The following is a 136,678-nucleotide window of genomic DNA, read 5'->3' as shown; positions in this document are numbered from 1 at the left end:
AGAAGGCCTTTGATTCTGTTGAGATGGAAGCGGTCATTGAAGCCCTAGTCAATCAGGGCATTCAAGCCCAATACATCAGGATCCTCCGTGAGCTGTATTGCGGATTCACTACCAGGATCTCACCATTCTACAAAGAAGTGATCGTTGATGTCAGAGAGGGGTGTGGCAGGGTGATACCATTTCACCGAAACTCTTCAGTGCCACCCTCGAGAACATCATGCGACGACTGGAATGGGAAGGAATGGGAGTGAAGATAGATGGTCGGCAACTACACCACCTCCGCTTTGCTGATGACATTGTTTTAATGACACCAAACATCAGCCAAGCGGCACAAATGCTGGCCGACTTTGACCGTGAGTGTGGAAAGGTAGGACTACAGCTGAATCTTACGAAGACAATGTTTATGAGAAACAGCCTTGTTCCTGACGCCCCATTCGCTCTCAATGGAACGACCATCTCCGAATGCAACAGCTATGTGTACCTAGGTCGAGAGGTCAACATGACAAATGACCTGGCACCCGAGCTGCGCAGGAGGAAGAGAGCGGCTTGGAACGCCTTCAAGAACGTCGAAGAAATAGCTAAGAGGACGAAGAACCTCTGGCTCCGGGCACATCTCTTTGATTCCACTGTTCTTCCTGCATTAACATATGCCTCAGAGACCTGGGCCCTACGCAAACAAGATGAGAACGCTATTCAGGTCTCCCAAAGAAGAATAGAAAGAGCTATGCTTGGAATATCACGTTTCACTCAAATGAGACAAAGAATCCGGAGTTCTGACCTCCGTCGACGATCAAGAATCAGGGACGCTGTCTCATTTGCCAAGGTGTCGAAAATCAGATGGGCTGGTCATGTAATGAGATTTAAAGACGACCGTTGGACTAGAGCTGTTACCGACTGGATTCCACGGGACATCAAAAGACCGCGTGGCCGCCCACCTACCAGATGGTCAGACTTCTTCGTCAAGATCATGAACGATTGGTTTAAGGCCCTTCATGTTCCCGGAGCAAACAGATGCCATTGGGCTACACTAGCACGCGACAGGGACAAATGGAGATGTTACTGGCGCCCGCTCGAGCAAATCGACGACTAACGGGAAGTTAAGTGAAGTGATTAAGTGATCGGGAACTATGCTTGGCAGTCTTGGGACTCATCCTTGTGGTGCCCTCCGAACTGCATCAGAGCTGATTCGTATCTTGCAGTAGGACACAAAATTCGAGCAAATAAATGTCTTAATCTCTTTGGCATTTTCAAACAGTCACAAAATTGGGTCAGCCCCCCAGCTATTTGGTAGGCAATGCCAGCAAGGAATCGTGCAAACTGGAACGCTTTTTGAGTCAGAGAGTTGGACGGAATGCGCTTATTAGACAAAAGAAAGTGATGTTGGTTTAGAGCAAAGCCCACTTCCTCTATAGGAAAGGCACTTTGGTCTCCTGAAGTTCCACCTGCTCTCACAGACCCCGGGGATTCTGGAGGGACTGGCTGGTCTTCAGTGGTGCTCTCACGAGAGGTGGAAACTGCAGCTATGATAGGCTGTAGGTCTGGAGGCAGGGCAGCATAAAAGACTCCATGCTGGGCCTGTTGTTTCTTTTAGCAAAATTATTGTCTGTGTGTCTGTGTGTCTGTCTGTCTGTCTGTCTCTCTCTTTCTCTCTCTCTGTGTGTGTGTGTGTGTGTGTATGTGTGTGTAATCTAGAGCAGAACAGGTGGCTCAGAAGTCCCCTTTTAGCTAACCTGATTTTCCTAGAAGTAATTTCCTCCTAAAAACTCAGCATGGTGTAGAAGGGAAGCACAAACGAAAATAAGCAGTCTGGCAGAGATCGGGACTGGGGATGTGGCTGACTGACAGGCAGAGAACTTGTCTTGCATGTGGAGTTCCTGGGATTGGTCCCCGGCCCCACAGGAGAAAGGATAAATGGAGGTGACTTAGGCACTTTGGTGATGGTGAAGCAAGGTAACTGCACACTGTCACTGTCACTGTCCTCCTGTTGTTCATCGATTTGCTCGAGCGGGCCCAGTAACGTCTCCAACGTCTCCATCGTGAGACTTGTTGTTACAGTGTTTGGCATATCGAGTATGTCACGGGGAGCTTGCCAGGCTTTGCCGTGTGGGCGTGATACTCTTGGTAGCTTGCCGGGCTCTTCGAGAGGGACGGACTAGGGTCAGAGATTGCAACACCATTGTAAACACATTACCTAAATGATGATGAACTTTATTTAATTTTATTTGAGTGGGGGTTGGGTCACACCCAGGTGTACTCAGGGCTCACCCCTGGCTCTGTACTCAGGAAATCACACCTGGTTGTGCTTGGGGGACCATATGGAATGCTGAAGTAGAACCAGGACCAGCTGCATGTAAGACGAATGTCTTAACTCCTGAATTATCTCTTTAGCCTGCAATCTTTAATTTAAAAAAATGCATATATACTTTTTTTTTAAAAAAAGAAAGGAAATACTATATTGAATGATCGACATGCTAAACATTCCCAATTACAAACCTGACTAAAGCTCTCTGCTGAGCCTCAGGCTTATGGTTGATTGACCAATCCCTCCTTGAGGATGACTCATTTCATATTAGGTGTGTAAAGCATTCACCACTGGGGCGTAGATTCTGCCTGAGCCCATGTGCTGCTTGTGCCCGCATGGCCGAGCACACACGGTGCCTGAGCACATGTGTTGCCCGCGTCTCCCCTCTTGAGATGTGGACTTTCATGCTCTCCTATCTAATGCTGGGGTGTGTGCAGGGGCTCTCTCTGCCCTTGGAGAAACCCGTGTTCTCTCTTGAGTGTGTTACTCTGTCTCTCTTACTCACCACTCTCTCCTGCTTTCTCTCCCTTCCCTTCAAAAAGTCCTCCAGATAGGGGCTGGAGCAATAGCACAGCGGGGTAGGGCGTTTGCCTTGCACGCGGCCGACCCAGGTTCGATTCGAGCATCCCATATGGTTCCCCCGAGCACCGCCAGGAGTGATTCCTGAGTGCAAAGCCAGGAGTAACCCCTGAGCATCGCTGGGTGTGACCCAAAAAGCAAAAAAAAAAAAAAACCCCTCCAGATAAAATCTGTTTTACTTAAAAAAAAATTCACCATGGGGGCTGGAGAGGCAGTACAGCAGGTAGGGCACTTGTCCTGCTCATGGCCGATGAGGGTTCCATCCCCGGCATCCCATATATGGATCCCTGAGCACTGCCAGAACTGATTTCTGAGTGTACCAAACCAGAAGTAACCCCTGAGCATCACTGAGTGTGATGCCATAACTGAAAAACTGACTGAAACATCACCATGGAGCGCTGGGTTTCCTGTGTATAATTCATTCACAATCTAGTCTTTTCCAGGCTATTGTTATCTTGGACAAAACATCGAACACTTTCCCTGTGACATTCATTCACTTTTCATCCCTCTGCCCAACACAACCTCTCAAGGAGTCCTTCAGACTCTGTCAAATGGCCCCCTGGCACCCTCGCTGCTGTCTCTCCACTTCTCAGCTTCCCGAACTCCTGTTCTCACCTCTCACTCGAGGCTTTAAACCTTGTCTTTCTCTATTCCATACTAAACTTTAGGAAAATATCCAGAGCAGACATGGAAATCCGTCGTAATCTCTGTGAAACAGATAACCCTTCCGAACTGGTTCGGATAATTGAGTTCCGATTCTGGTTTAGTTTCCTGGCTCTTCCCCATCAGGACTAACGTTCGCTTTCACTCAGGATGCTCTGGGTGTGGAGACTTTCTCTGTCTCTGCAGGTTGCTTCAGCCCCTTTCCTGCCTCGGGGCTCCTGTCCTTCCTTTCTTTTTCTTTCTTTTTTCTTTTTTTTATTAGTGAAACACCATGAGGTACAGTTGTAGATTTACAATTTTTTGTGCTTGGGTTTCAATTGTACAATGATCAAATACCCATCCCTCCACCAGTGCCCATTTTCCACCACCCTGGATCCCAGTACCCCTCTCCCCCATCCCCCCCCATCCCATCCTGCCTCTGTGGCAGGGCAACTCTTTTGTTCTCTCTCTCCTTTTGGGTGTTGTGGTCTGCAAAAGAGGCATCGAGTGGCAAACATGTTCAGTCCATAGTCTACTTTCGACATGCGTCTCCCCTCCTGGGAGGATCCTCCAAACACCCTTTATTTGGTGCTCCCTTCTCTATCTGAGCTGCCCTTTCCCCTAGAATGGCCTCTAAGCTATGGAGTAATCCTCCTGGTGCTGATCTCAGCTATTGTCCTTCCTTTCCTTCTACCTGCAGGTGTAGTTCAACCGCATGCAAGGGGATGGTGCCTCCCCTGCACTATCTCTCTGGTACTGGCAACCTGCGTGTCAACTGGTACTTGAAGAATGAGGAGAGCTTATCCAATAATCCGTCACCTTCAACTTTTCCCGACCATCTTAGTTTCTGAGAGATGCTAGAACCAGAGCACAATGAACAGAGTAAATTGAAACAGCAGGGCTGTGTGTCATCTTTCTGGAGGATGGAAATCTGAAACCCAGGGACGCTCCCTCCAAAGCCTGTAGGCAAGCAAACTCCCACACCCTCTTGCTCTGGCTTCGGGCCATCCTTGGCAGGCCTTCATTTATGGTCCGAGGACTCCATTATCCCCATCTTCAACCTGGTATTCTTCCCCTGAGTGGATTCAACTCGAAGTCACTGGATTAAAAATCACCGCATGTAAGTTACACCTGCAGACTTCTTTTTAAATAAGGTCCCATTCACAGGTAGTGGGGATTAGGATTTGAATGCAACAATTCCAGTTCGGCCTGCAACACAGATTTCCATCAGTAGTATGTGCCCACAGAGGAGTGAACTGGCGAGGAGTCGGTTTTTCTTGAGGTAAGAAGGCACAGCTCTGTACACGAAGACGGCGTGATGCCAGGATCAAATTCCAGGCCTCCTGCATGCAAAGCATGCATCCAGCCCTTTGAGTGATGTGCCTGGGCTTTAAAAGGAATTCAGTGTTGGGGCTGGAGCGATAGCACAGTGGGGAGGGCATTTGCCTTGCATGTGGACGACCCAGGTTCACTTCCCAGCATCCTTGATGGTTCCTCGAACACCACCAAGAGTAATTTCTGAGTGCAGAGCCAAGAGTTAATCCCTGTGCATCACCAGGTCATGAGAATGGACGCTACTCCAACAAGATTGGTGTCCTAAACAAAATAGGACATTCGGACCAGAGCAATAACTCGAATGGCTGAGTGCATCCATTGTAAGCGGGACACCCTGCTTCAGTCCCCATCACTGCATGGTCTCCCAACCATAGAGGGGGAGTAACCACCAAACTAAACAAAAGTAGGACATTTGAACACAGACACACACAGAAGGAAGCCCCTAAGGAAACAAAATGAGAAGAGAGCCCTCTGGAAGAGTGGGAGAGAGGCCCTCTTTCTTTGGGGTCTCGTGATCCAGATCTAGGAGAAGATTTATTTCTATGGATCAAGTCTCCCAGTCTGATATAAAACCAATATTCTGGGACTGGAGCAATAGCATAGCGGGTAGAGCGTTTGCCTTGCACGTGGCCAACCCGGGTTCGATTCCCAGCATCCCATATGGTCCCCTGAGCACTGCCAGGGGTAATTCCTGAGCACAGAGCCAGGAGTAGCCCCTGTGCATTGCCAGGTGTGACCCCAAAAGAAAAAAAATAAAAGGACAATTAATTTATTGCAGGGGCGGGGGAGGGGGGAAGGGTTTAGACTACACCCTGCCATCTCAGAATGGTGCCTGGGATCAAACAGAGATTGGCCAAATGTAAGGCAAGCACTTTACCTGTTAGGCTACGTCTCTGGCCCCTCACTCTTTATTTATCACAGTGCTGGGACTGATTCCAAAGCCTCACATGGACAAGGCTGGTGCATTACCTCTAAGCCACATCCGTGGCCTCATGCTCGGTGTTTAACCCCAGTAACTCTGTGAGGTTGCTACTATTAACATCACCCCCAATATATATATATATATATATATATATATATATATATATATATATGAAAATGGAGGTACAAGGACATGAAGGAACACATACAGGTCACAGCAGTCAGATGTCCGGTCTCTGTTGATCTGTATCTCATCTCTGCTCTCCCGCTTCCCTTCCTTGCCAAGGCCTTTTTCTCTCCACCCACGTTCACCCACATTTCTTGGGGCTCTCCTGGGGAGAATGAAGAAGGAGCAGGCAGCCACTGCAGCTCAAGGCAGGAGCTTGGTCAGCCCGGAGACACTGTGTCCGTGGTGATGAGACCAGGTTAGCTCTCGGACACGGTTCTAGGTGAGGGTGGATGGTCCGTCTCTTGCAGAACAGAGCTCAGACTGGCCCTAACGTGGGGGCCTCTTCTTGGCCGGGTGACCGAGAGAAAGGAAACCCCACTGTGGAAAACTGAAGAATGGTAAGGAATTTTTAAAAAGCTTCGATGTGGTCCTGTTTCAAAAACTGTCAGGGAGGGATAGAGAGAGGGTACAGTGGGGTGGGTGGGTGCTTGCCTTACATGCAGGTTGGCTAGGACCCATCCCCGGCTCTTCAGAGGGTTGCCTGAGCACTGGCAGCAGTGATTACTGAGCACAGAGCCAGGGGTTAACCCTGAACAGCACCAGGTGTGGCCCCCAAACCAGAAATAAACTTGATCATTTGATCACTTGACATCCTGTTACTCATCGATTTGCTCGAGCGGGCACCAGTAATGTCTCCATTCGTCCCTGTCAAGTGCTAGTGTAGCCCAATGGCATCTGCTCATTCTAGGAACACGAAGAGCCTCAAACCGATCGTTCAGGGTCTTGACAAAGAAGTCTGATCACCTCGTAGGTGGGCAGCCACGCGATCTTTTGACGTCCCATGGAATCCAGTCAGTAACAGCTCTAGTCCAGCGGTCATCTCTAAATCGCATTACGTGTCCAGCCCATCTGATTTTTGACGCCTTGGCAAATAAGACAGCGTCCCTGATTCTTAACCATTGATGGAGGTCGGAACTTCTACCGGAAATAAACACACAAAAAAAAGCTGGGAAAGCATCTTAAACAGGAGTGGAATAAGCTCCGTCAACTGGCTTACCATGAGTAATCCTGAGGATGCATTTCACTGAGAGTGACACCTTTTTTTTTTCTTTTTGGGTCACACCCAGTGATGCTCAGGGGTTACTCCTGGCTTTGCACTCAGGAATCACTTCTGGAGGTGCACAGGGGACCACGTGGGATGCTGGGAATTGAACCCGGTCGGACGCGTGCAAGGCAAATGCCCTACCTGCTGTGCTACGGCTCCAACCCCTAGAGTGACAACCTCTTAAGAAGACTTGTTGTAGTTTCTGTCTGTAGCCTTGGTTGTGGGACTGAGGCAGTCCTTCTCTGTTCACCGAGACATGCTCCCGGCTCTCTGGGCCAGCTCAGACATGATTTATTTTGGACAGATGGTCCCTGAATTGAGATGTTTGACTTGCAATGGCACAAGAATGATGTGTGTTCCGTAGAGACTGTACTCTAAATTTTGATCTTTTCAGGACTCACAGTATGCTATATATTATCTCTCTCTCTCTCTCTCTCTCTCTCTCTCTCTCTCTCACACACACACACACACACACACACACACATCCTGCTAGGTTGTCAGAAGTTTACACAATACTCTACACAAGAGATCATGATATTCTCTGATGTGCTTTCTTGCCAGCTTGAAATAGTCAGCTGTATCCATTCTTGTGGAATTGCTCTTGTGTGAGAGACTGTGAGAGATGTTCCCGGATGTTGATGGTGCGTTGGGCTGAGCTGTGATATTAGATCACTGAAGTGTGTCACGTGCATTTTCAATATAACGGTGCTTTCTGCGTTGGGGCCTGTTTATCAGTACCTAAGCCCAACAGAAGGCCAGGAAGACCAAAAGGGGGAGGAAATAGTTGAAAGATTTTGGATGTCATGTCCTTGACCGCACTCACCAAAGCAAACAGAGATCCTCCTATTGGGCTCGTTTTTTTTTTTTTTCTTCTCAGATAACATCTTACGGGTCTTGGATTTAGAAAAAGGTTGCCCCGCGGCTCAGTTGCAAAAGTGATGATGGTTCTTTGGCCTTTGCTTCAGAGCAAGTCCTCGTCGTTCTTCCGCCAGCCCCCAGGAACCGTCTCACGTGCTTGCAGGAGGCTCGTGCCCTCCCATACGTTTGTGAACTGGGCAGCTCAGCTGCAGCTCCAGATGAGAGGCAGTGCCTTTCCCCGATGAAGGCTCTGGATGCCCTGAGATGGCAGAGCTGTGGGCATACAGCTGCAGTGAGGGAAGGGGCCTTTTCTGTCTCAGAGCTCTCTTTTGGGGGAAGTGGGATGAGGGGACAGCTCTGGCGGTGCTTTGGGGATCCTCTGTGGTGCCAGGACTTGAACCATCTTCGCATGCCTTTGGAGTTCTACAGTTCTACATTTGGGTTGATTTTTTTTTTTGTAAAGGAATAACAAGAGAGACTGGTTTCCACTCTTTTTTATTTTTTGCTTTTTGGGTCACACCCAGCGATGCTCAGGGGTTACTCCTGGCTCTGTACTCAGGAGTTACTCCTCGCAGTGCTCAGGAGACCATATGGGATGCTGGGAATCGAACCCGGGTCGGCCGCATGCAAGGCAAATGCCCTACCCACTGTGCTATCTCTCCAGTCCCGATTTCCACTCTTCTAAGAAGCTTCAGGGAACAGCTCTCCACGGGAGAGGAACAGGAGTCCAGAATGTATCTGTTGAAGCTGTGAAGAGAATCTGTGTGTGACAAGCCTGGTGTTTGGCATTTGGAGTTCACGCGTCAGAAGGATGATTCTAGAGACTAGGGAGAGAGGGCTGGAGAATCTGCTTTGCTTGTGGGATCCCCCATGATCTGATCCCTGACACCACATGGTCCCCCAAGGCACCATGGGGACTCCTCCCTGCCATCCCCCCCACCCCCTCCAGGGCTCTCGGTCCAGGATGTGGCTTAATGGGAATATGCATGTGGACCTGGGGTGAGGCCCTGGATTCAGTGACCGGGATGGGGGTGGAATCTGGTTGCTGAGGGCCGCAGGAATTGTCTGCCTGGTCCCACCCTGTATTTCCAGTTTGACCGTCACAGGGAACTGAATGGATATTTAATAAATGTTTGTTAGCCAGATGTAACTTACCACTTTTAAACGAGGTCTCCAGGACCAAAATCACTTCCCAGGTATTCTGGGATCTGGGGAATCTTTTTTTTTTTTTTCTAAACTAAGAGGATCAATTTAATGCTTCATCTAAAATGGGGAGATTGAAAGAACCCCACGCCCCCACCCCATGCCATCCTAACATAAAAGTCTACCTAGTGGTCCAGAATTTCTCCCAGTAGACTTTTTTTTTCCCTGATTGTGTGATTACCCCACAGAATCCTTTAGAAATACCCAAAGAAAGGGCAGCACACGGGCCCTTGGATCTTCGAGGATAATGAACTAGCTCTGTGAAGGTTTCCTCCATAACAGCGGTCATCAGGAGGCAGCAGATACACCGTCGGAACCATAATACCCGCACGCTCCCAACGTCCCCACAGTGTGTGGGCTCAAGTTTCTCTAGGGTCGGGGATGTGGTTCACGGATAAAACACATGCATTGCATGTATGTCTGAGTTCCTGGACTTTCCCCCATACAAAAAAAAAAAAAAGAGTTCTTTGGGAATGGTGATAATCACTGGGCCACATGCTCAGTCTACGCTCCACATTTCCACAGGCCCAGAGAAGGTTCTGTTCTGATCAGACAGCTGGGATTGTGTCTGGTTTTTCCCTCTCTTCTTTCTGATGCCAGGGATAAAAACCCAGGGCTTCGTACAGACAAAACTATTGAGCTACATCCCAGACTGGTGGTTTATTAGAACACCAGTACATACGTTTTCTTTCAAAAACTACTTTGTACTACTACTAGCAGCTTGTTTGGGACCAGCCAAAGGTCACTCGCAAGGCCAAGGCAAGGTTAACATTTATCAAGCATCTGCTGTGCGTTGGGCCCCTGGCCAGATGGACGCATCCTGCTGGAAGGGACTGTCCTAGGTGGGTCTTATCACTTCCATGTTTACTAAAAACGAAGCTGGGCGAAAACAAATATTCCCAGGGTTAGGGAGCTGGCTGGAATTCAGAAAGCCAGTTCTGGGCTATAGCAAAGGAAGGCAGGCCCTTTGCACTGGGGGTTAGGGACCACGTCATGCATCCGGCCCCCTTGAACTTTGCCCAGCACTGTGGTATCTTACATAGGAAATACTGACAACAGAAACCTACTCAAAAGGAACTTACGTGAAAACGCAAGTTTATTGGGAGGGCGGTTGGGTAGTTGTGGGCAGGAGAGAGAAGATATTTAAGAAGCAGCCTCTCCACATCAGGGAGTCTTGAGTTTTCTCTCTAAACCTCCACCCTAAAATGGGCACTGGTGGAGGGATGGGTGTTTGATCGTTGTACAATTTAAACCCAAGCACAAAAATTTGTAAACCAACTAACAAAAATTAAAAAAAAAATGTAAATGATGGAGAATGGGCACTGGTGGAGGGATGGGTGTTTGATCGTTGTACAATTTAAACCCAAGCACAAAAATTTGTAAACCAACTAACAAAAATTTAAAAAAAAATGTAAATGATGGAGAATGGGCACTGGTGGAGGGATGGGTACTGGATCATTGTATAACTGAAACCCAAGCACAAAAATCTGTAAGTCTACAACTGTACCTCATGGTGCTTCACTAATAAAAATTTAAAAAAATAAATAAAAAAATAAACCTCCACCCTGACTTTCTCTACCTTGTTTACTAATCACTGGTCCTTGTCTTAGAGACCTAGAGTTCTTAAGTTATTCAGCCCATTGACTCCAGATCAGTCAGTCATCTCCTTTATTTTTTTTTTTGTTTTGTTTTTTGCTTTTTGGGTCACACCCAACAATGCTCAGGGGTTACTCCTGGCTCATGCACTCAGGAATCACCCCTGGCGGTGCTCAGGGGACCCTTTGGGATGCTGGGAATTGGACCAGGGTCGGCCATGTTGTCTGCGTGCAAGGCAAACGCCCTACCCGCTGTGCTATTGCTCCAGCCCCAGTCATCTCCTTTAAAGTCAGATGTTCACCTCTTGTCCATCAACTCTCACGGTTCTTTCTTAGCGAAATGGGCTCGATTGCAATAAATAGTCCACCCTGTGTTAAGCAGCCAGCCAGAGAGAGGTCTTGATGCCACTTGGACATGACTCGACACGTGTTTATTTCTTAGTCTATTGTTTCGTTCTGACCAAATCATGATGGGATCATCCTTCTGTTTTTTTTACTTTTATTGTTAAAGGGGCTCACACCTGACTGTGCTCAAGGCTCATTCCTGGCTCTGCACCTGAGTATCATCCTGGTGGACTCAGGGGACCCTATGGGGTGCAGGAAATCTAACCAGGTCAACAGTCAACATTGATCTAACAAGGTTCAATGCAAGCACCTTACCCGCCTTACTCTCTCTGTGACTCCAAGATTTCACTTTTTAAAAAATTCTGTTCGGGGGCTGGAGCGATAGCACAGCGGGTAGGGCGTTTGCCTTGCACGCAGTCAACATGGCCAACACAGGTTCGATTCCCAGCACCCCATATGGTCCCCTGAGCACTGCCAGGAGCAATTCCTGAGTGCATGAGCCAGGAGTAACCCCTGAGTATCATCGGGTGTGACCCAAAAAGCAAAAAAAAAAAATTCTGTTCACAGGTAATATGGCCCTCCTCCAAACCCCCCTCCACTCCCCAAATAATGTGGGCCCGGCCATGTGGCCAGGTGGCTCTATAATGATAAAGAGGATGCCTTCTATGCCTGAGACCTGGGTCCGAACCCCAGCACCACACACACACACACACACACACACACACACACACACACACACACGGCTCTCTATCTGCCAATTGTCCCCTTGTTTACACCCATGGAGCAAATCAGGAATGGAAAAAATGAACTATTTCTTCTCGAAGGCTTGGTTTCAAGGGAACAGAGGAAATGGGAAAACATGTGTGCATAGGGCCATTGTCCGCGGCTGGAAGCCTACCAGGGCCAGTTATTAAGTGGGTGGGTAGCAACAAGTAGCGACTTTGTTTTCCATAGGAAGTGATTTTTCTCAGTTTTTGCAAGCCTTGTTGAATTTCTTTTGTCCCTGGGTCAATATCCTGGATGTCCACAACTTGTTCGACTCTTCCTCACCCCAGGAATGCCCTAACTTCTTTTTGCATTTTACACACAGCCCCAGTGGGGCTCAGCAGCTGATTCTACGGTTTACAGATGGCCTCCTTCCTGCAGGAAGCCGCATGAACGCATGGACATTGATTAGTCTTATACTGCCACCACCAGGGGCTTAACTGGAATTCCAGGTTATTTGTGGATTTTTTTTCCCCCTGTATTTTGGTTTTGTTGATACGCCAGACACAGTAACAACAAAGTCTCCAATGGAGACGTTACTGGGCCCGCTCGAGCAAATCGATGATCAACGGGAGGGCCTTTACTTTACTTACTTATTTGGGGCCACACCTGGCTGGAGTTGACTTTCTCCAGGGTTGTTCAGGAGACCATATGTGGTACTGGGGATGGAACCCACGTTGACTGCATGCAAGGCAAGTGCCCTGCTGCCATACTATCTCTACATATACCAGTTGGTTATCCAATGTGAAGTTTCAGAAAGGAAAGTAAGAAAATTTTAAAATAATCTTTTTCTTGGGGATGCTCCCAAGAGGTGCTCAGGAGTTCTGGGGTCCCACCAGAAATTCTTTTGTTTTCCTTTTTTGGGTCACACCGGCAATGCACAGGGGTTACTCCTGGCTCATGCACTCAGGAATTACTCCTGGCGGTGCTCGGGGGACCCTATGGGATGCTGGGAATCAAACCCAGGTCAGCCGTGTGCAAGGCAAACGCCCTACCCGCTGTGCTATCACTCCAGCCCCCTGCCAGCAATTCTTGACCAAGCAGGCTAGTGATTAAGTGCAAGGTCCTAAGAATGGGTATTAAGGTGGTGCTGAGGGTCACCAGAGTCCAGAGAGGCAGGCACCAAACCTAATGCAGTGCATACTAGGCCTGGCTTTGACCACCATAGCTTCCTGTCCCTAAATAAACACACTTCCACCAGACTGCCAAGGGATGGATCATATTGCCAGGGGCATCTGAATGAGGCAGGTGAGGACTTGAGACGTGCCTCCACCAGCTCATTAGGGAAGGTCCCTAGGACCAGACATTTATGTTTTTTAAGCCACAAAAGTATAAATAGAGCCGCCTGCTTCCATGCCATGCCACTGGGCTTTGTGCTGAGTAAGTGGTGTTGCCTGCAGGGTGGGCTCACTTGGGTGTGGAGAGTCCACGATTCATGTCGGCTGTAACTGTTGTTATCTTCTGAAACTGGCCATGCCTGAGCGCTCTGGGGAAGCTTCTGGTAGAAGAGATAAAGGTGAGGTTGGTGGCCATCAGGAGTCCCACTAGGACCAAGCGCTTGGCACACGACCTGCAGAGGATGCCCCCACACTTGGGAGGTTCTGAAGAGGAGAGGGAGGAGGAGCGAGAACTCTCCCTGGCGAGCATGCTGGGAACGGAAGCAATTTATTCTCTTCTTTTACAACCACCAAAATATAGAATGCTCCTGTGGTAAGAACTCTTGCAAGGTGCTCCAGTTTCTTCTCCTTTGAGTGGGGCAATGGGCAAGTTGGATCGCCTTGACAGTTAAACTGTGGGCCACTCTTCAATGTCTCTATGGCCATTGGCGTCCTCCCTCTGGACTCCATGAAAAAAGAATTCTTTTAGGATGAAACGCAGCTCTTCCCTCCTGTTACCTGTGTGTGTGTGTGTGTGTGTGTGTGTGTGTGTGTGTGTGTGTGTTTGGATAGTATTTTGCAGTGCTCTGGGGACTATTCTCAACTTGTTGCTCCAGAGTTGCTGTCGGTGGTGCTCAGGAGACCACATGTGGTGCTGGGGATTGAACCCAGGTCTTCTGCATACAAAGCATGTGTTCTGGCTTACTGAGCCCTATTCCCGACTATATATCATGATCATCCTGTTGTTCATTGATTGTCTCGAGCAGGCACCAGTAACGTCTCCTTCTTCCTAGCCCTGAGATTTTAAAAGAACCATTTCAATGCTCTTTCAGGATTAGGATAATGAGACCCATCATTGTTACTGGTATTTGGCATACTGAGTGCGACACGGGAAGTTTGCCGGTCTCTGCCGTGCGGGCAGGATACTTTTGGTAGCCTGCCAGGTTCTCCAAAGGAAAAATAAGATAATAAGATGTTGCGCGGCCGCAAATGCGGCCGCTTGCTTCAGGGAGCTGGGTTTTATAGTCTCTGCGTCTTGGCCATTGATGGGACCAACTTGGCGCTGGCGGCAGCTGGTGGGTGTGATGCCTACCTACTGGAAGATGGGGGATCTGGGTGGAGAAGGCCCAGTCCCAATCCGAGTAGGTTTGGAGACCTCAGCCCCGGGACCCGCATGCCTGGGTTCCTCTGCCACACTTGGGTGGTGCTCAGGGGTCACTATTCCTGCCCAAGGGATCGTATGTGGTGCCAGTGTTTTACCTCGGCTCGGCTGCATGCAAGATAAGAACACTGACTGCTGTACTCTCTCTCCAGTGCCCCCATTTTCATTGAAGAATGAGCAGGAATACCTTTCAATAAGGAATTTTAGTTTGCAAATCAATGAAAAAAAAAAGGGGGGGAGGGCAACTTTAGAACAGACCGCAAGAGGGCACTATTATCACTAGCCATAAAAAGGTTTTACCTTGGAAACCGGAAGTGAAGATGGTCCTTGTTACCTGTGTGGGGCTTCCCTGTCCTTCGTAGCCCCAAATCTTGAATATATCAAAGTTTCTCTACTTTGCAAGAAGCCAATACATAATGTTTTTTTTTTAATAATTTTTGTTTTGTATGCGGCTTTGGGGTAACAGCCAGAGGTGCTCAAGGGACACCGCGATTGCACCTGTTTCTTACCTTTTCTGTCCAGTTTTCTTTTGGAAAAGGGGGTAAAAAAAGTCTCTAGGAAACTTACCAGGGCTATTTGGATGACTCTGGATAGAAAAACATGAACAATTTGATTTGCTTCATTTATTTGATTTGCTTCATTTTCTCTCAAAAGTGTAACTTCCTTTTTTGGGGGGGGGGTCACACCCGGCGATGCTCAGGGGTTACTCCTGGCTCATGCACTCAGGAATTACTCCTGGCAGTGCTCGGGGACCATATGGGATGCTGGGAATCAAACCCGGGTTGACCATGTTGGCTGCTTGCAAGGCAAACGCCCTACCCGCTGTGCTATCGCTCCAGCCCCAGAAGTGTAACTTTCACTTACATTATGTGTGTGCATTTTTTTCTGACTTCATAGCATTCTTGGAAGGGCAAGTTATTTCAAAGGAGGCCACTGAGAATTTGTTGGTAGAAAACCGCAGGTTTTCTCACCTTTAATAGCTGTGTTACCCTGACTTTCTAGGGCTCAAACTACAAACACTTTGCAGGACCAGTGTTTTATGTCCTGGACTATTGTGTGTACGGCCTCATTTCCACCACAAAGAAACTTTGCTAAGTGTCCTCACATCCCTTTCACAGATGAAAAACAGCTTTGCCTAAACTCATCAGCCAGATATAAGGAAATGGACTCGTCTCTGCTCCTATTTTTATGCCTGAAGTGAGTTACGTGTTGTCCCTCCAACCCTGATCTTGATCATTCTTCCTAGGGATTCAGAACACAGTAATTTGGATTGAAATGCCACCAAGATTGAAAACACAGGTATTCAAATGGAATGACATGTCATTTAACACACCTTATCACAGCATGTGGCATAGAGTTAGGTTTTGCTCAGAAGGGTTTCTAATCTTCATTTCTTTATCTTTTTCCTGCTTAAAGCATCACATGAATGTGTAAAATGCACTCATCTGCAGTAAATACCTTTGTGGTTTACACTTGCTCACATCCACAAATCACCAGATACAGATGAAAACCACGACTAACACTCTAGAAGTTTCTCATATCTTCACAACCGGCAGCTGTCTACAGCCTCTGAAAGGGACTTCAGACTCTTAAATTCATCTTTTCTTGCAATTATTTTGCTTTTTTAGGGGGAGGGGTTACACCCAGCAATGCTCAGGGGTTACTCCTGGCTCTGCACTCAGGAATTACTCCTGGTGGTGCTCAGGGGACCCTATGGGGTGCTGGGAATCGAACCTGGGTCGGCCGCATGCAAGGCGAAATGCCCTCCCCGCTGTGCTATTGCTCCAGCCCCTCTTCTTGCATTACTAAGTGGAACCGCACAGTTTCCACAGTAGTGGGCTCCTTTATTCCATGGGTCATGGCTGGACCTAACCTTCTTCCCAGTCTCCCCTTGCTCTCTTCAATCTTGTGGACTCAGATTTGTAATGTCTCACTTCACATTATTCGGCGTGAGAACAACTCGAATGATCATGCAGACTTTGGTTTCCACTGGCTAAAAAAAAAAAAAAAATAGAGTATAGGGGCCAGAATGATAGTATAGTGGGTAGGGGGCTTGCCTTGCATGCAGTTGATGTAGGTTCAATCCCGAGCTCTCCACCTGGTCCCCTGAAACCCACCTGGAGTAAGTGATCCCAGGGTGCAGAGCCAGGCGTGAGCCCTAACACTGCTGGGTGTGGTCAAAACTGCCCCCACAGTCCTCGAAAAAAAATCAAAGAAAGAAAAAAAAAATGGGAGCACAGTCCTGAGACTCCTACCCAGCCTCATCAGACCCCCGCCTCATCTGCCCCTTTCTAAATTTTTCTTGGCAATTAGCCGAGATAAGTACCAGGAGGTTTACTCCATGGCTTGGAGGCCAGACGCACATGCTAGGGGCAAAGGCAGCTCAGATAGAGAAGGGAGCACCAAGTAAAGGGTGTTGGGAGGATCCTCCCAGGATAGGAAATGTGTGATGAGAGTAGACTATAAGCCAAACATGCTTGCCACTCAAGGCCTCTTTTGCAAACCACAGAACCCAAAAGGAGAGAGAGAACAAAAGGGAATGCCCTGCCACTGAGTCAGGGCGGGACAGGGGGAATGGGGGGTGGGACGGATACTGGGATCAGTGATGGGCGCTGGTGGAGGGATGGGTACTTGATCATTGTATAACTGAAACCCAAGCACAAAAATTTGTAAGTCTGTAACTGTACCTCACGGTGATTCACTAATTAAAAAAAAAAATACCTTGGCAAGTACTTTTCCCGTTGATATGGAAGTTAATATTTACTTCAAAGAATAGTCGAGGTGGGACAGAGGTTGTGGCACTCAGCCACTTACTCACCTTCAGGAGAAGGGACGAACTGACCCTGCCTGGACCCAGCTGCACGTTGCCCCCTCACCGACTATTCTGGAAGCCCTTCCGCAGCATGGCCGCGTGGGCCAGGACACACTTCCCGGGCCACTCCCCACCCCGCAGCCCTGCTGCCTGACGCATACCCTCATCATTTACCTTGGCTGTGTTCGGGCGCCCCCTTGCCCTGCAAAGAGCCCAGTTAAGAAAGCCCTTTCGCAGAGTATCTGGACTCATCATATGAGCAAACCCCGCCATCCTCCATTCAAGTTTCAGAGCTCACACATGCAAGAGTTTTCAGAATGCTAATTTCATATTTATTTCCTCATAACCTTTAACCACCCGATTTACACAAGCAAACTGCAAATGGAAAACAGGCGTTCCTTTTAATCCTTTGAAATGCGTGTGTGTGACAGAGCCCTACGTGTTTATGCAGGAACAAGCTGGCGCAGCTTTTGTCCAACATGAAATTAGCATTACAATTTAAATATCCATACCTGCAAAGGTTTGTTTAATCTAATATACATAGTTATTGAAGACTTTTAGCTGGGGGGGTGGGTTAAATGTCAACAAAAAGCTAACAATTATGTAAAATTATTTACAATTTAACATTCAGGATCCTGATTCACAAAGCTTAGTGCATTTATCATGATTTAATTACGCATTTTATTATTTATGAGTTTCAGAGAGAGGGGGAGCAGCTGTAGAATTCTTTCTCAGGTAAAAATCTAAAGTGAGTGGCTTTTAGAAGACGGCCAATGTGCTTAATGGAAACTGAAAAAAAAATGAACAAAACTCTTCAGCAACTGCATGTGATTTGAAAATTTCAGTATGCAGTAGAATCAGAATAAACAGGTGGAATCAAAAGAACGAAGAGCCATTTCTATCAATACTCTTGGCGTGGACATGAAGAAAAAGATTCTTCCTCTTGTGCCCTTAAAAAAAAAAAAGTCACCGCCAATCATCACTGCGAGTGAAGCCAGGGTGAGAGCCTCTCCTTTTCTACAGAGCCGTCTTGAAATGTCTGAATCAGCAAATCCAAACCAGGAAAGCAACCAGTTCAGCAGGTCTTCCTTATTTCGTGGTGAGAGCCCCAGCTGACCCCGAGTGACCCAGTGGCGTCAACGATTCTGATTACAGAAGAAGAACGTGGTAAGATGACCCAGGAAGCACTTCAGTGGATTCAGTGGGAGATGTCGCGTCTTCAACAAAGGAGAGGACTCAAAGAAAAGTCACGAGACAAAACTTTCCGAATTTCAGTGAATCAGGTCCTAGACGAAAAGTCTCTTCGAGAAAATGTACAGTAAACATTTCAAACTCCGGAATGCAGGTGCAGTACAAGTACTGGTACACGACATTTACAAAATTGCTCAGGCGGCAGCTGCCCCAGAGTTGGGAACTGGAAAATGTACAAGCCGGTTCGCAATGACTTTTAGATACAGTGTTATTAAAATACCTTGTTAATCATAAAAATACTTTCCTATGTACATGTACAGTGTATAAACGCTAAATTCGCCTATGAAAGGAAGCCTGGGAGTCCATGCCTGGCCCGCTGACCTGGGAGACAGTGCTGTTTGGTCTTCACACCGTGTACACGGGCTGAGTTAAGTCCTGCAGAGCGGCACTGCACTCCTCGACATCCACGCACTGTTCCTCCCGCAGGGCATTTAGTTGGAAGAGTCGGTTTTACTTCCGCTGTACTTCGCTTTCCGAAATGCTGGTCCGAGCAACTCTGGGCATTCACATAATTCGTTGGCGATCTGATTGCACTTCAAAAGAAGGCTATAGTTCATTTCGTCCGTTATTACACTGTCTTGCTTGTAGCTGGGATGGCTGGCAATGAACTCCCTCATCCACCTGGCAACTGTCATCAGTTCTCCTGGAGAAAAGAATTTTATAGCAATGGAAGTTTAACAAAAAAAAAAAAATAAAGAGAGAAAGCTGACAATAGCGGCCAACTTAAAACACGATCTTGAAGAAAAGTCAGGAAGACCTTCTGGCGTAACGCATGGCAGTGCATGGTTTTGGAACAAGACGTTATCTAGGAATTTCGCTCCATGGCTTAGAGGCCAGCCACATGTGCTAGGGGAAAAGGGAGCTCAGATAGAGAAGGGAGCACCAAATAAAGGGTGTTGGGAGGATCCTCCCAGGATGGGAGAAGCATGCTGAAAGTAGACTATAGAGTTGACATGATTGCTACTCAATGTTTCTCTTGCAGACCACAGCACCCAAAAGGAGAGAGAGAGAACACAGGGGAATGCCCTGCCACAGAGGCAGGCTGGGATGGGGGGAATGGGGGGGCGGGAGGGATACTGGGACCCGTGATGGTGGAGAATGGGCACTGGTGGAGGGATGGGTGTTTGATCATTGTATAACTGAAACCCAAGCACAAAAATTTGTAAGTCTACAACTGTACCTCGTGGTGTCTAATAAAAATTAAAAACTTTAAAAAAAAAAAAGAAATAAAGACCTTTATAAAGTAAAAAAAAAAAAAAAAGAATGGCTGGAGCGATAGGACAGCGGTAGGGCGTTTGCCTTGCACGCAGCCTACACGGCCGACCCGAGTTCGATTCCTCCGCCCCTCTCGGAGAGCCCAGCAAGCTACCGAGTGTATCTCGCCCGCACGGCAGAGCCTGGCAAGCTCCCCGTGACGTATTCGATGTGCCAAACACAGTAACAACAAGTCTCCAATGGAGACATTACTGGGCCCGCTCGAGCAAATCGATGATCTGAGGAATTCTAAGTTGCAGGCAGGCTAACCAGAGCAAAAAAATGGCACCTCGCACATGCCACACACACACACACACACACACACACACACACACACACTGTCGAGGCCAGCTCCTGAGGAAAGGGAACCAGCCTGTCACTGCAGTGCTTGGCCCTTCCTCTGGCCAGAGACCGGCTCAAAGGATGGCGAGATTCTGAGTGTCGAACGGGTGGAGAGAAGTCGAGCAGCTGCCCCTTACGACTCCAGGGAAGTTTACTGGAGGCTTGCGGGAAACACAGACTCCAGTAGGAAACGCCACTGCAACTGCTGTTCTTAGTCACAGCTTGAAGCCCCCTTGTGCCAAGCGCCCGGAAGGTCTCACTGAGGGGAGCCCCTCGCAGCTACTAAAGGGCCTCCTTGGGGTGCCTGGACTGGAAACAAGACGGAAGAACCACACATCCTTGCTGTGCTGCTGCGTCTATGAAGTTACACAGCAACAGAAAGAGCCCAGGAGCGCGTCCACACACACCACCGAACATAAAACACAAACGCAATCCAGATACTGTCTCTTGGACTCCATTATCTCAGATCTCATCGACTTAAGGGGGGCGAGGGAAGCCGGTAAGATAACCGCAAGGGACTGAGCACGCATATTGTGGGCCCTCGGTGCCAGGTAGTCTGGCCCCAAAGCTGGCTCTCTCTCTCTATTGTCCTCCCGTTGATCATCGATTTGCTCGAGCGGGCCCAGTAACGTCTCCATTGGAGACTTTGTTGTTACTGTGTCTGGCACATCGAATACGTCACGAGGAGCTTGCCAGGCTCTCCGAGAGGGGCAGAGGAATCGAAACCGGCTCGGCCAGGCTGGCTGCGTGCAAGGCAAACGCCCTACCGCTGTGCTATCGCTCCAGCCCCCCCAAAGCTGGGGAAAAAAAAAAAAAGGTGCACCTAACCCAAAACGTCAAACTGCGAGAAAGCACGGACTAGAAAGAAGTCGCACTCGAAACGGAGACGGAATTTCTGAGATTTGGGACGAGAAAAGCGAAGGGATGCCGTACCGGATGCTCTCTTCTTAATTAACTTTAGGTAGTTGAGAATACTACATCTGGTGTCCACGTCCACTTCCATGTTCTCCAGGTAAGAGTTGAGAATCGGGATGAGCCCGGGAAACACGCCTTCCTGCGGGAGCAGGGCACCCCGTCAGAGACCGGCCCGTCCCCGTTCCGGGGGGAGCGGCTGCCGGGAACCCCCGCCCTACCTTCCCGTTGATGATGGTGTCTATGCTCATGAGGGTGTACTCCTCCACGGCCTGCTCGGTGCTGTTCTGGCCCTTGCCACGGCCGTCCACCACGGCGTTGCCACCTACCGGGTCCAAGGGGAGAGAGGCACGTCAGGGGTCTGGGTGGGCCTGCGGGGGACCCCACCAGCCAAGAGCGCATCAGACCTTTGCAAATATCCTTCCGGAAATAGAACATGCCCTGCAGGACGGCATCCCGTTTCTGGGCTACTTTCATGTTTTCATCGACCTGGGGGACAGAAAGAAATGCTGAATGAGGACACCCCTGACCAAACACACGTTGCGTGATGTCCTTGGGCGTCTTCAGTCAGGACCACGCCCTTGAGGACTGATTCTCTCCACGCTCTCTGGCCGGAAGAACAGGTCTTTGAGGCGGGATCCACTCCCCCTCGCTGGGGCATGGACTTGGAATAACAGAGGGGGGTGTGGTAGGGGGCCCTAAAAGTAGCTCTCCATCAAGAAGTCAAACAGAGGGGCTGGAGGAAAGGACAGGGGTTGGCCCTGACTGGACTCTGGCCTCACCTGGCCCCTGAGCACTGCAGGGGCGGCTGGGAGAATCCCCAGCACCGCAGCCTCAGGTCTCTGGGAGGGCCCTGGCCTCCTGGGCGCTCCTCGGACATCAATCCAGGCAGGCTGGTTACCGTTCGAAGCACCTCTGTGACTAGACTGAAGCAGGGTGTTTGCTCGGGCCTCCCGGGAGAGTGCAGGGGAGAGGGCTGTGTTCTCTCTACCTCCCTGAAGCTGGGCGCCTGTCTGTCTGCTGTCTCACTTTGCAGAGGAAGGGGAAGGGGTCAGATGTGTCCCAAGTGCAGAGGGTCGCCCATTCTGCCAAGCCCTGTGGGGGCTCGCTCTGGCATGTCAACTCATTTTGTGAGTGGAAAAATAATTCTGGGATGGGGGGATGGGGGGGTGGGAGGGATAATGGGATCCGTGGTGATGGAGGAGGGGCACCGGTGGAGGGACAGGTATTTGATCACTGTATAACTGAAACCCAAGCACAAAAACTTGTAAGTCCACAACTGTACCTCATGGTGTCTCACTAATAAAATTTAAAAAAAAATAATAATAATTAAAAAAAGAATTCTGGGGCTGGAGTGACAGTACAGCACACAGGGTACGTGCTGTACACATGGTGATGTGGGTTTCAGCCCCAGCAACGCACAGGGTCCCTTATCCCAGCCGGCAGTGATCCCCCGAGCACAGCAGGGGATGCACCACCCATGTCCTCGCCCCAAGGAGGGGGGAAAACCCACTTATCGTGATATCTCTATTTCTCCAATGTCTTTTTAAGCCTCTCAAACACAAGTTCTGTTTGGGTTTTTCAACGGAATCACAATGAGACATGATTACCAAGTTGTTCATGACTGGATTTCAGTCCACACAATGTCCCAAGACCTGTTCCTTCACCAGTGCACACTTCCCGTCACCTACGTCCCCTGAATTCCCTCCCACACCCACCCCAGCCTGCCTCCATGGGCGACACTTCTCTTTCTTTCTCTTGGGGCACTGTGGTTTGCAATACAGGGACCGAAGGTATGTCCCTTTACCTCCTTCGGGCACTCAGTTCTGGTCCAGAGTGGTCATTTCCAACCGTCCCTGTCACCGCGGAGCCTTCTCTGTCCTAGCTGCTCTACTCCGCACCCCACACTTGTGGCAGGCTTCCCACCACGGAGCAGCCCTCCTGGCCCTCATTTCTACTGTCTTTGGATACCAATATCGTACTATGTTTTTTAATATCCCGCACACGAGCACAATAATCCTATGTTGGTTCCTCTCCCTCTCCCTCCCTTCACTCAGCATGATCCTCTCCGCGTTCATCCACGGATAAGTAACTTCGTGACTTCTTTTTTCCTAGTGGCTGCGTAGTATTCCACTGTCAAACCCAGCCTTTGAATCCTGAGGAGTCTCCTATTTTCCTTTCAGGATTTTAGAGACTTGTGCTGAACTATATAGGGGCGGAACGAAGTCGCTGATACTTGTATCTCCTCGTACTCAGCGAGAGACACGACCTTTATTTAGCGTGATCTAGACACTCTGCGAAGTACAGACAAGGATAAAATTCCACCATGGCACGAGCATATTTTCATTCTAATAAGATTTTTTCCCCCTTAGTTTTGAGAAAAACTCAACAATGCTGGCTTTAATTTGCATGTTTACAAATTTCTTTTTCTGAACTTTATCTTGCTGGGGCTGGAGCAATAGCACAGCGGGGAGGGCGTTTGCCTTGCACGCGGCCAATCTGGGTTCGATTCCCAGCATCCCATATGGTCCCCTGAACACCGCCAGGAGTAACTCCTGAGTGCAGAGCCAGGAGTAACCCCTGTGCATTGCCTGGTGTGACCCAAAAAACAAAATAAATAAATAAATAAATAAATAAAAGAAAATAAACTTTATCTTGCTATTGCTCTTTGGAGTCCTCTATTTAATAGCTACGGCTACAGCACTGAGTGCCATGATTTCCCTTGAGAAATGAGTGAATGCCGGAAACAACTGTACTAGGAACAACTTTGTCAGCCATGGTGTTTAAAATTTGGGGGAAAAAAAAAATAAATAAAATAAAATAAAGGGGGGAAAAAAAAAAAATTGGGGGAAAAAAAACCAAAAGAAGAGTGCCAGCATTGCATGCATGTTCACTTCCTTCTACAATCTGTAATTCAAGTTTGACACTGAAAAACCTATTAGGAAAACTTGTATCTATTTGACAAGTTTCTCGGGCACAGCGGACTGTCCTCAAGGATTATTCCTGGTTCTGTGCTTCGGGGACCATACAGGATACCCCCCCGGAGATCAAACCTGAGCTGGCCTCAAATGCCCTGACTGTAGTTCACTCTCTCTGCCCCCAGGCAAACTTTTCAATGACCTTGTCTGGGGGCCAGAGATAGCTTCATGAGTTCCAGTTCAATTCCTGGTGGTGATGCTAATGATTGAACCCAGACTGAACCCAGGGCCTCGCTCATGCCAGGCGGCAGGCGTTCTACTGATGAGGGTATTCTGGGTCTCCAGATATGTGAGTACTCTGTATTGACAACTTTCCTTTTCGTGGTGCTGGGGCTCAAACGCAAATGTTCTGCATACAAAGCACCTCCTTTACCCCTCAGTCACATCCCTGACCCCAAAGATATTTTTCTCAGGGCTGGAGCAATAGCACAGCGGGTAGGGCGTTTGCCTTGCACGCAGCCGACCTAAGCTCAATTCCCAGCATCTCATATGGTCCCCCGAGCACCGCCAAGAGTAATTCCTGAGTGCATGAACCAGGTGTAACTCCTGTGCATCACCGGGTATGACCCAAAAAGCAAAAAACAAAACAAAAACAAAAACAAAAAAAAACCCAAACAAACAAAAAAACCAAAGATACTTTTCTCTCTTTGAAGTTCATCAATTCTTCTGAGTTTGGAGAGCATTGTAATAACCATTACTTGAATTCTTTATCTGGTAAATTGCTTCACTATAGGTTTTTACTGGGCTGAAGATGATTAACAAACAAGTGGGATTAACCAGCCCAACCAAAATTACTTCTTAAAAAAAAAAAGAAAAAGAGAAAAGAAAAAAAAAAACGATTTCTTCTTTAAAGAAGTTTCATTCCACTCATTTTCCCCGCGTTCTATCAGCACTTTCCTCTTCCACCGTAATTTTAATATTACCGTATCAAACGTATTGAGCATTAAGTTATAAAGTATTGTAACAAGAATATGATTCAGAAAGGAGGGGGGAAAAAATCAATCCACGGGGAATACTCCAACCATCTTGAAAGTCTCTGAAAATAAAGTGAGATTTCAAATACAACCCTCGATCTCATTTTACTAAGGAGCCTCGCAGTTCATCAATGGGGTTCCCAGACCGAAGGCATCAGCTTAGATTTAAAGGGAAAGAGAAAAGGATGTTGAAAGACAAACATTTTACTCTCAAGGACGAACGAGTCTAGAGGAGGTCGTATTTCAAAATATGATATGCACATGAGTAAACACAAGTCATTTTCGGTATCTACATCCATCCACCCCGCTACCAACACATTCTTACCTTCGACAACGGAATGAGGAAATCCAATTTGTATGAAAGGATCACTCTGGTAAGCAGGACCACAAACACTACATAGGCCGAGTTCTCAAAGTCTGTCAGCTGAACCTGGACCCCGGAAGCCGAGAGATGTTACTGACCGACCACGTGAGCTGCGCCCCACTCGGGCCCCCTCATCCCTGAGCCGTCCCCCCGCGACCCTGGTCTGCCGGTCCTCTCCCTACTCACGATCTAGGATCAGAAACCAGTCTTCAGCGGCTAATGCAATTTGGGGCTAGGACTGCCTTCTGACCGGACTAAGTGCTCGCCGCGGGGCAAGGGCCAGGCCAAGTCCCCACCGACGGGGAATGTCTTACCTCCATGGGTCGGAATTCCACTCTCCAGCCAATGTCTGAGTTTGGAGGAGGGGGCTTGAATCTCATGGTCTGCCAATTTGTGGACTGGATATTCTAGAACAAAAAGAGCAGAGAAGAAAACCAACTTTTCGTGTGTCCGAAAAAAACCAAGATCTGCTATGGAATAAGGAAAGAGCGCTCACTGTCCATAGCTACACTCTTCAAAGTCCAAGTACAAAGGGTTAGGATTCTCCTGGCAAATGACTTGCTAGTAAAATGAAACAGCAAGTGTAAACAAAAGCCGGGTGATAAGTGTGAGACAAGCACTATTGTTCTTGTGCCATACGTTTGAATTATTCACCGCTGGATCAACAAAATACTTAAGAGAAAAAAGAACACTATAATTAATATAAGGGTATACTTTAAGCCACTACAACTTTCTTAGTTCTTTACTGTACTCTGTGACAAAGAACATGAAGGCTTCTACTATTACTAATTATACACAGATGCAGAAAACTACTTCTGACTTGGCAAGGTGTAAAGGATTCACAACTGAGGTGGTACCTCAAAATGGTCAGACTCATTGGCATCATCCAGGTTTATTTTCTCTTCAAACAGCGTCAGTGGGTCTCGAATAAAGAGGTGAGCCACATGCTGGGCCAGCAGATGATCGATGCCTGTGAAGAGAAGGCATGGAGGGCTGACTTCGAACTCCAGCCCCACTGGTCTCGAAGCTCAGGGAGAAAATGGGGCACTCAGAAAGTTGGAAGCAGAGTCACCGAGAAACTCAGAAACGCCTGGCCCACTCGGTCTCCTCAGGTGCCCGAGTGATAATCTTACCCTCTGAACACTGAGTGTCAATTTTACTGGCTCCGACCCAATACCCACCGGGCACAGGTGTGGATCTAAGTACCTCTAAAGCAAGTTCCTTCCGCTAAAAGTCGGGAAGAACTCACAGGTATTGGAACTTGAAACTTTAGGATCAAGCAGCCTCACGGGAAAAGTTAAACACTTCATACTCAAAACAGAAACCAGACCAAGTTTTGAAGAACCACAGGCATGCAATCAGATCTAGAGGAAAAAGAATAAAGACGCTTACCTTCTTGCAACAGTTGTTGGTAAATTTCTTTGTCGATGGTCAGATCAATGTCATTATATTTCTCACCACACACTGACAAATAACTGTCTATCGAATCATAACGGGATTTACTGATCCTATAATTATTTTTCTTCAGCGGCTAAAATTAAAAAAACAAACAAACAAACCCCACAAGTGTTATATAAAATAATCTGTAAATAATGGTCCTATTATAAAATTTTATGTGTAATAATTGTATTAAAAAATCCAACCTTAACATTTGAGCGTGAAAAATTGCTATCCTTAAAAAGCATCATTAGGGAAAAATCATATTTAAATTAAAACCTCGAGGGGGCTGAGAGCTGGCGTGGGTGGTACCACACACTCCTAGTTGGCGCAAGGCCCGACTCCTGTCACCAGGACTGTGTCCCGCACCTCACCACTGCTGGTGGGGCCCGCTAATAAAAAAAAACCCTTGAAATATCTCGCAGTAAATCTAAGTAGATCTCTTTCTGGTATGATTCAGTCTTCCTTCACCCTCACAGATAATTTATTATTAAACCAGAAAAGTAAATGCTAACGTTGAAAGCAAACACACACACACACACACACACACACACACACACACACAGTGTAAAACTATCAAAATGATTTATCCTTCAGATTTTATTTAAAGCACAGCCAACAATTATTTACAATAAAATGAAACCAGAGCAGAAGTTGTTGTAGTTCTGGCTGAGAATACCAGAATCACTTATGAGGGCTTCTTTAAAGCTGCTTTGTCTAAATCCTAGTCCTGGGGATACTTATTTGTGAGGTCTAGGATGGGTCACACTGTATATTTCTTTTCTTTTCTTTTGGCTTTTTGGGTCACACCCAGTGATGCACAGGGGTTCCTCCTGGCTCTGCACCCAGGAATCACTCCTGGCGGTGCTTGGGGTGACCAAATGCGATGCTGGGAATCGAACCTGGGTCGGCCACGTGCAAGGCAAATGCCCTACCCACTGGGCTATCGCTCCAGCCCCTTTATTTCTTTTCATGAACGAATTTCCACAGATTGTTCTGATGCATGCACGGTCACAGTTCAACATGCAGTTAAGAGTCATTAGTAGGCAAAAATTTAACCTTTAATTTGGCAAAGTATCTGAAAACAAATTATACTTTTCACAGCAGAAAGCATCATATATGAAGGACAAAAAAAAGGCATTTTGTTAAAGATTAAAAAAAAAACTATCAGCACTAACAAAAATGTAGGGAATGCATTAGGTTTAAAATTACAACAAAGAGATTTCAACAAACACCCCATCCAAACAAAATCACATTTCCCACACGTTTACCCCACAACACAAGGAAACCAGAAACAAGACAGATTTGAAACATGTTAGTTTCTTCCCGCAGGTGACTGAATTCCTTCAGGATGAAAACTGAAGGCAGACTTAGAAATTACCACCCAGTCACGACAGCCCCATTTTACCTTCTTGGTTCGAAAAGGATAATAAGGAAAACGATTCCCACCTCCAGTCCTCTCTCCTCCCGAGTTCTGTCATCTACAGATGCAGAAATCACTCCCCAGCGGCAATCAATGTCGGACACATAGCCTCGGTAGAAAGGAGATGCGGCACTCAAAGCCATCTGAAAACAAACGAAAAGTCAGCCCACGTGCACGTTGGAAGTGTCCGCTCACACAGTGAAAAGAGTCAAGTCCCTGGCAATTATTTTTGGTCAGTAAGTGTAGGATAACACTGTTTTGTCCTTCCTCAGGTAGCTTAGGTTTATCGTGTCACACCCACCTAAGGACACTGAACTTGTATTGCAAGCAATGTCCTTTCTGTATGGATACAGGGAGACAGTTAATACTATGGCTTGTAACTTGGGAGTTGATTGGCTCCGAGTAATATTTACTCCTGGGCATCTGCTTTCTTGACTCAGTTGCCCTTAGTTCCTAGCACCCCAAAAGCAGGGTCCCGACGAGGGACTGAATGGACCCAGGGCAAGCTGTGAGCTACCCTGGCATTGAAATGGGCCAGGCCAAAGAGCCACGATACTCAACTATTAAGTTGAGGGCATGATCATGGACAAGTAAGAATCCGTTTTTACATCCATTTTAAAGTTCCACTATGTACTGTTGTGTATTGTGAGGATTCAAGCAAGGCCCTGCCCAGGCCCCTAGAGCATCCCCTCTACTCTGTGCAGCGGGAAGGGAGAGGGATCACCCGACACTCGGATACATACAAGAACCGGCAGCAGGAAACTGCTTAGACCCACTTGATCACAAGCTTCAAGTCTCACAGCAGTTCCATCGATTCCCTGCTAATTCTCACGCTACACTGAGCTACCAGGAGCGAGTTCCTGTCTCAAAAAGGCTTGCTGGACCAGTGTTTCTCAACTGGGGTCCTGTGGCCCAGGAGGCATCCCAGGATATTCCAAGGGGTAGAGGTGAGAAGTGTGTCAATGTGGGGGAGGAGGAAGTCCACAGCATGAAACTCGGTGGGAGCTAACCGCAGTATTGGAGGACACAAGGTCATTGAGGGGCCACGACTGGAACGAGGTTGAGAAACACTGGTGGAAACTTTTAGGCACACAGCAAATTTTGCTCATGCAGACTTTATAAAAGTGAGTCTCCGGGGCTGGAGCGATAGCACAGTGGGTAGGGGGTTTGCCTTGCATGTAGCCGACCCAGGTTCGATTCCCAGCATCCCACATGATCCCCCGAGCACCGCCAGGAGTAATTCCTGAGTGCATGAGCCAGGAATAACCCCTGTGCATTGCCGGGTATGACCCAAAAAGGAAAAAAAAAGGTTAGTCTCCCTCACCCCCCCCCCCCCCCTTTTTAAAAGTGATTTCTACTTACAACAATAGGACAGATAGTGGCCAACTGATCGTACAGGTATCTGGCCTCGGATATGCTGCAAGCTTGGAATGTTACCTGTTAAAGAATTGCAAAATATTAAATCTTTTACCTACTTTAGACTTGTAAATTATTCACGATCACGATCATCCTGTTTTTCGTTGACTGCCTCGAGCTGGCCCCAGTAATGTCTCCTTCGTCCTAGCCTTGAGATTTTAAAAAGTGCCATATTCAAGGCTCTTTCAGGGCTAGGAGAATGAGACCCATCATTGTTACTGGTATTTGGCATATTGGGTACGCCACGGGGAGTTTGCCAGACTCTGCCGTGTGGGCAGGTGACATTTGGTAGCCTGCCAGGTTGTCCAAAGCAAGAATGAGATAATAAGATGTCACTTCCGGGAGCTGGGTTTTATAGTCTCTGGGTCTTGGCTGTTGATGGGATTAATTTTAATTTAAATTATTAAATCAATAAAAAAGTCATTAGCATCTGCATCCTTCTCAAGGATGTAGCCTGAGAAGAAAGACGGCTAGTAGAAGATAGGGTGTCTGGTACATATGGTCATTCTCTTGATGATAACAATGCAGAAGTTTTGTTTAACAACCATTTTGGATGGGTAAATAGGTAATGAAGTTGTATTACATATACACAATGGCATACTATGCAGCTGCAAGAAAAAATGAAATCACGGAGTTTTATGAACCATGGATGGAACTGGAGGGTATCATGGAAGTGGCTGCAACTCAGGGCTGGAGTCCAGAGAAAAAGTATCTGGGGAAGGTTCCGACTACGTCCTGAATTTGGGGCGATAGCCCAGAAAGCTTCCACAGGAAGCGTGGGAAATAGAGTAATGTAAGAGTTAGGCAGGACTTGGGCAAGACGATGGACAAGTAATGATACTGGGCTCTCTGAGTCTCTCCCTCCTGTCTGCTGTGAGTCTCCGTGAGATGCTGGAGACTGACCCTGCGGCTCGCAGGTGAAGAACATGACCATGTCCTCCGAGGAATCTCCTCGGACCCACCCTCCTTATTACCATTTTCAACTCAATAATAAAAAGTGAAATACAGGGGCCTGGAAGGGATCCGCGGAAAAGATAGCCAGAGAAACAGCGCCCCATGTGAGAGACAGCAGGAGGGAAATACCAGCGACAGCAGAAATCACATTGATAAGATCACCCAGGGTAGGGTGACTTGGAAAGCTTTGGGGCCACCCGAAACAAGCAACAAAACGATCTCTAGATTATTGAAGGTGTCATTCAGTGATGCTCAGGGCTACTCCTGACTGTGCAATCAGGGATCACACTGGGTGGGCTTGGGTGACTGTATGTGGTGCCAGAAATTGAACCTGGGTGGGCCAACACAGGCCCGTTTCCTTCAGATTCTTCCCTCCCCAAAACTGAAATACTTCCAGACGTATTTTGAGGCCAGCATCACCTTGGCTGCCAAAACCAGAAAATGGTATCTCACACACACTCACACACCACACACAATTTGTTGTGTACACACAAGAAATTAATGATCTAAAATGAACACAGATATCAAAATTCTCAACCAAATACTAGCAAATCTAATTCAACAATGCATTGAAAGGGATACCTATACCAAGTGGAGTTTTTCTGATGACCAATGAATGTTAAATATATATATATATATAAAAAAATCAGTCCAACAGATGATTATTAATGAAAGGAAAAAAATCTATGTGATAATATTCATGGCTGAGAAAGCATTATGACTGACATCCATTTATGAGAAAAACTCAACAAAATGGGGGGCCGGAGAGATTACAGGGCATACAAGGCTCTTGCCTTGCATGTAGCCAACTCGAGTTCAATCCCTGGAACCACATGTCATCCCCTGAGTACTTCCATGAGGGACTCAGAGCCAGGCGTAAGCCCTGAGCACAGCTAGGGGTGGCCTCAGCCCTACCTCAAAAATATATAACTTCTAGGTTGACAGTTTAGCTAAATTTAACGACAAGCAGTCATTACAAACTCAACACGGAAAAGAGCAGTGTCACTCACAAATCAAGGACGGAGAACACCAAAGGTTGAAACAGATAAAAGACGGAGAAGGACTGACAGAGAGGTCACTGATAAACCAAACGAGGGCAATTTCTGCAAAAGAGTTCATGAACTTAGAAGCCGTCCTAACGTTGGTGCGAGGGTTAAGGATCAAACTGGAAATGAGACTGGCCGACTGTGGAATGGACCGGTGGCCGCAGCATGAGGTCTCATGGGCCAGTAGAATCGCCCCTCAATCATCAAACAGAACATTTACTATTCAAAGGATCTGGTTTCGAAGACAGAATTTTCTTCAGGGAGCAATCAAAAATGCACCAACTTCCTAAACGATTTCTAAAAAGCCCCCAAGAGTTAGGAGTTGGAATGTAGCTAAAGTGGGGTCGGGAGGCGCCTCCAACGGCCGAGTGGGTACTCTGCTAGGATGTGTGATCCTCCAAACACACAGAGCTGTGAGTGCCCCTGAATAGTGCTGGACCTGGCCGCAGATTTCCTCCCCCAAAATGCTGCTTTTTTTGTTTTTTTCTTTTTGGATCACACCCGGCAACGCTCAGGGGTTACTCCTGGCTCTGCACTCAGGAATTACTCCTGGCGGTGCTTGGGGGACCATATGGGGTGCTGGGAATCGAACCCAGGTCGTACGCGTGCAAGGCAAACGCCCTACCCGCTGTGCTATTGCTCCAGCCCAAAAGCTGCTTCTTTTGGACACCGAGTCTTCCGATACTCTTTCTTAAAAAGCACTCTAGAGCCCTTCCGCTTTCCTAGTTAGTTGCTAGTGTTCCTCGTAAGCAATTCCAAACAGATATGATTGTGATTTGGGGAGTTCATGTCTTCTGCTACACACTATACGTTACTTATGCTAACAGGTTTTCTAAGTAAAATAATAAAACTGGGGTGCTCAACATTACATCAAGAAAAAAGACAACGGAAGCGCCTCCTTCAGAGCATCCCAATAAACACATTATTTATTGATTGATTTATTTATTTTTTAAAGGGAAAAAATGGGACTGGAGCAATAGCACAGCGGGTAGGGCATTTGCCTTGCACGCAGCCAACCCGGGCTCGATTCCCAGCATCCCACAGGGTCCCCTGAGCACCGCCAGGAGTGACTCCTGAGTGCAGAGCCAGGAGGAACCCCTGTGCATCGCTGGGTATGACCCAAAAAGCAAATAAATAAATAAATAAATTAAAAAAGATAATGTATTTCTAAAACCATGACAAAGTTTAAACGAGATGAGAAAATGTCTCTGTAGGCAATAAATAGGTGAACCACCTTCATTGGACATATTGAGTTAATGTTTTCTTCAAGGGAAAGAAAATCTCTAAAATGGAGCACCTGTTCTCGATGGCAAAACCAGTCTGGTTTAATATTTAACTGAAAGAGCACTGATACAGTTCTAAAGTCGTGCACTGGAGGTAAGTTCTAGAACTTAATGATTTGCTTCGGAAATATCTGTAATTAAGATCGGCAAACTGATATGTGGTTAAAAATTAAAAAGATCTCTGTTTTATGAAGTGTGGCCAACTCCAGGGACCAACTGCTGGCCTGGGCTTTGTTTGAGAGACAATTTTTTTATATTACCCAATTAAGGAAAGCTGAGAAAAAAGTACTGTTGGCCAAGGTTGAAATGGCGTTTGAACACATTTTAGCATGGAAAACCTGACTCTGGCATTCACCTGACAGCAATGTTCCAGAAGGTGTGCTCGTGCGTGCGCGCGCGCGCGTGTGTTTTTTTGGGGGGTATCGTTGGAAATGCTCCGCTGTGTGTCTGGTGGTCGAGAGTCCCAGCTGAAGGTCCACAGGGCCTTACGCGGGGGTGTCCAGCTTTATGCTGCTTCTCACCGTTTCTCATCAGCGGAAGAATGACGAACTAGATCAAATCTGCTCGAATGGATAACAAGGTGCACTCCCCTCCCCCGCTTTTTTTTTTAAATGGGTCACACCCAGCTGTGCTCTGGGCTTATTCCCGGCTCTGCGCTCAGGGATCAGTCCTGGTGGGGCTCAGGGGACCCCATGGGACACAGACTGGAACCTGACGGGCAAGGCAGGCGCCCCACCCACTCTGCTCTCTCTCCGGCCCTTTGTTATCTGACTTTCTCAAAAGGACATTTTTATTTAGAGCTGCCACTACTCTCTTGCTTTAACATAATTTTGAATAATTTAAAGGTGAAAACATGTTACTTCTATTCTTCTTTCTTTTTGGGTCACACCCGGCGATGCACAGGGGTTCCTCCTGGTTCATGCACTCAGGAATTACTCCTGGTGGTGCTCGGAGGACCATATGGGATGCTGAGAATCGAACCTAGGTTGGCCGTGTGCAAGGCAAACGCCCTACCCGCTGTGCTATCGCTCCAGCCTCACATGTTACTTCTATTAATGGGCTGGAGCAATAGCACAGCGGGTTTGCCGTGGACGCGGCTGGCCCGAGTTCGATTCCTCCGCCCCTCTCAGAGAGCCCGGCAAGCTACGGAGAGTATCTCGCCCGCACGGCAAAGCCTGGCAAGCTCCCGGTGACGTATTCGATATGCCAAACACAGTAACCACAAGTCTCACAATTTGTTGTGAGACATTACTGGTGCCCGCTCGAGCAAATCGATGAACAGCGGGAGGACAGTGCTAGACAGTGCTACTTCTATTAATTAAAAAAAAAAAAGAATAAATATTAGCTTAGGGTCAGACCCTGTGTAACAAAAATCTTTCAACTGCTGAGAAAATAAGAGGCCAAAAGGAGTGACGGGGTAGGCAAAGCAGATAGGCACAGCAGAGAGGGCATTTTCCTTGCATGCGGCTGACTCAGGTTCGAACCCTGGCATCTATATGGCTCCCTGAGCACCGCCAGGAGTAATTCCTGAGTGCAGAGTAATTCCAGGAGTAAGCCCTGGGCATTGCCGGGTGTGGAACAAGAAGTGACAGGAGTTACCTGGCAACTAGAGCAGTGAGGCCCAGGCCTGGCCCAAGCCACTCCGTCTCAGGCCCCAGCAAGCTTGGACACAACCATTGTTTGGCCACCAATGATCTGAGTTAAGAGAGAATGGCTATTCCATCTCCTAGGCAACTTAGCCAAGGGACAAGGCAAAAATATGCTAAGTGTGTGTGTGTGTGTGTGTGTGTGTGTGTGTGCGCGCGCGCGTTAATAATACCAGATAAGTGTTACATGAACGTAAAAACTTAAAATCTACTTCTTGCAGATGAAAGGGTCCTGGAAAGCACCTATCATAGCACAAATTCAGAAAGGAGAGATTTCAGTAGTGTCACAAGCTCACGGCTATTCCTTCACTAGATGGCAGCAAACACGCGTCGTACAGGAAGAGAACAGTGGGGCTGGGAGACCAGTGAGGACCCACATCTGGCGTGTGACTGACTCACGGGGCTCAGTTCCCTCACGTGGCCCACAGGGCATGGCCAGGGACAGCTGGGGCGGCCCAGGGACCCCAACACCACTCAGCCCCGCCAAGCAACACATCCCTGCACAAGAACAACAGAACCAGGACCACTTAAGTGCCAACTGTGTGTCTTTGTAGTGAGCTACAGATTCCGTAAACTCTGTCAATTAATTTAATTACCGGTTTTCAGAAAGACATACAGGTACTACCATTAGGTACCAATAATCAGTAACATGTTGGTCTGACTGATTCAAAGGAGATCAACTTTTAAGAAAGAAAACATGCATACATGAAGAAAAAAGTTAGGAACGCAAAGCGCCGAGGGACACAGGCCCCTCCACGGGAAACTGTACCTGAAGGCAGCAATTGCCCATCCCAAATCCCATGGCATCCATGTAGATATGATCGGGCTTAGAAGCTCTCGCTGCTTCATCATCCTCGGGAAATGTCTCAGTAAATGGAGATGGCGTGTTCTTGTCCTTAAATACTGTATCAATAAAAAATTTTTAAAAGAAAATGGGTGAGTCAAGTAATAAAAAAGAAATAATTCAAAGGTTAGTTCTCCCCCCACCCCCTCCTCTCTGAAAGACTTACTTGGTACGTTGATAACAACCTTTTCTCCTCTCCTGTGTCGAATATTTCTTGTTAAGGTGCTAAAACAGACAATTGAGTATCATAAATTGGTCACCTAAGAATCATCATGCGAAGGAAACCAATTATATATATATATACATACGGACACGTATTCAAACTAATACTCTAATTCATTATTCAAACGAATATTCTAGTTCACCCTGCAGACATTGCAATACGGATTCAGATACGCTGAGGGACGGTCCTGCACAGTCTCTGCATTAATGATTTTGATTCTTTGACTCTTGCTTGAGAACCTCATTCTCTTCCCTGCCTCAACCCCTCATTCCAGTCAACCCCCGGACCCAGGTTCAGGTGTCTGAGATCTGCTATTTTGTCTACATTTCCACATTAATGCAGAAGACTTCAGTCCATCTTTGGCACTCACTTCTCCTGGCACCTGAGAGCCCCACGGCCTCATTATTCCGTCTCCCTCCAGAACCTGCAGCAGGTGTACTTACTCCCTAACCCTGGGAGCTCTACCCAGTCCAGAAGCTACCAAGGACATGCAGCTACTGAGCACTTGAAATGTGGTTCATCTTAATTACCACGTGGGGCTAGGGGAAAATACACACCAAATCTTGGGGGAGATGAGAGGAGTTTAGGGCGACACCTGGTAGTGCTCAGAGGCTATTCCTGGTTCTGTCCTCAGGAGTGAGCCCTATCTGAGCTCAGGGAACCACACACAGTGCCAGGGACTTTAACTCGAGTTGGCCAGGTGCAAGAACGTATCTTCCCCTCCATTCTATCTTTCTGCCCAAACACCAAATTCAAAAATATTATTACCAAAAAAAATAAAGTAAAATTTTTTATTAACAATTAAAAAAATACTGATTAACACTGAAATAAAATTTTGGGTATAGTTAAGTAAACTATTATAAAATTAAGCTCACTTTTTAAGAGTTTTTAAACCTGACTGCTAGAATTTTTAATTATATTTATGGCTTGTGTTAAGATTCTATTGGGCAGTACAGTTAACAGATCTTAAATGTCGCCTTTCTCAAAGAAGGAATCTATAGAGTGGGATAAAAAGATCACAGATACTGGTGGTAACTTTGTGGGGGGGCAGAGAAGGAAAGGAAGGAATAATTAAGAAAAAAAACTTATCCAAAAATGGTAATTATAAAACTAGATATGAAAATAAACCAATTAAAAGACAGACAGGGCTGGAAAGATAACATAATGGGTTTAGCGTATACACAGTCCACAGGATGCCTGATCTCGATCCCTTAGGACCACTAGGCAAGGCCCAAAAAGCAAAAATAAAAAAGGGAAAGACAGCGACTTAGGCAATGATTTAGGCTGATTTGGAAAACGAGTAAATCAAACTCGGATGTAAGAAACCAATCAGGTGGTTTCCTTGCACATGCCAATTAGAGTTGTAACCCCAACACCACAAGGAACCCTCGGCACAGAGTCAGAAGCAGACCCCAAAACACCATCAAGTGTGGCCTTAATACCCTCAGACCTCTGTCCCTCTCACTCCTCAAAGAGATCAATCAGGGGCTGGAGCAATAACACAGCGGGGAGGGCATTTGCCTTGCATGCGGCCAACCCGGGTTTGGTCCCCAGCATCCCACAGGGTCCCCTGAGCACCGCCAGGAGTAACTCCTGAGGTGCAGAGCCAGGAGTGACCCCTGTGCATCGCCGGGTGTGACCAAAAAGCAAAAAAAAAAAAAAAAAAAATCAAACAGCTTTGAAGACACTGAGGATATAAGTACTTATGTCTGCTGTCTTCACTGAATGCTCAATGAACATTCCCAGACCGGAATACTATACTGTCAGCAAGAAGAAGTTGAAAGCAGCAAAGCGCTATGTTCAAAATACCAAGTCATACTCACCTGAAGCGGGGGTGCTTGTTTATTGCTTCATCCGGAAAGAAGAGGGACTTGGAAGCTCCTCCTTCCACCGGGTTGGGTTTGAACTCAGGCAGCGTGAACCCGGGACAACCTAATCTACAACAAAGGGAAGAACTAAATTGACAGGACTTGTTTTCAGGAACGACGGCTTAACTGGAGCCACGAAACAAAACCCAACTCACCCTTGACTCCCTCTTCAGAGGCCCCGGCAGGGAAACATTTCCTAATTATTGTCCCCCTTCCCAACCAGCCCCTTGCAGTTTATCTTGCCTGTGAAGAACTTCTGTGATTCTAGTCCTTCACTGATATTTTTTTCCCTTTACTGATTTTAATCAGAGAACTTCCTCTCACTCATCTACCAAGCACCTACCCAAGTCCTACCTAGCTCTTCATTTCAGTGAGGAACACCGCACAGAAATCACTTTATTCGGTGTGTCAGTGTCACGGCTTACAGATTTTCCCGAGAAAAATTCCAAGGCATCTTCCTTTCACTGCTCTCATTTCTGACTTTTGATCTCTGTGTACCACTACTACTCTTTTTTTTTTTGGTGGGTGTTTTTGTTTATTTTTGGTTTGGGGGCCACACCTGGCAGTGCTCAGAGCTTACTCTTGGGTCTGCATCCAAGGAACCACTTCTGGTAGGGCTTGAACCTGGGTTGGCCTCGTGCAAGGTAAGTGTCCCTATTCACTATCAACTATTCAACTATCAGTCAAGCCCTTACAGCCTTTTTATAAGCATTTATTTTTTAAAATCTTTTAAAAATCTTTAATATACATATATATATTGTATCAGCTTTTATGCTTTTAAAAAAACAGAAAAGGTCTGGTTTTTCTACCTTTGTTTGGTGAGGGGAAAGGTTTGGGTCACGCCGAGCAGTGGTCAGAGTTACTCCTGACTCTGTACTCAGAAATCACTCCTGGCAGGTTCAGGGAACCATCTGAGATGCCAGTGAGAGAACCCGGGTTGGCTGAGTACAAGGCACGCACCGAACCTGTTGTACGATTTTTCCAGCCCCCTTTTTCCTCTTTCTGCAGGCTTTCTCTTTCTCTCTCTAAAGGTGTCCCCATCCACCTGAGATATCTCTCCAAAGGCTGAAACGAAACCCTATCTTTTATTTGGCCTACAAAAGAGCTGAATTTCTGTATGCTTGGCTAAATATCGAGCTCAAATTCCGTATCACTGGGAACCCAAGTGAAGAATGTTGCAGTCATTGAGCGGGAGTGATAGCACAGCAGATAGGGTTTTTGCCTTGCACAGGGCCAACCTGGGTTGATTCCCAGCATCCCAGATGGTCCCCGGGGCACTGCCAGAGGTAATTCCTGAGTGCATGAGCCAGGAGTAACCCCTGTGAATTGCCGGGTGTGACCCAAAAAGCAAAAAAAAAAAAAAAAGAATGTTGCAGTCATTATTAACTGTGTTATATGGGAGGACTAAGACTAACAAAGTGAGAGAAAGCAAAACAAGGGAAGCTCTTGTCAACGGTAAGAAACTTTTGGCTTGAGAACCGAGACTAATCCATGCTTTATTTTCAACACTTACTAAAAAAAAAAAAAAAGTTAGCTATTTGGAAGCCTACTTTGCCTGTGAACAACTAAATTTGCCAATCTTATCGAGCAAACAGTTCCCAGCTTTAGTAAGTATTCCTGGAAACTCTAGAGGCTATGTACCTCACTTTATAGTATGTCTGCAACCTTAATTATTCCTTGGTGGTGGTAACAAACTTAAATCTGAGGAATTCTTAGCTAACCAGATTCAGGTGAGATGTAGGGAGTGAGAATGTGTTTAAACTCTGCTGTGTGCAACCATGTGCCCTGCTCAGGGTACTACCTCTCTGACCCTATATTCCTGAACTTGACACATTCAGATACAAATTTCTGGTCTTTATTGCAAATCTCATTTTTTTCTTTTTCATTACAAATCTCATTTTTTTCTTTTTCAATCTGCTAAGCAAAAGGATTACCTTTCTTAATGTGAAAGAGAAAAATAAAATGTTAAGATACTGGATTTTCCAGTTCAGTGAAAATTTTCAAATCACACTACTGTAACCTACTTCATTTAGGACTCTGAAGCCTTGACAATCATTACCTACCCCAACAGTCCTGACATTTCTTCTTTCCACCCCTGGGTCTCTGCTTATTTTGTCATCTCCTGATACCGCCCACCTTCTTCCTGGCCATCATCATTTGTCCCAAGGGAGCTCCCCCAATCCGGGAGAAAGTAGGCGCTGGCGTTTGACAGCCACTGGGGCCAAGAGTGTAGAACAGAAATATGATCTATCGGTTCAAATCAAATCGATCTTCTCTAGGCTTACTACTACTACTACTACTTTTAGAATAGCAACTAAAAAAAATTTTTTTTTGGCTTTTTGGGTAACACCCAGAGATGCTCAGGGGGTTACTCCTGGCTCTGCACTCAGGAATTACTCCTGGCAGTGCTCAGGTGACCAGATGGGATGCCAGAGAAGCAGTCTTCTTTCAGGAAAAGTGCTTGGAGTAATGTCCAAAGTTCTAATAGAAGCCAAACGTTGATCCCTGAGATCAAACCCAGCTCGGCCACATGCAAGGCAAACGCCCTACCCGCTGTACTATAGCTCCAGCCCCGCAACTAAGATTCTTAGTTAACAGGACCTGGCCCCATACTTCCGTATTTCCACCTCCTTGACAACCACTCAGTCACAGTGGCCATCTTCCTTCTACATCTCAGAGGGCTGGCAGAAGGGCTTCGGCCCATGCTCTTCCCCTGGCTCGTGGCCACATTGCTCTGTGCACCAACGTTTGGCTTCTATTAGAACTCTGGACATTACTCCAAGCGTTTTTCCTGGAAGAAGACTGCTTCTACCACAGAGGGTCTATCAGAACCCACACTTGCTCTGCTCTGCACCTGCATCTCATCCTCAGAGCACTGCCCCAACTTCAGAGTCACTGAGTATCTGTCTACTTGGTTCCTCTCGATCATTCGGTCCCCGAAGGCACTGTGCTGTGCTTTCCCTCGTGACAGGTGCATCTGGAATGAAGCAGGAACGAAAGGCCCCGAGTGAATGGCGGAGTCATGAGTTCTTATTTCGTCCTTAGAACATGAGGGCAAAGGAACATACCAGCTCCCTTCCAAGCCAAGGTGTTCACCACCTCGGCCAGCCAGGCTCTCTATTTTGATCGGAAGGGAAGAGGAAGAGGTCTTCACACAGGGAATGAAGGAATCACAGTAAAGGAGATGCTTCTCCAAATGTTTAATTAAGTTGCAGAAATAAGGTTCAATTATATAGATGTTACAATGGATATTTAAAAAAAAAGAATTCCTCCTGAAAGTAAACGTAGAATTGAGCTGCCATCCAACTCAGCAGTTCCACTTTTGGTAAGGACACACAAACATCCACTCAAAAGGACAGATGCACACCACTCTTCTTTGCACCACTGAGTCCAAGAGCTAAGTTATGGAATCACCCTGTGCCCAGTGACAGATGAATGGGTTACGAAGCTGTGGTATCTAAGCACAAGGGAATGTTACACAGCTCTAGGAATGACAAACTCATGAATTCACTGCAGCTTGGATGGAACTGGAATGCTACGCTGAGTGAAGTAAGTAGAACCAACAGATGATCTCACTGATCTGTGGAATGTATGCGTCTATGGGAATGCAACGATGTAAAAGGGTGGAACTGAGATCATCCTTGACCTCAGAGCTTGGACAGGGAAGGAAAGAAATCAAGGCAGGAGGAAGACGACAAGAGGCAGTAAGGACGGAGTAGGAATCATTGATAATGTGGGGGAGCGGGACAGCTCTATATCCACACCACAGTCAACAAACAACAGAGAAAAAAGGTAAGACCCAAACGACAACCACCAAACGTCAAAAGTCACCAAGAGGCCGGTCAAAGTGGCAGACCGAGGGATGGGGGGACCTGGAACACTGGTGGTGGGATCGGTGCTGGAACATTTTATGTCTGAAACTTAACTACCGGGGCTGGAGAGATAGCACAGCGGGTAGGGTGTTTGCCTTGCCCACGGTTGACCCATGTTCGATTCCCAGCATCCCATAGGGTCCCCTGAGCACCGTCAGGAGTAACTCCTGAGTGCAGAGCCAGGAGTGACCCCCGTGGCATCGCCAGGTGTGACCCAAAAGGCAAAATAAAATTAAATTAAATTTAAAAATAAATAAAACTGAACTACCAATAACCTTGGTACATCAGGATGTAATTAAAGTAAAAGAAAACCCTTCCTCGACTGAAAACACACTACATTCTTCTAAGACCAAATGGTCTGACTGGAATGCTTGGTGTTCGTGACAGACATCTAGCAGGAAACAGGAAAAGATGTCAAGATATCAATTCTAAATATCTGAGGTCATTGATACCAATATCTAAAGAATGTTTGAACACGGAGGAGATTAAGTTTATTGGGCGGAACGCTCTGCTTATGTACAGGTCCAATGTACACTTTTATGATATTTATCCGTCTCATCCTAAAGCTGGGGACATAATTTCACAACTTACGCTTACTTTTATAAGCTTTTCTTTCTAGCACAATATCCAAATTTGATTCTGTGACTTGTTCAGAGGACATGAGCACCAGTGTCAGCCCTCCAACAGGCGACCTCCAGCCTCGCCACCAATGCCACCGTCTGTCTGCTAGTAGGCTACAGGCACCAGGACGCAACTACTGCAGCCAAGTGACAAGAGCAGTTGATGACCGTTTGAGACCAGGCTCCTTCCTACAAGGTCAGCACTGCTCACAGACGTCCCGCTTCCCCCACCCTTGCCAGGGCTGGAGCGATCACCCCACTGTCCTAAACACAGTGGCTCCTTCGATCTTTCCCACTGGGCCCGATGACTGTTCTCGACACAGTACTCCAGGCCACCCCCGCCAACAGAAGAGGATGCATTTCTGGCTGTGTCTTACCCTTACAGACTCCACCGCACGCAACCTATAAAATGCAGGCACCACTGAGAATTAGAGGGGGAGTTTCTTGAGTCATGATTTGCTCTCTTTGTCGCCTTAAGCTCTGAAATGCCTGTGGGTGATTGTTCATAGGAACTAACCTTGGAAATGACGTGATCGTACAAAGAGCCTGGTTTTCTTCTAATAAAGAAGTTGCCTCCTTCCGGCGTTTCCTCATGTTATCTTCAACGGTATTGAACTCAGACATCGTCCCTCCGTACGGCTGTCCAGGTGTCCCTTCAATCATGTAACTCCCATACTCGGGCCTCCAAAGGGTAGGATGGCTACAGAGGGTGAAAAAAAAGTCATTCCCTCTTTTTCTTTCTTCCCTTTTTTTCCCAGAACCCCCTCTTTTTCTTTTGCTATGGTCTACTCCAGTGTTAAGAGAGCTGTTGTTGGTTGTTGTTGTTTTTTGAAGTTGCTTTAAACATTTTTAGAAACATCAGTTATAAAATAGAGCTACGGATCTCTTGGCATTTTAGGCAGAGAGGGCCGATCTTTCCACAGCTCCTCAACTGTGTGAGGGATAGAAGTCCTACATCTCAAATACTTACAAGTAACTGAAACACACGTGGGGCGCTAGTGTTCAAGGCAAGCAAGTTAGTCCTCTCTGAGGGAAAGGGGATGAGGCCTGAGCACACTTTTCGTTTAGTGCTGGGCTCCAAATTCAAATGCAGAGTCTTAAAAAGCTAGTGAGAGGGGAAAAAAAAAAAAAAAAGAAACTGCAGAGGACATGTGCCCTTCACTTCGTTGTCTACTTAAGGAATTATTTTAAAAACATCCTGCCAGCCAAATCAAATACTTTTACAAGTTTTGTCTGGCACCCTGGTTTGTGATTTCAGCGCTCTGGGTTCTGTGCTGAGTTTATCATTTTAAGTACTTTAATACCTTTAGACATTGAAAAATCAACTTACTTTGGGTTTGTCCTTTCTCCCTTTTCTTGCAGAGTTTCAAGAAGTTCTTCTCCGGACAGGACCAACTGGGCTTTTTTATTTTCATGATCGAAAGACACTAACATGTATTCCACCTATTAAAAATAAAGGAGAGAAAAAGTAAACTTCTAGACTCAAGCTCACCGTGACCTTTTGAAGAAGACAGGGGAAATGTGCGGTTTGGAAAGGATCCACACCAACTCGGGACTCAGTCACATTCGCTCACCCTGCAGGACGGAAGACAGGTTTGTTTACATACTACGAAGACCTACAGAGAGGGGTCAGTGAATAGTGGCATTGTGTTAGGACAAGAACAGATTCTATAATTCCTTCTTTCTCCTGTTCTACTTAACATTCTATGAAAAGGTCAAGCTGCCCATTTCAACAAATTTGCAGAGAGAAGCCTTTCCGAACTAAGACGGTATAAGCTGCACTTACAGGAAGTCGCAGTTCAAAATTTATACCCTCAGTTGGTTTACTGTAGGTTTACAAAAACAATGATCTGAGCATTAAAATCAAGAGAGATTTATACTTGTTGACGGCTTATTTAAAAGTCTCACTGTAATCGCCACAATTGAAGAGCAAAATCACACTCACAAATACACCATTACTAATAAGCTATTTTAGGTCATTTGACTTGTATCTGTCAAGAATAATTTAGGACTATTTCTCCACTCCAAAGCCACATAAAATGTAGAATGCAGGGTGCATTTATAACATCTGGTGGGATTTGGATAAAAATCAAGTTAAATACCAAAGGAAGACTTTTCTGGGCAAAATACAATCTGCTCTTTTTTTTTTTTTAACCCAAAACTGCATGCTCTGAATCATGACAGTTGATGTAAAGAGAAGGTTGTGAATCAGTTTGTCTGACTGTCATAGAACAATCACTACCCACATGTCAAAGTGGATCACTGGATTATTTAGGCAAGTCGTCTCAAGTGCTCTTTGATAAGATACAAAGACAAAGACTTGACAAACTGGTGCCCCACAAAGCAGACAGTATGCAGACATTTTATTTGGCTTACTACAGGTTTAAGTGAAACAACAATACATCCACTACCTCCCTGACACTTCACATGTAATCCCAAGCTCTCAGTCTTAATAGCAAACGGAGGCAAGGAACCAGAAACTAGGCTCCAAGTCTACCAGACGAGAAAAGGGAACCTCCACTCTTGGGAGTGCCTTTTGGTCCACAATGGACTATTCTCTAGTATTTGTTCGTCTGCCTGCCTGATTTAGGCATTGGATTTCACCATCCCTCCCAGAGAAATAGGTCCAGGAGACTTTCTATGCTTCAAAGCTGAGATGTAATTTTAAAGAAATTAAAACGTCAATAATCACAGGAACTAGAACAGTGGGTTTACACGACAGCACAAAAGTTCACTTCCAGCTAGCTTTCTGGTTTTGTTTTGGGGTCAAAGCTAGTGGTGCAAGGAGACTGTTTCCATGGGCAAGATCCCAGTACGGAACCTTGGCCTTCTGCATGTAAGACATGTGCTCACACTAGCTCTCGGGCCATCAATGAACCACCACTAGCTGCTGCTATGGACTTAATGTTTGGGTCTTGCCTCTTGATTCACTGTTGTCTTTTTTTTTTTTGCTTTTTGGGTCACACCTGGCGATGCTCAGGGGTTACTCCTGGTTCTGCACTCAGGAATCATTCCTGGTGGTGCTCAGGGGACCATATGGGATGCTGGGAATTGAACCCGGGTTGGCCGCGTGCAAGGCAAACGCCCTCCCCGCTGTGCTATCGCTCCAGCCCCCTCATTGTTAAGTCTTAATTCCCCAATGTGATGGTAGAAGAAAGACCCTTGGCGGGTCACATCAAGAGCGCAAAGCCCTCAAGATGGGATCTGTGCCCTGTGAGTGAGATGCTCTCGCCATACCTTGAGAGGACGGAAGTCATCTCGAAGCCAGAAAAGCGTTTCTTTCCAGGACTGATCTGTCAGTGTCTTTGATTCTGAACTCCCCAACTTCACAACCAACTGAAATAAACACCTACAGTTTAAGTCACCTGGTCTGAGGTCTTCCATACAATGTGCTGAGCTTATTAACTGTCTTACCGATGAGTTCAAGTTCCCCCTCCTGCTTTTCTCGTAAGAGTCCCTCCGTGCAAGGAGCTGGACAGGCTGAGCATTTGCTTGGTCTCCAGGAGACCCAGGTTTGTACCCTGGCACCTCCAAGTCCCTGATAAGCACGCTGGGACTATCCCTCCAAAAGTTTTTAAGTTCCAGAGATGGAAAAGGACCGGGGGTGTGGCTCAGTGTCAGAGCCCATGCCTTGCCAGGTGTGAGGTTCTGGGTTCAAGTCTTAGCACCCTGCCCCCAAATTCTAACAGAAGTGGGCAAGATGGCTTGATTTAAGATGACCGGATTTAAGTATGAGCCAGAAATCTGAGCTCTTTACAACTAAATCAATGTCAAATACCTGATAAATGTATATTGCAAAACCTGGGAACTGCTTCGGACTTTAGAGATAAGCTTTCAGATAGATTTATTACTCCTGAGATTGAAATATGATGGAAGAAGAAACTTCGTAAAGTCTCAGGATGCATAAATGAGAAAGCACCTGTCATGAACTTTTTATGCAAGCATCCTAAATTCATCATGCAAAGAAGCTTATCTCCTGTCACTTTTAGGGATGGCACAGATGCTCAGAGAGGGTGAGGGAGCGCCCCAAGGTCAGTGCGGGAGCGGGGATTTGAACCTTGCCTCCACTAGCTTCACAGGTTTGCTGCTAGTACTACAGCATAAAGCATATCCATGTTGGTTGGTGATAACTTTAAAAGGGAAAAAAAATGAAATGTCATAAACTATATATGAGTAGAGATAACAGTGGAGTAATTATGCCTCCATTTTATGGAAGTCATCAGTATATCATCAAAGCTGAAATGCAGCAGCAGTAGAGATGGCTCAAAAGGGCTGAGTGCATGCTTCAGATTGGGGGGGGGAGGGTCTGGGATTGATCCTTTTTTACTGCCCAATCCACTGAGCACTCCCCTAAACCCCACCCCGCAACACACATCAAAAAAAAAAAGTTTAGATGTCAACAGAAAGTGTGGCCCATCCCTTAGGCCTAGGATAACAGTAGTAGTTCCAGTATAAGTCCCACTTATAGACAGTGCTTTCTACTATGGAATGACTTCCTCCTAAATCACTGGCTCCAAGACATCTGGCCTCATCTAAATGGAGTTACCCTGTTCTCTTCTTTTCTAGATAAATGGTTCACAAAAGAATGACGAAAAATGCTACCAGCTTACTGGGGTTCCATCACTGATCTGTCAAAATGAGCAAGGAATCAAGAGGGACTTTTGTGCTGATTACACACGCTAAACTGCAATAACTTCTGTTAGTGTCCTCTTTTTTGAAATAACGGAAATACTTCGTTTTCAAAATCTCTAGTTTAAAGCATGGGTAGCAAAAGAACAAAGAACTTCAAACTCAGCCTAACTATCAAATGGATAGTTCTTAAAATGCCAACAAACCAGACTCCTTCAAGAAAAAAAAAAATCATCACATAAATTCATTTCCTCGTTTACCAAATGACAAAACAAACTTCCTCTGGATGAAATCTAAATTCGGCTAGAAACCAGAATTGATCTGGGGGGCTAGGGAGATGGGACAGAGATAAGGCACTCTGCTTTCATGGCAGCCAATGTAGTTCAAACACCCGGTACCACACGAGCCCCCCCCAAGTACCGCTGGGGGCTTACTCCTATTCACAGAGCCAAGGTGACACACCTCTGACCCCTACCTCCCCCCCAAAAAAATCAGACTGGAGACGTAGCTCAATGGTAAAGCCCGGCCTTACAACTGTGAGGGCCTGGGTTCAATTCCCAGCACATCCTACACACAGTCCCCCTACCACCAAAGCTTTTATGAAGTACTGTTCCCTACGTTGCTCTTTCTTCATCAGTGCTCAAAATGGCACTCTTGTATTTTGCACCCAGCAGTACCCAAGTTTACCCCTGCCTCTGCACTCTGTTATCACTCCAGGTGGGCTTGGGGGACACTACGGGGTGCCTGAGATCAGATCTGGGCCAGCTGCATGCAAAGCAAGTACCCCACGTGCTATTATCCTTCTGGCCCCTCAGATGGGTCTTGAACCTCTTAGCATTTTGCTATTTTAATCCTCCCCCCGCCCCGACCGCCCCCCGACACAATCAATACATTTTGGTCATCTCCAATTCTAGTTCATACAAGCACTCGTAAACAATTAACTTTTCTAGGAGCCAAACTAGAAATGGAGTTTCTGCAACGACGGCAGCTAGGGAATGATAACAAGAGGTCATGGATTCTTAAAAACAAAGTTCTTCCCAAATAATTTCCCATTAAGAACGGGAAGCCACACTACTACTGGGTGTTGTGCCAACCTAAACTTTATTATAAACACGGGATAAGACGTGACAAAAATCAAAGAGGACAGAGCTCTTCTCTAACAAACAAGATTGCAAAGATTCTGACCAGCTTCCTAACTCGGAATGGCACCGAGGCTACAGATCCAATTAGAACTAGCAGCTCTCTCTGGCCCACAGCATTTCTCCCTTTTGCACGCCCGCACACACCTGCACACACCCCTCTCTGAAGACATACACCCAAAGAGCATTATAAATTGGTTGCCGAGTGACTAATTCTAATTAATGGAGCTAACATATCATTTGGAAGTAGCAAAAATAGCCACGAGGGCTCTATTCTCAGCACACAGATCACAATTCCCTTGGTGTGACTTCGAGACACTGCTCTGGGCTATCCGCTATTGTTTTAAATACGGCGAGAACCACAGCCAGAATCTGGAAACAACCTGAGTGCCCAAGAACCAGACAAATGGATCAAGGAACTGGCACATCTGCACAATGGAGTACTCGGCAGCTGTTGGGAAAAATGAAGTCGTCGGATGTGCCTATAAATGGATGGGCACGGACAGCATCTTGCTGCGTGAAATGAGTCAGAAGGAGAGGGACGGATATAGAATGACTGCATTCATTTCTGGTACGTAAAAATAATTATTATTATGACATCTTATTATCTCATTCCTACTTTGGACAACCTGGCAGGCTACTGAATGTCACCTGCCCACAGGGCAGAGTCTGACAAACTCCCCGTGGCGTACCCAATATGCCAAATACCAGTAACAATGATGGGTCTCATTCTCCTAAAGAGCCTTGAATATAATCTCAGGGCTAGGATGAAGGAGACGTTACTGGGGTCTGCTCGAGGCAATCGACGAACAACAGGATGGTCGTGATCGTGATGTAAAAATAGATATATAACATATAGTAGAAGGCTAATATCCATGACCAGGGAAAACAGGGGTTAGGAGGACTGGTCAATGGTTGGAATTAACCACATGTTTGTGGGTGGGGCTGAGGGTAGGTAAGACAGAGAAGGGACCAGGATGACAATAATAGCTGGAAATGATCATGTTGGATACCAACTGGGTGTTAAGAGTAGGTAAAGAGATATTCCTGATAACCTTTCAGTATCTGTACTGCAAACCACAATGCCTAACCGGAGAGAAAGAGAGAGAGAGAGAGAGAGAGAAGGAAAGCACCTGCCATAGAGGCAGGCAGGGGGTGGGAGGTGACGGGAGGGAACCTGGGGACACTGGTGTTGAGAAATGTACACTGGTGGAGGGATGGATGTTGGACTGACTGTAATGGGTAGGATCCAATCATGAACAGCTTTGTCACGGTCTATCTCACAGTGATTCAAGAAAAAAGTTAAAAATAAATGTGTGGGTGGGCTGGAGCTATAGCACAGCGGGTAGGGCATTTGCCTTGCACGCGGCCGACCCAGGTTCGATTCCCAGCATCCCATAGGGTCTCCTGAGCACCGCCAGGAGTGAATCCTGAGTACAAAGCCAGGAGTAACCCCTGTGCATCGCCAGGTGTGACCCAAAAAGCAAAAAAAAAAATAAATGAAATAAAATTTAAAAATATAAAATAAAATAAATATGGTGAGAATACACCAAATAAAAATAACAGTCACTCTGCAAAACACTCATATTTAAAACGTGTACTGTTTTTTCTGCGGGCGGAACACTCTCGGTAGCTTGCAGGGCTCTCCGAGATGACGGAAGAATCGAACTGGGGTCGGCCGCATGTGAGGCAGATGCCCTACCCGCTGTTGCAATGAAAATTCACATCCTTTAGAAATCTACTGCTGAAATTTGATCCCACCGGAATACAAGTCATTAGTATCTCTGAGCTGTTTAATCAAAGATGGAAGCACATTCAAAGACTACTATTGGCCTACGTGTTAACTGGGAGTTACCGGGGCACAACAATTCTCCCAATTATTGAATGCAGGTCTGCACAAGTGTGAAGTGATTTATGTGCATCTGGAATTAGGCCAGTAAAAATAAAGACTTTTAATTAAGGGTGATGTAAGTACCCAGTGCAATCCTCAACATATAGCGAAATATCGGAGTCATTAAAAGTTCAAGATAACAGTGTTATGTTTTTAGGACTTACACAGTATTTTCCCCCCTACATTTTATTTTATTACAGCACCATGAGTTGCACTGCTATTCACAGTTGGGTTTCTGATACACAGTGCTCCCTCGCCATACAATGTACCTGCCACCAGTGCTGACATGTTCCCAGGTTACCTATGCTACCCGCACCCTCACCCTATACTAAGTCTTCACATGGTATTTACCAAGAGTTAAAAACTGATATATTCGGTGCTGGAGCACAGCACAGAGGGTAAGGCATTTGCCTTGCATGCGGCCGACCCGGGTTCGATTCCCAGCATCCCATATGGTCCCCTGAGCCCAGCCAGGAGTAATTCCTGAATGCATGAGCCAGGAGTAACCCCTGTGCAATGCTGCATGTGACCCACCCCCCGCAAAAAAAAAAAAAAACCCTGATAAGGGGACTCAAACTTTAAGGCCAGGACAAACATCTTCTCAAATTCCTTTGTCAATTTCTGTATAAATTAGAACTTAAAAATTCTCCCAGAAAAACAATGTGAAAGGATTCCCAGGCCACCTTCCAAAAGTACTTTGTGTTCTGAAACTCCCCTTGAAAGAGGAAAGAATCTAGCAGCAGGTCCTCGAAGAACCAGGCACCGAGGACGACATTCCCTTCCCACCCTCCCATAAATGGGTGGCACTTGGGGGTCAGGTGAAGGAGACCAGGAGAAGGGGACTTAGTCTAGGAAAAAGATGCTTCAGGGCAGGTCATTCAGCATTCTGAAACTCAGAATTTACCTGAGCTGACCTTTAACCAACTCTCAAGTCAGCGCGAGATTGATTTTTGGACAATTAGAAAGATGACTGTTCCCCTGTGGCAGTACTTCTGAGCCAGATCTAGTGGAACCCAGCCGTCTTCTCCAGGGATGAGAAAGACGGTCACTTTCTCCCCATCCGCCTTAGCCACCCAGGACCAGGGTTACTGGGTTCTTGTCTCATCTCGCAGGAAAGAATTTCAGGAGTAGACGAGCAGTGAAATAAAACAGATTTTATTTGGAGGTTTTTGAAGGGTAGGAGAAAGAAAAAAGTGAGAGAGAGAGAGAGAGAGAGAGAGAGGAGAAAGAGAGATGTGCTCAAGAGAGAACCCGGGCTTCTTCAAGGGTAGACACACACACCCCAGCATTAGACACGAAAGCATGAAAGTTCACATCTCAAGAGGGGAGATGTAGTCTGGGGAACATAAAGCAACAAAATAGGAGACTAACACCCAGGAATGGCTGAGATTAGTACCAGGAATTTTGCTCCATGGCTTGGAGGCCAGCCACACATGCTAGGGGAAAAGGGAGCTCGGATAGAGAAGGGAGCACCAAATAAAGGGTGTTGGGAGGATCCTCCCAGGATGGGAGAAGCATGCTGAAAGTAGACTATAGACCGAACATGATTGTCACCCATTGCCTCTTTTGCAAACCACAACACCCAAAAGGAGAGAGAGAACAAGGGGGAATGCCCTGCCACAGAGGCAGGGTGGGATGGGGGCCTGGGGGTGGGAGGGATGCTGGGAGCATTGGAGGTGGGGAATGGGCACTGGTGGAGGGATGGCTACTTGATCATTGTATAACTGGAACCCAAGCACAAAAATTTGTAAGTCTACAACTGTACCTCATGGTGTTTCACTAATAAAAATTTTTTAAAAAAAAGAAAAGAAAGAAAGAAAGAGTTTCCTTCACCACCAAACACCCACCCCATCTGTACTATTACTTCTGGGCTCGAAGGATAAGTGCGTTCCCTGCCTCCGCACACACCCCCCCTAAAAATAAGAACATGAGGGCTTTGGATTAGTTGCTTCGCTGAGCGTGGTTGGGGGTGGGGGGGGAAGCCAGAATCCCATGGTGACCCCGCAAGGCACAGGCGTGAGAGCCTTTAGCTGCAGGAAGCGCGGGCCTGTTGCTGGAGAGCACCACTTGGGGGAGGGAGGGGCGTGCTTATAAATCGCGTGGGCCCAAATTCAGGGGCTGCCTATGAAAAATCTGAGTCAGGTTCTGGGTTCTTAGAAAGGGGGGGTGGGAAGGGTGGGGGGAGGCTGCTTTACAGAGACTTGGGGGGAGCCAGAGCTGAATCGAGGAATTCTGAACTCCGGCGTGACTGTTGTGTTCAGCGGGCAGGGACAGGGACTCAAGGCCTTCTTCACGTTTTAATTTTTTGGCTTGGGGGGGGGTCACACTCAGCAGTGTTAGGGGGACCCTAGGGAATGCCGGGGGATCAAAGCCAGGTCGGCAACGCGCGAGAGAGACGGTGTCCTACACGCTGTATTTTCTCTCCTGCCCCAGCCTTCCTGTTTTTTTTTATTTTTTTACTTTTTTATTTTTGGGTCACACCCGGCAATGCACACGGGTAACTCCTGGCTCGCTCTGCACTCAGGAATTACTCCTGGCAGTGCTCAGGGGACCATATGGGATGCTGGGAATCGAACCTGGGTCAGTGGCGTGCAAGGCAAACGCCCTCCCCGCTATGCTATCGCTCCCGCCCCCAGCCTTCCCGTTTAGACTCGGTCCCGCCGGGCCACACACAGGCACCAAGCACTGTCAACCCAACCACACAAGGCAGCGGCAGATGCTACAGTGGGATACGGAGGGGGGGGGGGTTGATACCACCTGACGGGAATCCAAACTAGCTTAAACGGGGTGAGAAGATGGAGACTCGAGGGCCTGGGGTTCAGCTCCGAGATAATGCATGCATCTCTCTTTACGCGAGGCCGTGGGTTGGATCCCTGGCACTGCCAAGAGGGAAAAGTTGGAGACTCCTTCCCCATCAAGTGTGACATTCCTGTTACATACTGGGCCGTCAGAGCTCGAGGGGGGCCAGGGCCAGGGCTTGATCTGCGGCCCAGAGGCTTGGGGGAGGTCAGTCTGATTTTCATAGGAGAGGCTGCCTTTCCTCTATGTGACTGCCAGCAGAAGACAAGCTGGGATGGCTGCGCTCCTTACTGCCGAGTTGGTAGCATTTTCCTGTGGGCCAACCAACAAATTCGCCAAACATCCTCAATAGACTAGCTTTGAGTCTTTTGCTGCAAGAGAATCACCGGCCAGCTAGCTGGTCAAGTAAAATCTTCACCCTGCCCCGGTGGCTTGGCTCTGAGACATTGGAAGGTAAGCCCAGCCTGCCTCTTTTGTTACCATTATCTCCTCTCTCTGCCCTTTACGGGCTGGAGCGATAGCACAGCGGGTAAGACGTCTGCCTTGCACGTGGCCAGCCCGGCCGAGCCGGGTTCAATTCCTCCGCCCCTCTCGGAGAGTCTGGCAAGCTACTGAGTACCTCGCCCGCACGGCAAAGCCTGGCGAGCTCCCCGTGGCGTACTCGATATGCCAAACACAGTAACAATTGTCACAATGGAGACGTTACTGGGCCCGCTCAAGCAAATCGATGAACAACGGGAGGACAGTGACAGTGACTACCCTGTACACTTCACCTGCGACCCCAGGCCAGCCCCCTCCGAGAACAAGAGGGCTTCACCGGCTTACACGGGAGGCTGAGCTGGAGGAGCTAAGCTTGCTTGGAGCAGAGGCTTGGGAATCAGTCGGAACCTTGGCAACTTCATTTCTTTTCGTCAAAGGAGTCGAAAACAGCCTGGCGGGCAGGGCCAGTGAGGATTGCAAAAATCAAACCTCAAGTGCCTAAAAGGAGAGGTAAGAAGTACAGGCAGCATGCAGAGCAGTGACTGTTCTAGCTCTGGGGTGTCTGTGGGCTTTCCACGCTGGTTACAAACCTTTAGCGGGCCGAGGTGGGCTACAATCAATTTTACAGAAATCATTTTTTTTTTCAAAAAATTGAATACCAGAACATGTTCTTCACAAAGAGGGAGGATTGGTATATGAAAATGTCGTTTCCAATGGGGTCTGTTTCTGGTCGTACCAGCAGTGGTCAAAACGACAACAAGAGTTGGAAATGACCACCGGGGACAAGAACTGGGTGCTGAGAGCAGGTAAAGGGATACACATTAGCCTGTCAGAACCTGGACTGCGACCCATGATGGGAGAGGGAAGAAGCAGGAGGGAGGAAAAGGGGAAAAAACCAGCATAGAGACAGGCTGGGATCAGGAGGGAAACTGGGATTACCGACGGTGCGAAATGTATACTGGCCAAGGGTCGGGTGTTGGAACACTAAAGGACTAAAACCCAACCATGAACAACTTTGTAACTGTGTATCTCATGGTGATTCTTTATTAAATTACTTTCTTCCTGCTTTTTGGGCCACACCCGGCGATGCACAGGGGTCCCTCCTGGCTCAGCATTCAGGAATTACCCCTGGCATTGCTCAGGGGACCATATGGGATGCTGGGAATCGAACCTGGGCCGGCCACGTGCAAAGCAAACGCCCTACCCACTTTACTCTTGCTCTGGCCCCGGGTGATTCTATTTTTCAAAACAAAAAAAATGTGAAAGCTACCACAGTTCAGACCTGGGTTCCCAGACCGAGCAGCACTCTTCTTTGAAGACTCACTTTCCACCCCTCAAGGCTGACCTTCCTCCCCAGGCCACTGCTGCCCGACCGGCCTGACTTTCCCTCCACCCTCAGGCTTCAAGTCAGGGGCAGGAGCACCGACGGTCTCTGGCAAGAATTATGATGTCAGCCCTTCCCAGGTCTGGTTTTGGGGGCCAGGGATGTAGTTCAACGGTCGGACGCATGTGGGCAGCCAGCCCGAGGGTCTGCTTTCCAACACTGGCATGGAAGGAAGACCCGGCTCCCAGGGGTCCCAAGGCAAATGTTCTCTTCCGAACAAACCTTGGCTGAATACCAGCACACTGACCTACTTGGTGTTTCCTCCCTGCGGAGTTATCACTCACACTGGACACTCCAAGAATTTGTGGGAGACAGTGACCCTACCCAGAGCCGTCTTCGCCTGCCCTCTCATCCCACGAGTATCAGGCAGTTCCAGACTGATGGAATGTGTTTAGTCTCTGGGCCTTCATCTCATCCTCTGAACTAGAAGGAAATTCCCTTTGTAGCTGGAGCTGTGACTGAGCTCTTCCACAAATCGAGAAGCGCAGGACCACCCATTTTTCTTTCACTCCAAAATATATTACTCTGCATCACCAGAAAGGTCACTGCATTTAAATGCATGGACTTGCTACCCAGCCTTTATTCCTTTTATCCCCATGATCTCTTTCAAGCAGGTCACATACATACCAGTGGAACGTGATCACACCCTTTTCTGCTAGCAATAGGAAGGTACTAATGGACACTTTCCCTTTTATTCAGACACCATTATGGATTTTTTTTTTTTTTAGGCTGAGAAACTCGATGACCAACCACGCAGGAACTGTGTACAAAATGAGTGCTCTCTGGGCAAGGGCTTGAGACACAGTTCTGGGAGCAAAGTGCATGAACTTTGCACTGAGAGGACCTTTGTTTACTTCCTTGTTCTGGCTTTATTTGAGCACTGGAGCCAGCAGATCATGACCCCAGATACCACAGCAAAGGCAGCGCTGAGGGCCGACTACCACCACCCCAGCACAGGCATGGCAACCTGTGTGGAGAGAACACCCGCCTCCCAGACGGTTGCTTTTATAAATAACGTGAGCATACAGAGAGCAACGGAGGAAGTACCTCCACATACAGTTCCGTCTGAGGCTTACAGATTTCAGAGCATACTTCCTAACGAGGCTGAAAACGCTTGACTTCCGAGAGTTTAAGCACACGACCACAACCCCGAACTCAGAAATATTTCAGAGAACTGCCAGGCAGCCTGTTCACAGGTTTTTCACTCAGAGACCTTAACTCTCTCTCCGGACTGAAATATACGAAAATATATGCATCACGAGTTCTGTGGGGTAATCAGAGCTCTTACAGGCTTCCAGGAAAAGGGTAATGAAGTAACATACCTTAGAGGATTGCTGTTTTTTTTTTTTAAACTTAAAAAAAAGAATTGAAATTTGAAAGGGGCTTGAGGTTTGGGGGGATTCTCGGCTTGGCTGCACAGGCCTGATGATTCACTCTTGGGCCCAGCAGTGTTGAAGACACCAAGGCCACTCTGGTGGTGCTTGGCTGGAATGGGAAGAGTCAGAGAGACCTTTGAGCAATCTCCATGGATCTGGGCTGGGGTATTTTAAATTCTGCTGAGTCAGAGTCAGCATCTTTCAAAAAGAAAGGCTCTAACGGACTCCAAAGGACAGGGGAAAAAAAGAAAAAAAAAAGAAGGAAAACCTGGCAGAACAAAGTCTTTTTTTTTTTCTTTTTTGTAAATTTTTATTAGTGAAACACCATGAGGTACAGTTGTGGGCTTACAAATTTTTGTGCTTGGGTTTCAGTTATATAATGATGGAGTACCCATCCCTCCACTAATGCCCATTCTCCACCACCACCAGCCCCAGTATACCTCCCACCCCCCATCTCTCCCATCCCACCCTTCCCTGGCAGGGCATTCCCTTTTGCAGAACAAAGTCTTAACAAGACAATAGGTCTCTCTGAGCATTTTTGCAATTGCAAACATCTGATTTGGGAGGGAAGGCACTCAATAACTACCAAATCCTGACTTAAACATTAAAAAAGTAAGGGGCTGGAGCAATAGCACAGCGGGTAGGGCATTTGCCTGGCACGCAGCCGACCCGACCTGGGTTCGATTCCCAGCATCCCATATGGTCCCCTGAGCACCGCCAGGGGTAATTCCTGAGCGCAGAGCCAGGAGTGACCCCTGTGCATCGCCAGGTGTGACCCAAAAAAACTAAAAAAAAAAAAAAATTTTTTTTTTTAAAAATTAAAAGCGACATAAAGCTCTCCCCGAAATGCACAAAGTAGATCGTCATATGACTTCTCCAAGTATGTACCAATCTAGATGAAATAAAAGGAAAAAGGAAGTGCAGATTCCAGCAGAGATGCAGCCAAAATGAATTCTGGTAAGAAGCTGGAGACTTCCTTCCAATTTAACCCCTCTTCCATGTGCGAGAGACCCAATCTTTCAGGGGCAAATTCTGGGCCCTCATTCTAGTACGCACAATCCTTTCAAATCAATTCCTAAAAGTAGGAATGTAGTAACCGAGTAGTCACACAAATCCTGCTTAATCGTGGTCTAAACTCACATGCCTTCCCAATTCAACTGCTGCTGAAAATTCTAATCAAGATTTCGAGAACCTAACGAGCTGTGAAAACCCTCCAACGGTCTCCATCCCGTTTACCTTGGCCGGGAACCAACTGTTGCTCTTTTCCCAAGTCCTGGTCTGTATAAAAAATGCTGCTGGCAAAGCCGCCAGTTCCTGCCTAACTGGAAAAGCGGTGGCTTAGCATTTCCACTCCCCCCCACCCTTCGAAATCCTGCCATCCTTTCTGCACAGGGCAGTCCCATTACGGCCCACGCTGGTCCTTCTCAGGATCCCACGTTCTCCTCCTCCTCCTCCTCCTCCTCCTCCTCCTCCTCCTCCTCCTCCTCCTCCTCCTCCTCCTTCTCCTCCTCCTCCTCCTCCTCCTCCTCCTCCTTGAGTTCCTGAGCAGCAGGTGGCATTGCCCTCCGAGCTGTCTCACTCTTCGCCTGACAGTCTTCAGACCCATGGATGTCCAGCCCACACAGCCAGCTCACACGTTTCTCCAGGGATGTCTTTCTCTCGGTCTCAGTCTCTGTCTCTCTATTGTCTTTTCCTAATGGATGGGGGTGGGGGTCTTTATTTTTTGGGTCATACCCGATGATGCACAGGGATTACTCCTGGATCTGCACCCAGGGATCACTCCTGGAGGTGCTCGGGGGACCATATGGGATGCTGGGAATCGAACCCGGGTCGGCCGCGTGCAAGGCAAACGCCCTCCCCTCCGTGCTATCAGTCCAGCCCCCGGGTTGAGGGTCTTTCATTCAGTTTATTCAAATCAGAATATCTAAAGCAACTCACCCAAGAAGTGTCCCTGAATAGATTCCTCCTTTGTTGGTCATCTTGTCCAGGACCCTGGAAGGGCACTCTGCCGGTTCAGGGGATGGGCCTGGGATTTCTCTTCCTAAGTCTGTCTGTACTATGCTCAATTTATCCCAGAGCTTGGGGTCAGATTGTCCTTTATTCTCTGATTAAAGGCTTATGCAGTATGGGCTTCCAGTCTATAGAGACTCCAGTCAATCCACTTTTCATGCCACTAACAACGAGACCTAGAACTAATCTCCTTGTTCTGCTCTGAGATGTACATGTCTGCTCTAACCATGTCTGGTCCAACCAACAGTCTGAATCCAAACTACCTGTTCAGCATCTGGCAGTTCCTGTTTTCTGCTCTGGCCCAATATTTACAGCAGTGCTCACCCAACTCCGGCACTTGTGATAGTCTCATGAGTGCAAGTCCCTTTTTTGCTTTCTCAACCTCCCTCGGAGATCTTACCAGCAGGTTCCCCATCTATAAGACACCCCCCCACCCCCACCAAGATCCTCCAGGCAGAAGGCAAACAAACTCCTCTGCTCCTGCCCTTCCCTGAACCATCCCCCCTCACACCCCCACTTCAAGGGCGGCATTTCTCTCTTCAATCCCATGACTTAGCAGAGGAAGTGCCTGACAGGAGGCATTCAATCGCTTAAAGGTCATCTATCGTGGAAGTCAAGTTTAATATTTTCCTACATGAGGTCAAGTTAGAGCCCAACTTTCCTATAGGAACTGCCCTGCAGTATCATTTTTTTAAATCAGAAACTTATGAGGCTCAATGGATTTGCTTAGGAAGGTAAAAAAAAAATGTCTAGACACCTGAAACTTACAAGTTATACTCAAGCTAGTTTTCAGTACTAAGAAGAAAGCAAAGCCTAAAAGTCACCATTTCTTAAACACACTTCCAATTTTTAAAAATCGCACAGAGCTTAAAATATTCTGGAGAAAACTTTGAAAGGTAAAGAATAGTTTTATTTAGAGAAATGTGAAGGGAGAGGCAGGCATATGCTCAAGTAAAAACCTGGGTTTCTTCAGAGCAGAGATTGTCGAGTGAATTACATCATAATTCTAAAGAAAGAAATCACACATCTCAGGTTTGATCCAGGAGACCCCCACAAAGGGAAATGAGCCCTGAAACAAACTCCCGAGGACACAGTTAAAAAGCTACAGAAGTATATACTTCAAGACCTACCGGATTAAAATGGAATCAAAAATAAAAAATAATCTTACAAATGAGGAAATTTAAGCTCTGCATCTAAACTCAGAGCGCCATTCTGGGAAGACTCAAGGCTTTGGACTGGCATTTTCACTGATGTCCATGTATAAAATGTCATAAGTAAATGACACTAAGTGATGAACAGCACAGATGAAGGCAAAGAAAACCCTGACTTAAAAATTGGCTAAATCTTGGTTGCGAGAGATAACTTCCAAAGATGAAGGAAGTCAGCCTTTGAGCAAAGTTTCGAGATGAGGCGAGTGGGAACAGTTCCCCTTTTGATCAAGATGGAACAAGAGAATACTCATGAAGTCTGATCTCAATATGATACAAAAAATTAGTTCTAGACTGAGTTTTCTGTGAATCTGCCTAATGCTAAAAGACTTGAGAGGCTCAAACAATCTCCAAAAAATCAAATCTGAGAACAAAAGTTAAGGGTACTTACAGACATTAGAACAATTATTAGAACTGCATTTCTTATTTTTAAAAAGTAAATAAGATGACAGACAAGATAGATTTTGTTTCAATATAAGAGCATTGCCTCTCGGAGAGCCCAGCAAGCTACAGAGAGAGCATCTCGCCCGCACAGCAAAGCCTGACAAGCTCAGCTACCCGTGATGCATTCGATACGCCAAACACAGTGACAACAAATTTCACGATGGAGAGGTTACTGGGCCCACTAGAGCAAATCGATGATCAACGGGAGGGCAGTGCCAGTGATAATATCATTGATCATAAAAGGAAATAAGAGAAATAAAGCATCGAGCAAAACCAAAAATATGACAAGTTTGACAAAAGATGTAAATCAAAGCTGGAGAGCTAACATTACTTAACTTTACAATATTTAATAAAGCTATAGCAATGAAAAGACGAGGTACTGATGTAAAAATATACTGCAATCTACTGGTCAGACAAAGGTGCAAAGGCCAAGTTCACTTCTGGCAGTCCAGAAATGATGTCTTTTCAACAAATGGTGCGGGACAATACACAACAAACAAAACCCTGGCAGCTGTAACTGGCATCACATATAAAAACGAATTCAAAATGCATCATTAACCTAAAGATGAAACATAATACGATAAAACTTCTAAATGAAAATATGGACGAAAACTTCTACGACCTTAAAATACACCTTAAGACACCACACTAAAAATAACATGACCCTTAAGTGACAAACTAACAAAACTGATGACCAAAATGGAACAGTTTCTACCCCAGAAGACACAATTACAGAGAATTAAAAAAAAAAAAAAAAAGCTAGAGAGGGTCGGAGAAATAGTACAGCAGGTAGGGTGCTTGCTTGCCTTGCATGTGGCAGACCTGGGTTGGATCCCCAGCACCCATATAGTCCCCTGAGCACTGCCAGGAGTAACTTCTGAGTGCAGAGCCAGGATTCCATCCTGAGCATTGCTGGGTATGGTCGCAAAACTAAAAACAAAATAAATACTCAAAAAGCCAGAGAGGGGCTGGAGCGATAGCACAGCGGGTAGGGGCCTTGCATGTGGCAGACCCAGGTTCGATTCCCAGAATCCCATACGGTCCCCCGAGCACTGCCAGGAGAGATTTCTGAGTGCATGAACCAGGAGTAACTCCTGTGCATCGCTGGGCGTGACCCAAAGAAGCAGGGTGGAATCCCAAAACAAGGAGAGCCTGGCCTGACAGTGGGGACCATGCTGAACTGGTATGGGTGCTCCAACAATTCCTCCTCCATCCAAAAACAGAGACTACCACCTGCAAAAATTGTGGCAGGCTTCGGGCGGGTGTTCTCTACACAGTCACCCCGCATGGATGAGACTCTGGGCTTGTTCCCCGAGGGTCATCCTGCGGGTCAATCATGGTCCACTCACTGTTGGGAATCTATCCCCCAACCCACAGCACCTCTCAAACTACAAGGCAACTAAGGCCTCTTTTGGCAACGATCCCTTTCTGTAGCCTTTAGATCCCCAGCCAGATCAAAAGTTGGCACCAGAACAAGATCTAAAAGAGGTCCGGATCAGAACCAAATCTCTGCATGAAGCACTAGATGGGACTTGAGTTCCTTGATTAAAAGTACTGCCAACCAGCATTTCAGAATTCAATCTCAGGTAACTTCTGCTCCAGTTTTTATTGGGCCAGACTTAATCCAGAAAAGCCACTCATTCGGTATGTAACTGAAATGCTACAAATTATAACCTCGTAGTACTAGGTGATAAATCACAAAACTGAGGAAACTCCTAAACTGACAACTTACTCATCGAAGCAACCTGACAGGGAGCGTGGCTGAAGGTTGCTTGGCCCAGATGCAACAACCATAGAAAGAAAGAAGTTCTTTAAAGCAACTTCTCCAGGCTGCAGAGAGTTCAGGGAGAGTCAGGGTAGGGCATTTACCTTGCACACAACCCACCTAGGCTTGATCCCTGGCGCCTGAGTATCATCAGGTGTGGTCCCCAAACCAAAGTAAGTAAAGAATTTTTCCCAAAAGTTACCCGTAGTGCTTTGTTTCTTACTCACGTGAATGCCTCATTCCTCTAGCACCATGGCTATTTAAAAGCTATGCTGAATATTTGGGCTGGAGCGATGGCACAGCGGTAGGGTGTTTGCCTTGCACGCAGCCAGCCCAGCCGAGCTGAGCCAGGTTCGATTCCTCCGCCCCTCTCGGAGAGCCCGGCAAGCTCCCCAGAGTATCTCGCCCGCATGGCAAAGCCTGGCAAGCTCCCCGTGACGTACTCGATATGCCAAACACAGTACCAACAAATCTCACAATGGAGACGTTACTGGGCCCGCTCGAGCAAATCGATGAACAACGGGAGGGCAGGGCTACAGTGCAGGGCTACTGAATGTTACATTTTAAGCTATCATTTATGCCTCAATCTTAAAAAAAAAAAAGTACTCAAGGCCCTTATAAAAACCATTTCACTAACATTATTTCATCTTCAAAGCTCCACAGTAGAGCAGTATTGCTCTCACTGTGTAGATGACAAAGCTGAACTTAAAAATTAAACAGTTTGCCTCAAGTCACAGAGAATCTTCAATTAGATCTGAATGACTATGTGACTGTTCACAGTAAATGTACGCTCAGAACAATGTTATTTTGGTGACAGGATCTTACACTTATTCATTAGTAAGCTATGCGTTTTAAATAGTCCCTTATGCATTTTTATTTTTGGTGTTTGTTTTCTTTTTTTTCTTCTGGGGGGGTGAGGGTGCATCTTTTAATGTTTTGTTTTGTTTTTTTCTTTTTGGGTTACACCTGGTGATGCACAGGGGCTACTCCTGGCTCTGCACTCAGGAGTTATATCCTGGCGGTGCTCAGGGGACCATATGGGATGCTGGGAATCGAACCTGGGTTGACCGCAATAGCACAGCGGTAGGGCATTTGCCTTGCACGCAGCCAGCCCGGTCGAGCCAGGTTCGATTCCTCCACCCCTCTCAGAGAGCCCGGCAAGCTACTGAGAGCATCTCACCCGCACGGCAGAGCCTGGCAAGCTCCCCGTGACGTATTCGATATGCCAAACACAGTAACAACAAAGTCTCCAATGGAGACGTTACTGGGCCCGCTCGAGCAAATCGATGATCAACGGGAGGGCCTTTACTTTACTTTACTTCGGGGGGGGGGGGGGTCGGAGGAGGTGACAACCAGTGGGGTTGAGAGATTGCTCCTGGTAGCTGGTTCCCAGGTTCATTGGAACCTGGGACTCTGGCCTTGGACACTGGGACTCCAGCCCTTTGAACTAACCATCTTTGGACTTCTTAAGTACACTTCACACTCAACAGCCAATAAACCAGCTAATCATTCTCCAAATTTCCTCTGTTTTCTGCATAGGAATACACTGATAAATACTAAAAGAGATTCTATTTCCTCTCAAGGACTTTTTTTCCCCCTCCCTTACTAATTAGCAGAGGTTTTGGCCTTAAGAGTCACAATACCAGGTTGAAAAAAAATTAGCAAAAAAAATCTGTTTGTCTGCAAGTGGTATTTTCTACCGTGCTGCATACCAAACTGTTGTTGTATACACTTTAAATTCTGTAATAGGAGAGTCGATGAAAACTCACGTACGCAAATACAAACCCTCATCCAACATGTTTAAGAAATGAAGTCAGACCGATTTTTTTAGTCCAAAGTCTGGGCCACCAAGTACCTGAAAAGGCTGGCAGATGGTTAAAAGATTAACCGCAAAAAATACCAGAGGAAGAGCTCTCTCTTTTGCAGCAAGCATTTCTCAGACTTGCCTATTCAATGTGCACACTTCAAGGTATAAACAAAACCTGACCATGAGAGCATGTGAGCTGTGAATGACCCTTACTTGGCCGCATCTCTCGTACCCTGGGCAGGTAACTGAGCATAATAGCCAATAAACTTTTCCTCACACTCCTCCTGCCTCAGGAATCATCCTGGGACGATTGTCCTGGCTCCTAAGAATTATAACTGATTTCCCTCAACACAGAATCGTTAGTGGTAATTGAGAGCAGGATTCACACAGGAACAGCAAGATAAACATCTGTAAGCTAATTCAGGAACCCGCCAATTTATAGGTTACTCTGGGGCTCCCCAAAGCAGCCTACTCACAACTTCTACATCACAACCCAATTTTCGTGGTGATTATGGTAGCCAAAAGGTTATCTGAAGGTGACCGTCAAAGATGTACACTGAACATGTACACTGAAAGATCACATACAAATTGTAATTCAAACTGTAAGAGCTCTAAGGGATCGATCGAAGAAAGTCCAATCCTTCTATTTTCCAAAACAAACTGAGGCTCATGATCATTTATGGAGAGGACAGATTTGGCAGGCCTTAGAATATAGTACTATGGACCACCAGATGCACATTGGAAAGTTTCTGTCTCATGTCAGAGAAAAACAGTGTAGCAATGAGGGATGATCATTTCTACAGTGTCACACTTTTCCTTCCAACTGTATCTCCAACTGTATCTCCACACTCAGTTGTTTTGTTTTGTTTTAAGACTCCCCTTTTATCCTTTCCCTTTGTAAATCCAAATCCATGGCCCTGTGAGTAGTTACCGAAACTTCCCACAAGGAGGAGTATTCTGGTATCACACCAACACAGTGCAACATATCACACACAAAAACACTTTCTGACTGCCAAAGCCATCCATCTCCAGACCCACATTACTCACCACGCCCTTCTCTTCTGTTATCTGCCTGCTCTCTGTTACTTCCCAAGACTTCCTGAATGCAAACAAGCTTGCGAGCTACCTGAGCTGTTTACTAAAAGAGACCACTAAGGATATGAAAGTGGGTTCCTGTTTTGTGCAAGGACAAAACGGCACCTATCACTTTCCTGACAAAATCACTTATAACTGAAATGCTAACACTGGGGGACTTTCTCTCCCTACTCCGGCACATTTTCTAAAGCTCATCTCAAAAACAACTTCCAGGACAGATCCGAGAGCTGGGTAGCTTTCAACCTCCTTCAACTTGAAGGGAACCCAGGTAGGTGTCATTTACCTATGACCCCCAACACCCATCGCCTCACACAACTTTCTATAAAAATCTCACATGATTTTACTATGTATGATAAATGGGTATTTGCCCATTTTGTCTTTAATCCTGCAGAGGATAAAATTCTCGGAGAACAGATCATAGAATACACGCATCTATAAAACCTCAGAAACAAGTTCAGGCTTCTGAAAGCAGTGGATGTTGCATAAAACTTTCTAACACAACCAAGTGATTACTTCGATATGGTGCCAGAGAGAGAAATAAAGGCATCAGCCAGGGGGTTGCGTGTGAAGATGCCTCCTTCTAAAATGTCACATCTCTGTCCCCAAAAGGCAGAAAGATCCTACCCAGCAAGGGTGAGAGAACCAAGTTGGAGCAAAACCAATGTTTCACAGAGCTGTTATTTTAGAAAGAGAGACTTTTTTTTTTTTTTTTTTTGGCCACAATCTTCACACTTTCCCCTTCTGTGTCAGGCTCTTTCCAATCAGATTCTCAAAACTCGCAGGCAGGGAAACTTTCTGTTGAAAATTCTACACACTACCCTAAGACACGACTGAGGCAAAATCAGAGAAAGAATGAAACGAGGAGGGTTTGACAAGTTTTTTCCCAAGTTAATGTAACTTTTCCACTCTGTGATTTCTTTTAAACTTCCCCTCCCCTTTCCAAAAGACCCTGTTTTGTCAACAGAGAGGGGAAAAGGCAAAGGAAGATCCGGAAGGGAAAATAAGCCTAGGAGACAAATCACAAAATTCACACAAACGCACACATCATACAAAATAAAACGCTCATCAAGAAGAAAATCCGACTTTGGACTAAAACGGCACCTATCACTTTCCTGACAAAATCACTTATAACTGAAATGTGAATTACCAGTCATGGTCCTTTCTTCATCTTAAAACAGTACAACCCCTTCAAGCTATCGGAGGCAGAATCACCTTCCCATCGGAGAAACAGAAAAAACTTTTTTTTTTGCAAAGGAGAAAGGTCCTACATTACTTGCTGCAGACGCTTCAAACTTAGGTCCAGTATCTTACCCTGACCATCCCCGAAGACGCTACACCTGGGGAAAGCCCTGGACGGTAAAAGGCCAAGACTATTTATTTATTTATTTTCCCCCCACCTAGCTGAACTGTGCAACAACAAAAAAAAAACACCGGGCAGGGAGGACACACAAGGGTGTCTGGCAGCTGCCCTTTCTATCTACCTAGCAGGAAACTGTGTTTTTTCAGATCGTTCCAGCAAACAATGGTCCAGCACCGAGTCCAGGAACACTTCATTCACCTCCGGGCAGAACAACAAGTCTGGGTGAAGCACCCGGCCTGTCAAGTTCCAGTGGTGGCTGGATCGAGGCCACGAGCCGGCACCCCCAAGTCCAGAACCGAAGGTACCAAGTGTTCCCATTAGTGAGGGAAGCAGGGGCCGCACGCAACTGCACTGGTCCGGCGGCACGCCAGGTTCTGGGTTCGGTTCCCCGCACGCACACCCCTCTCCCCCCATTTTTTTCTTTTTTTCCCCCCCTCCCCCGCCCCAAGCAGGACTGGGCAGGTCCGTCCCGCCCTGGGAAAAGGGGTCTCGCTACATTGTGGCAAGAGGCTCGGCAGACACGCTACACTGTGGCAAGAGGCTCGGCAGACACGCTACACTGTGGCAAGAGGGTCCGCTGACAAGCTACATTGTGGCAAGAGGGTCTGCAGACACCACACTCCGCCGCCGCGAACCCCTGGGGTTGGGGGACACTTTTTCGTGCCCGCTCCAGCCCCGGGATGAATGAGATGAATGAGATGGATGGATGGATGGATGGATGGATGGATGGATGGAAGGAAGGAAGGAAGGAACTGCACGGTCCGGGGAATCGCGCGTGGCCCGCGCGGGGCGTGGGGCGCCGGGCGGGCACCCCGGGGTGGGGGTGGGGGACGGCGGGCTCACCTCGTCGCCCCACTTGAGCACGTCCCGGTGCCGGTCCTTGACGGCGTGGTAGATGTGCAGGAACTGCAGGATGCCGTGGCGTCGCACGTGGTCGGCGTGGCGCCGGGTCTCCTCCCAGCTCAGCGGCGAGCCCTGGGACAGCAGCCCCATGGCCCCGCTCCGGCTCCTCCCGCTGCTCCTCCTCCTCCTCCTCCTCCTCCTGCTGCTGCTGCTGCTGCTCCGCGGGGCTGCGGCGGGCGCGACCCCCGGGCGCAGGCGGCGGCGGCGGCGGAGGGAGGGTCGCGCCGCTCCCCCTCCGCGACTCCGGCCCCCGGCCCCGACGCGGACAGGCGAGGACCGGAGGGCGGACAGCGACGGGGCCCCCCCTCGCTCCGGCTCCGGCTCCGGGTCCGAGGCGGCGACCCCGCTGCGCCCCGCCGGCGTCGCGCTCCGGCTTCTTCCTACTTGTGACCCAAACCTGCGCCGCCGCCGCCGCCGCCGCCGCGCATGCCCAGTCGCTCCGGCCGCCGACGCGCCGCTCCGGCCCGCGGTCCGCCGCTCCGCGTTTTATAGACTACGGGCTGGGGGCGGGGCGAGCAGGGAAAGGAGGCGGTGCCTGGGAGGGGGCGTGGCAGACCGCTCCGAACGGCCCCCGAGTGGGCGGGGCGGAGGCGTGCGCGGGCGGGGATTGGGCGGGGCGCGAAGGGGCGGAGCCTAGGAGGGGAGGGGCTTCGTCGGGGGCGGGGCTAGGGCGGCGCTGGGACGGGGCGGGGCCGGGGGGAGCGAGTTAGGTCCTCCTCGATTTTTAGGCAAACTCCGTTTCCAGAAATCCTGTGTTTTTTGGTTTGTTTTTTTTGGGGGGAGCTTTCTCTTTTTCTTTTCCTCGTGACCCGTTTGTGAGCCACATCCAGCACCCGCTTCGCTTCAGGGCTTACACCTGGGAATCACACCTGGCACACCTGGGCGGACCACCTGGGGTGCCAGGGATGGAACGCGCGAGGGCCGCCTGCAAGGCAAGTTAAGTGCCCTGCCCGCTGGATGATCTCGCCAGCCCCCAGAAATCTGTTTTTTTTTCTTCTTGCAAAGAGACAGTGAATTCCGGGCAGCAAGTCGATTCTTTGGATTCGGGAAGGACCCGCCAAACTAATTATTCACGTGGGAAGGGGGCCTTGACCTTGTAATACAGAGAGGGTGGGGTAAGAGAAAAGATTAACTTGGGGAGCCAGACGACCCTTATGTCCGATGCTGTCTCTTCGTCATTGTTTATTTCCACGGGTGCATAGAATGAGACTAGTTCCATCTCATATGGATATTTCAGGGCTAGGCACAATATAGGTTGTGTGTACACCATACACACACACATATATATTCACTTAATCACTTAATCACTTAATCCCCGTTATTCATCGATTTACTGGAGCGGGTGCCAGTAACGTCTCCATTCATCCCGGTTGCATGCTAGCGTAGCCCAGTGGCATCTGTTCGTTCTAGGAACATGCAGAGCCTCAAACCGATCATTCAGGATCTTGACAAAGAAGTCTGACCATCTTGTAGGTGGGCATCCACGCGGTCTTTTGACATCCCGTGGAATCCAATCAGTAATGGCTCTAGTCCAGCGGTTGTCTGTAAACCTCATTACGTGTCCAGCCCATCTGATTTTATATATATATGTGTATATATATATATATATATATATATTATACAGAGCCTGGCAAGCTACACGTGATGTATTCAATATGCCAAACACAGTAACAACAAAGTCTCCAATGGAGATGTTACTGGGCCCGCTCGAGCTAATCGATGAACAACGGGAGGACCGTGATATGACCATGATATATATATAATGCTAGAAAGGGTACTCTTACTCTGCCCGCTTGCTCCCCTGAGAAAGCTAACAAAGTTAGCATTTCCTAAGGACTCAGCTGCTGAGCATGGGTATAATAGGAATTTCTTTTCCCATCTCCTTCACACCAGATATGCTCATCTCAGAATTTTGGGGACGTGGAGACCCAAGATCTGACCATTGATTTCCAAAAGTGGTGGGGGGCTATGCACAAGAGTGTGAGAATAGGAGGGAAGATGTTAGAATTCGGGATCTACTTCAATTCTCAGTACACAAGGAGAATAACAACTTAGTCTCATACTAATTTGTCCAGAGCTGATTCATGACCCCAGCTACTGCCTCTTTTTTGTACCGCTGCTCTCCAGGTTTTGGAGGTTGGTTTGTTTGCGAAAACAAAAGCCTTGCCTTTACCCTGGCCTCTATCCTGGTTTTTTTTTTTTTTTCTGTTTTCCTGCTTGGAAATTTCTGCTTGATTTTTCTTTTTTTTCTTTCCTGCTTTGAGTCCAGTTACACCTCTTTGTATTTTTGTTGATCTGGTACATGCCTCTATTTCTACATTAGATAGAATCATATTTTTTAAAAATATCCACATTAGGGGCTGGAGAGATGATAGCACAGCAGGTAGGGCGTTTGCCTTGCACGCGGCCGATCCAGGTTCAATTCCCAGCATCCCATATGGTCCCCTGAGCACCGCCAGGGGTAACTCCTGAGTGCAGAGCCAGGAGGAACCCCTGTGCATCGCCAGGTGTGACCCCCCCCAAAAAAAAAATCCACATTAGTGATTTCCTCTGGAATAAAAAAAGTTATGCCTTTTATTCTAGAAAGTGCTTCATATAAATGTTAGCTTCCTGTGAATGACAAGTTGAAAACAGGTGAAAGGAGAAACAGTGCTGATGATTTGTTTCATGCAAACAATGCATCTAGAGCATTATTTTGCTATTCCTCTATCTTAATCTCATGTTTCCATCACTTGTTCACAAAATTGTCCACAGCAGTCATCAACCCCATATGGCTACTGAGCATCTGCAGCAAGGCCAATCCGAGAAACTAAATTTATCTTAGTTCATTAAATATGTACTCAAAATTTTATATTCCATTTCAGTTGCTGGGGGAAAAATGAATTCAAAACAGGTTCCAAACGTGTTATTTTTTTTTCAGTTGTTGACTTTATGTAATCTGCATACAGATGAGCTATCGACAATGAAAATTTAAGTAGCCTCAGGGACACGCTGTGTATAATGTACACTCGCAACTCAAAGACAACCAAAAAAATGAAAACAGCTGAATTTTATGTTGGTTACATGTTTATATACTCGTTAATTGGAATGTGCTAAGACACAAAATGCTAAAATGCATGTTTCTTTTTAGTTTTTTTTTAATTTGTTTTTTGGGTCACACCCGGAGATGCACAGGGGTTACTCCTGGCTCTGCACTCAGGAATTACTCCTGGTGGTGCTCAGGGGACCATATGGGATGCTGGGAATTGAACCCTGGTCGGCCACGTGCAAGGTAAACGCCCTACGGGCTGTGCTATCGCTCCTGCCCCTCTTTTTAGATTTTTTTAAATGACTACTAGAAACTAATGGAAAATCGAATATTTCACGTATGGTTCTCATTACACTAATTGAAGCTGTATAGAACTTTATCCACGCTGTAGTGAAGCACATACTTTTCTCCTGCCTGTGTTGCATTTCCTCATCAGGAAAGCTGATCTTTCTTGGAAAAGGTTGGTTTTAATAAGGAAAAAGGGATATAGAACCGTAAGAGACTTGGTTCTACCCTACGCAAAGCTCAGCACAATACTAAATGAGGAAGAGTTACTTACACCTATCATTTGAGTCACTTAGCTTTAGACTCTGGTTACAACCACAAGGGCTTATAACAATTGTGCACAATTCTCCCCCCCCCCCCCCAGAACCTCAGACCTGCACCCTGTAAAAAAGGCCCCAGGCTGACCATAAACCCAATGCAGTTGTTAGGGCCGGAATGGTAGTACAGTGGGTAGGGCTTTTACCTTGCACCAGATGACCACCCGTATCCCATACCGTCCCCCCAGCATTGCCAGGGGTGAGTACCTCAGTGCACAGCCAAGAGTAACCCGAGCTTCGCCGGGTGTGGCCCCAAAAGCCAAATGCAGCTTGTTAGCTATTAGCCCTACCTGGCAGTTGAGCCCAATGTCAATGCTAACCTCCACAAAGTACCTTTACCAAGGCTATGGGATTGAGAGCAGCTGGGGAAGGACGCACCATGGGGCGAGGCTCCCACAACAGTCATCTCCCACAACAGCCCTCTCCCAGTGATTTGCATTTTTTTAAAAAATTAATTAACTTATTTTTGCTTTTTGGGTCACACCCGGCGATGCACAGGGGTTACTCCTAGCTCATGCACTCAGGAATTACTCCTTTTTTGTTGTTTTGTTTTATTTTGTTTTTGTTTTTGCTTTAGTGGTTTGCATTTTGCCTCTTTCATTTCCTCCTGCGGATGGCACCTAGCTCTGGGCTTTGCACTCCGTGGGCGGGCTCTTAGAGTGGACAGCTCCCGACAAAGATCAGCTGGGACTCTGGCTTTGTAAGGACCGAGGGAATCCTCGGTCCTGCCCAGGGGGGTGGGGAAATCGGCTCTTCCTGTGGTCCAGCTCCAAGGAGGACACAAGGGCTTATTATTATTATTATTTTTATTATTATTTTGCCTTAACCTGCATTAAAAGGCAAGCCTGGTCCGAGCCCAGCCGGCCGAGGCTCAGCGCCCGCCCCGCCCACGCCCCGCGCTCGCCCCGCCCACGCCCCGCGCTCGCCCCGCCCACGCCCCGCCCACGCCCCGCCCACGGGGCTGCCCGGAAAACCCGGACCTGGGAGCGCGACGGTTGGGGGCCGGCGCGCGGCGCCGAGCTGCGCATGCTCCGAGCGGGCGGGCCGGGGGCGCTTGCACGCCGCGCCGTTGTTGGGGTGCCGCCCCGCCCCCCTCGCGCGGGCGCCTCCCCGTGACTCAGCACTTTGCGCTGGCCGGGGCGGGAGGTCAGGCCGGGGGGTGGCCGCCGGGGCAGAGTCCGGGCTCCCCGCCCGCCCCCGCCCGCCCCGCCGCTCCCGAGCGGGGCCTGCACGGGCCGTTGCAGGCGCGCTTGGCCGGACCCGGCCTCGCAGCACCCCCGGGGGACCAGCACCTTCCCTGGCGGTCGCGCCGCTTCCTCCCAAGTCCTCGGCTCCCCCGGGCCGTGCCCGGGGAGAGATCAGATGATCTCTGGCAGCCCCAGGACGGTGTGCGCAGGGGGTGTCCAAAAGGAGAACGCGGACGCAAGCACCTGCTTGCAGGACTTGGTGGCCCGAGCATCCTCCAACGCCCCCCCCCCACCCAGCAGACCCAGAGGGTGGTCCCAGCGGCTTCCTCTTTGGGATGCACTTGCTTTGCACCGAGCTCTTGCATCCGCAGGGTTGGTTGATGCCCCCCGTTGAGATCCGGGAGAGTTGCAAATGAGAAGTGCTCCGCGCCTGGGCACGTTTCTGCACCTCGCTTGCAAGGTGAAACTGCAGGGCATCCTTGATCACTGGACTCTCTTGGGTCTTGCTCCTGAAGCATGAAGGCAGGGAGGGAGGGAAACCCCACCCCCACCCCCATCCCACCCCAGTCCTGCCCTGGTGAATTCCTGCCAAGTGTCAAGACCAGCTACTGCTAAAAATCTACCTTGTGGACCTAGGGACCAAGGCTTGATTAAGATCTTCGTCTGGCACCAAGTACAGGCCCAGAGAAGGCTGGACAGAGCCCCCCACCCCACTGCCGGAGAGAAACTCAGAAGCTCCACGTGGAACAAAGGCCAGGAAGGAAATATCAGAGATCATCAGTTATTATTCCCAACGGGTTTGGAAACCACCTCTAGCAGCGGCAGGTTCTATCCTAGGTAGAAAGCCACGTATGGGGGCGGGCTTTTATAGGGAAAACTGTTTCACAAGGGGAGCACGTGCCCATGTGCTCAAGCACCTGTGTCATCCGCATTGTCTCTCTTGAGATGTGTGCTTTCATACTTTCATGTCTGATGCTGGGCTGTGGACTGGGACGTCACTCTGGAGAAGTCCATGTTCTCTCCTGAGCACATTCTCTCTCTCTCTCTCTCTCTCTCTCTCTCTCTCTCTGTCTCTCTGTCTCTGTCTCTGTCTCTGTCTCTCTCTCTCTCTCTCTCTCTCTCTCTCTCTCTCTCTCTCTCTCTCTCTCCCTTCCCCTTCCTCAAAATTCCAAATAAAGCCTGTTTTAACTTCACTGCTCATCTCTTCCTGGAATTCTTTTCAATTCTTGTACAGGCAAAGGGAGAACCCAAAATTTCAATTCTTGTACAGGCAAGGTGAGAACCCGAGAACCCAAAAGGCCTGGGTAAGGTCTCAGACTGACTTTCCTGCAAGGAGCAAGGCTCACAGCCGACTCTTATCAGTTCTAGCTGTTCCTCTGGTGGAGGAGGTGGCAAGAAAGAAAACATCAGGTTCCCTTCTAGAATATGCCACCTCTCTCCTCCCTGCTTCACATAAGTCATCCGGGACCCCACTGGCATCACTACCACTGCCACTAACAGACCTCTTCCTTCCTGTTTGAATCTCTAGAAACAAAGTTTCTATTTCTTCATTTTATTGTCCACAATACAGTGTGCAAAAGATGTGGGAAGGAAAAAAATTTTTTTCCCTTACAATTGATTATACCTAGAATTTGATCTGGTCTTATTGATCTGGCCCTGTTTGGTTCTATTAGAATCTTAGAGAACCAAAATGCCAACAGCAACCTAAAGACAGTTCTTCATCCTAGCCCCAAAGAGCGACCTGCTGGATCAATCCAAAGTTGTGCTATTACTGGAGATCCCATCCTTACCTGCCTGCCTGCCTACAAGCAGGGAGGAAATAAGGCCTTTCCTTCCACTGGGAGTAAACATTTGTCTTTGTTGAAATGTTTCTTTGACAAGAGATTAGTTTCAGGGTAGGGGCCCTAAAGGCAGAATGGGGGTGAGTTACTTTTGAAGATTTTGGAGACAGATAAACATCTTCCTTAAAGCCTTCTCCCAGAGAAGAACTGATTGAGAATGCAAAGTTTAAATGACTTCATTATACCCTTGGAGTAACCTCTTTCCTAACTGACCTTCCTTCCCTTGTCTCCAAAGTCTGTTAGCTATCTAATGATGTCATCTAAGACCATATGGTAAGTTTTGCTGGTTCAGGAGGAGGTATATATTTTAATATATTTCTATAAATGTCTCTTTACTTTTTTTTTAATCAATGTGTTGCATGCTTGTTTGTAAATTCAGCCTCTGAATAACAAATAGGAGAATGGGATTACCTTGGCACCCTGATAGTTTCAATGAACATGAAGAGGCAAGGGCAAGAGCAAATGACCAGAGTTTATTAAGGAATCACTTGTATCATCTGTCATTCCGTTGCTCATCGATTTGCTCGAGTGGGCTCCAGACGTTACTGGTGCCCGCTTGTTAGGGAAATTGGAATTTGGAAATCTATATCCTAGCAAGTTGCAAGTAAGTTTCTTGAGGCTAGGTGTGGCTTGTATTTATGGGCAAGAAAGTCGTGGAGGCGAAAGTTCAATCAAAGTCCAAGCAGTAAATTAATTGGCATGAGGGTTAAAGAGAGATTTTTGGCTGGTGTTTGTCAGCAGATAAGTTGTTTCTTCGAAGAATCAGGTATTTAGAGGAAATCAGTCCCCATGTTTTTGCCTTTTCTTCTGAGGACATGCATGAACCTTCATTCTATACCTTTCAGTTCCACTTGACTAAAAAAAAATTTTTGTTGGTTTTGGACACACCAGCTGTGCTCAGGACTTACTCCTGGCTCTGTGCTCAAAGATGACTCCTGGTGGACTCCAGGGACCATAAGGGGTGCAGGGGATGTAACCCAGTCAGTCATATGTAATAAAAGTGTGCTGCCCACTATACCATCTCTCTGACCCCTCCAATTCATTGTAGATGGAAATTATTTGGTTTTATTTGTTTGAGAGTCATACCCAGTCATGCTCAGGGATTATGCCTGGCTCTGCACTCAGGAATCATTCCTGGCTGTGCTTGGGGATTTATATGGGATGACAGGATCTGAACCCGGGTATTAAGCCTGGGTTGCCAGTATGCAATGCAAGTGCTTTATCCACTATACTATTGTGCTGGCCCCAATTCTTTAACAGTAGAGAAAATACAAATCACTTACTGTGTAATATTTCAATACAAGCCACTTAGGTGTGTCATTGTCATTTTAAGTTAAGGAAACTTTAAGTTGGCTCATAAAGTCCATTTTGGGTTCATGTAGATTTTTTTTAAAAAAAATATAAATGTGGGATTTTCATAGAGTGATAAAAATTCTACTTAGGTAAATGAAGGATTTTATTAAAATAGGAGAATTTGAGTGTGTAAAACAAATTGGATAGAAGTCCCAGGGATTGAGTTTATTTATGGGTGTGAGAATAAGAATGCCTTTAGAAGCAAGTTTTCTTAGGAACATAACTTGATAGGATTCAGAGCTTGATAAAGTGTCTGAGTCAGAGAGATAGCTAACACGCATGGACATGATGCTTGCTTAAGGCCTTGAGTTCAGTTCCTAGCACAGCCTGGCTCAATCTCCCATCACTGTAAATGTGAGCCTAGTGACCCCCAGTAGTGTTAGCCAACCTGTTCAGCATCTGAGTCACTGTCACTGTTACTGTCCTCCCGTTGTTCATCGATTAGCTCGAGCGGGCCCAGTAACGTCTCCATTGGAGACTTTGTTGTTACTGTGTTTGGCATATCAAATATGTCATGGGGAGCTTGCCAGGCTCTCCGAGAGGGGCGGAGGAATCGAACTCGGGTCGGCCATGTTGGCTGCATGCAAGGCAAATGCCCTACCGCTGTGCTATCTCTCCAGCCCCAGCATCTGAGTAACAGCTGGGATGACTATCACTTCCTCAATCACTGCTGGTGAGGTCCCTATGAATTAAATAGAATCATTTTCTTCCGGTGACATATCAGGAAAGAAGACAGGAATGCCCAAATTCATGTGTTGGGACAGAAAGGTGATGCCAATATCCAACAGACTCACTCTTTCCCACTGAAACCCAGCCCAAGAAACACGACTTTCTATTATGAACATTTTAAAATAGCACAACAATAGAGAGGTAACTGTGTAATATGTCTATTACCCATCCTTAATATCACCACATCATCTAACCTTGAGTTGAATAATCATCACTCCCTTACCATTGGTTTAAAGCAAATCTCAATGAAGTATGATCTCAGGTTGCTGGCACTCAATGAGAGTTGAAGAAAGAAAAAAGAACTCACAAGATGATTTGAGCAAATGGCATGAAGGGTTGTGACCCAGCAGGAAGAGGGAATGGGAAACAGGCTAATCCCTTACTGGAAATCAAACAGCTTCATTCCAAAACTGAGAAGATTGGTCTTATCCAGTTGTTTTTATTCCAGCATCTGTGACTATTGTTCTAAGTCATGAGACCTTGCATTTCGAAACGAAACTAGCGAAAGTCTATGCTTGTCACGGATAATCATGATTGCAAAAGCAGGTCCACTGTGAAAAGGGGAGGAAGGTCTCTAAGGCATGAATCTATAAATCAATACTAATCTTTAAATCAGTACTAATCCCGGGCCAGGGAGACATGCATTGGTTTCGGAACTGGGCTTGAATCTACTACTACATAATCCCCAGAATGCATAGGGAGCAACTCCTGAGCCAGGAGAATCAGGAGTTGATCTCAGGTTGCTGGCACTAAATACACTTGAATATGCCTCCCACCTTACAGAAGAATCCTAATCTGGGCTGGAGGGATAGCACAGTGGGTAGGGAATTTGCCTTGCACGCTGCTGACCTGAATTTGGATTTGATTCCCAGCATCCCATATGGTTCCCAAAGCACCACCAGGAGTAATTCCTGAGTGCAGAGCCAGGAGTAACCCCTGAGCATCACTAGGTGTGACCCAAAAAGAAAAAAAAAAGAATTCCAATCTATCCCTTTGCTCCTTAGTTCACATGACTGTATGTAGATAACATCAAATAATTTAACTTTGGCACACAGTTGACCAGCATTTGTGGTTAATGAGGTGTGAGAAAGTGCTAGCCATAATTACTACTATGTGGAAACACAAGTATACAGGACATTGAGCAATTCTGTTCTTAAAAACAAACACACACAAAAAGGAATAACAGTTGTTGTTCTTTTTGATTTTGTTTTGGGTCACACCCAGCAATGCACAGGAGTTAGTCCTGGTTCATACACTCAGGAATCCCTCCTGGCTGCGCTCGGGAGACCATATGGGATGCTGGGAATCAAACACAGGTCGGCTGTGTACAAGGCAAATACCCTACCTGCTGTGCTATCACTCCAGCCCCGACAGTTGTTGTTCTTGAAGGTTTTCCTATACATAATACTTGCTGCCACGAAATTTAGTTCTATTTTAGAACTTAGGCTACAGTGTAGAGGTACTTTTATGGTGAGAAAGTACTCCTCTAAGAACAACTGACTTTGCAATGCACACAACAGACCTGTACAAGGAATTATCTCCCTCAAAATGTTAACAGTAGCACTGTAGCACTGTCCTCCCGTTGTTCATCAATTCGCTCGAGCGGGCACCAGCAATGTCTCCATTGTGAGACTTGTTGTTACTGTTTTTGGCATATCCAATACGTCTTGGGGAGCTTGCCAGGCTTTGCTGTGCGGGCGAGATGCTCTCAGTAGCTTGTCCAGCTCTCTGAGAGGGGTGGAAGAATCAAATCCGGGTCGGCCGCGTGCAAGGCAAACGCCCTACCCTCTGTGCTATCGCTCCAGCAGTAGTTAACAGGAACATGAGTGAAATTCCTAGCCTAGGTATTAGGACTAACTCTGGCCATTCCATGGCTGCCCTTCGTGAAATATTGCAAAGATTCCTAAATCTATTAAAATGATTAGTTGAGAAGAACTGACTATACACGACGGTTAGTATTTTAGTTGCAGCTATTGTGACCACAGATAGATAGAATCATCTCTATACCACTAGTCTCTAGTGTATTAATGGAGTTTATACGTGGCATTCAAGGGCAGGATTCCATCCAGGGAGTTTATAACAAGAGGGCTTAAGGCCTTTATCCTCTTTCTTGCTTCCTCATCATCACTTACTGATCCAGCCCTGTTTTACTCTCCATTGTCTTATTTCCTGTCCCTGAAATTAGTTACATATTGGTACTAATATTATATTAAACTGAGAGCTCTGATTCCCATTGTCTTCTGTGAGTTCAAATAAAAGGCACGGGTGCACATGTGGAACGAGAGCATTTAGTGACTGAGAGCCACCTCCTCAGACTGGACAACAGTGACAGACACACGGACGGGCAAATGACCAGGGGTATGGGAAATGGAGAAACAGGAACTGGGCTCCAGGCTGGTTGGTAGTCAGTTTATTTCTCTGTCCTCCCCAACATAGTCTGATCTCTCCCCTCACAGCACGATGGTAGTCATGATTTTGGTCATAGTCCCAGTCATCATAGTTCCATCATCCTAGTCTCCTCATAGATCTCAAAGTTCTCTACCTCGTTACATTTTCTTCCTCATCTCGTCCTAGTCTCATAGTCCTCTACTTGCAGTCATCATCATCACCTAGTCCTGCTTCTAGTCCCTTCTAACCCCTTACTATAGTTATATGGAAGTCATAAAGGGTGGGGTACACATAGGTGAGGTTGAACATTTGTCATAACAATGAACAGAGGTAAAGCCACTCCTTCAGGGGAAGTTCTAGGAGATTAACTCAAGGACAAAATCTCATCTGAGGGTTCAGCACTCCAGATTACTAGGAAATCCATTCAAGGGCAGGATTCCATCCAGGGTGTACTGCTTTATCCTTTCCTCAGCTAGTAACCCATTTAAACAATCATAGTGAATTTACTTCTTATGATATTCCTAGTCATTTTGTATGGACACAGTAAGAGATATACTAAACTTAAAGGTTGGCTCTTCCTGGGGACATCTCACTATATATTCCAAACCATAGTCCTCAGGCCAGGTTAGTCTTTCCTAACTTCAGCAGGGTCCTTTCTCAATTACTTCTTTTTGGGTCATGACAGAGTTTGTTCCATGACCGTGCTTTTAATTTATCATACATATGGCACTTAGCATGTCTCCTTTTGATGCCAGGGTAGTTTACAGCCTGCCCTGGATCCATCTAGTCCCTTCGTCAGGACCCTGCTTTTGGAGTGCTAGGAACTAAGGGCAACTGAGTCATAAGTCAAGTAAATATGAATGCCCAGGAGTAAATATTATTTTGGAGTCAATTAACTCCCATGTTACAAAGCATAGCATGAGCTGTCTTTCTGTGTTTATACAAAACGGACGTTGCTAAACAAACCATGCAAATGACATAAAGGAAAGAGAAAAGCGATATAGGATTATTACTGCTTGATGGAATTGGGTGTGCCTCAGGGGCACTGTTGTGGGAGTAACTCAATAAACCTAAACTCCCTTCGGGAGGAGGAAGGACAACCCAATGTTAGCCAACAGTCCACATTTTTTAATTTTATTTTTAAATTTTTATTTATTTATTTATTTATTTGCTTTTTGGGTCACACCCGGCGATGCACAGGGCTTACTCCTGGCTCTGCGCTCAGGAGTCACTCCTGGTGGTGCTCAGGGGAACATTTGGGATGCTGGGAATCGAACCCGGGTTGGCCGTGTGCAAGGCAAACGCCTTACCCGCTGTGCTATCTCGCCAGCCTCAGTCCACATTTTTGTAAAACTTCAGTTTTAAAGAATAAAATTTTTTAGCTTTCTTAGAAGCTCAGTTACTACTCAGTAAGGAATTAAGGAATGTGGTATACTAGAAAAGGCCTTGGCTTGAAGGTGCGAGCTGCATTGGACTCTCAACTCTGTTCCCTTCTCGTTCTGTAGCACTGAACCAACCAGGTTCTGGCTTTGAATTTCATCACTGGTGTGATGGGAGAGGAGCAATATTTTGCTGAAAGGTAAAGCAAAATATTGCAAAATATTATTTTCCATCTTTGTTGTAAAGATGGAAAATAACAAATAGATCATCTGGTACATATTGGGAGCTATTAAATAGAACTTCCTTTGCACCGATCAATGTAAGACAGGAAGTTTCAGAAGCACGTCACAGCATCATGGCAGTGGGCTCAGGAAACTCTTTCAACCATGGAAACACAAATGTTTGGCATTTGGCTGCAGGCAAAGGTCAACACACTTTAGACTTTCCTTAAGGATAACTTCCTGAATACAGAAGAAGAAGAAGGAGGAGGAGGAGGAGGAGGAGGAGGAGGAGGAGGAGGAGGAGGAGGAGGAGGAGGAGGAGGAGGAGGAGGAGGAGGAGGAGGAGGAGGAGGAGGAGGAGGAGGAGGAGGAGGAGGAGGAGGAGGAGGAGGAGGAGGAGGAGGAGGAGGAGGAGGAGGAGGAGGAGGAAGAGGAGGAGGAGGAGAAGAAGAAGAAGGAGGAGAAGAAGAAGAAGAAGAAGAAGAAGAAGAAGAAGAAGAAGAAGAAGAAGAAGAAGAAGAAGAAGAAGAAGAAGAAGAAGAAGAAGAAGAAGAAGAAGACCAGCCCCACTAGTAAAAAGCCAGAGTTAAAAACTCTCTCTTGGCCACTAAATTCTGCTTCTTCAGCACTTTCCTCTTTAAGGTTTTGAGAGTCCTGCCAGAATTCAAGAAAACCTGGTTACAATGGAGTTCAAGTAAATCCTCTCCGGCTCTGCTGCCGTGTGTCAAGCCAAACAGACAAGAATTCAGTTAGATGGCAGCAGCTTCCATGGCCCTGGGCAAAAGTGTGTGGCCTCTGACCCCAGGCCCTACAACTGGTGGGCCAGTGAGTTCACCAGAGAGAACTGTCAATGAAGAGAGTTGCCCTGGGTATGGGCAGCTATTCAGAGAAACACTCAGACAGGGAGAGGGTCACCGACTAAGGTGATAGGTTTCTCTGTTAGCCCTTGATCTTCAGTAGGAAGTGGAAAGAAATTCAGAAATGGTCAACATTTATTCTGATCAGGGACGGTTCACGTTTATTCCTCCACCTACGCCAAATAACGTGAAGCTTCCCAAACATGACGTCCCAGCACACAGCTGTGTTCCAGAGAGTTCCAGAGCGTGATGAAATGCCAAATGGCCCATCACGCTCGATCCTTATGACGGCAAAGCAGGACCTGATTTGGGTGAACTGGGTGTTAGGCTTGGTCACACTTCACTGTGAGTCGCCACAGTCTTTGCAGCAAAAAAATATTCTTGTTTGGGAGCTAAGTGTATGGCTCAGCAAGAAAGCACAAACCTTGTCTGTGTGAGGCCCTAGACTTGATTCTTGGCACCGAAAAGAAAAATCTCATCTGTGGAGTGCACAATGATGAAAACGTTTGGAAAAGTAATGAGTATGACCCATTTTACAGTAAGAGGCTGAGGCTCACAGACTAGAAAGTGGACTCAAGGGCACCTTAAAAACAGCAGTGCCTAGGATCCGTTTCCAGGTGTGTTTGCCTTCAAAGTCCAAGTTGACATGATTAGGGAAATGCATAATCAGTAAGAATGGTAGCACTGTAGCACTGTCCTCCCGTTGTTCATTGATTTGCTCGAGCAGGCACCAGTAACGTCTCCATTGTGAGAGTTGTTGTTATTGTGTTTGGCATATCGAGTATGCCACAGGGAGCTTGCCAGGTTCTGCTGTGCGGGTGAGATACTCTCGGTAGCTTGCCAGGCTCTCCGAGAGGAACAGAGGAATCAAACCCGGGTTGGCTGCATGCAAGGTAAAACGCCCTACCCACTGTGTTATCATACCAGCCCTGATATTGCTTATAAAAAGAAGAGTGTGGAAAGAAACAGTGTTGGGGTTGTGGCGAGAAAGGAATCCTCATTCACCTTTGGTGGAAATGTCTTCTCAGTTGAGCTTCTGTGGAAAGCAAAATGGAGATGTATCTAAAAATAGGACGACAACTCCCATAAAACCCAGCAGTCCCACTTCTTGGAATCCATCCCCTATACACAAAAGCATTATTTTGAAAGGATATCCACACGCCTATGTTCATCACCACACGGAAACGTGGTTTCCAATAGCCAAGATATGTAAACAACCAGAATGCTCGGCATCAAATGAGTGAATCAAGAAGTTGTGCTATGCATACACTATGCAGTTCTAAGGAAGAACAAAAGCATGCAATACTGCAACAGAGATAGAACTAGAGAACATCATGTTAGCTTGAATAGTGGTGGGAAAATTCAAAATAATGGTGGTGACTTTTTACGAAAATGGCACCAAAGGCCAAGAAGGAAGTCCATGCCCCTCCCAAAGTTGAAGCCAAAGCCAAAGCTTTGAAGGCCAAGAAAGCAGTGCTGAAAGGCATCCACAGCCAGAAAAAAGAAAAAGATTCGCACATCACCCACCTTCAGAAGACCCAAAACGCTGCGGCTGAGAAGGCAACCCAAATCCCCTCGGAAGAGCGCCCCCAGGAGAAACAGGTTTGACCATTATGCCATCATCAAGTTGCCTCTGACTACTGAGTCAGCCAGGAAGAAAATAGAAGACAACAACACACTTGTGTTCATTGTGAATGTCAAGGCCAACAAGCACCAGATTAAACAGGCTGTGAAGAAGCTCGATGACATTGATGTAGCCAAGGTCAACACCCTGATGAGGCCTGATGGAGAGAAAAAGGCATACGTTCGGCTGGTTCCTGATTATGACGCCTTGAATGTTGCCAACAAAACTGGGATCATCTAAACAGTCCAGTTGGCTAATCCTAAATACAATATTTTTCCACCATAAAAAAAAAACAACGAAATAATGGTGGTGGAAAGATTTAATGATGGTGGGATTGGTGTTGAAATATTGAATGTAATCAGTGAATGTGAACAACCTTATGAAAATAAAATTCTTTAAAAAAAGAGCACATCATGCTAAGTGAAGTCAGAAAGAAAGAGATAGCTAGAGAATGATCTCACTCACATGTAAGGCTTAGATACACAGCAAGATACAAAGAGCCAAAGAAAACATAATGGAAGAACCGATCCACACAATTAAGCGTAGGAGGATGAGAGAGATGATCATTGGGGTTCTTGGTGAAGAGAGGTGGGCACATTGGTTATGGGTGTGGTGTTGGAGTTATGGGCATGGGAAAATGCCAACAGCAGTACTGTAAGTCACAGAACTTAATTCATTAATCATGGTCACGGTCCTCCTGTTGTTCATCGATTTGCTCGAGCGGGCCCAGTAACGTCTCCATTGGAGACTTTGTTGTTACTGTGCCTGGCATATCGAGTACGTCATGGGTAGCTTGCCAGGCTTTGCAATGCGGACAAGATACTCTCTCTCGGTAGCTTGCCAGGCTCTCCGAGAGGGGTGGAGGAATCGAACCCGGCTCGGCCATGTTGGCTGCGTGCAAGGCAAACGTTCTACCACTGTGCTATCGCTCCAGCTAATTCATTAATAAAATGTTTTTTTAAAAATGTCCCCCAACATTTTCCTTCGGGTAGAATATATAGCTTCCTTTTACGTTCCTTCAAAATAAGATAGTCCCATGTGTGGGGCCAGAGTGATAGTATAGTGGATAGGGCATTTGCCTTGCACGCGGCCAACCGGGTTCGATTCCCAGCATCCCATATGCTCCCAGGGCACCACCACGAATAATTCCTGAGTGCAAACCAGGAGTAATACCTGAGCATCACCTGGTGTGACCCCCCAAAAGAAAAATTAATAAATTATAAATAAATTTTAAAAAGATAGTCCATGTGAATTGCTATCAACAGATACTTTAACTTTTTTTTTTTTTTTTTTTTGCTTTTCTGGTCATACCTGGCGATGCACAGGGGTTACTCCTGGCTCTGCACTCAGAAATTACTCCTGGCAGTGCTCAGGGGACCACATGGGATGCTGGGAATCAAACCCAGGTTGGCTGCGTGCAAGGCAAATGCCCTGCCCGCTGTGCTATCACTCCAGCCCCTACTTTAGCTAACCTTGATAATCTCTAGTTTCTGTTATGAATCTATAAGTCCTTCAAAACATAATATTTAAACAATTTTAAAGTTTAAAAGACTAAGAGAAGGGGCTGGAGCGATAGCACAGCGGGTAGGGCATTTGCCTTGCACGCAGCCAACCTGGGTTTGATTCCCAGCATCCCATGTGGTCCCCTAAGCACCGCCAGGAGTAATTCCTGAGTGCAGAGCCAGGAGTAACCCCTGTGCATTGCCGGGGTTAACACCCCCCCCAAAAAAAGCAAAAATAAATAAATAATAAATAAAAAATAAATAAAAGACTAAGAGAGATTAAGATGGCATTTATTCAGTAAGTGAAAACAATGTCACTATTTGATTAGACATTTTAAGCCTATTGATTAAACTGACATGTTATACAGTTAAGGGTATTTACCCTACAAAATTCATCTTATATAAAATAAGAATAATGGCATGCCTTTGTTAACATTTTACCTTAGAATATTATGCACACAGATACAAATAAAAAATTCAATTTGGGGAGGCAAAAAGTACTTATAATGCATATAAGATGGGAAAATTATAAAAAATACAAAAACTCCTGCCGTTTAGAAATTCAATACATTTGATGTCAAATTTATAAAAAATAATTTAATGTGTATTTTATTATATTGTACTCAAGGTTGCTTACAAATGCTGTTTTTCCTCCCCCCTCCTGTGACAGCAGCATAAAATCTGCCTGTAAAGAGAATTCTCACCCAAAGCTTTTTATCATATTTTCTAGAGGCAAAAAAGGACATTCAGGGTCATTGTACTGTAACCAAAGTAATGCACTTGGCAGTTTCCAAGTTTCAGTTTTCAAGTTATGGCGAGTTGATACTGTTTTAGGGCTGTTTTATATTCAGATGATTATATGGTAGTTTATTTAAAAGGTAAAAGAAGTGCCAACGTAAGTCTGCAAATATTTACTTCATCATTTAGTCTATTAGTTCAATTTAGGCAACTTGTTGCAGCATGATTAACCAACTTGAGTTTCTCTTAACTACACTTAAAAAGAACACTGTCAAAATAATAATAAAAAACGAGTATTACATTTTATTTTTTCTGCGGCTTGCAGTTTAGTACTCCATTAGTTTTGCAACATAGTTTCAGAGAAAGGGCATAAAAAAAATAAAAAAAACCTATGCAGTTACCAGAACAAGAGAGAGAGGAAGATGAAAAAAAGTAGAAATAGAAAAAGGGAAGGAAGAAAAAAACAAAAAAGCAAAGAAAGAGAAATTCAGGGACAAAGTGGATTAGGGTCTTATATTCCTCATCTGTTTTCTCATAAATTAGCCTATATCATGATCACAATCATCCTGTTGTTTGTCGATTGCCTCGAGCAGGCCCCAGTAACATCTCCTTCGCCCTAGCCCTGAGATTTTTAAAAAGTGTCATATTCAAGGCCCTTTCAGGGTTAGGAGAATGAGACCCATCATTATTACTGGTATTTGGCATATTGGGTATGCCACAGGGAGTTTGCCAGACTCTGCCGTGTGGGCAGGTTACATATGGTAGCCTATATATGTATAAATATTATATATGTATAGTGCATATATATATATATGTTCCTCTACATATTAGCATGTGGGAGAGAGACAGATATAACACAGAGTTAACACAGGGGTTAGTGCACTTGCTCTGCATCTCACTAACCTTGGTTGGAATCTCTGGCTCCACAAATGGTCCCCTGAGCAGTACCGGGTCACTTTTGAGCAAAGAGCCAGGAATAGACCTTGAGCACAGCTGAATGCATGTGGCTCAAATAATTCCTTCCCAAATATTGAAAAGTATTTGTTTGTGAGTAATAAGACTTGAGTCAAATACATTAACATCTTAGCTAAGTTCCGGGGCTAAAAAAAAAGTGTTTTTGCAAAAGAAAAGAAACTGGAAATGATCACAATGCCAGCTCTGCCTCACAATTAGGAAACAAAACAACATAAGATGTGAAAGTGCTCTGGAAAAAAATGAAGAAAGGTCTTAATAGATTCTATTAATAAAGGTGCAGGCCCATTTATTGTCTTCTTTCGAAAAGCATGTTTGAGGGATTGAAGTGAATTCTAAAAGGGACTCAGGCCTAACAGTGCAGAGAGTAAGACGAACGTTCGTTATCTTGTGAGAAAGCTTGCAGAGTGTTTCAGTATTCGAGTTGAGTGTCTGAGGGAACAGGAAGAGTAGAAATAGTGCTTAGTGATTAGTGCTCGGGGTCAAATCGTGCTTTGAGATTAGTGCTGGTGTCAAATAGAACATCTCTAGTTTTGTGTATCCAAGATATATCTCATATCTTAAAAAGAAAATAAGGAGATGGTTGATTCTGCCAGAAAGGAAAGAGTCACTGAGGCTAATTTTTTTTGTTTGTTTTTTGGGTCACACCTGGCGATGCACAGGGGTTACTCCTGGCTCTGCACTCAGGAGTTACTCCTGGTGGTGCTCAGGGGACCATATGGGATGCTGGGAATTGAACCTGGGTTGACCGCATGCAAGGCAAATGCCCTCCCCGCTGTGCTATCTCTCCAGCCCCCACTGAGGCTAATTAACATCACTCAAGACAAGTATCAAATAATTGTGGAGGGTACCGTCCACTCATTGAGAAAATAATGTTTGTCATATGTTCAATTTTCACATAGCCTCTCATTAAGTTGCTTCACCAATCACATGAGGTGGTCAACAATTACTCCATTTAACAGCCAAAGAAAGCAATTTTTAGAGGGTTTAAAAATATATGTATCTATATGCACACACACATACACAATTTAAGTTACATATCACTAAATGGCAGAGTCCAAAATCAAATCCAGGTCTTCATCACGTTATGTCTCCACTTCCTGCTCTTCAGTGAACCTTTTGTCATCTGCTCTCCCAAATGCTTCACCGGCACAATTGCAGTGGGCAGTTGAGTACTTGTGCAAAGTCATCTCTTAGCTCTGAGGACACAGGAGCCTGTGTCCTTTCTTTCTCCACCCCATTTGCGTTTCCTGCATGTATTCCTGCAGTGGTTACATCATCCTGGCGGGCAACTCTCCTTCTGGTTCAAGTTCATCTCCTGCTTCTCAGCAAGGCTTTCCTAGTTCCAGTGATCAGGGATACTTTGGTTCATGGAACTGCTGGGAAGTGTTGGGGTTCAACATAGAGAAAGGGGGCAGAACAAAGCAGTAGATGAAGGGCTGGGGGTGGTAAGAATGATCTGATGAGTATTTAAAAATGCCAACTAGGGGCTGGAGCAATAGCACAGCGGGTAGGGTGTTTGCCTTGCATGCAGCCAACCCGGGTTCGATTCCCAGCATCCCATATGGTCCCCTGAGCACCACCAGGAGTAATTCCTGAGTGCATGAGCTAGAAATAACCCCTGTGCATTGCCAGATGTGACCCAAAAAGCAAAGAAAATAAAAAATAAATAAAAACGCCAACTAGGTGTCAGGCGTCATACTGAGCACTGGGACAAAACATCTGATAATATTCTCAGAACTCTTCAAGCAACAGCACTTTATTTAAATTGTTAAAGAGACAGAGGAATCAATATATAATTTAAAATAATGCTTTATGACAATAAAGAATGCTATGACACAGAGGAAGAGGAAGAGGAGGTAGGTAAAGGTGAAAAGGCATTGAGAAAATGGAGTTTGGAATAATGCCTATAAATGTGAGTTATACGTACACGATTAAGAATACTGAAACACTTGTATGTTGATGATTCTAAAATGATGTATCTGATAATACCTTAAGAAACTTATAGGTAATAGTAGCCAATATATTTATTTTTATTTCTTAAGGGCTGGAGCGATAGCACAGCGATAGGGCTTTTGCCTTGCGCGAAGCCAGCGTGGCTGAGCCGGGTTCGATTCCTCCGCCCCTCTCGGAGAGCCCGGCAAGCTACCGAGAGTATCTCGCCCGCACGGCAGAGCCTGGCAAGCTCCCCATGACGTATTCAATATGCTAAACACAGTAACAACAAGTCTCAAAAAAATGGAGACGTTACTGGGCCCACTCGAGAAAATCGATGAACAACAGGAGGACAATGTTTGTATTCTTAAGCATAAGTTTCCTAATGTAAAATAACTTAAATTTCCTATAGTGTTTTCAAAGTAAATTGCAAAGGTAAGTGAATATTTCTACATATGCTGTTGTAAATTTTAAGGAAATATTATATTATTATTTTCAGTGGTAGGGCGTTTGCCTTGCATGCAGCCAGCCCAGCTGAACAGAGTTCGATTCCTCCACCCCTCTTGGAGAGCCCAGCAAGTTACCGAGAGTATCTTGCTTACATGGCAAAGCCTGGCAAGCTACCCCTGACGTATTCAATATGCCAAATACAGTAACAATTGTGACAATGAAGACGTTGAATTATTGTATGCCTAAAACACAACCAATAACTTTTTAAATTATGGTTTTTTAATTTAAAAAGTTTTTTAAAAATTCCATTGAAGCTCAGTAGTAAAGTGCTGACCTTGTAGGTATGTGACCAGGAAACGGATCTTGACCGCTGCCCACCAAGCTAAGTATGCGCCCCACAGACAAGAGTGTTCAGTCTCCAATTGATGTTGGTGGGACCCACGGGTGACTTATGTGAAGCGGGGAGGAGAAAGACGGTCACTTTCTCCCCACCCGCCTCTGCCACCCGGGACCCAGGGTTACTGGGTTCTTGTCTCGCCTCGCAGAAAGGAATTTCAGGAGTAGACAAGCAGTGAAGTAAATAGATTTTATTTGGAGGATTTTTTAAGGCATGGAGTGGGGAGGGGGGAGAAAGAGAGAGAGAGAGAGAGAGAGAGAGAGAGAGAGAGAGAGTTGGTTAGACACGAAGCATGAAAGTCCACATCTCAAGAAGGGAGATGCGGGCAACACATGTGCTCCGGAGCCCTTCCTTTGTTCCAGGTGGCCTTTATAGGGTTTCTCCAACCTGCCCCCACGTGGGGCTTCTTCCCAGGTTTAAGTCCGTTGCTAAGGAGGTTGCCAGGGAGGATGGGAGTGGTGATGGTCTTCTTTGAAATTCCTTTCCTGGCCTTTTGTTCCAGCAGGAGCTTCTTGGGGTCTGTTGCTGGAGCCAGGTGAGGGTCTGATCAGGCCTTAGTTCCTGTTTCCCTATTTTCTGCAGGGCTGGCTTTTGTCATTGCCCTGGGAGGGGGCCTTCCCTGTCTACCTGCCTACATCACAATGGTCTGTAACCAGTTTCCACAGTGGATATTAGTACCGCAGCAGCAATGACAAAAAAGCAAAGGAGGAGGAAAATATGGTTCTCTAAGCTCGTGGGAAATGATATGGATCAAAATCTGTTGCATTCCATCTTTACCTCTGTGCAAAGTTCTGTGTAAAATTGTAAAAGAGCATTTCAAATGTACAAGCACTATTTGTAAGGAATTTCACAGTTCAAGATATTAAAAAGTACAGCCAATTCATATTTGTTAAAAATCAATCAGGCTGGTTTTTTAATGGTATTACCATTAAATATAAATACTATTTAGTCAGTTTTGATACTTTTTTATAATGATATGTAAATTTAAGATTTTTAAATAATATGTTGTACTCAATATGCCAAACACAGTAACAACAAGTCTCAAAATGGAGACGTTAACTGGGCCCGCTCGAGCAAATCGATGATCAACGGGAGGTCATTGTACAGTGTATGTTATGATATATAAACTTAAGATTTCCAGAATCATGTCCATATTAAAGGTGAGTAATAAAATCTCTTATTTAAATTTGCAGCATATCATTAATAACATTTTAGAGCAGGCAATTTATGGTATCATGAACATATTAGTGCCAACACTTGAGGCTGCCACTAATATATTTCCTTCTCATATAAAATGAACTACCATGAAATTAAGCATCCAGCTTACCTTGGTTCTTCGCACTGGGTGATGGATGTCAGTGCTGCTCCACATCCTTCACTTTTCCACGTGACCAATGGGTATTTATGAGTTCTAGAGAGGTGCTTATACTACTTGGTACCTGGGGCCTCTCACATCATCACCCACCTGCAACCCCTCTTGTTCTCCCCCTGTTTTGCTTCTGGCCTCGCCTACTTCCTTTCTGTGGCCAGAAGGAGGTAACGGGGACTTCCTGTCACCGCCCAGCTAGGCCCTGCTTGTCGTGCTCTGTACTACTGTTTAGTCGTGGGAGTCTCCGTGAGGAAGGGCCAGAAGGGCCTGTTAGCCATGCAAATCTACGCTTGGTCTGGAAGGAGGTCTCTGCTTAAGGCTAAACACTTTCCAAGTCTCTCAAGGAGCTTCTGCCTCATCTCTTCATTGGAGAGCTCTCTGCGCTAAGCTAAATGCTTTCCAAGTCTCCTAGGGAACGTTCTGCCTCACCTTTCATCATATAGCCCTCTGCCCAAGGCTGAACGCTTTCCAAGTCTCCTCAGGAAGTTTCTGCCTGACTTCTCAACTTTATGGTCTGTCAGGGTATCTCAAGCCTCCATTTAGTTGACTTTCCCGCTAGACACTAGTCTCCACTTAAGATCTTGGGCAGATTTGCCAATTCATCCTTCTTTAAGGATAGAAACCCTCAACTGCTCTCCGTTTGGCCAGAAAAGCCATATGAAAGAGATTGGAAGCAGGGACATTAGTAATGACAACGGCAACATTGATAGATGTTTCCTGGTGAGGCTCACGTCCATATGCCAGAGATCAAACCCAGGTTGTCCACAAGCAAGACAAATGCCCTACCTCCTTTAGATCATTGCATACCCCATACCGACTGTAAGTATGGGGTGTGCCATGATCTAAAGGAAGTCTGCGTGAGAGCAAGCAGGGCCCATATGTTCTATTTCCCTATCAGTCCACTCTGCATATCTCTCTTCACAAAGTTTTTCATGGTCTTTAATCTGACAGTATAGCAGGTAGTGTCTTGCATGTGGACAACCTGGGTTTGATCTCTGGCATCCCATATGGACATGAGCCTCACCAGGAGAGATCTCTGAGCTCAGAGCTAGGAATAAATCTGGAGCACTGCTGCAGAAGGCAAAAGAAAGAAGAGGAAGGAAGGAAGGAAGGAAGGAAGGAAGGAAGGAAGGAAAGGAGGGAGGGAGGGAGGGAAGGAGGGAAGGGAGGGAAGGAAAGGAGGAAGGGAGGGAGGAAGGGAGGGAGGAAGGAAGGAAGGGAGAAAGGAAGGAAGGAAGGAAGGAAGGGAGGGAGGGAGGGAGGGAAGGAAGGAAGGGAGGGAGGAAGGGAGGAAGGAAGGAAGAAAGGGAGGGAGGGAGGGAAGGGAGGAAGGGAGGGAGGAAGGATGAAAGGGAGGAAGGAAGGAAGGAAGGAAGGAAGGAAGGAAGGAAGGGAGGGAGGGAGGGAAGGAAGGGAGGGAGGAAGGGAGGAAGGAAGGAAGAAAGGGAGGGAGGGAGTGAGGAAGGGAGGGAGGGAGGAAGGATGAAAGGGAGGAAGGAAGGAAGGAAGGAAGGAAGGAAGGAAGGAAGGAAGAAAGGGAGGGAGGGAAGGAAGGAAGGGAGGGAGGAAGGGAGGAAGGATGAAAGGGAGGAAGGAAGGAAGGGAGGAAGGAAGGAAGGGAGGGAGGAAGGAAGGAAGGAAGGAAGGAAGGAAGGAAGGAAGAAGAAAAAGAAAAATGCATTCCCCAATCTACTCTAGTTTCCCCAGAATGTATTCCCTGTGGTGAGTGGCTGATCAACATCTTGTCTGCCCTTCAGGGGGGAGCAGAAGGGGAATCTGTTGCTGAATGCTTTGGAATTTTCTCCTGAGAAAGCTCCAGCAGCATTGTATAACAAAAGGAGAACTAGTTACTAGTTTAGGTAAAATTAACAAAAATCTGAATTAATACCTTGCATGTTAAAGTGAGAAAAAGCTTTTGTTTAGAAGGTTGTTAGTTGAGTCTACAACTGAAGAAATGGTTATTTCATTTTGCCTTTCCCCCTAAATATGTGTATTTTAAACTATTATTATTTTTGAATGAGCTGCAAACTAAGCATTGGGAGAAATCTAAAGATGTTATAGCAAAAAAAAAAAAAAAAGGAAACTGCATGAGGCCAGATTGGAAAGCAGATTGTTATTATTTAAAACTTACGGACCACCCTGAATATGCCAAGTTGTTTTTAAGAAAACACACAACTATAGTCCCTTGCGTTTAACAGCTAACATTTTCAGGAAATAGATACCGCATTTCTGTGTGTGTTTACTCCACTTATTTTCAATATCCAAACTTGTTTAGTTTGAAGAATTTCTTTGAAGTTTCTCTTCCCTTAAGTTTTCTCACAGAGAACAGACCTTTCTTTTATTATGAAAACAGACTATGTTGCTGGAGTGATGATAGCACAGCGGGTATGGCATTTGCCTTGCACGTGGCCGATCTGGGTTCAATTTCCGGCATCTCATATTGTCCCCCAAACACTTCCAGGAGTAATTCCTGAATGCAGAGCCAGGAGTACCTTGGCATTGCTGGATGTGACCCAAAAAGAAAGAAAGAAAACAGACTATGAACAAAGGTCATGGTGTAAGTTCATATTCACTGTGTCACTGTATTCATTGTTCATCGATTTGCTCGAGTGGGCACCAGTAACGTCTCCATCCATCCCAACCCTGAGATTCTAGCAGCCTCTCCTTACTCATCTTTCCCAACAGTCGTATTGGAGGCTCTTTCAGGGTCGGGGGAATGAGACCCGTTATTGTTACTGTTTTTGGCATATCAGATACTCCACGGGGAGCTTCCCAGGTTCTGCTGTGTGGGTGGGATACTCTTGGTAGCTTGCTGGGCTCTCCAAGAGGGCCGGAAAATGCATATAAGAGAATACAAGCAAGTATGTTAAAACCAAACACAAGTGTGCTGTTTTAGGTACATCAGTGGGCTAGACTATAAGAGGTTGCTTCCAGGAGCTTTGTTTTATAGTCTCTGGATCTTGGCCGTTGGTGGGATTATATGGTGCCAGAGGGCAGTTTGTGGGTATGACTGCCAAGCTACTGGAAAATGGGGGACTTGGGTGGCGGAGACCCAGTCCCGGTCCGAGCAGGCTTGGCGATCTCAGCCCCAGGCCCCGCATAGCTGGGTTCCTCTGCTGGTTCCTTCATGCATGAGGCTTGTTCGATCAGAGTGGCCTTGAGCATGGCTGTGGATGGACTCTGGAGGTTTTTGGCTGCCGGGGTTCTGCTTGGGGTGGGGAGGAAAACTCAACCCGCCTCCCTCCGAAGGGCCCCAGTGAAGACATCCTGGCATAGGGGCAGGAGATTCTGCCATTGTTGCTCTCTCCTGGGAGCTTTGTTTTATAGTCTCTGGATCTTGGTTGTTGATGGGATTACATGGCACAGGGGGCAGTTTGTGGGTATGACTGCCAAGCTACTGGAAAATGGGGGCTCTGGATGGGGGAGGCCCAGTTCCGATCCGAGCAGGCTTGGAGATCTCAGCCCTGGGGTCCCCCAAGTTCATATTATCGCACTGAAAATTGGTGACTAAAAGAATAGTTTTGTACTGTGGATCTTCATAAAGTTTGATGTAGCAAGCGCTACCCTCTTGCAATTACTTGTTTCTATTCTTATTTCAGACTGGAATAAATCAGTCTGAACCATAGGGTGCAAGATTTGTTAACTACAAACATAAAAAAAGTCCAGCCTTAAGGAAGACAAATTTTTTTCCTCTTAAAATGCCAAAGATAGCATGTGAAAAAAAAAATTGGCAGTGAAGATTCTCATAAGATGGTGGGAACATAATTTCTGCTGACATGAAGGACACTTTTATACATTATACATATCTCTAACTGTCTGCAGGTGAACCCCACCCTTTTCCTGCCCGTATATCACTGACTCTCAAACTTTGGCATGCACTGCAATCACCCAGAAATTTTGTTAAAACATGAGATTGCTAGGGGCACCCTCCACCCCAATTTCTGGTTCAGAAAGTCTGGGGTAATGCCTGAGAATTTTTGGCTCTAACAGGTTCCTAGGTTCAATGACACTGGTAGTTCAGGACCTCCTTTAAGAACCAGTGTCAAGGCAGAGGCAGGGTGGGGTGCGGGGGATGGGTTGGGGGTGGGAGGACTACTGGGATCAGTGGTGGTGGAGAATGGGCACTGGTGGAGGGATGGGTACTCGAGAATTGTATAACTGAAACCCAAGCATGAAAGTTTATAAGTCTACAGCTGTACCTCATGGTCTTTCACTAATAAAAATAAATAAATAAATAAATAATTTAAAGAACCAGTGTCAGGGGCTGGAGCGATAGCACAGCCAGTAGGGCCTTTGCCTTGCATGCAGCCGACCCGGGTTCGATTCCCAGCATCCCATATGGTTCCCCGAGCACCACCAGGATTAATCCTGAGTCCATGAGCCAGGAGGAACCCCTGTGCATTGCCGGGTGTGACCCAAAAAGAAAAAAAAAAAGAACCAGTATCAGTATCAGTTCTCAGTTGTTCTAAGATCTCTGGCTAGACCTGGAGATCTTAAAAAGAATACCATTGCCCAAGACTAACATTCTCATATCTACTTCCACAGTTTGAATTTCATTAGTTGGGAAGAGGGCCTGGATATTTGTACTTAGTAAACGTTCTTCAGGAGATTCTTAGGGCTGTGAGCCACACTGTGTATTCATTTTCCAGACATACAGGAACTCATGTAGATCTTCCACCTTCATCCAAGCCGTTGACATTAAGAAACTTTAGGATAGGGGCTGGAGCAATAGCACAGCGGATAGGGCGTTTGCCTTGTACGCAGCCAACATGGCCTACCCGGGTTCGATTCCCAGCATCCCATATGGTCCCCCGAGCACCGCCAGGAGTAATTCCTGAGTGCATGAGCCGGGAGTAATCCCTGAGCATCGCCGGGTGAGACCCAAAAAGCAAACAAACAAACAAAAAGGAAACTTTAGAATATTTTTGTTTGTTTGTTTTTTGGGTCACACCTGGCGACACACAGGAGTTACTTCTGGTTCATGCACTCAGGAATTATTCCTGGCGGTGCTCGGGGGACCATATGGGATGCTGGGAATCAAACTCGGGTTGGCCGCGTGCAAGGCAAACGCCCTACCCGCTGTGCTATTGCTCCAGCCCCAGCCCCAGCCCCTAGGATATTTTTCAAAAGTTGTTATGACATTGATTGATCTCAATTTTTTTTATCTCAGTTACACCAAAATCTAAGTCTGTATCTTTTCCCTTCCTCTTACCATTTATCCATGCCTGCTCTTCCCTGACCCAATCTCCACTCTCTTTTCTTACCTTTTCCTGATTCTATCATCTTCCTGTTTTTTATAACTCAACCAAGTGATTATTAACCTCCTCTATGCTTCCAACCTTTCTATTATTTCTCTATTCACTTCCTTGCCTTCTGGGAAGATTGACACTTTTTTCTAAGGACTCCACTTGCCATGCAATCTTTGAAATGCAGACTACTGACTGCAGGGCGTAGAATCTGAAAGTCACTTTGTGGTGTTTTCATGTCAATACAGTTGACCCATGCTTTCCGGTTAATGCTACCTGATGTCTCTTTCTCCTTAAATTGTTGCCAGACAACCTCTTTGTCTATCTATTCACTAAAACTTGGGGTCCCAGTTCTTCCTTTCTTCAATCTTTTCCTACCTCCATCCCAGGAAATATCTGCATCCACATAGATGGTCTATCTGGCCTTTCTTCCTCTATTTTATTCTCAAGGAGCTTCATCTGCTTGCTGTCTCTTAATTCTAGGTTTGTGTGATGCTTCCGACTTTACCATGATGGGGAGCTCACCATTATCATTTTCCATCCTTTCAGTCAATATCCAGTCATTAACATCACAATCACAAGAAACCGCTTCAGAGAAGATTTAATTCTCTTTTTAGAAGGAAGCCCTTTAGGGGGCTGGAGCCATAGTACAGCAGGTAGGGTGTTTGCCTTGCACTCAGCTAACCTAGGTTCAATCCCCAACATCCCAACTGGTCGCCCGTGCACCACCAGGAGTAATTCCTGAGTACAGAACCAGTAATCACCCCTGAGCACTGCAGGTTGACCCCAAAAGAAAAAGAAATAGAAGGAAGCACTTCACTTGGCTATAGAACTGAGACTATGTTGCTAATCAAAAGGCCAATAAAAATCTCACATAATTAAAAATGTTGCAAGCAATAAAATAGATTGCATTATACTCATGTACCTAGTAGTAATAAGATTTCAAAAGCATATTCTAATAAATAATATATTTTCTTTTGAGAGAGAGAAAAAAATCTATCATCAAGAGAGATTTCACACAGGAAAGACAAAAATCAAATGGATTCTTTGATGTGTTGAGTAGACCTTATGATTTGGGTCTTCCCCCTATGGTTATTTCTGGTGGTTATTCAGAAGCTATTTCTGGCTCTGTGTTCAGGAGTGAATCTAGTGGTGCTCAAGGGACCATAGACAGTGCCGGAAATAGAATCAGGTTTGACTGAGGTAGCTGCTTGCAAAGCAAATGCTTAGCTTCCTCTACTGTTTCTCCAGCCACTGATATGTGAAGTATAAAGTATAGTAAGGAAATTAAAAGAATGAACAGTGATAACACCCTCAGCAGAGGTTGGGTCACCAGGAGTCCTCGCTAGGAGGTCATGTAAATGGTGAGAATTGAAGCCGGGCTCTGCATGCCAGGTATTTGCTAAAGCTCTTTGAGATATTTCTCTGGCCCTGCAAATACACTTTGATGTTTTATTTTTAGGATATTTTTATTTTTTGCCTCTGACTCACTGTGTGTTCATACTCTTTCTTTATGCATGCAGCCGGAGTATCACTTGGGTGGCATTTCAGAAAATTAGAGTAGCATGGGAATGTGTTTTACCCACAGCTGATCGTTTTTAAAAATTAAAATCAGCCGTATTCTGGCCTATTTTGCAGAAGATGTTGTACAGAAAACATTGGAGAGACAGTGAGAAATGTTCAGAGCAGAGGGCAAGAACCAAAAGTCTCAGAGAATGAAAGTTACTTTCAATTTTTGGCCCATGCCTGGTCGAGCTCAGGGCTTAATTCTGGCTCTGTGCTCAAGGATCACTCTTGGGAATATCCAGGGGACCATACGAGGTGCTAGGGATGGAATCCAGGTTGGCTATGTGCAAGACAGACATCTTACTTGCCATAAGGCAAGCGTTATGATTTGGAGTAATTTACTTTATCTTGCCCTTAGTTTCGTTAAACATAAAATTGTAATCAGAATTCTAAAAATAAATAAAATGGCAATGAGAGCTTTTAGTTTACTTTTCTCATGGGGTCATTGTGGAGGTGACATCATATAATGGATGTGAAATGACCTCACCAATATTCAAATGTCAGAGAAGAGAGGGAAGGTACTCTTGAGGAAAGGGTACCCTCTTCTCTCAAACTTCAAGGACAATGATCAGTTTCACTGACCAACTTATGGATTGCATGATGCAGACATGTTAGTGACGGTTCATTGAAAATGTTAAAAATGGCTGGTCTAAGACAAGGGATTGCCCTGCCACAGAGGCAGGGTGGGATGGGGGGGATGGGGGTGGGGAGGATATTATCCATGGTGGTGGGAAATGGGCACTGGTGGAGGGATGGGTATTTGATCATTGTATAATCGAAACCCAAGCACAAAAAATTGCAAATCTACAACTGTACCTCATGGTGTTTCACTAATAAAAAAAAAATTAAAAAAATAATTAAAAAAAAAGGAAAAAATGGCTGATCTAGAGCTAGGGGTTGGCATGGGGTTTAGGCAATCATCTAATTTGATCCCTGGCACCACATCAGTACTTCCCAACACTGGTGGGGGTCTCTGATGGCCCCTGGCCCTACAGAGCATAAGCCGTCTTACTTGACCAAGAATTGCAGGAAGTGAGCCATGGGTCCTATAAAATGTCGATTGGCATAGCTGAAGTTTTTGGAATTAAGAGATGATTGACTGAAATGAAGAATATGCCAGAGATTCATCGGATTAAAAACCTTCCATTTTGGAAATTTGCTACTTAGTTGAACAACATCAAGTTATTTTACTACCCAAATAATAACACTGTTTCATAAGCCCCTTCATTTTTGAAGAGTGATTTACTGCCTTTTGTTTTGTTTTGTTTGGGGACCACACCTGACCATGCTCTGGGCTTATCTTGATTCTGTGTTCAGGTCCCCTGAAAGTGCTCAGGAAACCATCTAGGGTGGCTGGGATCAGTCCAGGGTTGGTCACATGAAAGGCGACATGCTGTCACTGATGTGTGTGCTACCTCTGGCCTTCTTTCTTTGTAAATTTTGAAAATTTGTATTCTAATTTATTTATGTATTTATTTTGGGGTCCCACGTGCCCAGTTGCGCTTAGGCTTACTCCTGGCTCTGTGCTCAGGGACTACTTCTGGTAAGACAGGGGTATGTGGGGTACTGGGATTCCCATCCAGGTTGGCTGTATGCAAGGCAAATGTCTTACCCACCCATATTATCTCACCAACCCCAATTCTAATTTATTTTTAGAAATTTGTTTTTACCAAATTATCTTGCTTAAAATTATTATAAAATATCATTGCTTGTTCATATGTAAAATTTAACAATTAGGATGTTTTGCGGTTGGAGATACAGTATACCGAGTAAGGTACTTGCCTTGCACATAGCCAACCCAGGTTCGATCCCCGGCATCCCATATGGTCCCCTGAGCACCACTGGGAGTGATCACTGAGTGCAGAGCCAGGAGTAACCCCTGAGCATCTTCAGGTGTGGCCCCCAAACAAACAAAAACCAAACAAATACTAGGATGCTCTAACCCAGTGGTCTTTCTATCACCACGCCCACTCCTCTTTTGTAAATTTCATATGTAGATCCATGGGGGGGTTCAAATGTCAGCATGTACCTGTGAGGAGATAGCTACTGAATAGTCTCTTAAGGAGCTGGGGAAAGTTGAGAGGATTCGAGGCAAAGAAGTTATGTGGGAGATTCTGAATTTGGTCCCGGACACCATAAAAAAAATCTAGGCAGTGTGACCTGGTGATTATGAGGAGGTCAGAGAACCCAAAAAGATGATACTCAATTTTTTTTTTTATTAGTGAAACACCATGAGGTCCAGTTGTAGACTTACAAATTTTTTTTTTTTATTTTCTGAATCTTTTATTTGAAAGCACATTCGCATAAGATGGCTACTATTTTTTTTTCTGGTACAGAGCAACATTTCATAATTCACTTTTAAGCTATAAGACTCCCAGTTCTTCTTCTTTTTTTAATTATTAGTGAAACACCATGAGGTACAGTTGTAGATTTACAAATTTTTGTGCTTGGATCTCGGTCATACCACGATCAAATACCCATCCCTCCACCAGTGCCCATTTTCCACCACCAGGATAATATCCCTCCCCCCCATCTTCCCATCCCCCCATCCCCCCCTGCCACTGTGGCAGGGCATTCCCTTTTGTTCTCTCTCTCCTCCTGGGTGTTGTGATCAGCAAAAGAGGCATTGAGTGGCGAACATGTTCAGTCCAGACTTACAAATTTTTGTGCTTGGGTTTCAGTTATATAATGATCGAGTCCCCATCCTTCCACCAGTGCCCATCCTCCACCACCATGGGTCCCAGCATCCTTCCCACCCCCCATCCCCCCCATCCCACTCTGCCTCTGTGACAGGGCATTCCCTTTTGTTCTCTCTCGGTGCTCAATTTTTATTAGCAGAAAAGAAAAACGTGGGAGTGAGGGGCTCTAGAAGGGATGATCCAGAAGGCTGAGGCACACCAGAAAATAAATGACTTTCTGGAAAGGAGACTGAAATTACGTTCTTCCCCAGTTCCACGCCCTCACTCCCTAGGACTCCCCTCTCAAGCATGTTCACACACATACACACATACATGTACACACACACACACATGCACACAGAAACACATCCATGCGCACACATACATGAGCGCGCGCACACACACACACACACACACAGATCCTCACAGATCCTCAGATAAAGCAAGAGAGCAGAAAAGGTATGAGTTATGAACTTTTTTTTTTATGCTCTCAGTCTTACTAAAGACTCATGACGATTTTGATCCAAGAAGGAGGATTTTATAAACCATTCATTGGCAAGGAGATCAATACACTTGCTCCTGTACCATTGAGAGGGAGTGTATTTTCTTGTTCCTTAAGGAGGCTTCAAGTGGTGCTCAGGAAGTCCAGGGTTCCACTGGCCATTCTCGTCCAACCAGTTCTGCAGGTCAATGCAAAGGTGAGGGGGTATCATGCTGCTCAAGCCCTGTGGTGCCAGGGATTGCCACTGTGGTCGTGCATTGGCTGTGCTCTGCGGACCATGTAGTTGCAGGGATTGAACATGGCTGGGCACATGCTAGGCTTGCGCCCTAAGACTGTGCTGTCTCCCAGCCCTTATCTATAAATTTATATATGACAATCGCCCCAATTCCGTTGTCTTATACTCGTAGTGCTGTTATCTCATGCCGACCACCAAAGTGTCAAGATTCCTCCACCATTATTCCAAGTTTCCTTCTCCTGTCCTGTCCCAGAAGTCCCCAGTTTCCCAGCACAATCAGATCACACAGTTCTGTTTGCAGTATACAGAGGGCTGTGTGTGTGTGTGTGTGTGTGTGTGTGTGTGTGTGTGTGTGTGTGTGTGTGTCATGCCCAGCGAAGCTCAGGACTTCTGGCTCTGTGCTCCGGAGTCACTCCTGGAGGGACTCAGGGAACTATATGTAGGACCGGGGATCAAACCCAGATTGGCTGTGAAGAAGGCAAATGCCCTACCCACTGTCACATCTCTTCCTCACAATCTGAGAGTTGTTGAGAGTTGTTCTAAAAAAGTTCCATCAGCAATGTTTTCTCCTTAGGCACTGTTTCTCAGAATAAAAGCCAGTAGCCAAAGAGGAGCAAAAACAAATCAGTGTTTCAACACAGTCACATCTATTAATTTTTTTTCTCCCTAACTCCTCTCTCCTGAACAATTATGCTAAAACAACGATGCTTGAATGATTAATAAGGATCATATACAAGCATCCTGTTACTCAATACCCCCGAGGTGATACAAAGAAAGAAATGCCTTAATGAAAGAACATTGTGACCTTGGCCAGAATCTGAATTAACCCTGCAAGAAATGTATTCTGTAAAGGTCAAATTTCTGTTTTTCCCCAAATTCCATTTCCTTCTCTTTCAGTGAAAGTCTGGCAAGTATCAACATATAACGGAGGCGTCTTACAAGAAATACCTCCGATAGCAGAAACTTAAAAAGCAAATGCCCTAGCTTGTTTATTTTGTTTTTCCCCTTTTCTTTTCGTTTTTTCTTTTTTTTCTTTTTGTCAGAAGAAACAGCTTTATAGGAAAGATAACAGGGAAACAATATTTTAGAAAGGGTGGCGTGGCTTACAGGCTGGTGCATGCCAGTAGAATGAATTCATTCACTCATGGGCTGACCTTTTTAAGCACACTTCCGATGTGAATACGGTTAAAGATTTCTCTTTTTTTTTTTTCTTATTTATTTATTGAATCACTGTGGGAAAAGTTACAAAGCTTTCAAGTTTAAGTCTCGGTCATACAATGATCAAACACCTTTCCCTTCGCCAGTACTCACTTTTCACCACCAAGAACCCCAATATACCCCCCTCCCACCCTTCCGAATGCCTGTGAGGCAGATGATTTCTACTTAACTCTCTCTCCCCTTTTCTTTTATATTTATAAACAACACAGAAGGAAAGTTTAAGATCTAGATACTGTAAGATTAAACTGAAATATATAACTCAGTTCTTACAGTATTTTCTAACTCTGTAATTCTATCATTATAATATTCTTAGAATGTTCTGAAATTTACAATCTGTGAAAATCAGCAGCGCTTACTGTATTATTTCTTTGTTGCTGTTTTTTTTTATATAAATAGATTTAAGTCAACAAACTGTTGAGTCTTTCAGATTAAGTTACTGTATTGTTAGGAACAGGGCAAAGAGGCTGACTTGATCCTGGTGCTGTAGGAACTGAATGTCCTCAGACGAGACCGCCTCTCCTGTGCTTCCCTACCACCGTGAAACAAAAGGAGAGGTATTCTTTTAAAATGCATACCTATATCTCTAGATATAGATGCGTAGTATGACTCATTACATTTATGACCCCTTTAAACTTAAATTAAGGGGGAAGTTCCTAGAGTACTTTGTAGAGTGAGCAAAAGCTAGTTCCGATCATAAAAACAGCCATAAATTATTTTTTTCCTTGCTGCATGCCCTTCAGCAACGTGACTGCATGAGTTTCCCATCAGGAGCACAACTCCGTTTCTCATCCCGTAAATTGGCTTGGCCCAGTGAGCTGCTTGGCCAGTGGAACATGGATGAACGTCTGCAGCAAGCAGAGACACGAAATGGGATGGTGCGTTAAAGCTTGCTTTTTTCATGCACTTGGAGCCCTGGGACAACCACGGGGATGGGCCCAAGCAATCGTGCCTGATGGAAGTAATGGTCAGGTCCATTCCACTCCAGCAAATATATACCAACCACCAAAAAATAAGAGTGAGCCTATTCCAGCTCATTCAACTCAGGTAGAACCGCCAAGTACCTGTAAATGTTCAAACAATTGCATCTATCAGTGAGCAGAGCCAGACCAGACCACCCACCGAAGGTGTGCAGAACTAGGAAAAATAGTGTTCGTAGTTTCTATTTCTACACTTTGGAGTGCTATGGTATGCAGCAGCAGTTAATAAAATGGTATTTTTAAAAATATCTTAAAACTTGCTCAAACTGATTAGTACCAGGAATTTTACTCCATGGCTTGGAGGCCAGCCACAGATGCTAGAGGAAAAGGGAGCTCAGATAGAGAAGGGAGCACCAAATAAAGGGTGTTGGGAGGATCCTCCCAGGATGGGAGAAGCATGCTGAAAGTAGACCAAACATGATTGCCACTCAATGCCTCTTTTGCAAACCACAACACCCAATAGGAGAGAGAGAGAGAACAAAAGGGAATGTCCTGCCACAGGGGCAGGGTGGAATGGGGGGGATGGGGGGTGGGAGGGATACTGGGATCCGTGGTGGTGGGAAATGGGCACTGGTGGAGGGATGGGTATTCGATCATTGTATAATTGAAACCCAAGCGCAAAAATTTGTAAGTCTACAACTGTACCTCATGGTGTCTCACTAAACAAAATTAAAAAAAAAAACTTGCTCAAACTTCATTGAATCTATTGCAGCGATAGGAAGTGAAAAAACGATTCTTATAATGTAACTTTTGGGTGCGCCCAGGAGGCTTGGGAGCTCCAGTGGGTTAGACGTTCAGTGCAAGGGCCTCCGGGTGTGGTGCTTCCTGGTCCCTGGTGTTCTGGGGCCCTCCGGGGCTGTACCCAGCAGTTCTTGGGAAACCACATGGAACGCAGGAATCAGACCTAGCATCTGCTCAGGCCAGGCTTGTACTCAAATCTCTTCACTATCTTCTGTCCCCCAGATGTAACTTCTCTTAAGACTGCCTGTCAATTTTATTGAGATTTTTCACTTGAAGAATTAAGTGAATTAATTGGACCATAGCTTTAAAAATGTTATAGGGGTATGATGGTCCTATATAAAATTAGAGATATTTAATGTCTGTAATGAGTATAAGTTGATGTGCTTGAGGAATCATGAAATATTTATTGTTTAAATTATATCTCATAACTCTAAATTGATATTGTGTCAAGATAACACTTGCAATTAGCAGAAAAATTTAAAAAATAATTGATTTCCCAGTTTTGCTCTCTCTTTGCTTAGGGTGCTATGGGCTAGTGCTAGCTTAATAAATGGTTGGTATTTACTGTCTTTCAATTCAACAAGATGCCATTTTTTTACAGATTTATTGTGATATAATTACATAGCATATGTTTTAGGTGTATGAAGTGTTATTTAAGACAATTATACACACTCATATATTGCAAAATGACTGCCATCAATAGTATTAACACATACCTCCATCTCCATAACATCACATACTTTTTTTTGCTTTTTTGGTTACACCTGGCGATGCACAGTGGTCACTCCTGGATCTACACTCAGGAATCACCCCTGGCAGTACTCAGGGGACTATATGGGATGCTGGGAATCGAACCCGGGCCGGCCGCATGCAAGGCAAACGCCTTACCTGCTGTGCTATTGCTCCAGCCCCACATACATTTTTTTGAAAGTAAAAAAATATGACCAACTTTATTAGCAAATTTCAAGTGTATTTGCTCGAGCGGGCCCAGTAACGCCTCCATTGGAGACTTTGTTGTTACTGTGTCTGGCATATCGAATACTCTCGGTAGCTTGCCGGGCTCTCCAAGAGGGGCGGAGGAATCGAACTCGGGTCGGCCATGTTGGCCGCTTGTAAGGCGAACGCCCTACCCGCTGTGCTATTGCTTCAAGTGTATACTAGATTACATGTGGTACATTAGATCCTCAGAATGTACTCACCTTATAACTTCTAGTCTATGACCAACGTCTTTCCTTCTTTTTTAAACTTCTGATCCTTGCTAGCCATGCTTCTATTTCTGTTTCTGAGTTTGGCTATTTTGATTCCACATATGAGAGATGTCATACAATATTTGTGCTTCTCCATCTGGCTTGCTTTTCTAAACATGATATCCTTGAGATTCATCCACATTGTGGCTGGTGGTAAGATTTCTTCAAGTACAATGTAAGATCACTCCATTTTAAATGTAAAACTTATCACGATGAGTTATACCCGCTTCATCCTCTCAGATATTCATACATTCTGTATGTCGGCTCCAAGGTGCACAGTTTGGGAAGTGGTAGATGCCTGGCCATAAACCTAGGAGATGCGTCACTTGTCTCTGTGTTGTCTTTCTTGCCTATTATTCCTCAACCCACTGGAATCTGTTTTGTGCCTGACCATGGCAACAGAATGTTTTTCATCGAGGTCATAAAGAACCTTGTATTGCTAAATCAAATGGACACTTTCCAATTTCTATTTTAACTTTCCAGCAGCCTATTACACAGTTGACCAGTTTTTACCTTGAAATATGCCTCATGTCTTCTGTTGGACTATCGTCTTCTTGCTTGGATCTTTTTCAGTGGTATCTCTCCATCCTTCAACGTTGGTATTCCATTAGGCAAGGTCTTGGGTCACTTATTATTCTATTTTTGCACACTTTTTCTAGTCTCTAACTTCTTACGTCACTTCTTTTCTTCTATAAATTCGTCTTTTTAAATAAACAGCTCCAGTTGAATTTCCTGAGGTTTCAGAAAATCAGTCACGTGAAATCAAGTCATAAGGATCTTGAGAGATGGCACAGCAGGAAGAGCACCGGTCTTGCGTGTGGTTGGCTTAGGTTCGATTCCCAACATCCTAGATGGTCCCCCAAATGTCCCAGTAGTGATCCCTGAGCACGGAGCCAGGAGTTAGCCCTGAGCACAGCCAGGTATGCTCTCCCCATCCCACAAAAAAAAAAAAATACAGAGCCAAAAAGAAATCAAGCCATATGCTAAATAACTAAATAGTTTCTTGAATGTCTCCTGGGTACTTCAAGCTCACTGTAGCACTGTCCTCCCATTGTTCATCGATTTGCTCGAGTGGGCACCAGTAATGTCTTCATTGTGACTTGTTGTCACTGTTTTTGGCATATTGGACACCCCACGGGAAGCTTGCCAGGCTCTCCTATGCGAGACACTCTCGGTAGCTTCTCGGAGAGGAATGGAGGAATTGAACCCGGGTCGGCCATGTGCAAGGCAAATGCCCTACCCACTGTGCTATCGCTCCAGCTCCTTCAAGCTCAACAGGCCCAAAAGTGAAGCCTGAAACTTTCTCCTCTTTCCAGCCCCACAATGCTCTTAGCTTTACCCTCTCAAACCCCATCTCTCAGTAACTTCTGTGTTAGCTGCAGTACCTGACACATCCATCTCTCTGGTTACCCAAGAAAAATATCCAGACACTATTCTTACAATAACCACTGACCCTACCTTCCTCATCCTCTTAACCACCTTACACTTTTGAGTTCCAGTATCTGTTTTGTAAAGTGGAAGTAGCAAACTTTAAGCTATTTTAAAGCGTAAAACACTAAATATATTTAAATCATTCAATAAATAGAAATCAGTTTCTGTTTTCAACCACATATCTATTACACATAAATCAATACTTTCTTCTGCTAACAATTTCTTATAAAGGTCTCAAGACTCATAATAAGCAACGAGTAAACTTACTGCTCGTAAGAACTCAATCCAAGTCACATGTAAAACTTCACCCTCATTGAAATCTCTTTTTTTTTCAAATCACAATGATCACAAACATCCTGTTGTTCATCGATTGCCTTGGGCAGGCACCAGTAACGTCTCCTTCGTCCTAGCCCTGAGATTTATTTTAAAAAGTGCCACATTCAAGGCTCTTTCAAGGTTAGGAGAATGAGACCCATCATTGTTACTAGTATTTGGCATATTGGGTACGACACGGGAAGTTTGCCAGACTCTGCCGTGTGGGCAGGTTACATTCGGTAACCTGCCGGGTTTGTCCAAAGTAAGAATGAGATAAGATGTCACGCGGCCGCAAATGCGGCTGCGCGCTTCCAGTAGCTGGGTTTTATACTCTCTGGGTCTTGGCTGTTGATGGGATTACATGGCGCCAGGGGGCCAGTTGGTGGGTGTGACCCCTGCCTGCTGGAAGGTAGAGGATCTGAGTGGAGGATGCTCAGCCTCGATCCGAGCAGGCTTGGAGATCTCAGCCCCGGGACCCGCATGCTTTCGTTCCTCTGCCGGTACCTTCATGCGTGTGGAGAGTGGTCTCAGCATGGTGGTGGCTGGTTCTGGAGGTCTTTGGCTGCTGGAGCCCTGGTCGGGGCGGGGAGGAAAGCTCAACCCGCCCTCCCTCCAAGGGGCCCTGCCGAGGACAGCCAGGTGTGGGGGCAGGAGACTCTCTCTCTCTCTTTTTTTTTCAAATAATGTAGGAGTACTATTTGTTCAGCCATTGGTTAAGCTGATTGAAATTGGGCATGAGCTCCACATTACTTTTTAATTTTATTGTATCACCACGAGATAGAGTTACAAAGCTTTCATGTTTGAGTTTCAGCCATACAGTGATGAAACACCCATCCCTCCCCCAGTGTACATTTTTCCACCACCAATGTCCCAAGTATCCCCCCTCCCCAACACATCCCAGTCCTCATCCTGCCTCTATGGCAGTCAATTTCCCCAATACTCTCTCTCTCTAATTTTGGGCATTATGTTTTGCTCGAATTTTCCCACCACCATTCAAGCCTACCTGCCAGGGGCAGATGCTAGTTAATTTATTTTCCATTGCTCATTTTGAATGTCATGAGGGCTCATGCGGCTGAGATTATAAATGTAAAATTTAAGATTGTAAATGGTTGGGTTCCAGAGACATCTCTGTGTGACACTAATCATTTTGGGATTCAATTGAGAATCTCTGGGCCAGGGACATAGGTGCAATGGTGCAATAAGATGATGTCTGAAGGAAAATTGTGAGTGTGACAGCCAGTCTTCTGGGTGGGCAGGCACCCGGGGAGGGACAGCCCAGGTCTTCTGCCACCATGTGGCCTGCAGATTTAGTCCTGAACCTGCATACCTGGGCATTGCTTGTGGAAGCTCTTGGTCACCGGGATTCCATCTGGAGTAGGCAGGGAGACTACGCCTGCTCCATCTGGAATACCCCGGTGATATGGCTTGGTATGGGGCCTGGAGAGATCTCTGGTGCTGTTGTGTCTTCCAGGACTCGATGCTGTCTCTGGGCCAGGGCTGTTGGTGTGCCAAGCTGATGCCCAGAGGCAAATTGTGGGTGTGACAGCCAGTCTTCTGGGTAGGCAGGGACCCGGGGAGGGACAGCCCAGGTTCTCTGCCACCAAGCGGCCTGGAGATTTAGTCCTGGAACCCGCATACCTGGGCCTTGCTTGTGGAAGCTCTTGGTCAAAGGGATTCCATCTGGAGCAGGTAGGGAGACTGCACCTGCTCCCTCTGGGGTGTCCTGGTGATATTGGCTCAGTATGGGGCCCAGAGAGCTAGCTGGTGCTGTGATGTCTTCCAGGACTTGCCTCTGTGTCTCTGGGACAGGGCTGTTGGTGCACTAAGATACAAATTACAAAATTTTCAGCAGATTATATCTTGGTGACGTCCATCCTGAGACAGTGGATGTGTCTCTTGGGGTATGGCGGCAATTTTGGATTGTGGAGACAAGTGGCTGCTGGGGACTATGCTTGGGTGGGCACAGGTGAACCTACCCCCTCCAATTTACTTTGGTCTATTCAGCCATGAATGGGTCTGAGCTTAACTGCAGCCTTTGATCTCTTTCGAGATTTATTTAGGGGTCTCTGAAGCAAGGCCGGTAGTAGAGCTTACAGGGTTGAGCTTATATAGCTGAGCCAGAGGTGATTTGTGGGTGTGGCTCCCACATACCTAACTTTTGTCCGTTCTTGGTAAACTTGGTCCCAAGTTGTTGGGGTCTGGCCAAAGGCACAACAGCAATTTTGGGGTATCAGGAAGCCTGAAGGCACCATCAGGCTGTTGATGCACTCGCCCCACAGGTACAGATTGACCTGTTGGCGGTAACATAACCCCCGAAATCTCTTTTCTATAAATAGTTCTATAAGTGTGGGTTCCTCAGAAAGCATCTAGAATTAATTTTTTGTCTATTAGACTTTGATCTCAGGAATATTTCCTTTCATTGTCTGAAGATATTTTGTTCTCAGAAATAGCTAATTTTTTCCTATATCACAGTATTGTTATTGACATTTCTATTTTTTCTTCTTCCTTTGCTGTTTAAAAATTTGTACTCTTGGGGGCTGGAGCAATAGCACAGCGGGTAGGGCATTTGCCTTGCACGCGGCCAACCAGGGTTCGAATCCCAGCATCCCATATGGCCCCCTATGCACCGCCAGGAGTAATTCCTGAGTGCAGAGCCAGGAGTAACCCCTGAGCATTGCTGGGTGTGACCCAAAAAGCAAAAAAAAAAAAAAATTTGTACTCTTGGAGTCAAGTTTTATTGCAGAAGAAATTGTGCTCAGCAGGTTTTTTTTTTTAAAAATAACATAAGGTTGTCACATAATTGACTTAAACATCCCATTTTTGATTCTGTGAGGGAGAAATTGGGTGTTGATGGAGCCTCAATCCATCTGGGGTGTCCTGGGAATCCAACAGCCACACAGTCTGTTGCGGGCGATGTGACCTTGACTGGGAACTGATTTCTCTTGGCGCTGGCTCTCACATTTATAAAATGTGACCCTTGAACTAGATACACCAGTGACTCTAAAACTGTGTGGAATGTCATAGAGATATTGTGCTCATTAAAGTGATACCGAAGTGTATTTTGTCTACAAATCCTCTTGGCTTTGTAGATGAGTTGATCACAATGTCCAAGGCTTGATAAAATTTGATAAAATTTCAGGGATTTCTGCATGGTGCTTCATTAGATGACTTGCAAGAACCCTCCAGACCATCAATAAGACAGCTCTATGATTTTCACAAAATTATTTTGGTTTATTATAGGCATGCATCAACAGATGTTCTGTTTTGCCTTTGTAAAAAGATGTTGCCAGTATATCTGGCTATTCAGTCATGACTCAGTCTACAGTTCTGGATTATCAGTTTTTTTTTTTTTTTTTTGGGTCACATTTGGTGATCCACAGGGGTCACTACTGGTTCATGCGTTCAGGAATTACTCCTGGTGGTGCTCAGGGGACCATATGAGATGCTGGGAATCCAACCCTGGTTGGCCTTGTACAAGGCAAATGCCCTACCCTCTCTGATATCGCTCCAGCCTCCAGATTGTTGTTTTCTTAAGGTTCTTCCTCTAAATTTCTTTTTACTACCATCTATTCCCCTCTCTCACCTTTTCTCCAAAACACAAAATACATGTCTTTCTACTTTAACTTGAGTATAGTTCTCTTTAAAAAAAGTGATTGATTCAATGTAGATGGAAATTAAATAAATAAGTAAACACTCATAGAGTTTAAAATGTAAAAATTTGATATATAGCTTTGATATAGTACAATGCAGAAAAACAAGTCTAAGCTCAATAAATTATCTATGTTGTAGGAGAGTTCAAGAGTGTTCAGATAATTTTCAGGGATAACTAAAATTTTACCCATGAGCACAATATCCAATATAAAAGTCCGACATGGACTTTGGCTTGAATCGTTAGTGTAGAGGCCCTTTTTCAGATATTTGAGAGTTGCTGGTTTTTTTTTTTTTTTACAGAATCAATAAACTAAGGCCTATGAATCTATCTAACCTGTTTTTGTATAAACAGGGAGTTAAGAATAATTTTTCTATTTAAGACAGAATAGAAGGAGGAGGATAGACAGAGACTACATATAACATGCAAAGTTAAGAACATTTTCTGTGTGTCTGCTTCCAGAAAAAGTTTGCTGACAAGCTGCAGAGGAAAGTCACTCAAAGCCAGGGATAATGATTCTCTTTTTTTTTGCTCTCTAACCTAGTAAGCCAAATGTGTCAACAGGTTGTCTCCGACTGGCATTAACATGTTGCTCAATCAGAAAACGGTTTAAATTTTTACTAGCTTATGCCAGCCCCACCTAGTGAAATTAAGTTCAAGGAAGCATTCACTGAAACACGATGCCAAAGTGACTAAGTCAGGATGTTCAAATAGTGTTGACTTCATTCTTGGTATGAACTGGCTTTTTAGAAACGACGATAGTTATGGCTATGGTTGGCTCTTTTCAAGACCATGGCTATGTTTTGGTAGATTCTCCCACAATCGACATCATTATGACTGGCTCCAAGATTCCTGAACCTTTGCAGCAGATGCAGGCTGAAGAAAAAACTGGGAATGGATGGTGGGTTTGTGAGTTAGCAACAACCAACTATATACTTTAACCCTCTGCTAATCCACAAGTTTGTCTCAGCTTGAAGTGTGTTGCATCAATGGGTCAATCTCCTACTCTCCGAAAGGAAATGCCGGCTCACATTAAGCCAGTAGGGCTAGCATTCCGTCTGATTAGTGGATAGGGGCCACAGTATGGGAGTCTGTAAATAGAGTTGGGGTTAACATGGCCTCTAGGGTGTAGGTTAATGTGTGTCATTGGATCAATTGTTGTTGGCATAGAGAAGGAACGAGAAAATAGCTAGAAGAGTGCTTGGATCCCAAAGTTTGTTCTGGAAAGAGAACTGAATTGCAAGCTGGAAATTTGGGCAAAAGCCAAATTATACAGACTGAATCAAGACAACTGGGGTGAGAGTCAGATTGCCTTTTGTCGGATTCAGAGTTCAGTTGGCACATACTGTATATGTTGCTAGGGCAAGAAAATAAATTGTTGACCTGCCCATGTACAAGGTCTCTGCTGGCCTTGACTGTTGGGATAACCCCTTCAGGTGGAGACTGGATGGCTCTAGCTGAAAGTGGGTGGGATGCAAAGGTTCAGGATGGAATTTCATGTTGATATTAACTTGGACTGACAAGTGGCAGAGTTGGGCTTTGGATTCCAATCTCTCTGAGTCCAAAGTTAAAGATTGCTTACTTTTATGTCCAATATTTCTTCTATAAGAAATATTTAACAAATGCTAGAACAAAAATTTTTTTTATCTTGTATCTTAGAATACAGTATAAAAGCCAGATCCTGGAACCGCGCGGCCGCATTCGCGGCCGCGCGACATCTTATCAGAACTTTTTTTTATGACATCTTATTGTCTCATTCCTACTTTGGACAAACTTGCAGGCTATCGAATGTAGCCTGCCCACAGGGCAGAGTCTGGCAAACTCCCCGTGGCGTACCAAATATGCCAAATACCAGTAACAATGATGGGTCTCTTTCTCCTAAAGAGCCTTGAATATAATCTCAGGGCTAGGATGAAAGAGACGTTACTGGGGCCTGCTCGAGGCAATCGACGAATGAAATGAAATGAAATCTTAGAATATAAATACTTATCCTTGTATAGATTTGGGTCTATATCTGAGTATTGAAGGCAAAAATAAATCTAAACTCACAATCCTCTGACATGTTAGTGTAATTTCTGCACACAACTTTAACTGAATACCTTCTTTAAAAAATTAAAACTAATTTTGAATGTCCTTTTGTGTATGTCAGGCATGATACAACCTGTTGAGTGTTCAGAGTCAATGAAATATGAAATGATGGCCCTCATTGGATTTCCAACAGATGATCAACAACTAAGAAGATAGGCTTGCAATTATAAGTGGTACAAACAAATGAGAAGCAAGGGGAAAGTGGGGTGACAGGAGAGATCATAGTAAGAGAATGTAGATTCATAACCAAGAGAAGGGGGCGTTGAAAGTGAAAGGAGAAGCTAGAGTTGGTTTGAGAAATGGGGCTCAACTGCTGGTAATTTGGGCTTTGGGGAACTTTGGGAGACGTTCAAAGACCTTTTGGTTGTCCAAATTGGATGGTGGTGGTGGTGAAGTGGGAAACGAGAGTAGTCGGGTAGGTGGTTGAGACAGAGCTGGCATCTAGTGGTTAGAGGATACGGATGAGCATTTAAGAAGGGTTCCTGCACCTGAGGGCCTAGAACTTGGTGTAATCCCCTATTATGGAGAAGGCTGCCTTGTTTGGTGGCTGCTCGGTGAGGTGGAACAAAAAAAGGCCCCGGTCGGGCAGCAAAGACTGATCATAACAAAGATTTAGATTTTATCACAAACTCTCAAGGGGCTTGGGAATTCATCCATTTCAAACAACGATACAATCAAAGCCCTGTTTTCCAATAATTTCCAAACTCCTAATAAGGAGGAATAGCTGAAGCTTGGGAAGACCCTTTTCTTCTAAGCCTTTATTTAACAGCGGAAAGTATCTAGTGCAGTTTTGCACATAAATTAACAAGATGGATGCTAATTTATTGACTTCATTGCACCTTTAACTAGATTTTTCTATCTAATGTTCCTGTCATGTAGATTTCTTTCACCCGTGTCCACAAGTTTCTTGCTGAGAGAGATTATGTCATTTATAGACAGGGTCAGACTGAGTGATTTTTTTTTTTTTTTTAGTGAGACATCATGAGGTACAATTGTAGACTTACAAATTTTTGAGCTTGAGTTTCGATTATACAATGATCAAATACCCATCCCTCCACCAGCGCCCATTTCCTACCACCACGGATTGCAGTATCCCTCCCACCCCCCATCCCCCCCCATCCCACCCTGCCTCTGTGGCAGGACATTCCCTTTTGTTCTCTCTCTCTTATTGGGCGTTGTGGTTTGCAAAAGAGGCAATGGGTGACCATCATGTTTGGTCTATAAGACTGAGTGATTTTTAATGGTTTACTATGTCGATTTGCTCAAGCGGGCCCAGTAACATCTCCATTGGAGACTTTGTTGTTACTGTGTCTGGCATATCGAATACTCTCGGTAGCTTGCCGGGCTCTCCGAGATGGGCGGAGGAATCGAACTCGGGTCAGCCATGTTGGCCGCTTGTAAGGCGAACGCCCTACCTGCTGTGCTATCGCTCCGGCCCCCAGAATAATCCAATTTAAAGGAAATTTCCTGATTTTTTTTTCAAGATTAAACAGGAACACTTTTTTTTCCTTTTTTTTTTATTGAATCATTGTGGGAAAAGTTACAAAGCTTTCGGGTTTAAGTCTTGGTTATGCAGTCATCAAACACCTTTCCCTTCACCAGTACTTATTTTTCACCACCAAGTACCCCAATATATCCCCCTCCCAACCCTCCCAATGCCTGTGAGGCAGATGAATTCTAGTTAACACTCTATCTACTTTGATTAGATTCATTGTTTCGACAAAAGATGCACCATTATTCTTTAGAGTTTACACCCCCAAATCAGACCTGCTGAAAAGGCATTGTGAAATAATTTGTTTTCTACAGCTGGTTACAGGAAGCAAATGATTTTGGATTTCTGATATTTTACTTATTAAGCCTGGAAGTATTTCTGCTGAGAGTCGGGTAATTATGAGATTGGTCTCTGTGGCTCTAGAGTCATGGCCGTGCCGGAGAGCCGCTCATGGGGGGCAACTCGTGACCTCGGTAGGGCATGAAGGATGAGCCGGGAATGTCCCCCTTCCCATGAGGTTTCAGTCGCCCTGTCACGACTGGCTCATACCTGGCTTTCCAAAAGGCTTCGAGGTGGCTGCCACCTTGCTGAAATAGGAACACAAATTTTAAAAGGGGGAGAGAGAGAGAGAGAGAGAGAGAGAGAGAGAGAGAGAGAGAGAGAGAGAGGTGTACCATGGTAGGTGACATTATTTTGTTTGTTTGCTTTGTTTGGGGGCTACTCCTGGCTGTATTTAGGGATTACTCCTGCCTCTGTGCTCATGGATCTCATGGATCACTCCTGGCAGTACTCAAGGGACCATATGTGGTTTGGAACCGAACACGGGTGGGCTACATGGAAGGCAAGTACTTACCCGTTTTAGTATCTCTCTGGCCCACTAAAAGACATTAAGCAAATATATATATATATATATATATATATATATATATATATATGTGTGTGTGTGTGTGTGTGTGTGATTGTCAAATTACTTGAGTGGGTGCCAGTAACGTCTCTATTCCACCCAGCCCTGAGATTTTAGCAGCCTCTTCTTACTCATCCGTCTTTTCCCAACGATTGGAGGCTCTTTCAGGGTCAGGGGAATGAGATCTGATGTTGTTACTGTATTTGGCATATCAAATATGCCACAGGGAGCTTGCCAGGCTCTGCCCATGTGGGCAGGATAGTCTCGGTAGCTTGCCGGGCTCTCTGAGATATATATATATATATATATATATATATATATATATATATATATATCAGTCACAGTCCTCCCGTTGTTCATCGATTTGCTCGAGCGGGCCCAGTAACGTCTCCATTGGAGACTTTGTTGTTACTGTGTTTGGCCTATCGAATACGTCACGGGGAGCTTGCCAGGCTCTGCCATGCGGGCGAGATACTCTCGGTAGCTTGCCGGGCTCTCCGAGAGGCATATATTTATATATTCATCCTTCATACATTTAAGAAAAGGCTTTGTTTTTCTGCCTAGTTCCTGTACTCTGCTTTCCATACCCTTAGTGCCAGCCTTTTCCCCAACTCTTTTTGGTCTAACAGCCAGGATTTTGTGATTTTTTTTTTTAAATCGGGCACTTTCCAGTTTACTCTTAAGTGTTAATGATTTAATTTGTTCTGTGAAGCAGGTTATAACAGTTTATTTAATGACCAGACTGTCTTCTTTTCTCTTTTGGAGAGACATAGTAGATGCCATGAACCATGTTTTGTTCCTGGTTTATATTTGTCAAAGAGAAGGTTGGATATTTTTTGGTCTGTGTTATGGCCAAACACTTCCCTTACATTGTCAACAGTGTGTTTGCTTTGATGTATTTACAGTGTCAGAAAACATTTGCTCTAGTTCCAATAGTCAAGGTTAAGAGAAAAGGAGCAGAATGAGAGAAGAGGATGGAAACCAGTCCATCTGTCAGACGCTGAGGAAGGACAGAGCTACAGGCTCGAGAGTAACATCATCTTCCTCGAGAGTCAACAGACGAGTATTAAACAAAAAGGAAAAAAGGGAAGCAAAATAGAGCGATAATTCTAATCTCTGTCAACTAAGAACGAAAGTTGTATATTAAATTCACGAGTGGCATTTAATATTCTGATGCACCCTAGAGGGTGTTGTGGTGTTGAGATTTTTTTTTTTTTTTTGCTTTTTGGGTCACACCTGGCAATGCACAGGGGTTCCTCCTGGCTCTGCATTCAGGAATTTTCCCTGGCAGTGCTCAGGGGACCATATTGGATGCTGGGAATCGAACCCTGGTTGGCTGCGTGCAAGGCAAACGCCCTACCCACTGTGCTATTGCTCCAGCCCCAGTGTTGAGAATTTGATTAACTAAAATAGAAGTGTTTTCTGAAACCTAAAGCCATAAGCAATTATGTGTGAGAAGAACCTAGAAATACACAATAGAGAAAAATCCTCAGTCATACACTCTTTCAGGCATACAGATAGCAATCTGATATAGAGAACACAGAGCCTCAATAGACAGTCACAAAGTCACTGACCCAAGCGCAAAAATTTGTAAGTCCACAACTGTACCTCATGGTGTTTCGCTAATAAAAATTAAATAAAAAAATAAATAAAACAGACAATGACTTTGTGACTATAAAAGACTTATAGCCTACTAAAACAAGTTTCCCCATCCCTCTGTCCCTTGGTCTCCTGACCACGATGGGCTGAATTTTGTAGATCAATTCTCAGTTTCTGTAGCCTTTGACCATTTGTTATTTTCTTTTTTTTTCTTAAGAAGAAATATCTTTCTGAATATTCTTTTTTCAAATTAAATTTTATTTTCATAAAGTTGTTCACAATAATTGTTTACATTTAATATTTCAAGACCAATCCCTCCACTATTACACCTTCTCACCACCATTATTTTGAATTTTCCCACCACACTCAAGCCTGCCCCATAGGCAGATACTAAATAATTTATTTTTTATTGCTTGTTATGAACAGTATGAGATATTGTGCAGCCATGAAAGCAGCTGAGCACTCCTGGAATTCTAAAACTTTTAAAAATATTTGAGGTCCAGAGTTATCTCTGGGGTGTGCTGCTCTCTTCTGAGATTCATTTTCTGAGATTCATTTGTGAGTCTCTGAATCATGGCTGTTAATGTGCTTAAATGGCCTTTTTTTCCTTAAATTTTTATTAGCGAAACACCATGAGGTACAGTTGTAGACTTAGAAATTTTTGTGCTTGGGTTTCAGTTATACAATGATCGAGGACCCATCCCTCTGCCAGTGCTCATTTTTCACCACCACGGATCCCAGTATCCCTCCCACCCCCTTCCCCCCCATCCACCCTGCCCTTTTGTTCTCTCTCTTCTTTTGGGTGTTGTGGTCTGCAAAAGAGACATTGAGTGGCAATCATGTTTGGCCTATAGTCTACTCTCATCATGCATTTCCCATTCTAAGAGGAACCTCCCAACACCCTTTATTTGGTCCTCCCTTCTCTATCTGAGCTGCCTTTTCCCCACGCATGTGCAACTGTCCTCAAAGCCACGGAGTAATCCTCCTGGTACTTATCTCGGCTATTCTTGAGTATTAGCCTCCTATTTTGTTACTTTATATTCCCCAGATGAATGCAATCTTTCTATGTCTGTCCCTTTCTTTCTGACTCATTTCGCTTAGCATGACACTTTCCATGTAATAGCACTTGTATATAGAATTTCATGACTTCATCTTTCTAACAGTGGCCTCCTGGACTTGGCTTTCACCCTGCAATGGCCTGGTTTTGATTTCTTTCGAGATTTATTTAGGGGTCTCTGAAGCAAGGCTGATAGATGAGCTTGCATAGCTGAGCCAGAGATGGTTTGTGAACGTAACTCCCACATACCTGACTTTTGGCTGTTTAATTTCTCAGGAAACTTGGCCCCAAGTTGTTGGAGTTCAGCCAGAGACCCAGCAGCAATTTTGAGGTATCAGGAAGTCTGAAGGCACCATCAGGCTGTTGATACACTGGCCTTGCATGTACAGGTGACCTGTTGGGTGGCACCATATCCCCTGCACACTGCACACTGTCCTCCCGTTGTTCATCGATTTTGCTCGAGCAGGCCCAGTAACGTCTCCATTTTGAGACTTGTTGTTACTGTGTTTGGCATATTGAATACGTCACAGGTAGCTTGCCAGGCTCTGCCGTGCGGGCGAGATACTCTCGGTAGCTTGCCAGGCTCTCCGAGAGGGGCGGAGGAATTGAACCCGGCTCGGCTGGGCTGGCTGCACGCAAGGCAAACGCCCTACCGCTGTGCTATCGCTCCAGCCCACCATATCCCCTAACCTGTTATTTCTCTTTCTAAGCTTCTTTGTGTCCCACATGCGAGAAAGCATTCTGTCCCTTGCCTGGCTGCTTGGCTTAGCATGATACCTTTAGTTTCATCCATGTAGTGGCAAATTGCACAATCTTGTCTTACAGTCCGTTGTATTCCATTGTGTATATATGCCATAGTTTCTCTATCTAGTCCTCTGTTCTTAGACTCCTGGTTTGTGTCCAGACTTGTGCTATTAGAAGAATGCTTTAATGAATGAACATAGGAGAGCAAATATCTTTTCAGAATAGAATTTTGTGTAGATGCTCCGAAGAGGAATTACAGTATCATGTGGAAGTTCAATTCTCAGTTTTTTTAGGGGTATCTATATTGCTTCCTATAAAGATAGAACCAGTCAACATTCCCACCAGTAGTGGATGAGAGTTCCTTTTTTCCCCCAGTTTTTAAATTTGAATAAATCTAAGTGTACAATATACAACATAGATCTCCATTTCTTTTATATAGTTTGAATTTTTCTTCTAAGCATGTGATTACTTAAATGACTGCAAATGGATAGATTAATAACATTTATACTTCTTATGATAAAATAATATAAAGAAAACTCAGCAATTTCCTCATCTCCAGAATTTTTTTCTTTTTTGGGGGGGTCATATCCAGCTTAATCCTGGATTTGCACTCAGCAATTACTTCTGATGGGACTCAGAGGACCATCCGGGGATTGAACCTGGGTCAGTCACTTGATCACTTGACTTCCTGTTACTCGTCGATTTGCTCTAGCGGGCGCCAGTAATGTCTCCATTTGTCCCTGTCACATGCTAGTGTAGCCCAATGGCGTCTGTTCGCTCGAGGAACATGAAGAGCCTCAAACCGATTGTTTATGATCTTGATGAAGAAGTCTGACCATCTGGTAGGTGGGCGGCCACGCGGTCTTTTGACATCCCGTGGAATCCAGTCAGTAACAGCTCTAGTCCAGTGGTCATCTTTAAATCTCATTACGTGACCAGCCCATCTGATTTTTGACACCTTGGCAAACGAGACAGCGTCCCTGATTCTTGATCATCAACGGATATCAGAACTCTGGATTCTTTCTCTCATTTGAGTGAAACGTGATATTCCAAGCATAGCTCTTTCAATTCCTCTTTGGGAGACCCGAGTAGCATTCTCATCCTGTTTGCGTAGGGCCCAGGTCTCTGAGGCATGTTAATACAGTGGAATCAAAGAGATGTGCCGGGAGCCAGAGGTTCTTCATCCTCTTAGCTATTTCTTCGACGTTCTTGAAGGCGTTCCAAGCCGCTCTCTTCCTCCTGCGCAGCTCGGGTGCCAGGTCATTTGTCATGTTGACCTCTCGACCTAGGTACACATAGCTGTTGCATTCGGAGATGGTCGTTCCGTTGAGAGCGAATGGGGCGTCAGGAACGAGGCTGTTTCTCATAAACATTGTCTTGGTAAGATTCAGCTGTAGTCCTACCTTTCCACACTCACGGTCAAAGTCAGCCAGCATTTGTGCCGCTTGGCTGATGTTTGGTGTTATTAAAACAATGTCATCAGCAAAGTGGAGGTGGTGTAGTTGCCGACCATCTATCTTCATTCCCATTCCTTCCCATTCCAGTTGTCGCATGATGTTCTCAAGGGTGGCACTGAAGAGTTTCGGTGAAATAGTATCACCCTGCCGAACCCCTCTCTTGACATCAACGATCACTTCTTTGTAGAATGGTGAGATCCTGGTAGTGAATCCGCAATACAGCTCACGGAGGATCCTGATGTATTGGGCTTGAATGCCCTGATTGGCTAGGGCTTCAATGACCGCTTCCGTCTCAACAGAATCAAAGGCCTTCTTTAAATCAATGAATGTTAAGCAGAGCGGCATCTTGAACTCCCGAGAAACCTCAATGAGCTTGGTTATCGTGTGGATATGGTCGATGGTGCTGAATCCTTTGCAGAACCCGGCTTGCTCGCATGGTTGTCCTTCATCTAGTGTTCTGCCAATCCTATTCAGGATGACTCGAGTGAACAACTTGTAGATGACAGACAATAGGCAGATCGGGCGATAGTTGCCAATGTCATGGATGTCTCCCTTCTTGAACAGTAGTACAGTCCTGGGTCAGTCACATGCAGAAAAGCACCCTACCCACTGTACTATCTGTTTGGCCTGAACAGGCATGTTCTTAACATGCGATATTGATTGTGCAGAGGCATGGAGCAGAGAAATGATAGGATCTAATGGAATCCCTATGTTGGTCAAGGGCATCTTGGTACTTCTAGAAACCTCTACTTGCAGAAAGAGTTATGACAACTGAATCTTTTCTTTTCATCTAAAAAATTGTAAGCTTTTGGATCAGCCTCAGCTAGAGAATTTCTGCTTTTGGTTTTATTTTGCAGTTTATATTTTGGTACCTCAGATCACAAAAATATATATATATTTCATATACAGAATTGACTTTTACTCATCGTTCTGGCTCACAACTCCTAAAGATCCTGTAACTTCCTAACTGTTGAAAGTGTGAAAGGTGACTTTTAAGAAACACTTGAGGATGGGGGCTGATTGGTAGGAAAAGCAACTTTTTTTTTGCTTTTTTGGGTTACACCTGGCGATGCACAGGGGTTACTCCTGGCTCTGCATTCAGGAATAACTCCCGGTGGTGTTCAGGGGACCATATGGGACGCTGGGAACCGAACCCAGGTTGGCTGCGTGCAAGGCAAATGTCCTACTTGCTGTGCTATCACTCCAGCCCCAGGAAAACAATTTTAAAATAAGGTAAGAACTTCAGTCTCACTCCTCTGTCATGGGCTAGGAAAGAGGAGGTAAGGGAAAAAGTTTGGAGATTGAGTTCTATTGCCAATGAATTAGTTGTATATATGCAATGAAGCCTGCATAAGAACCACCCCCCGCCAAATGAGGGATGTTACATTTTTCCAGGTTGATGAAAAGGGGAAGATTTTCAAGAGATGTAGCCTTTCTCCCATACCCTTCTCTAAGGGTATCCTGACATCTGGAGTTTCTTCCATTATATCCTTTGCAATAAATAAATTGGTCATCTCTAGAGCAAATGAGTTTCCTGAACTTTGTGTGCTGTCCCAACAAGTTAATCAAATCTGAGGAGGGTGTCCTGGGTCAGTCAACCAACACTTTCTGTATATTGAGTTTCACACATTACACATCCTTAAACAATTTTGTTTTTAAGTTAAAGTAAAAAGTAAAAGTAAAGTAAAAGGCCCTCCCATTGATCATCGATTTGCTCGAGTGGCCCAGTAATGTCTCCATTGGAGACTTTGTTGTTACTGTGTCTGGCATATCGAATACTCTCGGTAGCTTGCCGGGCTCTCCGAGAGGGGCGGAGGAATCGAACTCGGGTCGGCCATGTTGACTGCGTGCAAGGCAAACGCCCTACCGCTGTGCTAAAATGTTACTGTCCAAGAATGCCTAAAATATGGCTACTTGAATGCCTGATTTACAAATGACGTCATAATAGAGTAGAAAGGAAAGAAATGAACTGTGCCAAAGAAATAGATCAAAGAAAACACCATTTCAGGAAGGTTAAATACAAGAATCCTTACTATAAATACTTCAGGGAAATAACATTTTATTCATAATAGTGCTGTAAATTTGTTGTTCATGTTTGCTTTTTATGTAGGAGTGCTGCTATTTATTCAGCAACTGATCAACTGGTTGAATTGGGCTTGAACTCCACCTTACTTTTTTTTTCCATTTTTTATAATTTTATTTATTGAATCACCATGAGAGCAGTTACCAAGCTTTCGGGTTAAGTCTTGGTCATACAATGAAACACCCGTACCTTTACCAGTGCCCATTCTCCACCCCCCAAAACCCCAATATAGCCCCCAACCCACACCATCTCCCAGATGATTTCCACATTACTCTCTCTCTACTTTGATTACATTCAATATTTTGACACCAGACCCACCATTATTATTTGGGATTTTACCCCAATACTCAGATCTGCTGAAAAGGCAACCGTAGACAATTTGTTTTCTGTTGCTGGTTAAGAATAACATATGATGTCGCGTGGCTGCAATAGTGACCTCGTGATTTTGAAATTCCAAAATTTTAACAACTAAATCTGGAGGGACTTCTGCCAAAACCTGCTGGGTTCCAAGATTTGTTCCTGGGTCTCTGGGATTATGGCCATTAAGTGGCTTGAACAGAAGCCGGAGAGACCGTTCCTGGGCGACAACTTGGGGTCTCATTGGGGTTGGGAGGAAAGGGTAAGCTCCACCCCCATCCCATGAGGCCCCTCGTGTCTCGTCACTGCAGGCCCAAACCTGATTATCCACTGGCCTCTGGAGGAGGCCACTGGGCTGCCAGGGGGAACAGGCCAAGGCACATAACCTGTTTCCATGTGGGGTGACCCAGCGCCGCAACCTACTATAGGAACTGAATGCATTTCTGCCAAAAGTCGTTGGGTTCCGCGATTTGTTTCTGAGTCTCTGGGATCATGGCCATTAAGCAGCTTGATTAGGAGCCAGAGAGGCCGTTCGTGGGTGGTGACTTGGGATCTCATTGGGATGGGGAAGAAAGGGCCAGCTCCACCCCCATCCCGTGAGGCCCCACGTGTCTCGTCACTGTGAGCCCAAACCTGACTGTCCAATGGCCACTAGAAGATGGCGGCCACTGAGCCACCTCGGGGGAGCAGGTGGAGAGACAGCACCTTTTCCCCCCTGGGGTGGCCTGGCGACAGTAACCTACTGTGGGGTCCGGACGCATATCTGCCAAAAGTTGCTGGGTTTCAAGATTTGTTTCTGAGTCTCTGGGATCATGACATTAAGCAGCTTGATCAGGAACCAGAGAGGCCTAATTTCTGGTTGGAGTGATAGCACAGCAGGTAGGGCGTTTGCCTCGCAGGCAACCAACCCGGGTTCAAATTCTCCGTCCCTCTTGGAGAAATGGCAAGCCTCTGAGAGTATCCTGCCCTCACAGCAAAGCCTGGCAAGCTCCCTGCGATGTATTCAATATGCCAAAAACAGTAACAACAAGTCTCACAGTGGAGACATTATTGGTGCCCGCTTGAGCAAATCGATGAACAATGGGAGGACAGAGGACAGTGGACAGTGGACAGCAAAATTCTGCTGTGTACAGACATTGCTAGTTACAGAGGAACTTCTGATCCATTTGGGAAGAGAGGAGTTACTCTATACTCACACAGAGAATTGTGCTTGATACAGGTAAATCCTGGGACTGAACCCAGGCCTTCACATATACAAGTGCTCTATTGCTGATTATATCACTGGCCCTATTTGTAAAACTTTCGTAAGAGATTGTGTCTTCATTTTCTGCCCTTTTGGGGGTTAATTTCCAGGACCATATTTGTGACCATTTTATTTTGCCAGTCATAGATCCATTTTAAACTTCTATCAGGTCCCAGATTTTCTACAACTACAAGTTACGTGTTTCCCCGGCACAAAGAGTAGAGAATTTTTTACTCCTTCTTTACCTTTTAATTTTGGAATTGGGTCTTCCAAGAAAAACAGTAACTTCTTTATTTGTTTATTTATTTATTAATTAAAATTTTTATTAGTGAAGCACCATGAGGTACAGTTGTAGACTTACAAATTTTTGTGCCTGGGTTTCAGTTATACAATGATTGAGTACCCATCCCTCCACCAGTGCCCATTCTCCACCCCCACCAATCCCAGTATCCCTCCCACCCCCCCATCCCCCACCCCCCATCCCCCATCCCCCATCCCACCCCCCCTTTGTGTCAGGGCATTCTCTTTTGTTCTCTCTCTCTCTCCTTTTGGGTGTTGTGGTCTGCAAAAGAGGCATTGAGTGGCAAACATGTTCAGTCCATAGTCTACTTTCTACATGCATCTCCCCTCCTGGGAGGATCCTCCAAACACCCTTTATTTGGTGCTCCCTTCTCTATCTGAACTGCCCTTTCCTCTAGGATACCCGGCTGGCCTCTAAGTTATGGAGTAATCATCCTGATGCTAATCTCAGCTATTCTTGGGTATTAATCTCATACTTTGTTACTTTATATCCCCCAGATGAATGCAATCTTTCTATGTCTATCCCTCTCTTTCTGACTCATTTCGCTTAGCATGACACTTTCCATATTGTACCACTTGTATGTAAATTTCATGACTTCATCTTTTCTAACAGCTACATAGTACTCCACTGTGTAGACGTCCCAAAGTTTCTTTAACCAGTCATCTGTTCTTGGGCACTCGGGTTTTTTCCAGATTCTGGCTATTGTAAAGAGTGCTGCAATGAAGAAACAAGTGCAGATGTCACTTCGACTATACTTTTTTGCTTCTCTGGGATATATTCCCAGGAGTGGTATTGCTGGGTCAAATGGGAGCTCAATTTCTAATTTTTTGAGAATTGTCCATACTGTTTTCCAAAAGGGCTGAACCAGTCAGCATTCCCACCCGCAGTGAAGGAGGGTCCCTTTCTCGCCACATCCACACCAACATCGGTTGCTTCTGTTCTTTTGGATGTGGGCCAGTTTCTGTGGTGTGAAATGATATCTCATTGTTTTTTTGATCTGCATCTCCCTGATGATTAATGATGTGGAGCATTTCCTCATGTGCCTTTTAGCCATTCGAATTTCTTCTTTGAGAAAGTTTCTGTTCATTGCTTATTCTGTTCATTGCCCCATTTTTTGATGGGGTTGGAGGTTATCTTCTTGTGGAGTTCAACCAGTGCTTTGCATATCCTTGATATCAATCCCTTATCGATGGGTATTGGGTGATTATCCTTTCCCAAAACAGTAACTTCTTGTAACAGAGCCTCACCAAAAATTATTGGGGCTGGAGCAATAAGACCGCAGGTAGGGTGTTAGCCTTGCATGTGGCCCACCCGGGTTCGATCTCCAGTATCTCATATGGTCCCCCTGAGCACCGCCAGGAGTGATTCCTGAGCGCATGAGCCTGGAGTGCATCACTGGGTGTGACCCCCCCCAAAAAAATATTTGTCCAGGATTTGAAGAATAGTGTGTACTAATGAGTAGTGGTGAGCCTTCTTTTGCCATGGGATAGTCATGTGAAAGACCTATGTTTAATTAATTTTATTATTTTAACCATTTTTATTTAGGTACTGGGATTCACAATACTGTTAATTCTACTTTTCATGCATGTTTTCCCAACACCACACCCATCGCTGAAGAAGGCTCTTCCCACTGCCAGTGTCCCAATCTCCTCTCCTGCCCTTATGCACACTCATTTCTGCAGATAAAGTCTTTTATTCTGATATCTTTGACCATTTGTTGTTGCCCTACTGTTTTTTCCTTTATATTCCACATATAAACAACTTTTTTCTTCTTGTGAACATGGTTACACCTACATACATATAGATAAATAGAGCTAAGCTCCCAAAATTCTACAAAATTATAAATCAGTGATAAATCAATAAAGAAAATTTTTGTTTTCAAAACTGCATCCTTCTTTTACAGATATACAGTTTTTTAAAAATAATATTAAAAAACCTGTGCTGATACGTTTTAAAATTTACACAAAATAGATAAGTCTTGCAAAAATAAAATTTGGTTAGAGTGAAGGGAGTTAAGAAAATTTTAAGGGGAAAATCTGAATAAGTCTATAGTAGTATAAACATGTTGTATACTATGAAAGGGGATTTTTATGTTAAAAATAGTATAGATACTGCTTAAGACATAAGAATATGTCAGTAAGAATGTAATAAAAATCTCTAAGAGTGTTAGAAAAACAAAACACCTCCTCAGAATCGACCATTCAATATAAATAAAACACTAACTCGTAATCGAAAATGTATAAAATCTCCTAGCGAAAGAGTGAACAAACCTTTCTACATATCGCCGAGGGCAACCATAAACACCACGAGTAAAAGCCAGACTCAGTGCCAAATGATGAGACGTTTGTCTTATCTTTTAAAGAAGCTCCTATGACTTCTTGCAAGGCTGCTTTCAAGATTATGAATTCCCTACACTGTTTCCTGTCCCTGAAGATCTGTGTGTTCCTTCAAATCTGAATGATAATCTAGCCTGTGCGTCTGGTAGCAAGAAGAGCCCTGGAGATGTCAGCTGGGAGATGAATCTCACCTTGGAAGGGTGCAGGTATAGGAGCAAAATCCTTGAATGACCTTTTGCTTTTGGGCCACACCTAGAGTTGCTCAGGTGTTCCTGGCTTTGTGCTCAGGATCCACTTCTGTTGATGCTCAGGGCATCATAAGGAGTGACGGAGATTGAACCTGAATGGGCCCTGCTCAAGGAAAACAACTTTCCCACTCTGCTCTTGCTCCAGCCCCCATAAATGACCTTTGAAAATATAGATATAGGGCAAGAAAGTAGGCATTATCCTCGATTAGGATACAACCCAAAGTTTGATGTCTCTTTTTTTTTGTTTTGTTTTGTTTTTGTTTTAACCCTCCCACCCCCCATACCATCCCCATCCCACGCTGCCTCTGTGGCAGGGCATTCCCTTTTGTTCTCTCTTTCCTATTCGGTGTTGTGGTTTGTATAAGAGTTAAGCCTGATTTTCAGGGAGAAACGTTGGAGAATTTACTTTCCATTGACCACTTTATATATAAGGAGATGTCTTGGTTTGGAGTAAGAGTCCTGGTTCCTGCATAAGCGAGCTCTGCTTGTAGAGGCTCATGGTCACCGGGGTTCCCTCTGGAGGAGGCGGGATGTCTCTGTTAATCCTGCCATCTTTGTTATATAAAACTGTCCATGGGGGATACAGTTGATTGGCTGGAGTGAGAATTGTGTCTTTGGTGAGGGAAGAAGTGGGAATTTTACCCAAGTGCAGTTCTTTAACAGGGAAGATAAAGAGACGTTTAGGCGGAGCAAGATGGTGGTTCTGAAGTTAAGTCAACTTTTGGAGAGAGAAGTAAGCTGAGGTAAGCTGAGGTCCAGAATCAACAGGGAAGAGCTTTGCTAAACACAGGCCCAGCTGATGTTGGGATGGCCTTCAGAGAGCCAGCTAGCAGGAAACCATGCTTGTGATTGATCCATTAAATAGGAGCTGGGTGTGACATTTGAAAGGAGCAATGGATGTTCATTTAGCAAGACCCAGAAATGGATGGAATTTTCCATCTGCGTTTAATGAACTAAGGGGCCAGGAGACACCGTTTCAGGGTGAGCCAGCATCAGTTTCAGTGTGAAGAGTATTCATTTATCTCTGGAATAATCTAGCCATGGTGGAAAGGGGCTGGAATGGCAACAGCTGGTCTGTGACTGGTAAAAGCCAGGCAGAGGCCCTTGAGCCATGGTACTTGGAAGTTTATTTCAAAAGCTCATGAAAAGAAGCCTGGAGTGGCTGGAGCGAGAGCACTGCAGGGAGGGCATTTGCCTCCTTGCACGCGGCCAACCCAGGTTCAGTCCCCAGCATTCCATATGGTACCCCGAGCACTATCAGGAGTAATTCCCGAGTGCAGAGCCAGGAGGAACCCCTGTGCACCGCAGGGTGTGGAGGAAAGATCTGAAGAAGGAGAAGGAGAAGGAGAAGGAGAAGGAGAAGGAGAAGGAGAAGGAGAAGGAGAAGGAGAAGGAGGAGGAGGAGGAGGAGGAGGAAGAAGAAGAAGAAGAAGAAGAAGAAGAAGAAGAAGAAGAAGAAGAAGAAGAAGAAGAAGAAGAAGGAGGAGGAGGAGGAGGAGGAGGAGGAGGAGGAGGAAGAGGAGGAGGAGGAGGAGGAGGGGAAAGAAGGGGAGGAGGGGGAGGAGGAGAAGAAGGAGAAGAAGGAGAAGGAGAAGGAGAAGAAGAAGAATCAGAAGAAGGAGGAGGAGGAGGACGAGGACGAGGACGAGGAATAGGAGTAGGAAGAGGAGGAGGAGGATGAGGAGAAGGAGGAGGAGGAGGAGGAGAAGGAGAAGAAGAAGAAGAAGAAGAAGAAGAAGAGGAGGAGGAGGAGGAGGTAGGAGGAGGAAGAAGGAGAAGGAGAAGGAGAAAAGGAAGGAGAAGGAGAAGAGGAAGGAGGAGAAGGAGGAGAAGGAGGAGGAGGATGATAAGGAGAAGGAGAAAGAGGAGGAGGAGGAGAAGAAGAAAAGGAAGGAGAAGGAGAAGAGGAAGGAGGAGAAGGAGAAGGAGGAGAAGAAGAAAAGGAAGGAGAAGGAGAAGAGGAAGGAGGAGAAGGAGAAGGAGGAGGAGAATGAGAAGGAGAAGGAGAAGAGGAAGGAGGAGAAGGAGGAGGAGAAGGAGGAGGAGGAGGAGAAGGAGAAGGAGGAGGAGAAGGAGAAGGAGAAGGAGAAGGAGAAGGAGAAGGAGAAGATGAAGAAGAAGAAGAAGAAGAAGAAGAAGAAGAAGAAGAAGAAGAAGAAGAAGAAGAAGAAGAAGAAGAAGAAGAAGAAGAAGAAGAAGAAGAGAAGAAGAAGCTGGAAAAGAATCTCTTCGACTTCTGTTAATCTGGCAATTGAGTTCTCAAACTTCTTAAACTCAGTATGAAAATCTGAAAGAATATGACTGATTGTACTTAAATTCGTGAACAGTAACATAACCCTATCCAAAAACAAGTATTGTTTTTGGATAGGGTTATGTTACTGTTACTGTTACAATGGACTGAGACCACTTTAGTCAGTTGTTTGGGAGGGAACTCCAGGGAACATCAGAAGGGGAAGAAGGAAGTAAATAGGAATTGAAAGGAAGCTAACAGAGGCTGAATTAATTAATGATTCAGGTAGTAATTCTCACATGGGACATGGGACAGTTGGATCCCAATCCTTCTAAGGAATCCTGGGAAACAGCAGAGTATCTCTTTGCTACCCCTCTCAAAGGTAAGAAGTTGGAGCATTCACTCATCAACCCTCTCTCCACAGTTCAGTGCTCCTCCTAGGGACAATTTTCATTTCATTTCATTTCATCATCCTGTTATTCGTCGATTGCCTCGAGCAGGCCCCAGTAACGTCTCTTTCATCCTAGCCCTGAGATTATATTCACGGCTCTTTAGGAGAATGAGACCCATCATTGTTACTGGTATTTGGCATATTGGGTACACCACGGGGAGTTTGCCAGACTCTGCCATGTGGGAAGGCTACATTCGGTAGCCTGCCAGTTTGTCCAAAGTAGGAATGAGATAATAAGATGTCATAAAAAAGATGTCCTGATAAGATGTTGCGCAGCCGTGAATGCGGCCGCGCGGTTCCGGGAGCTGGATTTTATAGTCTCTGGGTCTTGGCCGTTGATGGGATTACACGGCGCCAGGGGGCCAGGTGGTGGGTGTGACCCCCGCCTACTGGAATTTGGAGGATCTGGGTGGAAGATGCTCGACTCCAATTCGAGTAGGCTTGGAGGTCTCGGCCCCGGAACCCGCGTGGCTTTGTCCCTCTGCCAGTACCTTCATGTGTGCGGAGAGTGGTCTCAGCATGGTGGTGGCTGGTCCTGGAGGTCTTCGGCTGCCGAAGGGACAATAATTTTCTGGATATTCTTTGTTTGTTTGGGGTCATACCTGTGGAAGATTATATCAGGAGCCACGCTGCATCAGTCAAACTGCACACAAGGGCTTCAGCCCTCTGAGTCATCTTTCTTGCAACTTCTGGCTCTTGGCTTGCTACATATGTTGCTGTATATGCCGCATAGACTCTAAGGACTAGAAGGGTAATTCTATTTTTTTTTAATTGCCATTTTGGGACTGGAGTGATAAATAGCTGATCAGGGCTTGTCTTACATGTGGCTGACCCGGGTTTGATCTCCAGCATCACATATGATTCCCCTAAACCCTCAAGAGTAATCCCCTGAAACATAAAGTAACAAAATAGGAGACTAACACCCAAGAGTGGCTGAGATTAGTACCAGGAGGTTTGCTCCATGGCTTGAGGACAGCCACACGTGCTAGGGGAAAAGGGAGCTCAGATAGAGAAAGGAGCACCAAATAAAGAGTGTTGGGAGGATCCTCCCAGGATGGGAGAAGCATGCTGAAAGTAGACTATAGACCAAACATGATTGTCACCCATTGCCTCTTTTGCAAACCACAACACCCAAAAGGAGAGAGAGAACAGAGGGAAATGCCCTGCCACAGAGGCAGGATGGGATGGGAGGGATGGGGGATGGGAGGGATACTGGGATCAGTGGTGGTGGAGAATGGGCACTGGTGGAGGGAAGTGTCCTCGATCATTGTATAATTGAAACCCAAGCACAAAATTTGTAAGTCTACAACTGTACCTCATGGTGTCTCACTAATAAAAAAATAAATAAAATGAAATAACAACAAAAAGAAGAGTAATCCCCTGAGCTCAGAACCAGAAGACCTGAGTCCCACCAAACCACCAAACCACTGTGTATGATCCCAAAACTGGAAAATCTTTTTATTCTTTGGAGAACAGCATCTGCACTGTTTTACATTTCTCTCACCACTGCACAAGCAGATTTTTATATTTTGGGGGAGGGTTACACCCAGGAGTGCTTAGGGCTTACTCCTGGCTCTGCACTCAGGATCGCTCCTGGCAGGTGTTAGAAGACCATTGGGGTCCTGGAGATTGAACCCACATTAGTTGTGTGCAAGGCAAACACCCTCCCCACTGTACTATTGCTCCGGCCCCAGATTTTTATATTTTGAATACTATTTATGCATATATTTGATTACTGAATATTATAATTTACATAAATCACACTAATTCATACTTCGAATTCACAATATATTTCCTTCAACCTCATGTTAATTAAAAATAAGTGTAAATTTATTCAAAAACTTCTTTCTTCAAAATATGGCATCTTTTAGATGTAGAACAATGTCCAGGAATAGAAAAAAATGGGTGTATAAATGGATGAAAATTACATGGGATAGTTTCAGGTTTGCTTAGAAAACAATATTTCAACCGCAGAAAAGAATGTGTTGAATAATGTTACAATGTTAACGTTATTATAACTCTGTAATGTTAGCATTATTATAGTAAAACAACAATCAGTATATCTCATGCTTATTTATTTGTCCAGCCTCAGAAAAACCCAAAGGGATACAAGTTGATTTCCTTGATGCCCCAAATTCACCAATGTCTGGTAGAGCAAAAGCTTAAATAGAACCTAGACCCAGCTTAGAATAAACTCCAGATTAGAGAGGATCTAGTTTCCCAAAGACTTGGGATCTCATAGTCTACACCCATCGGAACTGACTCAGCGAAACTGTTGTTTGAAAGGGGCTTATTCTAAAGAACCACTGTCTTTGTTTCCATGCATACCTTTAGCATGAATACAACAAAGTCAGATTTTTTTCTTTGGGTTTTTGGGCTATATCCAGAGGTGCTCAAGCTTACTTCTGGCAGGGTTTGGGGGACCATCTGAAATGGCAGGACAATAGCCCTCCCTACGCTACTATCTCTTCATCCCCAATGAATTTGTATTTTTGCAACTCATACAAGGTTTCAATATTTGGAAGAAACAATGTTGGACATAAAAATTCCACACTTTGGGGCTGGAGTGATAGCACAGCGGGTAGGGCATTTGCCTTGCATGCAGCCGACCCAAGTTTGATTCCCAGCATCCCAGATGGTCCCCTGAGCACCGCCAGGAGTAATTCCTGAGTGCAGAGCCAGGAGTAAACCCTGAGCATCGCCGGGTGTGACCCAAAGTGCAAAAAATAAAATAAAATAAAATAAAATAAAATTCCACACTTCATCACAGTGCTTTTCTAAAATGAAAGAATTCATGGGACTGAATGATTATACAGTGGGGGAGGTGTTTACCTTGCATGCAGCCCACCCAGGCTTGATCCCCGGCATCCCATGTGGTTACTGGGCCTGCCAGCAGTGATTCCTGAGTGCAGAGCCAGGACTAAGCCCTGAGCACCACTGGATGTGGCCCCCAAACATTTAGCAAAATTATCTCTAGATTATCAAAGGGAATGATATATATATGTATATATATATATATATATATATATATATATATATTGCTTTTTGGGTCACACTTAGCAATGCACAGGGGTTACTCCTGGCTCTGCGCTTAGGAACTTTCCCTGGCGGTGCTCAGGGGAGCATATGGGATGCTGGGAATCGAACCTGGGTCGGCCGCATGCAAGGCAAACGCTCTACCTATTGCTATTGCTATTGCTCCAGCCCCGGGAGTAATAATTTTTGTCTCTGGTTTCTATCATGGCACGGCAATGGACCACCATTCACTAACATCATTCACAACGGAGCCCACATATACCTCAGTATTGATGGATCTCAAAAACATTGTGCCAAGTAGAAACAGCAGACTCAAAAGATTCTGTATCATATGCTTCCATGTAGGAAAATTGAAAATATAAGAAAAAAGGATAGAAGAAAAATCTATCATTGATTACCAGGTGCTGAAAGCATGGTAAGAACTGGTTGTGCAGTGAGAGAGGAGAAATTTTAAAGAGTAATGACAAATATCAATTTGAGTCCGATTGCACAAAAACTTTTGTAAAAAGCAACAGAATTACACTCTAAAAAGAGTGAGCATTTCTTTTTCCAAAGGCACGATAAACCTTAGACTTCGATGCAGAACAGCCTGTGAAAAAGTTCTCTTTGGAGAGGATGACTTTGCTTATGTCAAGAAACAAATTGGCATCAGGAGAGTTGGAAGAGAGTTGAAATCTAGTAGAATAGTCCTTACAAAAATTGCTCAGTCTGTGGTTGTTTTTTTGTTTTGTTTTGTTTTGTTGTGTTTCTGGATTGTGTTTCAGAGTTCACCGTTTTTGCTGCTACTTTGACTGCTGCTTATCTGGACAACATCTGGATTGTTTATGGTGTCTAAATGTTCTGTTCAAGTAGCAGACCTGTGATATTAATCAGATTCTTCAGAGTTGCTCAACTCCATTTGAAACCAAGAGTTCATGAGACTCTTGAGAGCAAGTATTTTCTCATGCTTACTCTTAATTACCTTTTAATAAAATCTTGGCATGGGGACACGATATTCAGGATGCATGTCAGAGCAAAGGCTTATAGTCTTTGGAGGTTTTCGCCCACATTTCAATTATGTTCCTCATTATCCCCTTGGCATGGTGACCGGGTTTCTAAATCACATGGAGTTCCCCTAAGACTTGCATATTCTGAGATGTGCTTCTTTTCCTCTCAAGTGACCATGCAGCAGTCAACTATTAGTACTTGATGATTCTGTAGCCCGTTTCATGCAGAGAGGTCACGCAAATCCTTCTAGAGAAGACTGTTATGCTCAGCCTGGAAAAAAGCTGCGTGACTTGCTATTCAAAATGTGGAACTCCCGGGGCTGGAGAGATAGCACAGTGGGTAGGGCATTTGCCTTGCACGAGGCCGACCCGGGTTCAATTCCCAGCATCCCATATATACCGCCAGGAGTAACTCCTGAGTGCAGAGCCAGGAGTAACCCCTGTGCATCGCCAGGTGTGACCCAAAAAGCAAAAAAAAAAAAAAAAAAGATGTGGAACTCCCACAGGCATCCTAATTACTGGAATTTTGGGGGAGAAATATAGACATTCAGGTCAACAGGTTCACTCAACTGAAATGCTTATTTTGAGATCCCTTCCCTCCCCCCATTTCCACGTTCATTAAATTGGAGAAACACTGTTATAAATGTCATCTGGCCCAGTTATGGACATGGGCTCAGCATTTATCCCTGCAAAGAGGTGGAGTAAGCTTACTTCTTTGAACTTTTGTGTCATAAACTAAGCTTAGTTTATTGTGCTTTTGTACCTTACCACGCCCTTTATAAGTGACTTGTTCATATCTAGGATTCACTTCCTTCAGATGTTTAAAACTTGAGTTTATTGCAGCAGTTATCTTCATCAGTTCCATACGAGGGAAAAACATTTCGTAGTGTTTCAAAACATCAGGTCTTACCACTTCCTTTAAGACTCTTCCTTTGTGAAGGGGGTAACACTTTATAGAAAAATAATATTCAACCCTTTGTTGAACAACACCTTTGGTGCTTAACAGATACCATTAATGCATTATACTTTCTCTTTTACATAAGAAATTCTTCCCTAGGGGCTGGAGTGATAGCACAGAGGGTAGGGAGTTTGCCTTGCACTTGGCCGACCCGGGTTCAATTCCCAGCATCCTATATGGTTCCCCGAGCACCACCAGGAGTAATTCCTGAGTGCATGAGCCAGGAATAACCGCCTATGCATCGCAGGGTGTGACCCCCCCCCCAAAAAAAAAAACACAACGAAACAAAAAAAAGAGAAAGAAATGAAAGAAATTCTTCCCAAAGTAGAATTTCATTTGTTTAAAAAATCTATTAAGAGGTTCAGAGCAATAGGACAGTGGGAAGGGCATTTGTCTTGCACGTAGCTAACCCAAGTTCGATCCCTGGCATCCCATATGGTCCTACAAGCATCGCCAGGAGTAATTCCTGAGTGAAGAGTCAGGAATAACTCCTGAGCATCATTGGGTATGACCCCAAAAGCAAAACAAATAAATAAATCATTTAAAAAAATCTACTAAGAATAATTTATTTCTTTGGATGTGCATACCAAACTAACTTAGAAAAATGAAAAATGGATCTTATGCCTGTTTTCAAAGTAAGACTTGTATAACTTTAGTACTTGTGTAGTATAATGTGGATATTGAACAAAATACTATATTAATATTTGGGCTACTGTTATGATAAGTCCACAACCATTCTTTTTTTTTTCTTTTTTTTCCTCTTTGGGTCATACCCAGCGGATACTCAGGGGTTACTCCTGGCTCTGCACTCAGGAATCACTCCTGGCAGTGCTTGGGGGACCATATGGGATGCTGGGAATAGAACCCGGGCTGGCCGCGTGCCAGGCAAATGCCCTACCGGCTGTGCTATTGCTCCAGCCCGATACAGACCATTCTTAGAGAACTGATAGACATCATTTTATTATAATGCCAAGAAGTTTCTGTTAAATATCTACGGGGTGAGGCTCTTCTGGGAGTAACACAAGAGCAAGAAATTTACCCTTACCCTGTGGTATTTTGTAGTGCTCTGGGGTAGGGGTCGGGGGCAAATATTAACCTTAACTACTAAGTCAGTAATATTTCTGGAATAAATCCCAGGACAAATTTAGGAATAATTATTGATGGCTTCATCCCAGGACAGTTTAGAAATAATTCTTGATGGCTTTGTTCTAAGGAACCAACTTATATAAAGGACAACTTTATAGACTATAGACCGAACATGATGGCCACTCAATACCTCTTTTGCAAATCACAGCACCCAAAAGGAGAGAGAGAATAAAGGGGAATGCCCTGCCACAGAGGCAGGGGGGGATGGGGGGATGGGGGTTGGGAGGGATACTGGGATCAGTGGGGGTGGAGAATGGGCACTGGTTTAGGGATAGTTCCTCGATCATTGTATAACTGAAACCCAAGCACAAAAATCTGTAAGTCTACAACTGTACCTCATGGTGTCTAATAAAAATTAAAATAAATTTAAAAAAAATTTAAAAATAAATGACCACTTTAGATTTAAACAATTCAGACATCTGACCTTATTCCAGGCCTCTAAAATGTCAGAATTTAGTTCTTTGCTTTGGCTTTTTGACCACACCAGGGCATGCTCAGAGATCACTCTTGGTGGGCTCAGGAAACTGTATGAAATGGTGTGGATTGAACTCAGGTTGGCTGCTGGAGAGGTAAATGCCCTACCTGTTGTACTATCACCGAGTCCCTCTCTACTTTTCTTTTCTGCCACGATTAATTTGTGTGGTAATGTAGTGCTTGATCTTTATACGTTTCACAACTGCTTAGTTTCATAGAGGTCTGCAGGTGTTTATTCTCCAAATTAGAAGTATGCTTCTTATGTAATATTTCAGGTAGGGTCTAGTCAAATATTAATATTTCTGTGACATATCAGGTAAACGTTCAAGCCAAGTACTTTAAGTCTTTTAACCTCTCTCCTGATAGATCAGGCTTTGGCTACAATCTTGGTTATTATAAGTTTTCTGTTTTCATAGCTTTTTTCTTGCTTTGTTTTCTTCCTATTTTGCAATTGGCAATAGAGAAAGGTGAAACCGTATATAATAGTAAAATGAGAAGAGATTTTAGGAGGGGTTTTGCTTGCAAGTTCCCTTTCTGCTTGCAAGTAACAAGGATTTAGCAAATATTGACAGTAGGTGTTTATCCCAAATTAAACTTCCTCAATGTAGTTAGTCCATGGTTTTTCTTTCAGTATTTAAAAGCCAACCAAGTCAAAGTATCATGTGAGGCTGCCGTTGACTGTATACTCACTGCTGCCATGTTTCACTTCTTTTCCTTCTAAAAGCCTATTCTTTGAGGTTTATTTTTTAAAATCATTGAGGTTTACTTTTTAAATGTATTTATTTTATTATTATTATTATAGTTTAGGTAAAATGGTTTCAATCTTGTTAATATTTATTCACCACCATCAAAGTACCCAAGACATCCCACCACTGCCTCTTACCCACCTTAAAAGTTCACCTTGGGGCTGGAGAGATAGCACAGCGGGTAGGGCATTTGCCTTGCACACGGCGGACCCGGGTTCAATTCCCAGCATTCCATATGGTCCACTGAACACCACCAGGGGTAACTCCTGAGTGCAGAGCCAGGAGTAACCCCTGTGCATCGCCAGGTGTGACCCAAACCCAAAAAGCAAAAAAAATCCAAAGTTCACCTTAAAGGGGCTGGAGTGATAGTACAGTGGGTATGGTGTTTACCTTGCATGCAGCTGACCCAGGTTCAATCCCCAGCGTCCCATATGGTCCCCTAAGCACTGCCAGGAGTAATTCCTGAGTGCAGAGCCAGGAGTAATTTCTGAGCATAGCTGGGTGTGACCAAAAAGAAAAAAAAAGTTCACCTTAAAAACTTTTTAAGTCTACTTAAAAGAGCTCAGTTTTGTCAGAGTGGAAAAAGAAAATTGCCTCCCCAGTTTGCTTTGCATCCAAAGTGACTATATGACCCTGTGGTGTTCTAGGAAATCTAAGTGGAGGTTTTCTGTGAAAACTTTTCATAGTCTGACATAGGTCCAGTCTCTTCCTACCTCCCTTTTCCTTTTCCTCCCTACCTGGAATACACATGTAACACCCAGAAGTGAAGCAGCAGTCTCGCAACACAGAAGTGACAGGCAACCCAAAGGCTTCATTCTAAGGGTAGCACTGTAGCACTGTCCTCCTGTTGTTCATCAATTTGCTCGAGCGGGCCCAGTAACGTTTCCATTGTGAGACTTGTTGTTACTGTTTTTGGCATATCGAATATGCCAAGGGGAGCTTGCTAGGCTCTGCCATACTCTCAGTAGCTTACCAGGCTCTCCGAGAGGGACGGAAGTGGATTTATTATTTATTTATTTATTTCTAAATTTGTGTTACAAGTGTCCTACCCGCAGTGCTATTGCTCCAGCCCAATTGAATATATATTAGATATACAAATACCTGTGTGACATCTCATAAATGAAGGAAAATAGTAGACAGTTTATATGTTTCACACAAACCTAAAACTTAGACAGCCTGAAATGAATATAGAATATATAACATTAAGTACTAGCATAATGCCTAATTTGCCTATATCTATAGATGTTATAAGATATTACACAAAGCAAAATATTCAGCCATTTGACATGTTTCCTTTAAGCATAATTTTTTTTTGCTTTTTGAGTCACACCCAGCGATGCTCAGGGGTTACTCCTGGCTCATGCACTCAGGAATTACTCCTGGCGGTGCTCGGGGGACCATATGGGATGCTGGGAATCGAACTCTGGTCAACCATGTTGGTTGCGTGCAAGGCAAACGCGCTACCCGCTGTGCCACCGCTCCAGCCCCTAAGCATAGTTATTTTAACTATAATATTTTCTGGTATTTTTATAAAATCCATTCTTCTTTCTGTTTGTTTGTTCTGGGGCCACACTAGCAATGCTTAAGGGTTACTTCTGTCTCTGCACTCAGGAATTACTCCTGAAATCACTTACTACCAGTAGATTTGAAGTAGTTCACGTACTAGCAGTACATAAGTTCCACTAGTACTAGGCCTAATTTTTACCATATGAAAAACGAAAGTTCAAAATTATTTTTTGCAACACTACTTTCAAATGTAAGGGACGATTTCACAGACTAATAATGAAAATGTAAGTTGTTATAATGACTTGGACAATTTTTTAATTTTATTCAGTCAAGTAGAATTTACACATCTGGAAATTTACTCAAGCTAATTTGATCATGAAAATCATGTGCATAAATATTTTAAACTAATTTTATCTAGAAAATTATATGCATAAATGTTTTAAAAATCATAACAAAATGTTCACTATTTACCATCAATATTATGGGTAAACCATTGCATTATAAATATATAGAATACTGTACTACAATAAAAAGGAATAAATTATGGCAACAATGATAAAAATAAATCACAGATATAAAGAGCTAGCAGATTATACATATTAGTTTCATTTACATAAGATTTTGAAAAATCAACACAAAATATTTATAGAAATGTATACTGACATGATATCAATGTAACAAAGTCAAAAAAA

The 136,678-nt window shown here is 45.3% G+C and overlaps 1 protein-coding gene and 1 pseudogene across 1 annotated transcript; one reads left to right on the top strand and one right to left on the bottom strand.

The window, feature by feature from the left end:
• Nucleotides 1-17,475: 17,475 nt before the first annotated feature.
• Nucleotides 17,476-66,588, bottom strand: GCLC (glutamate-cysteine ligase catalytic subunit). Its single transcript, XM_056108978.1, has 16 exons — nt 66,107-66,588; nt 43,207-43,319; nt 42,394-42,576; nt 37,340-37,453; nt 35,460-35,518; nt 35,219-35,352; nt 29,467-29,541; nt 28,131-28,247; nt 26,637-26,775; nt 26,102-26,214; nt 25,559-25,651; nt 25,206-25,310; nt 21,336-21,417; nt 21,150-21,253; nt 20,950-21,070; nt 17,476-19,063 (listed from the first exon to the last, which is right to left on the bottom strand). Exons 1-16 carry the CDS (start codon nt 66,254-66,256, stop codon nt 18,852-18,854), a joined length of 1,914 nt encoding a protein of 637 aa, XP_055964953.1. The 5' UTR covers nt 66,257-66,588; the 3' UTR covers nt 17,476-18,851.
• A 14,556-nt stretch (nt 66,589-81,144) lies between these two features.
• Nucleotides 81,145-81,616, top strand: LOC130018227 (60S ribosomal protein L23a-like; annotated as a pseudogene).
• The last annotated feature ends 55,062 nt before the right edge of the window (nt 81,617-136,678 follow it).

Source organism: Sorex fumeus, unplaced genomic scaffold, assembly GCF_029834395.1.
Source record: "Sorex fumeus unplaced genomic scaffold, SorFum_2.1 ptg000241l, whole genome shotgun sequence".
Taxonomy (NCBI): domain Eukaryota; kingdom Metazoa; phylum Chordata; class Mammalia; order Eulipotyphla; family Soricidae; genus Sorex; species Sorex fumeus.
Note: the sequence above shows the minus strand (reverse complement) of the source record. Positions and strands in the feature narration are given on the sequence as shown.

Coding starts and splice junctions, on each gene's coding strand:
- GCLC (XM_056108978.1), bottom strand. CDS start 66,256: ATGGGGCTGCTGTCCCAGGGCTCGCCGCTGAGCTGGGAGGAGACCCGG. Junction 26,776..28,130: donor GGGAGGAGAGAGGACTGGAG/GTGGGAATCGTT, acceptor TTTTAATTTTAG/CCGCTGAAGAAAAATAATTA. Junction 21,254..21,335: donor CCGGAAGGATATTTGCAAAG/GTCTGATGCGCT, acceptor TGGACCCGGTAG/GTGGCAACGCCGTGGTGGAC.